Source organism: Jaculus jaculus, chromosome 6, assembly GCF_020740685.1.
Source record: "Jaculus jaculus isolate mJacJac1 chromosome 6, mJacJac1.mat.Y.cur, whole genome shotgun sequence".
NCBI classification, from domain to species: Eukaryota; Metazoa; Chordata; class Mammalia; order Rodentia; family Dipodidae; genus Jaculus; species Jaculus jaculus.
The window spans coordinates 102,714,051-102,858,229 of record NC_059107.1 but is presented as its reverse complement, the minus strand read 5'-3'; the positions used below and the strand labels follow the sequence as shown (position 1 = coordinate 102,858,229).

General features: G+C 40.6%; 1 protein-coding gene across 3 annotated transcripts; it reads left to right on the top strand.

Moving 5' to 3' along the window:
- Positions 1 to 37,581: 37,581 nt before the first annotated feature.
- Lrig3 (leucine rich repeats and immunoglobulin like domains 3) lies at positions 37,582 to 86,826 on the top strand. 3 transcript variants are annotated; one of them, XM_004650507.2, is made up of 19 exons: positions 37,582 to 38,018; positions 43,874 to 43,945; positions 44,128 to 44,202; positions 66,376 to 66,507; positions 67,413 to 67,556; positions 68,572 to 68,715; positions 68,999 to 69,142; positions 69,505 to 69,648; positions 70,503 to 70,583; positions 71,528 to 71,599; positions 74,496 to 74,567; positions 75,068 to 75,231; positions 78,300 to 78,620; positions 79,772 to 80,053; positions 81,258 to 81,710; positions 82,405 to 82,563; positions 84,404 to 84,547; positions 84,644 to 84,919; positions 86,290 to 86,826. In XM_004650507.2, the coding sequence occupies exons 1-19, from the start codon at positions 37,768 to 37,770 to the stop codon at positions 86,532 to 86,534; spliced, it is 3,375 nt and encodes a 1,124-aa protein (XP_004650564.2). In that variant the 5' UTR covers positions 37,582 to 37,767; the 3' UTR covers positions 86,535 to 86,826. The 3 variants fall into 3 exon arrangements, with proteins under 3 accessions (XP_004650564.2, XP_045008445.1, XP_045008446.1); XM_045152510.1 differs by having other exon boundaries at positions 37,923 to 38,018; positions 68,990 to 69,142; positions 86,290 to 86,741; XM_045152511.1 differs by lacking the exon at positions 37,582 to 38,018 and adding an exon at positions 41,633 to 41,650 and having other exon boundaries at positions 68,990 to 69,142; positions 86,290 to 86,741.
- The last annotated feature ends 57,353 nt before the right edge of the window (positions 86,827 to 144,179 follow it).

The following is a 144,179-nucleotide window of genomic DNA, read 5'->3' as shown; positions in this document are numbered from 1 at the left end:
ATTAAGGGTGCACAACTATGACATGGGCAGAGGGCCTGGGCAGCATATAGCGTAGACACTTGTGGCTATATGTAGCCACCTTGTCACGGTGTGCTTGATTCAGCCACTGAAACATTCATGTGGATTCTTAATTGGGGATTCTCTAGGTGGCTGCTTGCCAAGTCACCAACAATTACCCCAACTGAAAAATTATCCATGCATACTCCTAGTAATTGCAACCAACTGATTAGCTTAATAACAGAAGAAAAGGCCAGCATGTTTAGGAAGTCTGAGAATGGTCTTCTAAACCTGAGATCATTGTTTAGGTTACATAAAATTAGAAAGTCTGTCTTTGATCTCCCCAGAGAAACTTTCAAGGTAAAATCATACAAAGATATAAAAATAAAGATGGATGATAGATAGATGATGGATGGATAGATAGATAGATAGATAGATAGATAGATAGATAGATAGATAGAGTATGCTTCAATGGATAAGAACTCGAGGACCCACACTATAAACTCTCAAAGTACCCATGTGACTATTATGAATTACAAGGTCAAGGAAAATTATATATATACATGAATGCACTTTTCCTTCCTTCCTTTATTCCTTCCTTCCTTCCTTCCTTCCTCCCTCCATCTACCCATCCACCCATTCCTTCCTTTCTTGCTTATGCCCTTTTTTAGCATAAATTGTTCATTGATTTTCATATAAAATCCTTCACTGCTTCACTGCACTAAAGATAATATTCTATTTTAATATATATGTCATTGCACCAAAGAAAATATTCTATTTTAATATATGACTTTAATTCTTATAGTGATAGGAAGTAAAAATATATCATTTTTTCAAAATAGAGCTTTCCTACAACTTTTCACATTAATTTGAAATGATACATTTGTCATATATCAAATTTTGATACATATAGAGGCTATTTTCAGAACTATGTTACACCTCATTTGTATACCTCCATACTGTTTTTGCTTTTTTATTTTAGATATTTTACCTGGCTTATATGAGAACTGGTGAATTGAACCTGCGTCCTTAAGCTTCAAAGGTAAGCACTTTAATCACTAATCCATCTCTCCAGCCCCGCTCCATGTTGTTTTAATGATTGCTTTGCCATTACATGTTTTGGCATTCTGTAGGGCATGTGTCTCTTTTATTTCTTCTCTTTCACATCAGGTTCACCTTGCCTGAGAAGTAAGTTAAGGGGGAGTTATGGGAGAATTCACATGCTTTCATGAGTCTTCATATCCATGATCATTATATTTCTCTATGTTTATTTTAACTTTCTCTTCTAAGACTTTAAAAACTTTTAATTGGTTTAAGTATATTTATTTGTTTCCCATGTAAACATCAATATCACAAATAAGGCCTGTTAGATTATCTCGCTACTGCCTATTACTACATTTTTCAAAAATCTCCTAACAAATTGTGACCGGTTATTTACTAAATAATATTTTACATAATTTTGTCTAGTTCTACAATAAAGGCCACAGAGCATATGCTGAGCATGACTGAGGACTTGGGTTTAATCCTTACCACTGAAAACATCAATGCATAAGATAAAAACCATATTTCATCTTAACATAGATGGTTTACATATTTCCAGCCAAGGGGAGGTAGAGGAGAGTGTATTCTAGCTAAAGGAAAACTATGTGCAGGACCCAGGGGAGAGAAAGCTACACAACATGTCTGACAACCCAGCCAGTCCACATGAGGTACAGGTCTGGGGTGGCAGATAATGAATGCCAGGTGGTCAGACGGCAGATGAAAAGGCAAGTCAGCTCATGGAGGGCGGGGGTACACCGTGGGATTTGACCACACTGTATTTACTTTACTATGTGATGGCACCAATTTAGATCTAGAATTTCATCATTATCATAAAACCACCATTCATTGCAGATATGATTTCAAATATAAAGACTCATAGAGGTAGAAGGTATCTTCACTGACAGTTTGGAATGTTCTGGGTTAAGAAAGCAATGCTGTTAAAAGTCAGTAAATAGGCATTGTTAGACAATGAAGAATAGATTGTGTCAGATCCAGATGAGGTTTTTTTAAGGGCTAAGATCAAATAAAGGAAGAGCTCAAGGAGTAGATGGGTCAGAGGACAGCGGGCCTTGGGGTAGTGGCAATATCAAGAATGACAAGTAACTGGGGTGTTCTCTGCTCATCTTTCTGGAAATTAGAAATAATTTCTTCCCCCTTATCTAAAATTCCTTTCTTCCTTCCAATTGCTGCTTGTCCTGGACTGAGAATTGGATAGCAGCTGGAGCATTAAAACAGGTTTTACATAGGACTATTCACTATTGTCAAAGGGGGAAAAGAACAGGTGATCAGATGCCACCATGGGATGGTGGAGGAACAGGAGCCTGATTTGATATTAAGAGTGATGAGGCGTGGAACATAGGGAATTCTGGGTAAACCAACTCAGTGGGATTATAGCTAAAGGTGGATTGTACAAGGAGTACCCAGTGAGCCTAGTAGAAAGTTTAGGGGTCAAGCTAAAGTCTGGTCAAGCAGAGTGGTCATCACAGTGCTCCCACAAAACCCCTGTCTTAACATGCCCTCTTCCCCCTAGGGCAGAAGCCATGGCTCAGACTGCACTCCTGAACAGATCCTAGCAGGGAGGGATTTCTTGTCCTCCTGGGACTGCCTCTTCAGTACTACTCTAACTCAGCTTACATGGCAGCCTCCCAGAACCAGAAGAGGGCCATGGTCAGGGAGGAGTTCAGCCTTTCCATAATCAGAATATACTATTAGGCAGGGTGGTCCTAATAGGAACTTTTGAGAAGAAATATTATCAAGAGGAGGAAAAAAAAGTTCTGAAACCTAAGAAACCCTCTGCTTAATGCAAGACATGTGGTTACCTTATCCTAATGTAGTCAGTACATCAGAGAAATCCAAAGCAACATAGTGCTGGCCAAGTTAACTCTGCCATACAGAGCTTACCCTGGAATTTCCCGTATTTGTATTTCAATTAGAATTCATTTTCTGTTTTGTTTTTTTTTCTCATCCTTCATGAAAGTAGCTGAAGATAAGGATGTAGGGAATAGAGAACAATGAGGGAAAGAAAAGAATAAGGTAAAAAGGAGAAGCAGAAAATATACTTCAAAGATTGTAACAGCTTTTGAGCAAGAGATAAATTGGGTAAGTATAAGAGATGAAGAGCAAATTTTATAAAGACTATTTTATTGTATATACATATGTGTGCACAAAATATATTTTATAATATGTTCTATACCCTAAATATATATATAGTCAAATTCATTTTTCATAAAAAGATTTTCAAAGCTAGCATTTAAATGATCTTCTTCATTCATAAATGAGGGAAAGAAATCCCTTCTGAGAATGAGACTTGAAACATTTAAGGAATATAAGCATTCAAAATACATGTATGCCCTCAATGTAGTTTGCTTATACCATATACTATAAAAAATAAATACTTTGATAATTGAGACTACATCATTGTTCCTCTTGTTATCTTTTCTTCCTTGTCAAACACCAAAACTAGTGGTGTAGCTACTCTTTAGTGAGGCACACTAAAGATCAACAGAACACAAAAGTTGGAAGGAATTTGACTACACAATAGTACTTCAAAGAAAGACTATAGGAAGGGAAAGGAAGAAGTACAAAGAAAGATAAAAAAGAAGCGGGAAGAAAGTGGGGGGGGGGGGGAGGACCCAGATCATGTCACACAGTCTCTAGGAGCCAAATCCTAAGCAACTCTCACACTCCTTTTCTACAGTTACAGCATGGCTGGCAGGCGGTCTCCACAGCCTTCATTCAGGAGGGGAACAACAGTACAGTCACTGTTCACTTGTGGTCTTTTCTGAACAATCCATAAGCACTCTCTCATTTTGTGAAGGGGAATCCCTTACATATGTAATTGAGGATGAGAGTTGCACAATTCTTGAGGATAAAACATAAGGAAAGCCTTATCAAAAAGAAATCACTTTCATGTGCACATTATTCTTGGCATCCTTTTTTATGTCTGAAATTGTTGAGCTTGCCTTGCTGAACCTGGGAAACAGGCATTTTCCTGTCCGTTTATGGTCTGTGGTCTTGAATTTACCACCTGGTGTTCATTGTTCCTCCTTCATGGAATGGGGGTAATCAGTGATGTATCAGAGCTGGCTGGCACTGGCTCCTGAGAGCTGGTGGTACACATTTTATCACAGTTTCTTATACAGTGTTACCCCAGTCACTGGAAATTAGCCTTGATGGGAATGCTTACATTGTAGACAAGGACAGGAACTATAAATATCAGAGCTTATCCTTCCAGAGATATAGATGCTAAACAGTTGCCATATAACTAGATATACAGTGTATTGAGATTCATTCAAGTAGGGTGCTTCAGAAGTGTTGAAAATTGTGTGTTTCACTCTTTTCTATGCAAATTATCACTATCTTGATTTGAAAGCAATCACCAAATAGATCCACATATTTATTTGAACAGGGCCTATTGTGAACCATTAGAACTATTAACACCGTTACAGGAACTTGCTCATGAACAGCTATATTCTCCGTTATTTTTTTTTTTACAGAACAATTATCTAGTAAATGTGATTGATCCAAGATAAGAAATGAATGTGAAATGACATATTTATATTCATGATACTCCTGCCTCATCACAAAGCTCCATTTAACTCACAGCAAAATGCAAGATTTAATGATAGTCTCATTAATGACCTTGAAAAAGCTTCATACCCTGTTCTTTCAATGGCTAGGTAGAGCTGCAAAAAGTTTCACAAAGAAAGAAGTAGGAAGTCAGTGGAATGAGGTTTGGGGTCTGAGTAATACACGCCTCCTGCTTTGGTCAGCAATGGTAACAGAATGAAAACAGTGTCACTGAGGAGGTAGGCATTGCTTTTGCTCAGAGCTCAGTGATAAATACTTCTTTAATGATCAGGATAGATCTGTCAACAGGGCCTCCCAGAAGAAACTGAGCACTTGGAAAACCACAAATCATGCACATGAGCTTGTTTCTATTAAGAAATTCTTCCCCAGACATGATGTCACTTTATTTTCCTTTTAATGAAGTTTATGAACAGGTCTGCAAGTACAGGAAATGTATTCATTATACTTATCACAATGCAACTGCTTTCTAACACTTGACAGCATTCATGCTAATAAAATAACTAGGGACATCTTGGGCAGCTACATTGTTTAGTCACTTAATTGCTTACATATGCATCTATGACTTCATTTTTATTGCAAATATTATCAGCTCCCATATCTAAAGTATTCTCTCTTGGGATTGAAGCAGTGTCATAAGAAATAAAACAAAATAATACCATTGTTCAGATAAATGCTTAAACTTTGTAAGATTTTTACAACTTACTTTTGTGAAGTGGAAAATAATAGCCAAGCATTTCCTAAAGTGGCCAAGTAATTAGCAGCATAAATCCATGAACCATAGGTTAGCAATAGTCAATGATTTTGTGAACAGGAAAGATGAAACAAAATAAAAGGCCCACATATTTTAGGATATGGAATCTCAGAAATCACATCTGATTGTCTAATGTAACAAGTAAGGGGTGCATGGTGGCACACCCTGTAATCTGGGCACTTGGGACATGAAAGAAAGAAGATCTAGAGTTCAAGGTCATTCTCTACTATGCAGTGAGTGTCAGACCAGCTTGGGGCTACTTTAGACCTTTTCTCATAAACATCAGCAAGAAAAGGATAAAATAAAAGCAAATAAAGAAGGGATGGAGAGATTGCTCAGTGATTAAAGTACTTGCCTGAAAAGCCTAAGGACCCAGTGTTGCAGTCAGGTTTGCATTGCTGGCAGAAAACATCCAACCGAGAGCAGCTTCTGGGAAAATAAAAACGGTTTAGTTTGGTTTATAGACTCGAGGGGAAGCTCTATGATGGCAGAGGAAAACGATGGCATGAGCAGAGAGTGGACATCAGTTCCTGGACAACATCATAGAGAAAACAGCAACAGGAGAGTGTGCCAAACGCTGGCAAAAGGTAGGTGGCTATAACACCCATAAACTCGCACCAACCATACACTTCCTCCAAGAGGCATTAATTCTCAAATTGCCATCAGCTGGGGATATGGCATTCAGTACATCTAAGTTTATGGAGGACACCTGAATCAAACCACCACACCCAGGTTCTATTCCCCAGTACCCAGATAAAGATGCATGCTCCTGGCATGTCCATTCTTTCTCTCTTTCCCAACCCCTCTCTCCCACACACATAAATAAAATATTCTTTAAATTGAATTTTATTTATTTATGAGAGATAGAGAAAGTGGGAGAATGGCTGTGCCAGGGCCTGTAGCCACTAGTGGCAAATGAACTCCAGATATATCTGCCACCATGTGCATCTGGCTTATGTGGGTTCTGGAAAATTGAATCTGGGTCCTTAGGTTTCATGGGCAAATGCCTTAACTGCTAAGCCATCTCTCCAGCCCTAATTTTAAAAAAAGGTCAAATGAAAAAGCCAAAGAGATTAGCTAATTTGGAGGTGATGGTTGCAAACACGAGGGAGCTACTTGACCTGAAGCTCTAGGATTTCAGCAGGCATCCTGATTTCTAAAACGTTTTCCATTTTACCATGGTCTTTCTATGATACACATTTACAGTGTTACAGTTGGCCCTTCATTTCTCCAGAGGTACTTTACCACATTTCAAATAGACTAGTTTTACTGTCATCATTAAAAAAGAAAAATACACAACCGAGCACTTTTACACTGAATATGTTAAAATAAAGATTTAGCTCTAATCTAAGTTAACCAGGTTTACACAAGATTTTGCGAGGCACTCCCAACATTATATTTTGGTAAAAATTATGATTCGTAATTAGAAAAATTAGGGCCAAAAAGAAGATGTTTAACATAGCCAAGCAGTTGTAGAGTCAGGCTGTTGTTTTCTTTCCACTTAATGACAGACACATCGATTTAATTTTTAGTGTATGCAAAGGGAAAACACGTGAATGAGCCAACGGTTTCAATTGCCCACAGCCTACACTGACAGATGCCTCTTTGAGATTATCATAGCATGCCACACTGGGTATGGCTATGGAGATTCCACCTTCTGAAATCAGGTCTTGTGCAGGACAGCCTAAGTTTTCTCTCACATGGGGTTTCACTTTCGAAAGTTGATTATCACTAGACTTTAACCTGTACCTAACTCTTGTATTAATTTTTTTTGGGGGGGGGGTTCAAGGTAGGGTCTCACTCTGGCTCAGGCTGACCTGGAATTCACTATGTAGTCTCAGGGTGGCCTCGAACTCTCAGTGATCCTCCTACCGCTGCCTCCTGAGTGCTGGGATTAAAGGTGTGCGCCACCACGCCCGGCCCTTGTATTAATTTTTGATCCTCTTTAATTTTAGACTTTCAGAGTTGGAAGGTTGTTTGAAGTCACAGCATTGTAGACTCGTCATCTGTTCTCTTTAATGAAAGGACGCACGGATCCAGTTGTCAAAACTCTCACAGAGACCCTGATTTCATGCAGGAAGAAGGGCATGGCATGACTTTTTGGTACTTCCCCAAGTCCCATAGCACTACTCTAAGGATCAGACTACATCACATAAGTACAAAATAGAGGAAACACTACAAAACACCACCCTCTGTTTTAGAAAGTGTCAGGGTGGGGGCGGGGCGGGTATCTCGGGGTGGAGTGTCAGGACCAGGGGACATCTCCATGGCAAAACACTTGAGACCTGGTACACAGAGGGTCTTGAGTCTCACCACCAGCACCACAAGAAAAGACAAAGAAGGAGAAGGCATAAAAATGCAAATGAGCAACAGGTATATGGGAAAACAGGGTCCGAGTCATGAAAGACAAGAATAGATGAAGCAAAACCTGGAACAAAAATCTTCATCCATAGATGCCAAGGAAAGCACTAAGAGATGGGGCATTAGGAGATGACTAGCTCATGCAGTCACCTTCACCAGTGAGATGAGGGCCTTCACAAAGCAAGTTTGACAGGTCCTTTTGTCCTCCACCTTGTGAGGACACATACAAGGCTCTGAGTATGGGGAACAGGCTCTCACCTGGTGCCTAGATCTTGAATTCCCCAGTTTTCTCAACTGTGACCAATACATTTCTGTTATTTATTGAGCCTAGTATTTTGCAATGACAACCAGAATAGACTGAGTTAGTAGAAAATCTGAGAAATCCCAATTTCTTCATTATGATAAATATATTATAGTTCTGTAAAGTGTCTGTGTTATAGGGTATGACACGTAAGCTGTTTAGCTTAGAGAAAGTTTGGTATAAAGTATGTAAGACCTCTCCTGGCTTTGCATTGCTCCACTATACATTACATTATTTCAAATTAAAGTTTAAAAAGATAAAGATATGAGTTCCACTTGATAGAAGGGGAAGGATTAAGATGTGGTCAAGCGTAAAGAAGTTTATGGAAGGGTTTTGTTGTTTTTACTGCTGCAAACTGACCCCAGGGCTTTATGGACACTAGAAAAGCAAGTGCTCTAGCACTCAGCTCCATTTCTTGCCCAGCCCAAAACTGAGGGGTGTATTTTGGGGGAGTGGAAGCATGTATTATATTGTTGTGTGTGCATGTGCATGCATGTGTGGGCACATGCATACCAACACATGTGTAGGTCAGAGGTTTGGGTGCTGGTCCTCGCTCATCTTCCACCTTCTTTTTGAGGCAGGGTCTCTTGATCTCATTATTATTCACTGCTATCACTGTGTTTGCAAGGCTAGCTGGACCGTGAGCTTTCAGGAGATTCTACTGTCTCCACTGCCCTTCTCACTGCAGCTGCACTGGGATCACAGACTCGGAGCGTGCAGCTGTCATGTGGGTTCTGGGGATCTGAACTCTGCACTCATGCTTGCAAAGCAAGTGCTTTATCCACTGAAGTTTCAAACTTCAGTCTATCCCGTACCCATTTTGGTGTCTAAATCATCTATATTTTGAGAGACCATGTAAGAGGGCTCTGATTCTTGTTTGGATTTAGTCTGTGCCACTGACAAACATAGACAAATTTCTTTGGCTTTAAAATGTCATGATGATTGATACAACATCTGTGCACAATAGCTATTGGCCACCTAGTGAATACCCACAGACATTTAACCTAACTAATGTCCATGCAGGTATTTAACAGCAGTCCACAGACCTGGCTGAGCACCAAACCAATTGCAGAGCTTTTGAGAAATATGAATTACCCAGACCCCACTGCATTTTGTACATCTTCCTAGGGAATTTACATGTGCAGCCAAATTTGGGAGCCCGCAGTTTTTTAGTATTTTAGAAACTCACCAAGGGAGGGTTCTTCCCACAATGTTCCTTGAAAGTCAAGAATTTAAACCTAAGCCTCTGAATAAAGAAACAGTAGATTCTTTATAATAGGTAACGTTATACATGCTTTCATGTTCCCTGAGGGAGTGTTGAAAAAGGCAGAATTTGATTATTATTTAAGGAAAGGTAGAGCTGCAGAAACTTAATCTCTTAGACAATCCTAAATGCTATTATATATGTATGCATTCTCATTGTAATCACTTTGTATTTAATGCAAATGCTTTCATTTTTCAGATTATAAGAGCCAGGAACATGCCCTTTCATTTAACTTGAGTTTGCTCATTCGATTACGTAGCTGTCATTTTTAAGAAAATAGCAATGACAAATTTGGACCTGAGTTGGAAAACATGTATAGGATGAAGGATATCAAGAAAACACCAAGTGAAGACAAGGAATGATGTGAGAGCATGAGGGCATTCAACAATGGCTCGCATTTTCACCTAGAGCTAGGCCTATTGGCTAATGAATTTTGAAGTCCATGGAAGGACAGTGCATAAAAAGAAAACTACGGTAACAGAATCCATCAGAGAATGAAAAGAAAACACATGCAGAGCCTCTGAGATAGAATTCCTGAGATTAGAATGGAAACTGTGGGGAAATGTCCCATGACAATCCAGTGAGTGCAGGTGACTTACTGAAAGAAGCAAGGACAATTTAGCCCCTGAGCCCCTCCACTCCCGCCCCTGCATGGTTAGATCCACTCCTACCCTGGCTTCTGATTGTAGGGTAGCTATGGAGCTGCATCCTGCCTGCACCACGTACCTGGGAATTCCCATGTTCATAACCACTCCCTTGGAACCTAATTTTATTTTATGTTCTTTTATTTTTGTGTTATGAAGAAGAATTGTGATTCAAAACAATATTTTCTGTTATGCCTTTTAATAATGTGCATGCGCTTTGAAATCCTTGGCCTAATTTCTCTTCTTGCTGTGTTCCTCTGAAAGCCTCACTGAGAAGAGCTTAGTCACAATCAATGGGCACTGTGCATGTGGATTAACTCCAGGAGCTTCATACCAAGATAAAGCCATGGCCTATTAATGAGCAAAGGTCAGGCCTGAGTCAGAGAATGGCTTCCCCATGGCTTAGCCTGCTGCCTTCTCTCATCACATCATAAAAGCTTCCAAAATATAGGTACTCCTATTAGCTGACTTTTAAAGAAGATTTGAAGTTTATGTGGAGATGTGGCTTTTTTTTCAAAGTGACTTAAGCTCATTGTAATGTAGAAAAGTGTGACATTCAAATGTCCTCAGAGCAAACAGTTGTTCTAATTTCTCAAAGCCACTTTAAGAAAATGATCAGATAAGCTAACATTTCTGTAAACATAAATTTACTATAGTATCAGTATATCAGAAAATCTGAGAAGAATCTAAATGGCTGAGCTAAAGGGAATGATAATCTGTCATAGAATATAGCTAAATTATGAAAACTTAGGGAGCCATTTAAATTAGGTTCATGAAGGAGTATTTGCTTAGGAAATTGTCCTAAATTTGTGAAGAAGGCAGAACTCTGCACTGTTTCTAAAGTATGACTTTAATATAAATGAGCATGCATGTAAGGCAGTAGAAGGCATCCTGAATTTACATTCAAACATTCCCCACTTTACCAAGTTATTTAAACTTTCTGTGACTTAATCATCTATAATTTAACTATAGCAGTACCACCTACCCATAACACTCTTGTTGAAAATCAAATGAGGATGTTTGTAGAAAGCACATAAAGTGGTAACAGAAATAGTTTGTAGTGTCAGTGGCTGTCACAATTACTACATTGTTGTTTAATTGTCGGCATATTATCATATTATTTTTACTATTTCACTAGTGTTACCTTCTTTACAATATAGGTAAAAAGAAGAATCAAATGTTTATAGTTCTTACTTATACAGTGGGCCAAAGAGGAGAGTTAAGTTTCTGGTTTTAGTAAATTTAGGAAAAGATTCATGCAGAGTTTTTTAAATCAGCAGAAACATTAAGTCCCTCAATGCAAACATAAAACCTGTATCTCTGTGCACATTTTCAGTCTTGTATTCCCAAAGCTTGGGCAAGACAACATGGCCCACAGCACGTAAGGAACACGTGCTTCAGGCCTAACTTCTAACATACTAGCATTACATCGGAGGCACTGACTCGGACCTCTCCAAATTAGAAGGGTTTTCTCAATTGCTAAACTATCATTTAAGCTTATTCCTGCCCACAATGTTGTCAAAGTCAGACCAGCCTACTCCTGATTGATATACTTTCCTCATGAGTGGTCTCTGAAGAAACATCCCTAGCAGCATCAGGCCTGGGTATTGGCCTTTTGTTTGTTTGTTTGGTGGTTTGTTTGTTTTTTTTTATGTGCTTTGTCAGCATTCAAATGAAAGAAAAAACATCATCATATTAAAAATAACTTCCTATTCTTGAAAAAGTGCCAACATGAAGTAAATGTATACGGATTATGACTACAGAAGAGTCAGAGAGCGATAGTGACATGTCTTAATTTGTTTTACAAGCTGCCACCCTTCAGAGTGTAAATAAGGTTTGATAAGAACTAAAAGCTTTCCAAATCTCTGATTTATTTGTCCCTTCAGTCCAACCTCTCTGCAGAGCTCAAATTTCTACCCTGGGACTCCCATGTCATGTTTAATTCAATTGACACATACAGACCCTCCTCTTCTAAAGAAAGCTTAGAGGCTCAGTTTCAAAAGAATCTTTCCTTTCATATGTTTCATATTTAAATCTATAAAAACTAAAATGAACCAACTTCTGGGACAAATAATATACCAGTTCTAAAATCAGTTTGTTTGATTTTGCTTTTGTTTTTTATTACGTATGCATGACTCAGGACGTGGTATGTTATACCACACAAATGTTAAAACTGAAGAAGCCGTTTCAAACTAATTCTCTTGACAAAGGGGATAATTATGAAATAAACTAATTATAGCTGGTTTATAAGATCACAGTTGAGGCAAGCAGAAACACCGTTTCATTGATTGGGCAGTTAGGTCCTGTTATGTGACAGGTAGGTAGCAAGCTTGCAAACAGATCCACATTAGATCATCAGACTCTTCAAAGGCCCACTGCTCCAGGCCAGGGTTTCAAAGTACATGGTGACTGTCAGAGAAAAAGGAGCAAAAGGAACAAAAGAAATTGCCCTTTTACTTGTGCATTTATTTGGTATAAATTGGCAACAACAAGCCTCACAGTGATGGCGACACCAGGGTCCGCGGTGTTTTAGCTCTTGTACTGTGGGCTGGTCCCATGACCCTGAACATGGTGTTTCACCCCACTGTACCTCAGTTTTTCTTCATCTCAAAAGTGAAATTTATGCAAAATAAGCAATAAATGCTTTAAAATACAGTAATGAAAGTATCTTTGTCTCTACTCTTGTTTTACAAACTAAAATAAATTAAGGTAATATAGATCATTGCTCATATCCTCCATCAAAAACAGAAGCAAAACAAACCAACAACAAAAAGACAGTTAAATGGATATTTTTTAAAAGTGGAAGAGATCTGACTTAAAGTCTAACACTTATCAAACATTCATTTCTGTGAAAAAAGTGTAGCATACTATGAAATTGAAAAACGGTTGAGAGAAAGTATAATTTCAAAGTCAAAAGGAACTGACCAGTAATGGAGCTCTGTCTTCCTAAGGAATGCCCACAGCTAGCTCAAGGGTGAGGAGCAATTGTTCCTTGTTAATAGGAGGAATGCTAATTTTTTTTTTTTTTTTTTTTAACCAATGCTAGATGAGTTAAAACACAGATTTAAGTCTGTAAAGAAGGAGCGAAAAGACAACTACTGCTGTCATATGGGCTTCAGTGTGGTCTTCTCAGGGCAGGAAGTGTCCCTGTTCTCCCCTCTTCTGTCTTTATCCAAGGTTTCGACTTTTGAAGTGTTTTCAAACTGTCCTTCTTTTATGGCTTGTGGTCTTCATTCTATGGACATGCCATGCACCTCACTGCTCATTTCTAGATACCAGTGTGCTCGAGGATAGAGACTGTGTTTGCTTTTGCCAGTCTCTCACTTCTCATTCATTTCCAACCCACTGCTGTTGTACATCTTGGTCCTACCTCTTTTCTAAAGTACCAAAGATTCACCTCACAAGCCAAATCAGTGGTCACCTTTCAGTCTTTGTTCTGGCCTTCACTGTGACATGTGATACTGTTTGACTTACTTTTCTGGGAGATTTTACACACACACGCACGCACGCACGCACCCTGTGGTCTCTTTATCAAGGGCCCTCATCTCACTCATGAGCTCTAATCAAATCCCCCTGCTGCCTGGTTACTTCTCATTGGATGTACCTTAGGCACTCAACACTGAAATTTTAAATATGTTTGTCCTCTTCATTTCATGAATCAGTTGTTTCTCTCACTACTCATGTTCCTACAAGAAGTAGTCACCTGAGAGCCACCCGGATATTGTTTTTTCCTCACCCCTTATTTATAGTTTCAATAGTGCAATCCATTCCCAATAACCGGTGACTCACAGAAGAAAATGTAGCACTTGGGCTTGACTCCGCCCACCTATCCACAGGCCCCTTGCTCAAGTCCACACCTCCCACCTGAGCATCTCACTGTTTTTACCTGAGCTCTGCTTTGCTCTAGTTTTTCTCAATGTCTTGACTCACTCTCAGTTCCTGTCCTCATGTATCCACACATACATCCTTTATTGGTAATCATGACCTCTTACTTCACATCCATCCACAGCATAAAATTACCACCTATCTGGTGGGTACTCAGCATGGCACAAACCTAACTTCAAACACAACAGATTTTGTTTTACAAATATCTCTCCCACTTCTCTTCCTTTTTTGCTTTGCCCAGTCCTGCATTCAATATTCAGGTTCACTCCAACCCTCAACAATGTCTAACCTGAACTTGGCTACCTTTTCCCTAAACTCATGTGACTCCCGAAAGCCTCTGAATCATTGTCAGCTCCTCAATACTAACCATCAATCAAACAGAGATCAAGAATCCCTGGTGGTTACAGGCCTGAAAATTCTCTCAGACATACTCTGGCTTTTCTGTGTTACATTTTTCATATATTCATTCTTTACTATTATGAAAGCAAGTTAACTGTAGTATTTAAAACTCATCATCAAAGAAAGAAAGCATGCACCAAGTTAACACAACCATTTGTTAAGGTGTTTTACGTTATTTTAAAATGACTTTTGTGGTTAAAATTACAATGCAAAAGCATCTTATCTGTGTAAAGCAGTGGATAGCTCCATTCTTTTCTTCATGATGCTACATAGACTTCATACCATCCCCTACATGGCATAAATAATGAACACATTTGCTCTAAAATGAATCATCTAGAGCCATCTTTGTTCTTATACCTTTGCCAAACCTGTGGAAGGAACTGGAAATTTAAGGGCTCTTCCTAAGTGACTATTTATCTTACAAGTAGAATATTTAGTGATGTTGCCATCAGCCTTTATTTAAAAAGTTTTTTATTAGAGAGATAGAATGTGTGCATGTCTGGGTGTTCAAGAGTTTCTTGCCTCTGCAAATCAAGTCCAGATGTATGGGCCCCTTTGAGCATCTAGCTGTAAGTGAGTCCTGGGGAATCAAACACGGACCAGCAGGCTTTACAAACAAGCACCTTTAACAGCTAAGCCATGTCCCCAGCCCTCCATTAACATTTTTAAGTACTAACAACAACGTTTAGATCAGGTTTTCTAATATCATTAGTCACTTGGAGGAGATAAGTAGCTCTGCAAGATCTTCTAGTCAACCTAAGAATATGAATATCTTTGCACAAGTGACCACTTTACCCAGTAGAATTCTGCACTGGAAGTCATTTAAAGTCTTCCTTCACCCCAGAACTACAGAAAATGGGTTTATAAGATCAAGATATAGGGCTAGGATGTAACTCAGTTTAGTAGGGGTATTGCCTTGCATTTGGGACTCCCTGAGGTTAGTCGATAGCACCACATAAGCCAAGCATGGTTTCTGGACGGTGGCTCAATGCCTGAAGGCATTCAAGAACTCAGGAGGTGGAGGCAGAAGGATAAGAAGTCCAAGTTCAACACCCTCTACAAAAGAAATTTGATAAGAGAAGAAAGGAAAATAAAAGGAGTTACCTAGTTCATTTATTTAGATTATGACTTGGGCCGATTTCTTGAGCTCACCTGAAGCTCAAGTTCCTTCATGAATAAAATGGTGATAAATAATGGTAATTACCACCCAGCATGATCAGGAAGAGAGAAAAATTAGAACACGGCCCCAGATACGTGAAATTCTTAGCCATGTGTCTAGTGCATGTGAACATTAGAGAAACTTTGACCATTGTGAGCATCTGAAGTTCCTACTCTGTACGAACATTCTTACTACTATGAAGCTTGTAAGTCGGAGTCTACCTCCCAATTTTTGTTTTATTCACTAACACAAATTTGGGTCCCCCTGCCCGTCATATGCCTAAGTAGTCTAAGTAGACAGAGACTGCAGCTTAGCCCACAGCCTTGCGCTTCTGTCACCCACCCGAAAGGGTTGGGGTAGTGAATCTACCTGACTCAGGATCCTACACATCCCAACAAACAAACACTGAGGCTGGATCTTGTCTACACCACTCTCAAAAAACAAAACAACATAAAGTAAAATGTTTGTTTAAAAGGTACAAATTACTTCACATTTATCAGACTGATCTTTGATTCCCAGCTGGATTTGTCTGTGTTTGTAATGTTATGGCTTGGGCCACCATTTGTTTTCTCCTACGTTTAAAAAAGGTAGCAAAATGGTTAAGTATTTCTACTGTGTGACTTCTTCAGCAAGAATGACTCTGATTTTCCATGTATATGTACTTGGTCTTCTCTTTCTCTCATTATTTATTTAGATTAGTATCTGAAAAACCTACGTAAGAAGGGCAAGGGAGTGAGTCCATATTATAACTAGAAGGAATAAAGCTACTTTCCTCCAAAAAGATTGAAAAGACTAGTTATATCCTTACAGAAACCCTCCTGATCCTATTTTGTAGGATGTAGCCAAACCAACCCCAGAACAACATGCTTATGTTGTGACTCATAATTTATGTTCAAGGTATTACAAATATATCAATTAGCATGAAATCTTCTTGATAAGCTTGAGAGCATGATCAAAGAACATTTTTAAGCCTTCACCAAGAAACCCTGCCATCTCCCTTCTTTTCAAATCTTCCTTTAAAATATTTCTAAAGCTAATTTTTATAGTGGCCATGTATAGCCTGAAGGGCTAAACAATCTAATTCAAAAGTCAAGTAAAATTGCACTAGTATCTCCATAAAATGTAATTAATAATTTAAAGGTAATATTTCAAGTTTCACCTTGAAGATTGTATGTGTTTCTCTCCTAAGGCTATATGCATATTAAAAAAAAATCCTAAAATAATCCCCATTCCTATAGTTAAAATGTGACTTTATCATCTTACTATTAAATGGGAGTGGAAATTTTTGAGCCATAGAAGACTGAATGTATGCTATAAAAAGTAATGCAAGAAATCCAACCATCATCATCTCAATTTGAGCACAAAGCTGATAAGGCAGCTGATTTAAATTATTCCCTCCATGCATGGACACTCTTCCTGCTTTTTCAAAGGTTCCCTATTTCCTTCCTCCCATTAATTCTTTTATTTTCTTAAGTCTGAGTTTCCCACAGAAAACAGAAGTTCAAGCATCAGAATTTGAACGTACATTACCCCCTTCTACCCATTCTTCTATGACAGACAGCAATGTGCCTATAAGATGTTCAGATTTTATTCTTTCTGAGAATACATCCCCAAACACAGAAGTGGGAGACATTTTCTGTGAAATCATAATTAGTCTTGCTAAGTGAATCTTTCTTTTCAAAAGTAATTCAGAGAAAAGAATATATTTCAAATCATGAGCTGAAACAATTTCAACATGTTATCCAGCACTTCTTTAAGGTGGCATGGGAAGACAGCAATACCAGCAAAACAGAGTAGATGAGTCAGTGGCTGACAGCTCCCTGTATTAAAAACTTTATAAACTGACTGAGGAAATAGTCAAGAAAAATAAAACCCCTAGGCATTTGCTTAAAGAGACAGCTGTTCATAAGTCTTAAATCATTGTATTTGTGGTGCCTATCATTCCCACGTGAGCTAGGTAACATCATAAGCACACCAAGCCACTGAGTCCCACCTTACACACATTGGACAGATTGGAAACATAGCCTTGGAAACATTCATACAATTGTCAAAGATCAGTCAGGATTTTAGCTGGAGCTCAGACCTGCCACGGTACAGATAACACTCTCTACACCTTTTCATGTTCTAAACAGCTACTGTTTGCATAGTAATAAGCATTTGATCATTATTCTTTAAATAATATAAGTATGATCTATTCTTTTATTATTCTGTTTTTAAGATGCTATCTACCTTTCCTGGGGAATTTCCACCACAATTATTTTTTTTTCTTTTAAATTTTAATGTACATTTGTTTCAGTAAATGCAAGCATAATGCTAAGCATAGGATCTAAAATGTGGGAGGAAATACACAGATCACTGAGTCTAGCACATGAGGTTCTAGAACACAGGGCATGCCACCCTTGGTTTCTTCTTCTGTTTTTTTTGTAATCAAAGAAATGGGAGCCAAGGAACCTTTAAATAAATATTTTCAACATAAATAATGTACATTTTAGAAAATAAAGCACATACAAGGAACACCAATAATTAAAATTATTCAGCTGTACCACTCCTGGCTGTATACCCAAAAGATCTGAAGTCACTGTGACAAAGACACTTGCACATCCTTGTTGCTGCACCATTCACAACAGCCGAGGGACAGAGCCAGCGTAGAACTCCTTCAATGATGAATGCATACAGAATACTCACTCACACCAGTAAACAATAGCATTTTGTTCAACAGAAAAGAACAAAATTACTACATTTTCAGGAAAATAGATGAAACCAGACATCGTATGTTAAGCAAAGTAAGCCAGATTCAGACTCAGAAAGAAGAATGTCACATGCCACGTTTTCTCTTATATGCAAAATTTAGATGTAAGTGTGTGTGTGTATGTGCACATGCAAGAATTGAAAGTAGAAAAGGAACTAGGAAATAGGAAAAGGCCTGAAGGGAGGGGAACAAGAGAGAGCAACAGAATATATGAGACAAAAAAAAAGGAAGGAAGAATTATTTGAAGGACAGGAAGGGAGCCATAAGGAGTTTGGGAGGGCAGTCTGCTAGGGACAGTAGTGACAGGCAAATACGAACAAAGTATAATCACACATATGTATGAAATATCAAAATGAAACCCAATATTTTGTATGCTAATGTAAAAATAAGGGCTGGAGGGTATCTTAGTGGTTAAGGTATTTGCCTGCAAAGCCAAGGGACCCAGGTTCGATTACCCAGGACCCATATTAGCCAGATGCACAAAGGGGCACACGTGCCAGGAGTTCATTCACAGTAGTGGAGACCCTGGCATGCCCATTCTCTCTCTCTGTCAAATAAAAATAAATAAATAAATAAAACTATTAAAAATAAATATTTTTAAAAATTACAAAATTAAAATGCAATAAAATAAACTTATACTCATGATGTTTGCCATATATCATATATTTTTTATTATTTTTACTATGATAATTGAGATTGTGTATAAAATGAAATTAATATGCATATATAGTATTGATGCTTTTTGAGTGGAAAAAGTATACTATACAGTAGTAGTTAAAGAAGTTTCTTTGAGTTGAAGAGATAGTTCACTGGTTAAAGGTACTTGCCTGCAATACATGCTGGACCTGGTTCAGTTCCCCAGTACTCAAGTAAAGCCAGATGCACAAAGTGCTGCACGTATCTGGACGTCACCTGGTATGCTATTCCCTCTCTCTCTCTCTCTCCTCTCATAAATAAATAAATAAATAAATAAATAAATAAATAAATAAATAAAATAAATGTGTTTTAAAAAGAAGCTTCTTGCATGTTATAGAATAGACTGGATGGAGATTAATGGCACAAAAACCACAGATGAAGGAGATGGATGGGAAAAGGACAAGGCAGAAGACAAGGAAGAGGAGTTCCTATAGCTTTCTGATCATAACACACAAGCCTGGCTAAAGGAACATTTGAACACATAGCATTTATTTGCCTTTGATAGCTAAGTCATAAAGAAAGAGTCAAAAAAAGGCACACTATTTGAAAGCCTATCTTCATATTCCCACTATTATTTAGGTAAGGTATTATTTCAAGTTATTATTCAAGCACAGTTTAAAAGTCTCTGAACCTTAGATCTTTAATATCATAAATCTCAACAGTGTGAAACAAATCTGCCCACCTTTGTAATATCATGATAAGTGGTTGGAAGGCAAACTAGTTATCAAAGGTCTGTTCACACACATGTCGAGTTAAATTGTACTGAGACTTTTACTGAACTAGCGAGTTACTTAAATGTTACGCAAATAAGCCTTAGTCTTAAAATTTAGAACTGGCAGCATTTTTGCTGAAAATGCCAAGTTTTGTGTTATTAAATGTCCCATCCTAAGAACTTCTTACTTGCAGCTGTCAAAGACTACCCTCCCCTTAATTAAGTCCAAATAGCTTGATATCTGAACTGCTTCCTGATTGCAAATGAAATTTCTCTGGTAGTCATTCTGTCTCCCAGACCTAGAATCTAATCCTGGAGAACTCTTAAGACTTGGGCACACTTGAGTTGAAGAACAGAAAAGGATTCTGCAAGGAAGGCATGCCCTAGTTGGTGAGTGAGGGGTTCCTGAGTGGGCCTTAGCCTGGCAGCAAAATTAGCCATGGGGGGTTTGTGGGTGCAGCTTGATAAACTACCAGGCCAGCCCTTATCCACCCCTGTGCAGCCATCTGATATCCTAGAAGCTTTCATCATCTTAGTCCTAAATACCAAGTCTTCTCTATTCTGTTTCCATCAGCTTAGTTATTTGGGTTCAAAGTTATTTGGGTACATTTTAAAAAATATCCTCACATTGCTTTTTAGGCCAGATACTCTGTGCCATGGTTATTGTATACACTTCCTCCCTTTTAATATATTTTATTTATTTATTTGAGAGAGAAAGGGAGGCAGACAGACCCAGATAAAGGGAGAAAATGACTCCTCTAGCCACTGCAAACAAACTGCAGATGCATGTGCCACTTTGCACATCTGGCTTTACATGGGTACTGGGGAACGGGAACCATACCTGGGTCCTTTGGCTTTGCTGGCAAGTGCATTAATGTCTAAACCATCTCTCCAGCCACTCCCCCTTTCTTATTCATTTCAAAACATGCACTTGCACCCAGTAAACCCACGGCTCTTGAGCACAGGATCTTCTAGGGACGAGGTATTTAGGTTCAGAAGCTATAGTGCTAAGTTACATAGAAATAATTTCTGCATTCTGAGTCCACAAAATAACAAGGAACAGATAACAAAGATATCATTCACATTCATTCATGAGCTTTTAGCCACTGTGAAAAAGCATTCTTTCCCATACTGTACTTCATCATGAGTCTAATATACCCTCTGTGAAACATGGCCAAGCAGACCCCAGACAGATGTCTTGGACAAAGACTACAATGTGCTACAAGGCACATTGCCACGATCTGGGGCACACAGATAAAGGATTCAGAATATAAGTCATAATTTCACATTACACCAAACACAGCTGCTAGCTTTTGCTGCCAATTGTTGTCCTTTTCTCTGGGAAAATTTCTCTCTTAGGTGAAAATTCAATGGTGACTCATGGAGACCCCACAAGAAGAGACTTGAACACTGTAGTTGAGAACACCTGTAAAGAAGGCCACCGGGCCAGATCCTCCACAGAGTGGGCCTGCTGGGCACACAGCCACACTCTCCACCAGGCCAGCTCTGACCCGGGCTGCTATAAAGCTAATGAGTTGCTTTAATCCAACCCAAACAAGAGCAGGCAATCTTGAAGCTTTTCATGAATAGTCTAGTCTTACCTTTGACCCAGGCTATTTTTCTGCAAATATTTAAAGTTTAAACAAACAATGATCTTATGCTTTGAAACCAGAAAACTACCTAGACTGTATTTGATCATGCTCTTAGCTTAATTTGCAGACATGCTTATTATCATATGCTGGATTTTTTGCCTGATATTTACTCTGCATATCACATGAGAACTTGGTTTGTACTTGTTAACTAAGAAACAAAGAACTGACCTTGTGGGTCAATGTTCTTTACATCCATTTTTCAGCGTTTGTGCTTTTCTTTTAGTGAGTTGCAAGAATGAGGTTTCAGCATGGCGCTTGGGAGAGTGATGCTGGTCTTAATGAAGCCCATTGCTGCAGCTGCAGTGAAGTACCCATCACTGAAAATCACAGCACTTCATACTCCACATCAGTGACATCATTGCTGTAATTTAACTGCAATTCGCAGGTGGGAAGCAGTTGCCTGCAAATTGAAATTATCCTCCCATGGACTTTAAAAGGAGGAGGGAAATTATAACACAAAGCAATTGTATAACCTCACTTGAATTCATTCTTGACGGCACTTTACAACATATTTTGGATATTATCAGAATCCAGACTTGTCCTGTGACTAACTGTACATGATAATATAGGATACTTTTAAAGTATCAACAGGAAAACATTTTTCTATGAGTCAAAAGCACTTCTTGAGATTCCTTGGAATTTCAGTGACATAAGTTCTTGTTCCGTAAATACTTTCTGCTAATTGGATATGGTAGTATATGTCTGTAATTTGGGAAGCTAAGGAAAGTAGATTATGAGCTGGAAGTCACCTGGTCTTTGAGACCCTATCTCAAACAAAGAATGGATAGAAAAGTCTTTCTACTTAGAAATGGGAGAGCAAGAGACACGTAGTGCCTAAAACCTAAGTCACTGTGTGTGGGTCTGCTGAAATTATAAAGGATATAATAGCAGGGGTGTGGGGGGGGGGATTCAGAGTACAAAGTTCTCAGCTGGTGGCAAGGATGAAAGAGTCAAAAACAAGTGGGAAATTCTTGCTATTCCCTCTGTGATTTTATCTCTGCTACTTGATGTCACCATACATTCTTCTGTATAGTAACATTAATTCTCTGTTTGTTTTTCAGGATAAAATTGCTTTTTAGTTAATTAGGGCTACATTGCTCTTGGCTTCCTTCATTCAAACATTGAAACACAGGTCTGTTCATATCAGAGAGTATGGTAAAGGAAACAGAGGTAAGGCCTAGACAGATGCACCCATCCTGATGAAGCTTACTTTATACAAACAGATCTTTCCATATTTGTCTTGCAACCAGAGAGACAGACACACAAATGTAGACACTCAGTATTGATATGCACAGCTCTGATTGTATGTTATCACTGGGGAGTCAGAACTTGTGTGAAGTTCTGCAGATTACCAGTACCAGAATTTGTTCTAGGCATGGAGTTCCAGGAGAAAGTCCAGTAGCCACTTTTTATTAAATTCTAGTTGAGGACAATGGAAATACTGGGTGGTGCGTGCGTGCGTGTGTGTGTGTGTGTGTGTGTGTGTGTGTGTGTGTGTGTGTATGTGTTTTCAGTTTGTTATACTATACCAAAGAAAAATAAGGGTAAGAGCTAGAAGTTGCCATGCAAGGAATAGAGAGAATCTATTTGGAGGATATAGGGGAGAAAGCATGTTGAGAGGTGAAATCTGAGCTAAGACATTAATAAAGTCAGAATGAGTCAGGAGGTCATCAGGGCACCACCACCAAGCAGAATGAAAAGTAATTGAAACTGTCCTCAGGTGCAAGTGACCTTGGCATGTTTTAGAAATAAAGGGAAAGAAAAGAAGCAAGGGAGGTGTTGCCCAAGGAGAACTCCACTGATCACAACAGTGGTGTAGGAAAGGTTGGTGAAGTAGGCAGGTACAAAGAGACCTGAAAAACCACCACATAATTTATAAAATGTATCCCAAATGTGAAAGATCCATGGGAAGATTTTGAGCACACAACTACAGAATCTGTGTTTGAAAACAAGACATGGTTTGCTTTATAGAGAATAGTTATAAGGGCCCCGTAGCAACTTCAGCAGTGGGTTAAGAGGTTTTTTCAACCCAGTTGAAAGAGGTGATGTCTTGAGTAAGAGGGTGTAATTGGAGGTGTTAAGATTGGTCAAGATCAACATCTGTTTGGAAAGCAGAGTGGACAAGACTTGCCCTATAGAAGATGAACTGTAAACTGTCAGAGAATGAGTGGGTCAAGGAAAGTAAGGGTTGGGGTAGATGAGAGAAAGAGGTGATAAAACCTCCTTAGGGTGCTTATCCAAATGTTGGCCATGCTTGACCTCCAGGATAGAAGGAGCTCACATCAGTGATTGCTGATAAGAAGCCAACAAAGGCACACATACAAACACATATACACACACACATACATACACATACACACATACACACACACACACACACACACACACACACACACAGTACCAACACACAAATAATCAGTATATTTCTATACACAAAAGACAATTATACAAAGAAAGAAATCAGCAAGGTTGTTCCAATTTCAATAGCCACAGAAAATTAAATGTAATGGAATAACACTAATAAAGGAAGTGAAAGACCTACATAATGAAAACATAAAAGCACTCAAGAAAGACATATATGAGGAAATGAGAAGATAGAAAGACCTCCCAGGCTCCTGGATGGGTAGAATTAATATTGTGAAACTGGTTATTCTACCAAAAACAATACATAGGTTCAACTCATTACCAATAAAAATACCAGCATCATTCTTCCAAGAGGTTAAAAAAAAAATCTCAAAATTCATATGGGAGCTGGAGTAATGGCACCTTCCTATGAAGCCATACCTGATCTAAAGCTATACTACAAAGCCATATTAACAAAAGCAGCACGGTACTGGCATAAAAACATATAGATGAGGGCTGGAGAGATGGCTTAGCAGTTAAGTGCTTGCCTGTGAAACCTAAGGACCCCGGTTTGAGGCTCGGTTCCCCAGGTCCCACTTTAGCCAGATGCACAAGGGGGCGCACGCATCTGGAGTTCGTTTGCAGAGGCTGGAAGCCCTGGCGCGCCCATTATCTCTTTCTCCCTCTATCTGTCTTACTCTCTGTGTCTGTTACTCTCAAATAAATAAATAAATAATTTTAAAAAAGACATATAGATGAGTGGAATAGAGCTGAAGACCCAGTTCTTAGTGCAAGTTACTACAACTACTTGATCTTTGACAAAGGAACCAACAATGTGCACTGGCAAAAAGACAGCATCTTCGACAAATGGTGCTGGACAAATCTGAGAATCACACTTAGAAAACGCAGCTAGACCCACTCCTCTCACCATGCACAAAAATCAACTTCAAATGGATTAAAGACCTAAGTATGAGACCTGAAACTTTTATAAAAGACTTGGAAGAAAAAAACAGAAGAATTATCCACAATGTAGGAGTGAGGAGAGACTTCCTTTACAATATCCCAGTAGCCCAGAAAATTAATCACTCAACCAGTGGATTCTCGTGAATACAAAAAGCTTTTGTACAGACAAACATACCATAAACAGAGCTAAAGGAGTACCTACAAATGGGGGAAAAAATCTTTGTCAGCTATACCATTGACCAAGGCCTAATATCTAGAATCTACAAAGAATTCAAAAAACAAAGCAGTAAAAAATAATCAAATAATCAGAGCTGGAAAGATGGGTCAGCAGGTAAGATGCTCACCTGAAAGCCTAAGGTCCAGAGGTCGATTTCCCAGTACCCACATAAAGCTGGGTAAACAAAGTCACTCGTGTAACATGCTCTCTCAAAAAAACAAAATATATTTTTTTAAAAAATTAAACAATCCGATCAAAAAAATGAGGCAGAGATCTGAATGGGGAATTCTCAAAGAAGAAATACAAATGGCTAATACTCACTTAAGAAAATGTTTAACAAAATTAACCATCAGCGAAATGCAAATTAAAACAAATATGAGATTCGACTTTAATCCAGTCAGGATTGCAATCATAAAATTCTACTTCCTAAAAGGCAGACCAAATGGCTGAACCTTCACCAGGCCCTTACAGGAAACACCTGAACCAGAAGACACTGGAGAGGGTAGGATCAAGTCTAACCTAAATCTTCTACATCTTCCTTCCCTCCCTCTCCATCTCTCCCCCCCCCCCACCCTCTCTCTCTCTCATCTCTCTAACTCCTGTATATTAGTTATCTTTTTCCTCATTTTCTTAGTGGGCACAGACCTGTAACTCCCATTACCAGCATGGGGCTACCATCCACAATGAGCTTTTGATCAGAGAAACCTACAAGGTTTCCTAAAAGAATTACAGATTTCTGCCAGAGTACTTGATGACCCACCAAAGGTTAGTGGTAAGACCCTACTGCTGAAGACACCATAGACAGTTGACAAGTAAAATGGAACAGCATAGCTGGAAGCCAGGAGAGAGTCAGTCCCCAAACAGTCAGCATGTCTAGTGCCATAAGGTGCTACATGGGCGACTGGGGGAAAATGACCAATATCTGTCCAAGCAACTCATGGTCTAACCTACTTTGCAGCAAATAACCTGTTGTGATGCCCACACAAGTGTAATAGTGGCACACAGCCATGGTGGGGAACCAACTGCTCTTGATTTGGCTAACTGATCCCCTCAGCGGTACCGGACCCATAGCTGGAACTGGGAAACAAGTCAGAATCATATCCAAACATAAGCCCACTCTCCAATATCAAGCTACCATCAATCATGGGCTACAAGAGGGCCTACACCTATTAAACTCTATAAAAAAAGTAAGGGATATCTCATTTGTCCTGGTGCTAACTTACTCTCCGTTGGAGAATCTGCTTCTCTTTTTCAGATAGATGCAGATCCTAAGGAGAGAGCCACCCCATCATACCTGAAAAGGGCCCTGGCTGAAACTAAGAAAAATTGGCAAAACAAGCAAGGGTGCTGTTTTCCCGATGAACCAGTACAGGCACAAGGGGGAAGGAGACCAACACAGATAAATATCAACTCCTACCAAATCAGAGAGCCAGAGCCTCAGAGGCCCCCAACACCTCATCACTGAAGCAGACCAAAAATGAACCCAACATGGCTCAGGGAAATTTTGCGGAAGAAGGGGTGGAAAGAATGTCAGAGCCACATGTTGGGTCATGATATGCAGAGACATTTATCTTACCCATAACTGTGGGCTAACTCCACAATGCATGACCCATATACCTCAACAAGGAGGGGCCAATGGGGAGGGGGTAGGTCATGGATGAGCCTAATAATGGTACCAAACTTCCTGTATTTGCTGAATACAAAACTAATTTAAAAAATTTTAAAAAATATAAAAACAATAAGTGTTGGCAAGGATACGGGGAAAGAGGAACCTTCATTCACTGCTGGTGGGAGTTCAACCAGTATGGAAGTCAATATGACGACTACTGAGAATGATGAAAATACAGCTACCTATGGACCCAACTATTTCTCTACTGGAAATTTCCCCTACAGCATCATCTCTTCCCTGCAGAGATATTTGCTGAACCATGTTTATAGCTGTTCAATTCACAATAGCTAATAACTAGGATCGAGCCAGGTGCTCATCATTTGATGAATACATAATGATGATGTGGTACATTTACACAATGAAATTCTACTCAAAAATAAGGAAAAATGATGTAATGAAATTTTTAGGAAAATGGACAGACTTAGAAAAGATCATACTAAGCGAACTCACACAAGTACCAAAAGCAAAACACTACATGTTCTCCCTCGTCTGTGGTTCCTCACCTGGAACAGCTTCAGTTGCAGGCACACCTGACAGCAACTCAAGGGACAGATAATGGGGATGGAAGGGTTTGGGGGAAGGGAGTATGGAGTATCTGCTGGTAAGAAAGACCCTAGAGTAGGTGGAATAAAACCTAACCCTCAAACATTTGGCTCTGCCTTGCGCCTCAGGGGCCAGAAATCAGTCACAACCCATATTGAGCTGCAGATTGGAGAGACCTACGAGGTCACCAAAACAAGGCAGGTTTTTGTCAGTGCACTTGATTGTCCACCTGAGGTGAAAGGACAGACCCCGTTGCTAAAGACACCACATGCTTCTGATACAGAACATCAAGAGATCCAGCTGGAATCTGGAAGGAAACACATTCCCAGATGGTTAACCCATATAGTGCTGGAAAGTGCTTCATGAGCTGCTGGGGGGAAATGGCCAATAATGTGTGAGCAAGCAAGGGACCCTGCTATAAGAAAGCAATCAGCCAGACAGGAAGTACACACATGTGCAAAGGTGGCATCCAACCTAGGTGAGTAATCAATGGCTTTCTGATCTGCGCAATAAAAGGGACTCATAAGTGGAAATTGTAACCATGTTAGAATCCTATGGAGACCAGTATTATGGACTAATGAGAAGCTTCCACTAGTTTTTGGCCAAAAGGGAGGCTATATCCATCAGAACCTCTATAAATCAATAAAGCTTATCCCCTTAAACCTAGTGTGATATCATTCTCCATTGGAGTATGTGCTTTCCTTTTGCAAAAGGCAGTGAGAACCAAGGACAATCAAAATCTATAAACAAAACAAGAAAATATAGCTGACTCCCTGGCAGGAGATAAACCCCAGGTATAACAGCCAAGGGCCCAGGCGAAGCCACAGAGGAATGGGTAAATGAGCAAGAGTGCTGCTTCCATGGCGAGCCTGACAACCTGAGCCAAGGTGATGGAGACAGACATTGAGGGTACTCAAAATATACCAAAGCAGAAATCCAGAAGCTTCTGAGAGCACAACACTAAAATAGACTAAAAACACACTCACAAAAGCTCAGGGAAATTGCAGAAGTGGGGACAAAAAAAATTGTAAGAGCCACAGGCTGGGAGAAAATATCCAGAGGCATTGCTTTGTCCCCCCAATGACAGACTGCTGCTCTCACAACTGATAACCCACAACCTCATGGTGAACACCAGCAATCCCACTACAGAGGGCCCTCAGTGGAATAGGGGCAGGGAGGATGGAGATGATGGTACCCACACATGATGTGTCCATACACAGTTTCTGCTTAATAAAAACATATTATATAATCCAAATTTCCACACTTGGCCCCCGGCTACCATTAGCTACTCAATATTACTACTGTGTGTGTGTGTATCTGTGTGTTTACTCCTTAACAGTTATATCCATTCCTTGATAGGATTCTGAGGAGAGAGAGGAGTTTTATGTACTCAGTAATCATTCCCTCACCCACAGAAACCGTAAGGGTTACGTGGTAACAAAAGATTTCAACCCTAAAAATTTGAGAATATCAACTTGCAGATTCTCAAAATATGGAGTGTCTGTTAAAATTTGACACCCACAATCCATCTGTAGAATGTCTGAGTCAGTATATTTGAGGATACAAATAGTCTTTCATTCGTTATAAGCTCTCCGGTTTAATCCTGTGTCCTGTGCCTTCTGAACCATACATGGAGGAATACCGCTTGATGTAAAGTTGTATGACCAACTATGATGAAAATTATTTCAAATGTTTACTGATGGGCTGTGGATGGCTCTGTACTTAAAGAAATTTGTTTGCCAAGCCTTCCAGCCCTAGGTTCAATTCCCCAGTACCCATGTAAAGCCAGATGAACAAAGTGGCACATGCATCTGGAATTGGTTTGGAGCAGCAAGAGGCTCTGGAAAACCCATTCCCTCTCTGTCTCCCTCTGTCATTCTCTCTCAAATAAATAAATACAAATATTTGCTAAAAGATTTACTGACATAAGTCTCCTTTTATTCTTTTAAAAATCAGAATTTCAAGAAACTAATGACTCGTAAAAGTCAGATGTTGAGCTAGGGAAATGGCTTAGTAGTTAAGGCACTTGCCTGCAAAGCCTAAGGACCCTGGTTCAATTCCCCAGGACCCACGTAAGCCAGATGCACAAGGGGGAGCATGCATCTGGAGTTCATTTGCAGTGGCTGGAGGCCCTGGAGTACCCATTCTCTCTTTCTCTCTGCCTCTTCCTCTCTCTCTCTCTCTCTCTCTCTCAAATCAATCATAAATAAAGCGTTAAAAAAGTCAGATGTTGTCACAAACAAAATAAGTATTAAACATACAACTAACTACCTAATATGGGTTGTCTGAGGATAGTTAAGCTATATTTAATGGAAACAAGCATACTACATTTGAATGATTTTATAAAAGCTGATTTTTAAAATGCCTAGGGCAAACTCTTTATAAAATATTTTGTGACTGCAATCAAGATCATGCATAATTTTGTTTCCACCAGTCTCATCTTGGATCCCAAGAACTCAGGAATAATGACAAACATGATAGAGAATACCACCCTCACCTTGAGACATTTGTCATGTACTTTCATTAGCACTCTAAGGGAAAAAAAAAGTAAAATTGCAAAGAAAACATATTACCCTTTAGTGGTTCCTTCACAAGCATATCAATTTCAGTGAATCACAAGCTTCAGGAAAATGCTCATCAACTGCTAATACTGTTGAATCCTTTTTGGGCCAGGCATTTGATGTAATTAATTATTCATGTTTCCATTAATTTTCCCCAACATACTTTCATCAGGAAAAATAAAGATTTTGTCCAAATTCATGTTTAGAAGACTTTTAAGACTTTTCAAACTATACTCCCACTAGGGCTTGGGGAGCAGTTTGGTGGTAGAATGTTAGTATGATATCCTTGGTTTAACACTAGTACAAAAGAAAAACAAACAAAAAGTACCACTATATTAATAATTTAACATTTCAGGACAAACTGTTCAAATAAGCTTTACTTTTTAGCATGTTATTTTAATATCTGGAAAAACTCAGGAAACCTTTTTTTTTTTTCCTTTTTGATTTTGAAGGAAGGGTCTCACTCTAGCCCAATCTGGCCTGAAATTTACTATGTAGTCTCAGGTTGGCCTTGAATTCATAGGAATGTTCCTACCACTGCCTCCAAAGTGCTGAGGGTTGGGATTAAAGGCATGTGCCACCATGCCTTACTCAGCAAACTTTTATATGAAGTACTTTTGTACATAGATTCAAATCACAGATCAGAGCACTTAAAACTATGTTATAAAAATTCAAAAGTGAATTTTCAACTTTTAACCCAGAAGATCATGTCTGTAGTACTTTCTCTTATAATATTAGAACATGTACATTTGTTTTTTCAACACATTTCCATGATATAATATAATATAATTATAATATTTGTGGTGGACATCCTTTTGTCATGGTGTTAAATGACTTAATGATAAAGTAAGACAAAGAAAGTTATCTCATAACTTGAATTGAGTCATTGACTTTTCTCTTTAATAGATTGGATACAAAGACTACTACATATTAGACAAAACCTCTACCATTGCACTACATTCCCTGGTCTTTGAATTTGAACAATGATTAACTGATACATCATTCAGTAACATGAGTAGAGGCTCCTAATTAAAGGAAGCTTCTTCAATATTCTATTGCAATGAACTTGAAGAACTGCCTCAAACAAAAGTATATTGAGAAACTAGAATGTAAACTTAACCCATTTAAGACAGTTTATTTTTAGAGATAATTTAAAATTTCTCTTTAAACTATACAGGAATCAGAAAGATATAAAAATGAACATTAGCCCCTAAGATAAAAGGAATAGAAAATTCTCGTACCACATGTAAAGTATCTCAATTGGAATATTTGCCATAGCATTGATGTGTCATTTCTCTGGGCATCTTGGATCACATGTGTACAATTTCTGTTCTACTGATTAGGTGCAACCCTAAATAAAACTGTACATGCAGAAAGTGAAGCCTATTTCCCTTTCTGGATCCTTTTCCAACTGTGATTACTAGCCTCACTCCCCAGCAAGCCCAGCTTTGGCATGAGATGCAGATGCTAAAATGCTAATGGCAGCTTATGTAGCTCTTGGGAGGTATAGTGGGCTTCTATGGCTGAAGGGAGCTTTAAAAAAAAAGGGAAATGCCTTTCAATTAGATTTCGATGCCAGGGCAAGGACACCAACTTTATAAACCAGATGATAAATCAACCAACTCATCAATGTATATAAGACAGAACTTTCTAAACTTGAATCACTGCTAAAAATAAAAATAAAATAAAATAAAAAGGAAGGGGAAGGAGAGGTTGATCACTTTTGGGGAAGACCAGGTGAGGCCATGCTTTCCCTAATTATTACAGCCTGTTGATCCTAAACCCCTTCTCCGGAATGCTTATGAAGATGCTGGAAACTGGCTTCTTCTAATTCTAGAGTACAATGGGATAGCATGGTGGGTCAAGTGGTAGTCTGTGGAGCCAGAGTGATTAGGTTTGAGTCCTAGCAACACCTGGCAAATTTCTTAGCACCTCTCTACTTCAGTTTCCCTATCTGATCATATGGGGACATGTTGTCAGGAGGATAAAGGAAATTAATACTTTAATACACAGCAAATCTTAATTGCGTGGGAGGCTGAAACCAGAGAATCAAAAGTTTGAGGCCAGCCTGAGTAAGTTAGTGAGACTGTCTCAAACTTACAGAAAGGTCTAGGACTAGCTCTGTGGCAGATCATTTGCCTAGCATAAGCAAGGCCTTATATTCAATCCTCAGTACTCAAAATAATAATAATAATCTTAATAAATAGAAGCTTGATAAATATTGACTACCATCAATTAAGGATGTGCAAGGGTTTCTTGCCCTCACTTATCCACAGCTTATCTCTGTAAGACACAAGCAGAAAAGACATTCCTGATCCTAATGAGCATGACAGTGACTAAGTGGTGTTTGTGAGAAAGTAGTATGCATAATTGACATTTTTAAATATTTGTATGTATTTGTGTGTGTGTGTGTTTGTGTGTGTGTGTGCATGTATGGGTGCACCAGGGTTTCTTGCTGCTACAAATGATGCTTGCACCTCTTTTTGACTCTGGTTTATATGGGTGGTTTTGGAATTGAATTGGGCCAGCAAGCTTTGCAAGTAAGCACCTTTAGCTACTCAGCCATCTTTCCAGCCACCACTGCATTTTTTTTAATTTGTAAAGTAAAAGATCAAGAATATTGCTGGTAAAACATTATTTCTCCCCCCCTCTCTCTCTCTCTCTCTCTCTCTCTCTCTCTCTCTCTCTCTTTCTCTCTTTCACATCCTCCAAACAAATAAACAAACAAACTAAAAAAATAAACCACACATGTTCAAATGTAGCAGAAGGGATTCACTTATGGGAGCTGTAGAGATGACCACGGTCACTCAAGTCTGAAAGAATTGTCATGAGAGTGAATGTGCCTGCCTGCTGCAGATACAGGTGTGCTGGGGCAAGGAGACAAGATGAACAAAGTGTCTTGGAAAGCCTCTTTATGTTCCACGTTAGTGTTTTTGTGGAAAGCTCTTTGTATGAATGTATCAGTGCCATCAAAGTGTGTAAGATGCTGGTCCAAAATTTTAAGTATTTATACTGCCTTTCCTATGAAAAAAGCAAAAGCTCAAAGCCAACTCCATTTCATCAATTTTTTTTATTCCCTCTTTTAAAATACTCATGTAGAATGATATTGTGTGTGCTATTATACAGAAGCAGTTTTTCATGAAGGGAACTTGATGCTGAGAATATGCACCACAAAGTCACCTTAATAATTTGATAGGCCTGGGTAAACATAAAATGTGTAAAAGATGAAACTGTAAACAAAAGCACTAAATAACTAATTGATGAGAGCTCTCGTAGTTTGGGAATGCAAATTAATTTTCAGAATAGTGTAACGACCAACTGTTTCTCCAAGAACTAGGAGAAAAACATTTTCCAAAAAGCATTCCCAGGAAGCACATATGAGTCTTGTTAGTAAATATGCTTAGTAATTCTTTTTCACCTCATGGTGTAAATCATAGTAAACTCAGTTATATTCTTGAGATGACATAATAACATCGCTACTAAAATGTCTTAGAATATGCACAGTATGTTGCCATAACACATAGAAGTAAGGCCTGAAATGAAGATTATCAAACATTTTGTGTTCTACTCCAAAATTAAATATTATTTAATCATTGAGAGCTTATTGGATTCCAGCAACTTCACTGGCAAATGCTCCTTACAGTAACATATTTCTGTCTTCCACTTATCTGTTCAGTCTGAAATAGTAAAAATAAATGGCAGTTTCAGAGTTGAGGAGTAAAGAAGGACTCACTCTATATGGGTATTTTTTAGTGACAAATTATTGCTGTATAGCAGTATACCATTCTTGATCCCATTTTCCAGAAGAGGAAAGTGGAGTGTAAATTTGTCAAGCATGTGAAAGTTACAGGCCTTTACCTTCTGAGCCCTGAGAATTGCCTGCTGCAACTCCTCAAGCATTTGGATTTGATACTCCCAGCAGGGTAGACTAATTTACATGTGTGGAAGTTCCCTAGGGGAGCGTTTGGATTGATGTGGACTCTTAAGGGAGGGAGGACCAAAACATGGAAGAAGAAGAAATAAAACTACTCCCAGATCCTCACAGGAAAGGAGAAACTGGAGCCCACTACAAGGGTCTCTTCCTGGGAAAGGATGCTGCCCTGAGGAGAAGCAGGTGGAGAGCCAACTGGTCCTTAGCTTTCACCCATCCCCCAGCCCTGCCTGTCTTCAGATTACCAGGACCTCAGGGTGACAGAATCCCAGGTTATTTCCTGGGTATCCAGTACAATCCACAATGTGAGATGTCCTCAGATCACACATTACTCATAGAGAGTAATTTGAGAAATGAGTAAAATACAAACTAGTGCACAATTAATTATGGCTAAGTGAATGTTCAGATAACAATGTTTGTTTTTAATTCAAATAATATTGTACAGTTGGCCAACCTGAGAGAAACAGATGGGTGCTCTCTTCATTTTCTAACATCTTTTCTAAGGAGTTGAGACATGTTTGTAAGGGCTTTTGTCGTGAAAGATTCTGCTCTCTGAAACTTTGCATGTTGTGTGTGTGAGAAAAGAGGTTATCTATAGCTTCTAAAATGCCTTAATGAATGGGAAAAGATATGGTTGGGTTACAGGAACACAGGGACATTTACTTTTTACATCATTATCTGGAGAGTTTTGGTGCTTTCTTTTCTTCCTTCTCCACCTTATCTCTTTCCCCTTTTCACAGTTCACATGTACACAAGCTGTGTCATTCATGGTAATGAGAAAGCAAGAACTGAGTAGTTTAGCTTTCATTCTTGTCCTTAGATGTTAGAACTAACAGTTTAGCACCTCTATTACTTTTTATCTGTGAGTCATTGGTCTTGCCAGCACTTAAGATAAGAAAGTCTCACACTTGCCAGGGGCAAGGCAAAGAAAAGAAACCGGAAGTAGCTTGGGACTGGGCTGTACTCACCACAAAACAGGCCAAAGCTACAGCAGTGCCATGGCCCAGGCTAGTTGAAAAATGGGTGGAACTCACCATTCACCGGGGACCAAGTTATAAATGGGAAACTTTCTGATGAGACTTAGGCAGTTTCGAAGGGTTGGTCAATTTTCACCTACTGCTGACAGGGGTTAAACCTCAGAGTTAATGGGAAGACCAACAACTTAAGCCATTTTAATTGCAATGCTAAGTGACCTCAGTACCTCAGTCAAATGAATTTGACTACTTCCTCACTAAGTCCTTACTCATAAGACATTAACTCTTATTGTGTACATGTAAGTACAAGGAAAAAACCAGTAGTGTAAGTGGATCAGAACTACACAATGCCTATTCCTGGCCCCCTTCTATTTGGAAAATTAAACAGCATTCTATGTCTATTTTCATAGTTCTCATGGTGTTCTGACAGAATAACTGAGCCTGGGTAATTTATAAAGAACAGAAATGTGTTGCTTAAAATTCTGAAGTCTGGGAAGGCCAAGGTCAATGGACTCATATGAGAGCTTTTTTGTTGTATTACTCCAACTTGATAACATTATTTTAGTGATTACCTTTTTAAAGGCTAATTTTTTAAGCTTCAAATTCAGTGTCATAGATAACAGATAAAGACTGTACTGCTATAGTCATATTTACTTGATTTATATAGTTATACTATATAAATAGTATTAATAGTATAACATTTAATTTAATAGTATGACTATAAATACAAAACAGTCTGGCACATATTTATGCCCATATAGCAATGCTACTCTCCCTTTTATTTAGAGAAACTTTTCAGATGGGTAGACTCCAAGGCTAGGTGTTGAACAGTTCTGAGAGAAGAAGACAGGGAGATACACAGTGAGTTACAGAGGAAGCGGAGGACAAATACAACTACAAAACTGGAGCAATCTCCCAAAAACTGTGCACTTTACTTCCAGGACAATGGGAATGTGGGAAAGAAAGGAAGCAGTGGAGTCACAGCTCAGATTTGAGCTTTGGGGAGTTGATCATATGACTGCACTTTGAGGAATGGACTGGAATACCACCTAGGAAGGAGACTGGGGCCCTGATCCAAGCCGATCCCTCAGGACTTCTGTATAGGCAAAAGTAAGACACGTTTAGGTGTTGGCTTCAACAGAGCATGGTGAGGGCTGGGTATGTAGGTGCTGGTGAGACTGAGGCAATGTGAAGGGTCATCTGGATGGAGTGAAGCATCACTCATGGTGACAACTTGGAAGAAGATGAGTAAGTTTCAGGAATGATGAAAGTGTCATATTTGAGCACACAGTGAATGAAATTCGTGTGTGTGTCTATACATACATATATATATATATATATATATATATATATATATATATATATAATTTATTTCTGAGAATAAAGCTGGAATAATGTGAATATCAACAAAGAAGTGTAAATTTAATTTATGGCAGATGATGAAGTAACATAAGGTGAGTATAGATCAGAAAAAGTGAGTCCAGCCTTCCCCAAATAAGAACAGATTACTGAGTTTCTCTGTCACATGGGTAATATCTCAGATGCAAGTCATAATATTTATATCACCATGCTTATACCACGTTTACCTTCCTTAAGTAAAAAATTAAAAAGACCAAATGGATGCAGTAAACCTGATTTCCCTTATGTGAATTATAAGCAAATACTGAGATGGAAAATCCATAGCCTGACTATATTTTGTCTGCCCCCCAAACAAGCAAGTTTGTGATTCAAAACTGAGATGCCATAAATGTTTTGTTGTTGCTTTGTTTGTTTGCACATCATTTAAAGAGGCGGTGGGGTTGATGCTATAGGCAGCTGTTAAGAAAGAGGTTGGGATATCTTATCTGAATAGGGTGTGTGGACTTCAGAGAGGCTTTTCCTAGTCCCATGAGTAACAATGCTATATACAGGTGATTGCTGCTGTGGACATCAGTGGACATTCAAATCTGGGTTAAGATTTCAACTCCTCCAGTTATCTCATTCCTCAACAATGAGCCGCCCCAAGCATACACAGGCGTTCAGCAATGTAAAAAAAAAATCTCCCAGAGAAACAGAGCCTTCAAATAAGTTTCCAGGTCTCCCTCCTCCCAGTTCCCCTCAGTAAACAAGGTACCGCTTCACGATCTATGATTGTCTTTTTCCCTGAGAAGGAGGGGTTAACAGAAGATACCAGAGGTCTCTATTGCTTTCAACATCCTGAGGCTCTAATCTCTTACTAGGAGTAGGTCAGGACAGACTTCTCCAAGAAGTCCTGTGGGGAATTACCCCCCCCACACACACACACACTCCCTTCAACACGCCTCAAAGACAGGCAATTACTTTTTCCCTGATAGCCATGTCAATCAAGATTTGTTATCACTTAAAGTCTAAGTAGACCTAGGTGCATTAACTCTTTCCCTCCATAGTCGTGGTAAGTATCACAGTGGTTACTTTAAATGTTCCTAGCTCTTGCCTGGAAATCTTACTGCCTTGGCGGGAGTATTAAAAGACACCCCCATTTGAAGCCCATCAACCATGGTAACTTTGCATCTGCCATATCCCAAACTATGTCCATTGAGAGCTGTTTATTCGTTCCCATTTGTGGAGAAAAACCTATTGATAATAATGTAAAAAAATAAATAAATAAAATAAAACCTGTTCCCATCAAAACCTTTGCTTATCCGGGTGGGGTGTAAATTAATATGGTTCTTCAATTTGGAATGGAAAGGGTTTCCTGATAGCCCAAGTCCTTTAACTTACTCCCCTACATTCTCCTTCAGCACCCCCAACTCAGTCCTAGGCTAATCCTTTCCGTCTCGCGGGCTCCCTCCCCTCTGCCTCCTTTCCCCCTGCGTGTGACAGATATATGGTTGCCAGGATGTAGTGGAGACTTCTGGCTGGAGAGGTCGGAAAATGTAACTCGCAATCTTCTACAACCTCAGCCTCACTTTCTCCCCGTGCGCCAGGCCCGGGCTGGGAGCCTTGTTGTTGTCGTCACGTGCGTGCCGCGCTGCGGGCCAATGGGCGCGCGCCCTCCCCAAGCCCCGCCCCCAGACCACGCCCCCAGGCCCCGCCCCGCCCCCGCGCCCCGCCTCGCAGCCCCGCCGCGCGGGGACTTCGCGCCCCGCCGCCGGGAGGAGGCGGAAAAGTTTCTTCGCGGGCCGGCTTGCGCGCCGACGCTGCCCGGGCCGCGCTGTCCGCCTGCGCTCCAGCTGCTGCTGCTCCGGGGCATGAAAGGGCTTCGTTGCCCGGCGTGAAAGGATTTCCCCCCGGCGGAGCCGCACCGTGCGCGGAGGGAGAGAAAGCGAGCCGCTCGGAGCGCACACGCTCGGCTGGAAGTCGGTGCCCAGCCCGGACGCGCGGGCTGCGTGCGGGGCGGCGGGCGATGGCCGCGCCGAGGTTCGGGGCGCCCGCGGTGGCCGCGGCTCTGGGACTCCTGCTGGGCGCGGTTCTGGGGCGCGCGGGCCCGGCCGAGGGCGCTGACCCCGGAGGCCGAGGGGCGCTCGGGCAGCCCCCCGGAGGTGCCGCGGAGCGACCGTGCCCCGCTCCCTGCCGCTGTCTCGGGGACCTGCTGGACTGCAGTCGCCGGGGACTGGCGCGCCTTCCCGAGCCGCTCCCGGCCTGGGTCGCTCGGCTGTAAGTATCCGTCCGGCGCGCTCGCAGGGTCCGCGGGGGAGCCTGGGGGATTCGGGGCGACCCGAGCTGGCGACGGCCTGCTCGCCTGCTTAGTGAGCCCGTGCGCGGGGTCTGCTTCCAGGGCTGCGCTTCCTGGCCCGGGCCACCGGCGGTGCCCGGTGGTGGCGGCGGGGAAAGGGCTGTCGCGGGGCGGGGACGGCGGGGGGGGGGGGGTCCTCGGTCTCTCTCCTGGGTGCTGCTGTGCTGGCCTGTACGCTTCCCCTACCTGGCCGCGAGTGCGCCCGGAGAGGGAGGGGACCCTGGCTTCTGCTGGGGCCAGGCTCCTCGGAGCGCCCCTTCCAGGCCTGGGCCGGAGTGGTGGCCGGGCACTGACGCCCCGTGTTTGCAGTTTTCTTTGGCGTTTACGTGGGAGAGTGGCCCGACTTTGGGTTCTCCTGGACCCCAGGCAACCGCTGCGTGCGCGGCTTTCCTTCGGAAGAGCTCTCCACTCCGTTGGGCCATCCGCTCAAGCTGTGGCACACGACTTTTGTTCTCCCCAAACTCACTCGTGCTTCATTTCACATTAGCAGACCATCAGTTCGCCTCCTGGACCGTGAGAACTCAGTGAGAAGTTGGGGAGGGGGGCGACGGATAGATAAGGGCAGGGAGGAGCTGACGTTTTTTGAATCAAGGACCAGTTCCATAGGTTTACCAGTACACGCGGTGTAGGGCGTGCTGTTATGCAAGTTTTTGGATTTTAGCTGAGAAGTTCAAAACCTGAATTCACTGCCAAGTGCGTGGAAGAGCAAGGAAGAAAATGTAATTTACTCGGAAATGCTGGTCCTTTCCAAATGTCAACTCGCTTTATTCTTTCCCAACACCTAATTTTGTCGAAATTGGAGGGGTGTTGTAAACCATAAATAAAAAAGCAGAATTTTTTTTTTTCTTTTTCTTTTTGGAGTGTAATGGTCTCTTGTTTAAAAGAAATCAAAGTACTTCATACTTCAGTTTCTTAAGATTTGGGCCTAGTAGAGTTGCAATGGAAATCCTTAGTTCTTTAACAATTGTGGGCCGACCCTCCTCAAATCCTCACAAAAAGAGTGGCTGAGGGTTTGGTCAGGTAATTTGAGAAGTGTGTTGTTAAATCATTGTGCTAATCTAAATTCTTTTATTTGTCAGTTATAGAGTTGTTGCCCATCAAAGGGCATGCTCTTTTTAAAAATAGTTTAATAAGAAAATAGAATTAAAGAGAATTGGATTGATATTTAATAGCAGATCATGGGATGTCTCATTTAGTAGTTTTTATTACACGTGAAGGAGGAGATAAGGGCTTTAACCTAAAGCAGGAAGACTTTCAATTAGTTGTGGCTAATTCCATTCAATTGCCTCTTGTGGAGGTCCTGCTGCTGCATTCATGAAACGTGAATGGCTCTATTGACGACATATGGAACTGAACGTTTGAATGCCTGGAGGTGAACACCTATGAATAATAGACGCATGAGAGTGAAAAGGAAGACTGCTTCCTGGAGCCTGCTTAGAAAAGCCTATTCACAAAACCTAACTTTATGCAGTAGTTTCTGCTTGACAAGGGGCCCCTTGGATCATGCCAGCGTGCAGTATATATTGCTTTTGTGAACTTAGATGTCTTTAAAGAAATAACTCCCTGAACCTTGATTAGAAGTTGAGTCGAACCAAAAGGGATTCAATACTTACTTAAACACTGTCTTAAAAGTAGCTGACCTAATTAGGATTTTGTTTTACAGATAATTTGGTGGCACACTAAAAACAAATTACAGTTTATTTGGTTAGCGCAGTCTTTAATTACATTTCCGCCAGCAGTGAATTGTCTCAATACAAGTCCGCATTCCTTAAATGTATGCGAAAATAAGTTCCACTTGTATAAATAAGCAGTCAGCCTGTTGTCAGAAGCCCCGCTGTGAACACTCCTTGAACAGCCCCGTCATTCTAGTACATCTGTGACTTCTAACCATCTTTGTAGGTGTCACCAAACCATGTGGTCTATGTTCTTCGTTGTAAATGTTTCTTTTACTTGTGCCTGAAGTCTGAGGTCTCCTCTGTACCTTGGAGAGGAGTAAAAGCAACGTGAAATTGAGGTTTACCTTCTCTGCCACTTGGTGTGTTGGAATAGAAGGTATTGAGAAGCTGCTAGCTCAACTTTACATAATTGCAAAAATTCTTATGGAGACTGTTTCAGAATTCAGGAAGTGGGTAGAAAAATGCGTCTTATCTGCATCTCTCCTTTGCTTAGGGAGTTAAAGTAGTAAAATGTTGTCTTTGGATGGTGTATGAAAGCACGATTCAGGGAAAGTTTGCTGTCCACCTTCTGTTTCTTTTGGGTATGCACATGTTTACACAGTCTATCGTAGGTGTGTATATGTGGTTTCCCTGTTCTTCAGTTGTAATTGACTGCCTTAGGAGCCCTGTGTGTAAGAGGTTAACTAGTGAGCTACACAATAATAATACTATGCCCAGCTTTCCTTTCACAAAGTAACCTGTGATACTTTAATGAAAGTGGCTGTTAAAAAAGCAACTGCTTTTAACAGTTCGTGCCTCTGGAGTTCTGAACCCTAAGTAAAGTGCTTGTAAAATATATTATTTAGTCAAAAGAGGGAAAAGTCGCTCAGAACTGCCAGTGAGCACTCAAGTATTATTCAAGTCCCGCTGGAATTTCAGATTATTTATCTTATCACACAGCAGTGTTTGAGTTCTCCACGGGGCTGAGGTGAGAGTCCGAAAGGTACATGAGCTCCTGTGACTTCTTTAATGTTGGTCTATTACAAATCTTTGGGTTCCGACCAGAATTGGGGGGCAGGGAAGGAGGAACAGTCCTTATGGTTTTCACAGCTGTTTTTCTATATTTTCCAGACTAAAAGTTAAACGTAGCAGGCTGATTTATGAGTCACTTTGGATCAGTGTCTTAAAACAGCTCCAGCCTGGCTTTTTGTTTTTCAGCGTTCCAGATTTCTGCTGAATTAGCAGCTGTGCAGGCCCCAGTGGGATTGATTAAGAGGCTGTGCTAGATTTGCATTTTACAATTTGACTTAGAAGTCAGATTTTCAAATGTTAAAAGGAAGAAAATGATAGCTGGAACCAAATATTGTCAATTAATAATTTTCATATATGTTCCTTTGCTTGGTAATAAGTCGAGAACCTCTATTACCACATGTAAAGGAGTTTGATGTCCAAGCATTTGGCCAGCTGCTTTCTGGATAAATAGTTAACACTTCTCTCCCTCAGCGCCTTTCCCATGTTTATTAGCCTCACTACAGTGAGGTTAAAACAAAAGTTTCCAAAGCACTCATCCCCCAAAGAGAGCCTAGTGAGAAAGAAAAAGGGGTTCAGTGAATGGGGTGGGAGGTAAGGGACAAAGAGGGTGCTGGAAGAGGATTTTGATCAGGGTGCATTGTGTGTATGAATGGAGATTGTCACTAAAAAGTTTTCCACGGATGGTGCTTGTTCATGAAACTCGAGCTAATGAAGACTTCCCTCCTTACTATTCCTTACTGCATGTTTTATGTCCTTAGTTTAAGAAAGCACTGATGGTCATTGCATGTCTGAAATCTCTCTTTAGTGACTAACCAAAGAGCAGTATAAGGAAGATTTGGGAAAATGTGACATCTTTTACCTGGAAGGTAATTATTTCTGAAATGTGTGTTATATTAAAATATAAATTGAGGTGCATTAAAGTTTTGTGGTTTTCAGTATTTAGCAGAAGTCACTTAAGGAGTGATATTTTTCTTCGACACGTAGTGTGGCTTTTATAGAACACAGAGCTCTGATGAAGCCTGTCGCAGCATGGCTTAAGGCTGCCAGTCTCTGCTGCTGGACCCAAAACCAGTGGTCCCCAGCATGTGCACCAGGCGCCCATTTTAAATGTCCTTTGTTGGGAGAATCTCATCCCATCAGGCTGGAACAAGGTTAAGCACTCAACTTTCCTTTCCCCAAGGATTGCCTATGAAATCACCCTTACAAGAGCTGAGAATGTGGCTTTAGCTTTAAAAAAAAGAAATACAAGAAAATCACCTGTATTAAATGTAAATGCCAGATTGGTTCCCCCTGTGCTTTTAAAACTGGAAACAATGGGGGAGGCAGGTTCCTGAGTTAAGTAGGTCCAAATGACTGTCTGTGGAGTGAGGCTAAGTCTCCAGTGAAGGAATCTTTTCTTGGTTGTTTTGTAAACCATGTGGGAAATCTGTGACTGTCTGGGGTGCTGAAGGCACACAGGTCTTGTTTGAATGCTAACGTGAGTCGTTGGGCTCAGGGCTTCCTTGATGAGCTCCAGATGCACTTGGGCCGGACTGTGAGGGAAAGTGTCTGGCTCCAGCCAGCGTGGTGAGCGTGCACAGCAGTGGTTGTAATTGCAGGATTTTTATAGTTTAAGGACTGTGCCAGGTTTTTTTTTCTTTTCTCTCTCTCTTTTTTTCTTTAATGTTATAACTCTACCAGAACAAACCTACTCATGTCTGTTACTGTCTGGTAGGTCTTTAGGCAAACATATTTTTGAATAAGATCTTTGCAGAATTTGACTTTAAGGTGAATTGCAGAAATCCAGGTTTATTCTCAAAACAAAAGCTTGATGACTGAAAGGCTGTCTGATGTCTAATTCTTAGTGAATGACTAAATAACACTGCATCCCTGGATGTGTGAGTTCTGTACTATTTATTATGGGAGGACATACTTAAGCATGTAGCACAGTGTGTAGTTTCCACCAGTTAACTTTAGTTATCCAGAACTTTAATTGTTTAAAAATCTTCATTTAAAATTATCTCTGAAAGACCTATTTCAGTAGTGGTTAGCTTACCTCCACAAGGGAGCTCAACCATCTCATGTTCATGACACCATTTTGGAGGCACAGAGAGCAGAGAAGCATACAAGAAATGCAACCAGAGAGGTTTGTCAGGTTTTGAGCCATGTTTTGAATGGAAGTGCTTGGTTGAGTTCCTAAGCCAGAGTAGGAATTGGTTGTTTTGCGTAGTAATGATGCCCTATGGAATTTGTTACTTAAGTTAGCACATTTATTTGAGTGACTAAAATATGTTTTCAGGTGCCTGTACAATCTGTCTCACCTTATTAGCCGGTTGATGTGGTTTAAGTTGTATGTTAATGTGTCCATATTTACAGTGTGATGTCTTGAATTATGTATACATTAGATAATAATGAGTTCAGAGGAATTAGATCATCTTTCTTTTTAACCTTGCTTCATAATAAACTACCCAATGTTTAAAAATTAAAATAGATAAAATTGAATGCTGAATTTCCAGATATTGATAAGATTTAGGGAATTTGCAAAGATGATTTACTCTATCCTTTTGAATGCATGCGCGCACACACACACACACACACACACACACACACACACACACACACACTCTTTAATCCATTGCTTAAACCAAGAGTAATAAATATGTGTGGAAAGCAATTTCTATACTGTTTGACTACAGTAAGGATATCAGTGCTTCATTTTTTGATAATAAAAAGGTTTCTGTAGAGGACCTGGATTCAGCAACCTGCCTAATTAGCCTCTTTTCATAGGCCATGATGTCATCCTATCAAGTTGGGAGTGGGGAGATGGGAGGGTGAAGCAAACTACCCGTTCACAAAAGATCTGTTCACCATGTGCCAAGAAACATCTCTTAAAATGCTTGTGGGCTTCAAGTATTTGCATCTGCCAGCCTCTTAAACTAATTTTGTCCTCAAAGTTTGTAGTTTTGAGTTTGGCGTTTGGGTTTTTTTTGTGTGTATGTGAACAAAATGGACCAGTTATTTCTGTTACAACTGGTGTTGATAGAGATATTTCATAAGTTCTAGTAGTGTTTTTAGAAACTACTTATAATTTTATTTTTGTTTTCTTACAGTGACCTAAGCCACAACAGATTATCTTTCATCAAAGCTAGTTCCATGAGCCACCTTCAAGGCCTTCGAGAAGTGTGAGTCCTGCTTGCTTTCTGTCTGAGGTTCACATGAAGCATATTATTCCTCATACTTTTTATTAAAGGAGGAGAAGTTACTTAAAACTCTTAACTTGGGAATTGTATTTAAATACTTCCATCTATGCATTACAGCTGACCTACTTAGCCTTTTTCTTTTCTTTGTCTTTTGGCATTTGCAGGAAGCTGAACAACAACGAATTAGAGACCATTCCAAACTTGGGCCCAGTTTCAGCAAATATTTCACTGCTCTCTTTGTAAGTGAATATTAGGATTTACATCAATGTTTGTAGAAAGTAGAAAGAGATACCTACGTGTATGGACTAACATAAAGATCTTGTCAGCGAACTTTGAATTCTTTCAGAGTATATAATAAAGAAGGACACTTTAAGTTGACTAATTTTTTTCCTCTCCCAAGTTTCAAACATTTGTTTATTTAAGTTCTGGGGATACAATCCCCAGAGCCTGCTGTCTGTTAGGCAAGAACTACATCCTCAACCCTTAGACATCTTGGTAACAACCCACCTTACCTTTTGCTGCCATTGCTCAACCACTCTCCAAGATTCAAAGAAACTGTGTCCAGCCCATATAGATGTGTTTCTGATTGCATCCTGTAGATAAGTACTTTAATTGTTGTATTGCTCAGTGGTTGGCATGAGAGTCCAAATTGTACAATACATACATGGTCTTAGAGGAGAGAGATCAGACTTGACTTTGTGAGGGTGAATGGGTGCTGGTAACTTGCCATAGGGGGATCCTCTTGTAAATGTGTTGCCTGCCATGGAAATCAGGGTTTAGAAACCTTAACGCTCACTTTCAACATTCGTAGTTAAAACTTAATTGGTAATTGAAGGCAGAGATACTATTGAAGGTTATTGTGCAAATATGAGTTCTCAAGTACAATTAAAGTTGTGTTAAATATTCTGTATTTTTGTTTATTATTCATGTAGTGTGATTTTAAATAATCTATAGACTTTCTGTTATTTAAATATAGCAGTGAGAATGCTTACTGCTTAATGTCTAAAATGAAGAGTTTACTGTCTCGATCACAGATAAATACAAAATATAGTTAAGTCACTGAAGTCGATAGCATGTTCTTTAACGACTTGAAGGACGAAGAAAACTTACTTGATCCTTTCTTCTGGTAAAGGTGTTGGGAGGGTTGATATTATATAGTAAATTTCAGGAAAGCTGTTCAATTAATTAAAGTGATCACTATTCAATTGCTTACATCTGGTGATTTATAGAGGTTTGTTTTTACTGAGGGCCCAGGTCAGCCAAGTCACAGTGCAGCCGCCGTGTCTGCTTTCTTCTGTTTGAATAAGAACTAAGTGACATTTGATACTGATGTGGTTTTTCCACAGGTCAGAAAGAGACAGGAATGAAAGAAAAAGCAGTTGGTATCTGACAAATAATCAATTAAAAATATTTTATACTGTCAATAGTACTCATTTTCTTTGTCCTTCACAATTGACATTAATATGTTACATAGGTAGCTATTCTTATATGACCAAGGAGACCCTTTTACGTTCCACTTTGCTGTGTTGTCCCCCAATGTTTGGGAGATGTCTGTCAGCAGGCTTAGGAGAGCCTGGAGGGTTCGGGCACAGCCGTGCTGGGGAGTGGGCAGAGCGGGGAGTGTCTGCAGTGCCATTTCCTAATGGAGGAAGAGTGTGTTGGGAGACATTCTGCACTTTGGCATGAAAAAGACTCAAAGCCTATGAATGCCTGTGAATGTTTGAGGAAATTAGAAAACATAACTTCAAGTCAATAGCTATGATCACACTTTTTAAACTTACAGCTAGAAAGTAGAATGGCGTCTGAAAAAGTTGCAAACCTTCAGAATGAGTGCTATATCAAATTAGCCTCAGGAACCTCTTTTCCTTTCCTCTGTTGAAGTCCATATGATCGGCCACTGCTTTGTTCATCTCATAGAATGAAAGACCCAGTTATTGCCTGGATTACATAGGCTTTGTGGGGAGTGATTTATGCCATGAGCCTGCTCATGCAATATGGAGAGTGAAAAATCATTTTTATACCTATGAAATACTTGGAAATTTACCTCCTTGGTTATTTGCATCTACAAAGACTTTATTATCTCCTGAAGTTACTGTTTCTAAGACATTAAGAATTTCTACATTGTAGGTGTAAGATAGAACATATTATTTTTATGTGAAGCCCTTAAAATAAACAGGGCTAAGCATTAGGACTTAAATACACTTCTGAAACTGAGGGGAAAAAAAAGACATGACTCAGATTGGAAACATGCCATCACACTACATTTAAAATCACATTTAAAAGTAGTTTTCAGAAATATTAAACCTCGGTGTTATCAAGGATTGTTTTTTAACATTTTTGTGGAAGAAAACATTATTCTGGGTTATTTACACAGGTTAAATAACTTGAGAAGTTATTTAATACAAGATCAAAGTATATGTGTATGTAGCTTACAATTTTTAAGATCATATAGATGATAAAACTTATTTTCTATATATTATATATGCATATATATGTGAAATATACATATATATTTCAATGATACAAGATTTGATATCCCAATCATGTTTTTACTGTTCTATACCAGGATGAGTCTCCCAGCATTGTGACTAACTATAGAGATGACTACCTGGTCACCTGTAGTTGCAAGCATTTTCTCTTCTACAGGAGCTATTGTTTGGTCAAATGGCATCCCATGTCCAGTGAAAAATTCATACAGAATGTTTTGAAGCCTGATAAAATGCTAGGGCCCTGAGGTGCTGGTAGTTGACTCACTGGACACCCTGTTAACAGAGCTCATCCGATAATTGAGAATACAGAAGACCTACATAGTCCTGCCTTCACCTGACTCTGGGACAGAGCTAGCTCAGAAGTCACTGGTGTGCTAGGGCAAGGCCTGGTTTGGTGTGTATCTTCTCCCTCCATCTCATGTTTCGTAGCTGTGGCAGAATGGTATTGTTTAAGGAAAGAGATAGAATACTGTTTGGAATGGGCCTATCTCAAGAAAAACCATTGATCTGGCAAAGTGAGTTGGTTTTTTTTCTTCCATGTACTAGTGTCGTCTTGGTGTGGTGTGGTATGACTGGCTCAGGTATTGAGCACCTTTGAAACCTGTTACATGGGTTAGGGAAGTTTGACATTACGCAACAATATGGTTGAACAAAAGAGGCTTTGTTGATTATTAAATAGAGCTGGTTGTGTCTGAGTCTTGATGGTGATGGTTTATATTGTGTTCTCCAACCTGCAGATACTCGCCTGGTATCTGAGCAGTGAAAAGTGAGAAGTTAGTGGCTGTCAGAGTTCTTATTAATAATGTAAATTTCCTGACCCCATCCCAAGACAGCCTCAAGTAATGGATTTGGGTGAAGTCTACAACCATCAGATTTACTACCTCTATCCTTTAGGTTCTGTTTGGGGGTTAAATAAATATCTCTGAAATTATTGATAGGCTCAAGATCATAATCAAATGAGATTTTTAAAATTTCTTAAAAGTAAAGCATTTCTCCCAAGTACATCATGATTCATATCACCTTCTATGTTTCCAGAAATGACATTGGCATCCTTCCAGAGAGGTTATACATACTGACTACCTTTGCTAGAATAGGTCTACCAGTGGAAAGTCATTGAAGAGATTTCAGACAGTGAGAGGATCAGATCTAGGATTTGAAAGGGTCAGTCTGGCTTTAGTGTGGACAACAGCTTGGAGGCAGCATGAGGCTAATGATAACGGGGTGTGAGGGGGAGGCAGTTACGTCATTCAGCACAGCAGAAATGTGCTGATGGCACTCTTGTACAGTGTCGTCACATCAGTGGAACACTGGTGGAAAGAAAGCAAAGCTTGAGGCTGGAGGTGGAACCCAGTGGTAGAGCACTTGCCTACCCTGTGCAAGGCCCTACATCCCCAGTAAAGCTCAATTCAGGTGGCCCAGGATTAATTACTGGCTGCACTGATTGTGAGGTATGTGACTGTGAGTCTTCCCATTGTACTCCTATCTTAAATGACTTAACAGGGAAGCCTGCCTCAGAGTCATTGTGCGATTTGAGGAAAGAACACAGGTAAAGTCACCTGGTGTACAGCAGACACTCAGAGCATGTGAGCTATGATGGTGACAGGGCTGATTTAGTCACCTGAAGTTGACTGAATACATGTTATGTGCCAGCCTCTGTTTGAAGTGGGAAAGCAGATTCGACTTCCATTCTAGCAAGGGGAGAGGGATAAGCCAACTTTAAAAGGAAGATGGCTTCCGCTCATGACCAAGGCTGTGATTAGAGCCCAGGCTGTTATCCCTTGATGTGGTCAGGAAAGGGAATACTGACAAAGTCCTGCTATGTGCTGGGTATAGTTCGCAGATCAGGAATCAGCAGTGACCAAAACAGATGAAACCCTTTGCCTTTCTAGTAGGGATTTCTGACCTTCTCATGAGAGAACGGAGTCAAAACACAAACGAGACATGTCATCAGAGGGGATAAAACCTTGAGAGGGAGATGAAATTGGGAAGTATGAGGAGTGAGAGGGGTTAGAGGGGTTTGGACATTTTAAACAGGAATACAGGGAGGGGCTTACAAGGAAAGTGACACTTAAGTCAGGGCCTTGTGTTGTATTGCTGAGGCTAGTGGTCATCTCTAAGCCCTGTGTATGCCCACCTTGCCTTTTATACTCAACTGTTTGTCACCCAGTCATCTTTTTGCATATTTTGAGGCTGCTGTGGCTGTTTGTCCTCTGTACTAGCACTTAATGCAGGTATATAATGTGTAATTAGTGTTTCATTAATGTATGCATTGAGAAGTATTTGTGGAAAGTTATATGTGCTTAACATAATTCAGACAGATCTCCTTGTATACACAGACTATACCTGTGACTAAATATTTACAATGTGTATGCTCAGTAAAGAATAATAATAGTGGGCTGGAGAGATGGCTTAGCGGTTAAGCGCTTGCCTGTGAAGCCTAAGGACCCCGGTTCGAGGCTCAGTTCCCCAGGTCCCACGTTAGCCAGATGCACAAGGGGGCGCACGCGTCTGGAGTTCGTTTGCAGAGGCTGGAATCCCTGGCGCGCCCATTCTCTCTCTCTCCCTCTATCTTTCTCTCTGTGTCTGTCGCTCTCAAATAAATAAATAAATAAAAATTAAAAAAAATATATTTAAAAAAAAAGAATAATAATAGTAATTACAACAACAGCAATAATGACTAATTAAAAAGAATGAAAAATTTTAAAGTTTAAGAGAAGTAAAGGGGGGTGGAGTGATGGATCAGTAGTTAAGGTGCTTGCCTGTGAAGTCTAAGGACCAGGGTTCAGTTCCCCAGAACCCACGTAAGCCAGATACACAAAAGTTGGCATGCATCTGGAGTTCATTTACAGTGGATGGATGTCTTGTGTGCCCAGTGTCTGTCTGTCTGTCTGTCTCTCTCTCTCTCTCTCTCTCTCTCTCCCTCTCACTTTCTCTCTAAAAATGGATAAATAGAATAAAAATAAAACAAAACTTAAAAAGGAGAAGTAATGGAAATATTTTAGGATTAAGAATAGGACTCTTGCCAGTGAGAACTTGGCCTTGGAGTACAGAGGAAAAGGAGCCAGAGTTTTCTTGTCTTTTGCTTTGTAAGTCACTGAGAGTGATTTGGATGTTCTCAACTGTGGACTATTCATGGTGCCTGGGCCTTTATTCTTGGGAGCTGAAAATGGAAAGTGAAAGTCCACAGCAAAGGAAAAGCACGATTGAGCTGCCCTCACTCTGAAGGGAACTGGCCATGTTGCATTCATGGAGCCAAGGAGGGACACTGACTTCACAGAGTCCTGGGCTGTGACATAAGGACCTTCGAGATGGCTTCTCCCACTGCTGACCTCCTGACCTTGGAACCTAGTTTAGGTGGCATGTGGTTCCATTATGCCTGGGTCTTCTCATATGGAAGATACTTTGGAGATGCGGGAAGGTATGGGCCTTGTGCCCTTTCTTTAGTAGGGTTCGTCCACTACAGAAAACAGCACTAGGTATCCTTTCCTGTGGCAGGAACTATCGTTTTTATAGAATTCTTTGGAGGGTGGTGATTGTGTTAGCTACATTTTCTTGTCCCTGTGACAAAATAGCTGAGCAAATAAAAGAGGAAGAATTATTTTTGGCTTATAGTTTTGATGACTCCAGTGCATCCTGGCAAGGAGGGCATGGTGGAGCAGAGCAGCTTGTATTGTGGTAGCCCAGAAGCAGAGAGAGAGATCTCAAAGCACCCCTCCAGACATAACGAGGCGTGTGTTTTACTAACCTCCAAGGTACTTCTCAGTCTGATCAAGTTGAATAACAAGGTTATAGTGATTTTTCTTTCTTTCTTAGTTTTGAAACTGGCACAGAAGTAAGGCATGTAGCCTCTACTGTCATCCGTCACAACTCCTTTCAGGGTGAGACTCAGAACATACTGAGCTCTCAATGCCCTCAGCAGCCCAGGACAGTCCCAGGCACATAGAAGGCATTCATGAAGAGTGTGAGTGGGGCCCTCGTGCAATAGGAGAGAGATCTAACCTGGAAATTGGGCACACAAGTTTCTGTCTGTCTCACAGGCATGGCCTGTCTGACCTTAGGCAGACTTAATTAAGTCGCCTTTGTTTATCTGTACAAACAGTCAGAGGTGCCTACCCATCTATCTCCTCTGGTTCCGGCAGAGGATCAAATGGCATTCTGTACTTAAAAGGGCTTTGAGAAGTGCGAGCAGCCACAGCTGCTGCAGTTGCTGCGCAGTGGGCTTGGCCAAGGGCAGTGGGCCAAAGGGGACTCTCGAGCAGGGAGGCCACAGGAGAAAGGCAGGATTTAGAAGCTATCTTGGCAGCAGGAGATGGAGGGGGAGCACTATTTGGAGTGAATTAATAGTATAAAAACGACTTCTTTCTTTCTGTGGTTTTAGAACAAAGGTGAGCATGCCATGGTAACTCAGTACACCTCTACAGCCTGCAGGCTTGTGTGTTTATGTGATGAATTTTGAGCCCAACAACAATATCTGTGATGTGCTAAGTGGTAGAGAACAAAGGAAGAGAGGGCTTGGCCTGTAGCTCTAAAGGAAGAGTAGGGCAGGACTGATTTAAAGATAGTCCAAGGGAGGTAGGTGATGGCCAGGATGGCATAGGTGTCCCAGGGCTGTTAGGGGCGGAGATTGCTGCCTGCACAGAGAGAGTGTAGAGGACGGCTGGAGAAGGAAGGAGATCTGGGCGAGTTGTACGTAGTACCAGCTTTGGAGGTTCTCCCACAGTTGGGTGGTTTAGAATTTAGAGTCATTTAAGATGACAGAATCTGCTTGACTCCCTTCTTCCAGGTAGTTATTAAACAGCATTCATTTCCAAACTGTAGTGCCGTAACCCAGCTCTGAGAATTAAGGTAGCTGTGAGCTACCATGTAGGTGTCATCTGTGAAGCCCTAGAGTTGTTCGGGACTCTGAGCCCTGAAGTATGGTAGGACCATGAGTGTAATTGGCCATCACTGGGAGTCATCCAGTCTTGCTGCTGGATGTGCACGGAGGGGTTTAAGCTGAGCAAGTGAGGAGAGGTCAGAATGTAAGAAAGCCCATGTCTGACTCACAGAGATGCCACTCAAGACTTCTTAGGATTTTGGCTAGATACGACTGAATAGTATTGTCTGGAAACTTACTTGGCATAGACACCAGCTAACTGTAAAATACACTTTGTGTTAGAAACTTTGCGCATCTGTGGGCTAAGATAAGTGTTCTGACCACATTTAAGGTAGGTTAGCCTAAACTGTGATATTCAGTAGATTTTTATTCACTATTATTACATGCATTTTAAACTTATATTAACTAAACTTAGGTATTTTTTAGGATATCATCCTATCTTGAGGGGAATCAATTTTCTTTTATTTGCATTCTAAATCCAACCTATATTGAGTGGGAATTACATCCACAAGCATGCATTTCTCATGACATTTCAGATATCAAACTTCTAAATTATTTTGAAAGATACTTATTTAAGAAACTACTACTTGGTTGTATGACACTGAGTTTACTTAAATAATTCATCAAACTTACAACTTTAAAGATAATATTAGTTACTCCAATAGGATTGTAGCTCAGATATAAAGTTGTAAATAGAAAATCACCATTGTAAAAATTTCAAGTAGTAATAAAATCTGAATAAGTTTATAACTAGATGTTGTATCCAGAACTTTTATCGGTCAGTATTTGATAAGAGGTCACCAGCTTGTCACATTTATTAAAGGAGTTAGAGGTCAGCTTTAGCCAAAATGAAAACTTTGGCTTCTAAGAAGGCTCGAGAGCTTTGTTTTGATTGAGTGGGCTAAAACCATAGCCAGTGCTTATCCACGTCTGGATGTACATGAGCCCATAGAATTTGACCACTTCAGCTGCAGAATTCATCCCAAAGTGCATGCTGTCCTTTAATGGATGAATGATCCAGTGTCTTCACACATGTAAAGAAACTTGCACCCAAGTCCCTTTCCTTCTTGAGGGCTCAAGACTTCAGTGCATATCAATCAGATAGTCGTGTGCTTAATGGAAGTCAGCTCATGGAGCACAGGTCTTACAAAGTGCACACATAAGCCTCTTCATACAGTGAGCAGCATTCTTCTATTGGATTTAAAGATTTACATATGACTTGCACATGAAAGAATATACTCTACACAGAGCTGTTTTGTGACACATTACATTTACCCTCACATTTAATCATAAATTAGTCTGTGCTCAGAATACAGACTTCTTAGAGTTTTGAATTCTCCAATTAGAATGACTGAATTTAAACATACATTTGTTGTCATTCTGGCTCTTTAGACCTCTCATTGGTTACCCTGGCTCTTAGGTCAGGAGCAATCTTTGGATAGGCTACAGTGCTCTGCTGATCTACATCTTGTATTTCCACTGATCTCTGGGGTCATTCCTCAGTTCCCACACCAGGCTTCTCTGTGTATGCCTTTGCTTATGTGGAATGTTCACTGTACCCTTCTTTCTAAATCCTATCATTTACATTTTTATGTTTCCCTTTTTTTATTATTTTTTTATTTTTATTTATTTATTTATTTGAGAGCTACAGACAGAGAGAGAAAGACAGGTAGAGGAAGAGAGAGAGAATGAGCGCGCCAGGGCTTCTAGCCACTGCAACCGAACTCCAGACGCGTGCGCCCCCTTGTGCATCTGGCTAATGTGGGACCTGGGGAACCGAGCCTCGAACCGGGGTCCTTAGGCTTCACAGGCAAGCGCTTAACCGCTAAGCCATCTCTCCAGCCCTATGTTTCCCTTTTTTTACAAGATAATACATTGCTATCTTCAGTTTTGTATTTATGATTTTTTAATGTCTGTTTCCACCACCAAAAGGAAATGTCATAAAACCTGAGATTGAAAAAAATGTGTTGGTGTTTATTTTAGTCCTGTGATAACCTTGGTACATGCATCATAGTACTTGGTACATTATAGGTACTCAGTGCATATGATGGATGATGAATGAATGAATGAATGCTTTAGTCCAAACTAATATATAGCATTATAACTTTTCTGTTTCTCCATATGCTACAGTTTGTTTTCACTTACAAAATTTATTTTTTTTCTGAGATAAAAACAGTTTTAGATTTGATAGTGATCTGTCAAACAATTTTTTGCCCAGCAGTCTTTCTTAAAACCCATGAAATTGACTTCTGCTCACTTGAGTTTGACCTTTAGTACAGCCATACAGGCTCCAGAGCTGTCAGGATACATCCTGAGCTTTCCTCATTTTCTCATTCCCTCCCACTCTGTGCTAGCCATTTTGAGTCCTACCAAGAGGTGTCTCTATGCCAAGTAAGGCTTGTTCTGCCAAGACAGACAAAACAGAGTTACAGCCAGCTAGCTCTTCATGACGGGTGGCAAGATTCAACTTGTGTCTCTATTCTGGTCTGGTTACTTTTGCTTCTTCTCTTCCTTATTGTAGCTTCTCTTATGGCGTCCAGAAACCTGGCCTCTAGTTTGATGGAGACCAAAACAAGGAAACTGTTTTAGCCAATAGTGTCTCTTGTTTCTTTGGATGAAAGCCACCTAAGTACTAAATTCAAAACATGAAAGGGAAGGCAATTATAAATATAAACACCTCCTTTCTAACACTTAATACCACCTGCATGGCTGTCTCACTCCCTTGTTTTTTGCTCATCTAGCAGAGAGAGCCATGTGTAGAAAAAGCTTGAAAGCAAAAATGAAATTTTAAGGTAATATTCATGTTGCAGGTTCCTTACACTATAAGGTAAACATGGTATATATTTGTGGACTGTCAGCCTGTCAATTTTACTATGCATGAGTAATTTAAAGTATTTACAGCAAAAACAAGCACAGTATGAAATAGTCTAACTAACTGTGTCTACGTATATATATGTATATGTGTTTATATATCTATCTATATAATTTTAAAATTTATTTTTTATTGACAACTTCCATGATTATAAAAAATATCCCTTGGTAATTCCTTCCCTTCCCCCACTTTCCACTTTGAAACTCCATTCTCCATCATGTCCCCTCCCCCGTCAGTCAGTCTCTCTTTTATTTTGATGTCATAATTTTTCCTCCTATTATGATGGTCTTGTGTAGGTAGTATCAGTCATTGCAAGGTCATGGGTATCCAGGCCATTTTGCATCTGGAGGAGCATGTTGTAAGGAGTCCTACCCTTCCTTTGGCTTTGACATTCTTTCCAGCACCTGTTCTACAATGGACCCTGAACCTTGGAAGGTGTGATAGAGATAGTTCAGTGCTGAGCACTCCTTTGTTATATCTTCTCAGCACCATGGTGCCTTCTGAGTCATCCCAAGGTCACTGCCATCTGGAAAGGAAGCTTCTCTAGCCAAAAGTGAGAGTAGCATTACTATATGAGTATGGGCATTAAGAAAAGTGCTTACTGGGCAATTTGATGAGCATACTATATACATTTAGCCAGACATCAACAGATGTTACACCCCTAGAGCTCATGACTACCCCTGTTGTAGGTTTTCAGTATCAGAGATGTATTTCCTCCCATGGAGCAGGCCTTCAGTCAAACTAGAGGGTGGTTGGATTCCCCCATAACAGACGTGCCACTATTGCATCCATTGGCTCATTTGGCCTGGCTGGCCAAATTTAAGGCTTCCAGTACCCACTGTTGAGTATCTTCACTGGTGATTTCTCTCTCTCCCTTTGAACTGCATGCAGCATGGCTTTTTCCAGCTTTCTCTTAGCTGGTCTACATGGAGGAGGTTTTTAGTTCATCTCCAGGAGAATTCCTCAGTGACCTTGTAGCCCAAGTATGTGGGGTCTTCAGCAATAGGGTCTTACCATCTATCTGTTCCTGGTGGGAAACCAAGGGCCTAAACAATGACCTGTAAATGTTTTGGGGGCATCAGGGATCTCCCTGGCCAACAACTCACTGGAAGGTATCCCATCCCTGGAACTGAAAATTTTCTAGTAACAATCTATGGTTGCTATGTGTTCCATTGTCCAAAAAAGTAGGTTTCCATATGACTTATTTATATCCTCTTAGATTTTGATTAGCCTACCCTCTACCTTTCTTTTACTCAATCTCTTCCCCTGACCTCACTTATCTCATTTGGCATGAGATAGAGGGTAATGTTCTTTAAAGAAGATGGAATGTTTGCAAACTCAGAGAGGCAGTCACCTAACCACCATTGTCCTGTAATTATCAAAGAGAATGTGAAAAGAATTAGAAGTGGTTGGATAAGAGACATATTTGTTAGAATCTTTTCCATTTATTTATTGGTACTTTGTTTATGCACAATCCTAATAACTTAGAATTGAAAGGGTCATTTTTTCAGTGACAAAATCCTTGGTAATAGTTTTCCAGACCTTTGTCCCCTAAAGTTTATCTTGGGAAAAAGCTTATTGATGAGTATAGTGTCTAATTCCTTAGGTATAACCATTAGAATTTACCTTTCTGTGGTAGGGAGAACATCCATTTTGAGCATTATGTTGTCTATATATTTTAAAACTAAAGTAAAGGGTTTCTTGTTGTTGCTGTTTTTAACCCACCCTGGCTGGCCTGTAGCTCTCTCGTGGTGTATTTGTCAGCCTCTCTAGTGCTGGGATAACAGGAATGCACCACCATTGCTGGATCCTTCTGTCCTCTTAAGTCTTAAATTCTCATGCCTACTTCTCACATGACTGTAGTGCTGACCAGCTCTGCCCAGTATCTCTCTGTGGTGATAGGAACCCCTGAAGCTCCATGCCAGTCTGTGAATAAAAATCAACGCTGTGAGCTTGCCTTCTTCTGTGAGCACTACCCCCACATTTTCTGTCTTATTCACAAAGCCAAATGGAATCCAAGACATTCTGTCTGTATGTGTTCCCCATCTATTGTTGAGGGAACCAGATAAGAAAATAATATGAAATTAATTTAGCCTGAATGACTCCTCTGTATGGTATCTGCTTATTAACTTGGGGTTCAGAATAATTATTCTCCAGTTTTTAATAACATCATTTATTCTATCTCAGGTGACAGTTTCTCATATAGAATAATAAAATAGCTTGTTTAAATCTAAGAAACAAGTAACATTAGAATTTTATAGGGAAGATTTGCTTATTTGGGTTTTGAAAGAAGCATGTTTATTGATAGGTAAACTGCTACTGAAGAGTTCCTATGGAGCATGCACATTGAGTGCACTCCTCCCACTCCGTCCTTCCTGGTCCCCTTAAAGTGACAAAGAATAACAAGAGCCAAAGGTCTATAGCAACAGGACAAACAAAAAATATACAGAACAAAGAAAGGATAGCATTCCACATGAAAGATGCCTTAAAATTTTTGCAAGAAAATGGATAAATCAAAACAAACTTTGTAAAAAAAGGGGAAAGTAGAGTTCTTCCCTAAAATTGAAAGCATGTGTGTGTATGCATGTGTGTGTGCACATTTGAAATATCAAGTACAAGTGAAAGGAAATATATGAAAATTCCCAAACTCAGCTATCATTTTAAACTACTTTGTGAAAGAGTTCTTCAAACATAATTTCTCCCAAAGATAAATGCTAAACTATGAGCTGGTTTGATGACTTTGATCTTCAGAATAATTTAAGAATTCAAGACCTGTACAGGTAGAAGCACTTCCTAGGACTGGAAAAAGGGAAGTACTTAAAACTTGTTTATAAGAGGGAATTTGACTTCCGTGTTCTGACTACTCCCTCAAAGCCCAGTGACTGCCTTGACCCTGACACAAAACACTGGAAGTTTACATTCAGGACAACTCGACAGAACATCGTTGGAATTGAGAAACTGAGTCAAATCTGAATACGGAAGGTGACATCCTCTTATGGGCCTTTTCCCAGTTAGCCTTCAGGTGGTAACTGTGGTGTTTATCCACCCAAACTAGAGACTGAGGATTTGGGAGGGAGGACTCACTTATCATGAAATAGGTTCTTTGTGGGAACACGCACCAATCACTTATGGGGATACTCACCACTCAACAAAGCTCATATCACATGCAGCCCCCAGTAATCTTGGCTGGCTGGCTTTATTTCTCTCTCTCTCTCTCTCTCTTTCTTCTCCCTCCCTCTCTCCCTCCCTCCCTTTCTCCCTTCTTTGTCCTGTTTCCTTTTTAAGTTAGCACCTCATATAGCCCTGGCTGGTCTTATACTCATATGTAGCTGAGGATGACTTTGAACTTTCCTCTTGCCTCTACCTTACAAAGACCCGGACTACAATCATGCACCACCATGCCTGGTTTTGTGTTAAGGACTGGACCTTGCGCTTCATGCTGGCTGGGTAAGCACTTCATCAGCTGAGCTACATTCTCAATTTGTTGGTTTATTTTTGTGTGCTTGCCTGGCGGGGGTGGGGGTGGAGATAGTGCCATGTAGCTTGGTATTCTGATGCCTCTGTCGCCCAAGTACCAGGGTAATAGACCTTTGCCACCACACCCACCTCTTCAATAAGATTTTTAAAATTTTGTAAACTTATTTTTAAAATGTGAACAATATCTATCAGTTTCTAATAATATACTTGGTCGTCCAAGACAAATAGGAAAAGAGCCTTGGAGACAGCAGAAGAATGGAAAAACAAAACAAATCTGATCCCTTTGGAGCAAAAAGAGAAGATGCTAAATTCCACAAGTTGAAAATTGAAGTTAAAACTGCAGAAGTAGGGGTTGAGGATTTACCTCTGTGGAACAGTACTTGTCTAGTAAATGTAAGGCCTTAGGTTCCATCCTTAGCGGCCCCTCCAAAAAAAAAAAAAAAAAAAAAAAACCCACCTACAATAGCAGTCATGTTAAAAAAAGGACAAGTGAAGAAAAGAGCTAGCAGAACATTGAAGAACACTCTCCAGAGGGGCAAGGTGAGAGAGTGGAAAGACAGCCATGGAAGCCATCACTTCTCTAAGCTGAGCTGAATTCCGCCAGAAGACGTTGAAGACGGTGGTGGAAACAGAAGGGTAGAGATTATTGAAGATAGGGGAAAAAAAAATCACAGAACTGAGTGGTAACACGTTTTGTAGATGAAAAATGCCTATAGAGTACATAGTATGGTGTGATTTCAGATTGTTGGGAGCAAAAACAAGCTCAGAGGAGGAGGGGAGAAAACCCCTTTCTCGGGTCTTCTAGGAGGGTTTAGTGGTTCTCTAGCAATATTCCTTAGCAGCAGGCACCCTTGGGAGCTTAGAAGTAGCACAAGGCGCTCTCCCATGCCCAAAGAACAGAAATCCCTGAGGTATGGGGCTCAACAGACTGCAGAGAAGGCAGTCCTACCTCTGGGGTGGCTGAGTTTGGAGCAAGGCACTGGGGTGAGTAACCAGGATTGCGCGCAGCTCCTCTTAACTCCTGCCAGTGACACTGGAGCGCCACGCCTTCCCGATCCTAAGAGAGCATCACTTGTCCAAACACAATACATACCTAAGCCACCAGTTCTTACAAAGGCATTTCCAAACAAGGGAAAGCTAATGGCAGATGAGCCCCAGGAAAATGGAAAGAGTAAAAAAAAAAAAAAAAAAAAAAAAAAAGGGCAGGTAAAAACTAGGCCTGCAGTCTCCAAGAGCCTCACAGGCAGGACAGGGTATAAAAGAAGTCTTTGCAGAGTGAGGCTGAACACCCGTGGAGGCTGAAGTTCTGAGAAGCCCTGTAGCCAGTCTGGTCATAAGTAGAGGTTGTCGTCCACGCTTTGATCCCAGTGCATTAGAGCAGGAAGACATTCTCTTCCATCTCCCTCAAGATGTAGGGGAGAAAAATCCAGGCTCACCAAGTGTAGTAGAGTAAAATATGGAACCAAGAATAAATTAAAGTCCTCTCTGGAGAACTAGAGTTTGAATTGTTTCATCACACAGGTCTTGTTCAGAGCAGGTGGGTTTATGTCAGGAGCTGCAGGTTTAGGTGTCCTTTCTCAACCCGGCTGGCAGCAAGTAGGGACGTATTGAGTTCTGACCAATGACATGATTCTCCCATGGTAGTCTTGCGGACCAGTCTCACGCGGATCCTGAAGTAGTCAAGATGGTTCACTTGCAGGTCTCATGCCCAGTCATTTAATCCTGAGTCCCGGGGAACCAATGATGAATTAATTAGAGGTTACAAGTAAATCACCAAGTACCAGGGAGATTCTACCTCCTCACAGCTTAACCACAGCAATGCTCTGGTATGTGAAAACACGCCTGCTCTGAAGAGGCAGGGAGAATTTCTTAATTCTGTCATCACAGCACAGTGAATTTTGTTGTACATGATATTTCTATCTCAGATAATTTTCAGTGACTTTCTGCTTTACCATCCTCTTGTCTGGCAGAATTTGTTTTCAATTTCTGTTTACATGGAGGTCTAAATGAACTTACACTTGGGAATCAAAGAAGGGTTGTTTTGTATGTGGTATGAATAGGCTTTTGACCCATGCTTTTTCTTTCTTTTTTTTTCCTTTCATTTTTAACATGTGTTATAACTGGCACACATATAGAGCCCTGATTATTGTAGAACCTCTGTGTCAAAATACTGCATTGTAGCCTTCTTTATCCAACAGATAATTGTACTTTATGTTGACCTGGCCTTCAGTGAAAGGAACTGATGTTCTGCTCCTCACAGCAGGGCTCCTTTGCTGGGTAGTATCATTAGTTCTTAATCAAGAAAGAGCCTGTCTCCTGGCGGAAGTTTCCACAGTTGGCTTTCTTTGATGCCAGTGCACTAGTGGGCCAGTCTAAACTTGTGTGTTCTTTTAATGAAACTTCCTAATTATCTTTGCAGAAAAGAGATGAGCAGAGGCGGTTTATTTTTATCTCTATGGGAGAGGTTCTTCATTTGCCAGATCTTTCTGTCAAAAGAAGCCTGGTATTATGCAGTGTTAGTTATTCCATCCAAAATAGTTTTCAAGGAGGTTCAAGGAAACTGTTGTTAAGAGGAGAGGGCAGTTGTTGGAAATAACTGGGCTTTATCATGTTTGTACAGTGTAGGTGTAGAGTTTTGCTTTTGTTAACTGACTTGTGATTTCTTTAGAAAGGACGCTAAGCTGGTTGCCTGTAAGTTATATATAGAAATCAGTCTTTTCTTGAGGCCAGACAAGACTGCACCAGTCAATGCATTTAATGTGCTTGCACAGTGGTGTTTGTATGTAATGACCACAGATTGAGCAATTACGTGTTGCAATAACAGAATTGGACTCAAGGGATCTGGGTAGAGAGATACTTTCTAAGGAGAGAGAGCATTGCAAATATCTAAAGCACGGTTTCAAATTGATTTCAAATACGCACACCTCCTATAAAAGACAAATGCCTCTTGCACTAGCATCTCTAACCAGCCAAGATTGCATGTCATTACACATCACAAAGGCAAGACCTTTTATCTTCTGCAACCTGTAGAAGACAGTTGAAACTATTCACACATGTGTCTTTATTCATCAAGAAGAAAGAGTGCAATTGGTTCAGGAATTCCAGTGTGACAAACCCTGAGATTTTCATTCCTCACAACAAAGTATCTTCCCCTCTAAGGTTCTGACTCTGAAATATACTAGCACTGTGTATATCCACTTAAGAGTACATTGGTGCTTTTGAGACACTTGGACTTTCAGGAGATTCCGGTCAAAAACTAAAACCACTCATCAATCATATCAAGTGGTCATTTCACTATCCTCGTCAATTGTATATTTTAGGCTATAGTAATTTTCTTCCAGGATGGCCTTGAACAGAGGTTTGGAGTATGGAACCAATGAACACATTCCTAGTATGTGAGAAGAGTCTACATAACCTTTTACACAGAACCTACAGATACATTACAGTGACAGCATTGCTTTGTTCTGACCCTTAGTACCTCCTACCTGAGCAAGAAGGGACCTGTTTGTGCCTTACGAGGGTCTCCCATGTCCAAACACAAAACATTAATGTATCCAATAGAGTGAATGGCATGTTTTTTTTTCGAGGTAACATGGCAGTCGTCCTACCTCTGCCTCCCTAGAGCTGAATTCAGCCCCAAGGCCAGTGCTTGCAAAGCTGGAGACCTGGCTTTTGTGCAGAGAACAAGAAGCCAGAGGAAGGTGGTGTACCACCACCACCATCTTCTGTCCTCTGCATTAAATTAGAGCCTTCCACATGACACCCTGCACTGTTCTTGCCTATCCAGTCCTGCCAGAGCAACTGTTGTATAATGCATGTGGCATTAAACAGTACCCCACTGGTTGTAAGCCTCTAGCACTGGCCTGCAGGGTATCTTGAGGAGAAGGCAGTGCCTAATGTGGTACTCAGCACATTCCACTCTCCTCTCCTCAGCCAGTGTTCATGAACTGTGCTCCAGCCAGCAAGGAACTCTTCCACTCATTCCCGCTAGGGGAAGAAGCTTCACTTTGCTCTCATTTGTTTGAATCACGACACGTGTCTGCTTGTGCTTGGAGTAACTCTGGCCTCCTCTCTTGCCGGCCAGGCTAACTCTTCATCTGTCAGGTCCTAGCAGAGCCGCTACTTCCCCTGGGAAGTTGAGCCAACCTCTACCCGCTGCCCACCGCTGGAGAGGTGTCTGCCTCCACTGTCCCTTCCCTCCTCCTCTCAGCCCGCACTGCACTGCTGCCCTCTCCTGTTTGCTTGCTGTTCTCCCACAAGACTGGAGGCTCGGAGAGACCACGGGCATTTCCATCCGTTTCATGGGTAGGCCTCTCTCTCCAGCATGGTTAGAGTCAATATCATTAGCAGAAAATGGTAAACCATGTTTGCCTCTGCATTTTGAGGTATTTGGCAAAGTTGACTGAAAGGTGAAATTGGCAGCAAAATAAAGTCATTATTTTTGGAACTAAGAAGCCGAGACTGAAATACCTGAGACTCTTCTTTTTTCCTGTGGCCTCTTTCGGGCTTGTAGAGAAACCAACTGACTGTGTTGCCCATCACCTGTGGCCCCAGGTCGGTCTGTCCTGCTGAGACCTCCCTCAGCAGTGATTTGACCATGGAACTCCCTGTACCATCAACAGACACTTCAAATACTCCATTTATGTTGCATCTGCCTGGGCTGAAACGCCTTCCAGGGATGGCCATGCTGGACTGTCATTTTTTGTACATGGAAAGATGACATTTCCATGTAACATAAATAACAAGAAAAGTTTTGTTTCTGTTAAAATCTTGGATTTTTGTGAAAAAATATTAATTAGCTGTCATCCTTTAATATGTTGATCAATTTTAGCATTTATCCATATTTGGGGAAAAAACAACCTAAGGCTGGAACTTAACTGAATCTTTGTTTTCCACAAATGGCTATTGACAACCCATTTGTTAAAGTACATTTATCTTGAGATTTTGAGGTGATACAAGATTTTCAAATCTAGGTTTTACATGTATTTAGTTGTGTGGTTTTTTTTTTTTTTTTGATACAAAACAAGTTTTGTTTTTTTGTTGTTGTTTTAACCTGGTACCATATCAAGTGATAATTTGGCCAGTTAGTCTAAGAGGTAATAAGAAACTGGCATTCAGATCTGATTCCATTCCATTAGGACAGATTTAAAGTTTTGCGATACAGGGGCTATTATTCCGGCCGCTGTGAGGGAGTTTTGTGCTGGAAGCAGAGCCGACAAAGGCCTCCCTGTGCGTGCTGCACCGGGACGCGGCGCTTCCATGCTGCCGTGCAGGAGGTGTGCAGTGCAGGAAATTGCTGGCTTTGGCTGGACCCTGCTTTTACTGCAAGGAAAATTTTACTCGTCACTCTAGTAATTGGCAGTTTTAATACCTTGTTCATAATTACCTTATAAACAAACGCATATATAAACCACAGTCTGTATGGCCTGTTATCTAACTAGTAGCCTTATTTGACCAACATGATGGACACCTGTGGGTTTCCCTTTTCCTACCCTGAAAACTAATTTACTCCATTTATTACAAAAAAAAAAAATCTGTAGCTGTGACTTTTTTTTGTTGTTGTGACTAGCTCCAAACAGCTTGGGCTAACATCAGATTCAGTACTGAATGAGGTGAGGCTCGCTCAGGCGGGATCTGAGCACTGTGGGCCTACAGCTGTGTGGCAGGACAACGTTTGTGATACACACATACACACACTGGGTTACGTGTTTAAGAGAAAATGTTTGTATCCCAAAGTATTGCTTGATTTAGCCCATACACCCTGACCCTAAGGCCTTGTGGCTTGTCTCTTGGACTGACTCCATCTCCGGGGCCTAGAAATTTACTAATTGTCTCCCTTGCATTTACCCCGTACCTCACAGCTAGATCAAGGAGTTAGTACACTGGCGAATCCAGATGTGGGAAATGGTCAGAATCAGAGGTCATGGCTGACTTGACTCTAAACAAAGTCTGTAAGACTTTATGGGACTTTGAAAGGCTGGGTAATTTGTGACTTGAGTATCGGCTTGTGAAATCCTTTTTAAAACAAACAAACAAAAAAACTTTACTGTTATTTCAGCTCTTAAGATATATATGGTATGCTTGTTACCTTGTATAGGATTACTTTTAAAATGGAGTTACATTCTCTGGGGAATTAGATTTTAAAGATCAAAAAGGACCATGCCCTATAGTCCTTAAAAAGAATATGCTGTAGGTCTTAATTCTATCTTGAGAAGTGTTGGGAGTTGGTTGTTGAAGTAGAGAATGCACCTATGGTATTCTCCCTCATTGTTCTTTCTTTTGAAGAAGGAAGCACTGATATCTGCAGAGTCGGGAAGCCAGTCTTCTATCTCCTATGCGTGCTGAACACGCTTAAAGCTCTGGGGATTGCTCTTGCCTAGGAGGACACACACATGGATTGGGAGGAGGCCTCCTGCATCCGTGTTGGCATGATGACGGCTCAGTGAGCTAGTGTGTGGACTTCCATATCAGTTTGAAGTCAGAAGTCTAGCGTTTTTGCAAGGTTCTGAGAAGTAGGAGATATGTGTACAGTAATATATATATATATTACTTCCCTAAAGATCCTCAGTGCTATGAATCCTGTGAAATAAACCTTCCAGGATTGTTTTGGGACTAATCTGAATTTCTATAAGGTGACTTATAAATGATTGGACTGGTTATATAAAAAATCCTTAGCTTCCTAATTTAAAAAAATGTTCTATTATATCTATACCAGCTAAATCACTTCATCATTGAATGACAAGTTATATGAAAAACATTTAGCATAGGGCTTGGCACTTAGTACAAGCTCATCATTACTAAGCTTCATACATACTTCAACATGGAGATAAACATACATCCTTGCTTCAAAGAACTTTACAATATTGTAAGGAGGATCAAGATCATGCATGATTTTGTATTGTCTAGCTCTTGCTAACAAGATGCACATATGAGATACATTTCTATCTAAGGAATACACATATGAAATGAAATATATTTTATAGCTTTCTTGTTAAGTGAAGATTGACTGCAAACTGTCAAAGCACTCACACAAGACCTTTATAAGAGGCAGAGTTCTACAGAGAGCATTCATATTGCCTCCTTCGTCCTTGGGTTGGAAAAAAAAGAAAACGTTTATGATATCTATATAGACTGGTATCTTCCTAGCTTTAACACATGGACATGTTATTTTCACATGCTAAATGATGCTCTCCGAAGTCCGAGCTGCCTGATCTAACAGACAATTGAGATGATCTGCATGTCTGATTCTTGCTTTCTAATACAGCTGTTACTAAGTACTGAATTTCCCCACGGGAAGTGTAGTTTTGATGTCCATTTAAGAGCCTTATCTTGCCTCTTTTTGTCTATTTGCTTTCTGCCTCCTCCCCCTTCCAGCTTCTGCCTCATTTGAAGTCTCACAGCACCAACAGGACAGTGGTGTGAATGTCCTGCATGTGTGCATTCTCCCAGGTCCATGTGGCTGCTGTAATAAAGGAACTAATAACACCCCCCAACCCCGACTCACTTTTTAAAATTTTGTTTATTTATTTATGTTTTTATTTGAGAGCGACAGACAGAGGGAGAAAAAGGCAGAGAGAGAGATTGAAAGAGAATGGGTACGCCAGGGCCTCTAGTCACTGCAAACAAACTCCAGAAGCGTGCCCCCCCTTGTGCATCTATCTGGCTAACATGGGTCCTGGGGAATCGAACCTTGAACCGGGGTCCTTAGGCTTCACAGGCAGGCATTTAACTACTAAGCCATTTCTCCAACCCTTACTTTTTGAGACATAGTCTCATTATGTAGCCCAGGCTGGCTTAGAACTTCTAGTCATTTGCTGGGATTACAAGTGTACATTTCGTGTCCACCTAGCATTTACTTTTAACTAATTTAAATCTAAAGAGCTGTACATGGGGGCAGGAGAAATTGCTTAGCAGTTAAGGCACTTGCTTGCAAAGCCAGAGGACCCAGGTTGATTTCCTAGAACCTACATAAGCCAGATGCACAAGGTGGTACATGGTGGGGTTCATTTGCAGCAGTTAAAGACCATGACACACCCATTCTCTCTCTCTCTCTCTCAAATAACTAAAAATAAATATTTAAAGATCCATACATGGCTAGTGGCTACCATATTGAATATTGGAGTCTACTATTTAAGTCAAGCATGTCTTACTCTGCCTGTGTTCATGCATTAGTTAGATGGTGTGTCCCTCTAACACTGTGGAACATTGACAACCCTGCAGTATCTTCCCTGGTAGTGAAGCCGCTTATAAATCATTGAACCATACTGAAAGAAAACTCCATCTCTTCAGCATGGCTCTGCTGAAAACCCAGGCTAGTCACTATTTGATACCATTAGCACCTGTGGAGGACATTTTTCAAGAGAATAATTAGGTTGTGGTCAAGAGGAAGTAGAGAATAGCACAGCCCACTTGTTATTAGGTATTTCAGTTACCACATAATAAAATTAGGAAGAGCTATACAGAAAAATTTAGACAGATAAACTAAATAGTATCTCACATTTATATGGAATGTTTTTCATATATTCAAATATGAATTCAGTGAATAAAATGGCCATGGAATTGCTCTTTAGCTTTTAAAGGTAGTTTAAATGAAGTACTTTTCCATAGTTGTGAAAAACAAGTTAGAAATATTAGTCATTTTCTCCTTACCATTTGTTGTATTATTAAGCCTGTTATTGAGACTGTCTTTAAATTCCAGGGCTGGAAACAGGATTGGTGAGATAGTACCTGAACATCTGAAACAGTTCCAATCACTTGAAACTTTGGACTTGAGCAGCAACAATATTTCAGAACTTAAAATGGTGTTCCCACCCTTACAACTCAAGTACCTGTAAGTGTAAATTCCCCAAAATGTTCACATGTAAGAAAAATACTATGTTATAATAAACAGTTTAAGATGTAGCAAATCATATTTGATTGTGGCTGGACTAAGATGTAACTTCCTTATTATTTACTTTGTATTTCCTGTAAGCTTGAACGGTTACCGTCTGTTTTGTTCTTATACTTTTGGATCCACAAAGAGTTATTCTTTACCCCTCCCTCAAAAAAAAAAAAAAAAAAAACACCATTTGGTGTGAAAGGTCTTCTTTTTAAAAAAAATGAGCAGAACTAGAGTATTACTGTGATTTATTAATAATGAATTTCACACAATGGATGCATAAAAGTAATAAATGTATGCAACCTTCAAATATGCCAGTCTTTGCCCAGCAATATGTGTAGTAGTTATGTCTCTCATTGCTGGCATCAAGTACTTGACAAGAAGCAACCTGAGGGAGGAATGGTTGATTTTGGCTTACTGATGGAGGGCACAGCCCGGCATTGCAGGGAAAGCACAGCGGCAATACAGTATAAACAGAAAGGTGGGACCCCATTGTAAAACCACCAGGCTTGCCTCCAGTGATCCACTTCTTTCAACTTCTCTCAGACGTTCCACAGCTCCCCTAACCAAGGGTCCAAGCACATGAACCTATGTGTTACATTTAACCCATCACAATGTGAGAATGTTTAAATTTATTTTCCTCATGATATGAGGATGGAACGCAAGCCTTCACATATTCCAAGTTTACACTCTACTGCTGAGCTCCACTCTAGCCTATATTAGTATTTGTCCACAGAAACCAAAATAATATATTTTTTTCTAAGAGTACACTGATGGCTAGTTTCTCTGGAGAATACACCATACTTTATCTTCTGAAAGAAACCAAAACAAGTCTCTCATCTTCAAACTTTCAACAGGTACATCAACAGCAACCGAGTCACATCCATGGAACCAGGGTGCTTTGACAATTTGGCCAACACTCTCATAGTGCTGAAGCTGAATAGGAACCGAATCTCAGCCATCCCCCCCAAGATGTTTAAACTGCCTCAGCTGCAGCATCTGTAAGTCGAAGTGTCCCCTTAGAGATTATGTCCTCACCTCCAGCCAAATCCCTGATGTCTATAGTCTAATGTCCACAGTGTGGCAGGAGTTTGGAAACAAACACTTGACTGCCTCCTTTCCTTGATAGCGGAGTTGTGGATTCTGAACTGAAAAAAGTCTTCATCGTCACCTCATGCCAGCTGTTACCTGACAAGACAAGTTAGATTGTTACTGAAAGAGTGAGCAATGGGATCACTGAACAGCCCCCTTACAAAGGGGCCATTGTGGCCTTGAAGAAATCACAGAGTCTCTCCACAGCTGTGGTTTATGAGAATAATACCAACAACTCCAGGAGGCTCTGATAGCTTAAGTGGCTATAAAGAACTGTCTTGTTAATAATGGTAGAATGATCTGTGAGCTGGCTCCTGCAATAGTGGTTTTCAACCTTGGCTGCACATTACAGAGATTTGGGGAGCCTTTAAAAATCCCAGCACCCAGGCCACACCCTAGACTAATTACATTAAAACCTCTGGAAGCTTCAGGAAGAATTTTTCAAACTCCCTAGGTGGTTCCGATATACAGCCAATTTAAGAACTGTTGCCTACAAAAGAGCACCTTAGCTCAAAGGAACCAAGAAAGATCGTAACTGATTTTGCATCTTCATGAGGGCAGGATGACCTCCACGGCTGTTCCTGGGAACATCCCCTGGTTTACTGTAATGTTTAACATCCTCATTCTACATCATGTAAAAATGAGGAGCTTGATTTGTTGCCATACTGAGTGGACGACAGGTTAGAAATCAAAGCATAATCTAGTTTCTTTATTATTCTAAAAATGCATCGTGCTTTTAAGCCAGAAATTGACTCCCTGCTAGTAAATTGAAATTCTTTTCAACAAAAATGTTGAGAAATATAAAATTCTATGTAACGTAACACTGACTGAGTTAAATATATTGTTGTAATGACACATTTTATTACTACCTCCAGAATTTAATTGTCATATAAACTGACTGTTTAATTGTAATATCCAATACAGTGAACTAAACCGAAACAAGATTAAAAATGTAGATGGACTCACTTTCCAAGGACTTGGTGCTCTGAAGTCTCTGAAAATGCAAAGAAATGGAGTAACAAAACTTATGGATGGAGCTTTTTGGGGACTGAGCAACATGGAGATCTTGTAAGTGTGGGTGGGTTTTCACAGTTCCCCGGCATGCTCACTGATCAATCAGTCACCCCTATTTGCAAGCCCATATTAAAGTCTCAGAATGCCCAGTCCTGTTTAGGATGTGCTATGCAGGTGCTCTGAGAGCTAGAAGGCACGCACGTGCATAAGCAGGGCTCTAGTATGTTTGACCGATGTCTTTACGTAACTAAAGGTATATGGTGTAGCTCTGTAGCCCCTTTGAGGAGACCAGATAATGACCTCTGGGCCCTCCCTTTTGTTCTGGCTGGGAGTGCAGGCAGTTGGACCATAACAACCTCGCCGAGATCACCAAGGGCTGGCTTTACGGCTTGCTCATGCTGCAGGAACTTCATCTCAGCCAGAACGCCATTGACAGGATTAGCCCCGATGCCTGGGAGTTCTGCCAGAAACTCAGTGAGCTGTGAGTTGCCTTTTATTCTCTGCAGGTTCGCGAGTAGGGGACATGCCAGAGCATGAGCTTCTTACCACTGCACTGTGCAGTTTTCATAACAAAGTTTCCAAGGCGACAGCTTTCTTCACCTGTGACCTCTTCACCCTATTTCCCTTGTCATACGTGCAAAGCCAGTTCTGTTCTTCTCAGCTCTGTGGCACATTAGCAAGAGTAGTCGTGGATTATTATTCTTACTGAGATTATTCTCAAATGAATATTTTTAAGATAGAATGTTAAAATAAAGATTGTTGTTTCATTTATTACCTATCTCTTGGAAAAGGGTCATTGTGTTGAGTGGGCAGAAAAAAGTAAGATAATTTTTTTCTTTGCAGAGACCTAACTTTCAATCGCCTGTCGAGGTTAGATGACTCCAGCTTTCTGGGCCTGAGCTTACTAAATACCTTGCACATTGGGAACAACAGAGTCAGCTACATTGCTGATTGTGCCTTCCGGGGACTTTCCAGTTTAAAGACTTTGTAAGTTCCACGGTTTGCTCTCAGTACACAAACCTGATTTGTTCTTAAATGCACCCACTTTCCTTTTGCAGATTTCCTTTTTTTGTCAAGGAAATGTGGATAGTCTCCAAACCAGCATCTTCCTCTTTTCCCAGACAGTGTGATTACAGTGGATCTGTTTCGCCCACATGGGATTCTTAAAGGAATTATACAGGACACCAGTCAGGCTGTTTGGGGGGTTGTATGTATAACTTCTTAAGATCTCCAGGAAGTTTGGAACCAGCAAAGAGGAAAAGAGTTTGAAATCCACCAATGTTTCTTTATAAAATGCAGATGAGCAAAATGATCTAGAAAGGGCTGTGAGGGAAGATGCCTATTTATCAGACTGGTTACACCTGATTTCTGCTCCAAGAGAAAGGCAAGAGTTGAATTAATTGACCTTTGAAAAACTGCTCAGATGTTAATTTAATGTTGTGCAATGGGCTTTTGATTTTTTGCACTGTCAGAAATGTGTGCTCTGCACCCTGTCTAAAGCATTGCAGAATTGACAGACGTGCCATACACTTGGGTACGTGTCTGCTTCTGTGGTGGGAGCCATGGTTTTAAAGTTTAATGTATTTTCAAATTGGTCAACTCTTCAGTGTGTAGTCATCTTGATAGAGGATGGATTTGTCGGGGCCAGAGTCAACCCACACTTTAAAATGTTGTTGAGGGCACAGCACAGGGTGTGAGAGACTCACTAGAGACCCAGTGTGTTGTTTTGAAATGGGTGGGATGATGAGGGATTAGGAGGGATTTGTTGCAAATGGCATGACACCCAGATGGTGATCCTAGCGTCTAAGGCATAGCTCTAAAGAGATGCTCATTTTGATCAGAGACCTGAAGAACAATGAAATCTCATGGACCATTGAAGATATGAATGGTGCTTTCTCTGGACTGGACAAGTTGAGACGCCTGTGAGTATATTTGCCTCATCCTTCAGCTCCTCCTTGACTTCAAGTTTTCATCTAAATTCAAGTCAGTAAGGTGACATCATAAAGACACTGGAAGTAGCTGTGTAATCTGATTTTTACCATGTATCAGTCTCTTGGTTGAATGTTCTCGTACGTGTAGAAGTATTAATTAGCTGTGTTTCCTTGGATTTTTAGAAAGGACAGGAATTCAGCATTACAGTTTGTATAACTCATTTTAATGTCTAGAAAAGAACTTAAAATGATTATTTTAATTTATTTATTTAAGAGAGAGAGAAAATGTGAATGAGTGTGCCTAAGCCTCTTGCCACTATAAATGAACACTAGACACATGTGCCCCTTTGTGCATATGACTTTATGTGGCTACTGGAGAATTGAACCCTGGCCACAAAGAGATACACCCTAAAATTTAACATTCCAAAATAATTTTCAAGGCAGGTGACAAGATGGGTCAGCAGCTAAAGGTGCTTGCTTGCAAAGCCTGCTGGCCCTGATGACACCTCTGGCTTGTACTGTATTCATGGAGCCCCTTAATGAAGAGGTCCAGTGTCTCTTGAAAGCACTATAGCAGGGTCGAAGAACATGGAACAAAACATCATATACTTAGTTACCTGGCAGTTTCACAGATGGCCGGGTTATGTTTTAGTCGACGAGAAAGGTATCCACAGAGAATGGAGGGAGCAGAAAACTCATGACTAGCAGAGGAGCTCACTACCTGGCTAACAGGGTTCTCTGTTAAATGTTTTGAAACCCTGTTGAGTATTATTGAAATAGATGACAAAGTTGCAATTTTACAAGATACATTGCTTAATTGAAGAATATAGCATTGTTCACAAAGAGAGGATAGTTCCTTTTGTAAGGGTTGCATTCCCAGATGACGTTCTAAAATTAACAATCCCAATGTGATTCTCCCCCCCGCCCCCCGCCAGAATACTCCAGGGAAACCGGATTCGTTCTATTACCAAGAAAGCTTTCACTGGTTTGGATGCATTAGAACACCTGTGAGTAGCTGGAAGTTTGTTACCTTAGAGGTGGTCTCAGATGGTTATCTGTTCATGTATCATGAAAAATTAAAAACAAGCTACATACTTTGTTGACTTTCTCCCAGTACCATAAAAATGCATGTATACATCTACCTATTATCTATTAATCTACCTACCTGTTTATATATGTATCTTTGTATGTGGAAGTTTGTCTGTATGTTTTCCTAGGCATTTAAAGCCATTGCTGTAATTCTTTCCTGAATTTCACTGATTTTTTTCAAGCAGTGATATATTTCATTTAAAACATCTAATGCTTACTGTACATTTAGTACATTTTCATCATTGTCTCACTTATATAGTCTCATTTAATTGTTGCAAGAATAACACTCAGAAGCTATTACTATCGTTTGTTAAAGTTAAGTGGAGATTCTGACGGTTCATTGATTCAATTAGACAGTTAAGATGACAGATTTTAAACATCATAAAGAATTCCCTTCCTGGCGTGGTGGTGCCCGCCTTTAATCCCAGCATTCGGGAAGAAGAGGTAGGAGGATCACTGTGAGTTCAAGGGACTATGTAGTGAATTCCAGGTCAGCCTGGGCTAGAGTGAGGAGTGACACCCTATCTCGAAAAACAAAAACTAAAACAAAATTCCCCACAGTCCTTAAGAGTTACACTCACCTTCCTTGTGTCTTTACTATGTAACAGTTATGAGAATTTTTTTTTTGATAACATTTTAATTGAACTTTTGTTTTCTATCATATTTTTAAAATTTTGAATTGATATAAAACTCTAATGATCTATTTGAACATATACACATACACACTTTAGGAATTACATAATAATTTAAAAAGAAGGAAATAAATATTGCAGTCATATTGTAGTCATTTTCATTAAGCTACTATATAGTAAAATACATATGACTTATTTTTTTGTGGTTGTTGAAGCCCTTATGCCCATTATGAACTTCACTGTGCTATAGCCAACTACTTTACATGAACACATACACACACACACGCACACACATACACAGCATGCAGCTGTGTTTTGTTTTCCAAGGTACAGTCTCAGGCTGACCTGGAATTCACTATGTAGTCTCAGAGTGTCTTCAAACTCACAGCTGTCCTCCTCCCTCTGCCTCCCCAGTGCTGAGATTAAAGACATGTGCCACCATGCCTGGCTGTCTTGTCATTTTTATTTTTTTCTTTATGTTTCTTATTATTGGCAAGATGTTTCGTATGGATACATCATGTGTTGGTACCCTCTCTTCCTCTGTCCGTGCTCCCATTCTGTGAGGGATGCTCTTTAGTGGGGTTTCAGGTATTCCCCACAGGGTTGTAGTTTATGCATTGTGGAAGCAGTAGTCAGTTATTTTGGGGGTGGGCAGTTTTGAGAATTTTTGTTGTTGCTGTGTCACAATATGAAATGCACAGCCCATGCCTCCCGGTTCTCCTTCATTCCGGGCCTGTCCGCTAGTGGCTGAAGGACTCGGGGTTGGCCTGTGTCTGCCTTGACAAGGTCTCTGCACCCCTGCAGCCTGTCCAGTCTGTGCCCCTTGCCGTGCATTTCTGAACTGAGATTTAGAGGTGGAGGGTTTTCAGCCACTAGGAGAGGGATGCTAGCTAACCTTGGGGGGGAGGGACCTCAAACCTATCATTTTGTGACAACTGACCCAGCTAGCTGCTTATGACCAGGGTTATGTGTTTCACCCTTGAACAGACAAATAACAACATAATGTAGGGATGTCTGCTCTATTCCGGAATGTTTATACTCAAAAGTTTTCCTATGTGTTAGTTGGACAAAAATTATCATTTGTACTGGATTATTTTGATTTTGCTCTCATTTGAACTGTGTGTTGAAAGTGAAGATTTGAGTGTGATTGCTAAATCACTCTCTGTTCAGACTTCTGACTATATCAGTTGTTTTGAGAGGGTAGGAACCACCAGCCTCACTGGCCATGTAGCAGTGGTAGCAGAATGATTCTGCAAAACTGAATGTTGTAAGATTGGACCAGGATTGCTGTATTCATTGAGACGGATTATTTTCAAAGGAAAACTAGCCAATAGGTTTGTCAGCTGGCCCATTCCATTTCTGGGAAAGTGGAATTAGTGGATTAGGGGAGTATTAACCTCTGCTTCAGTCTTCTTTAGCCTTCCCTGGCTCTCCTAGACTCCTTCCCTGCCCAAGTCTGGCACCTTCCTTCTGGGTCTTCTCTTACCACTTGTCTCACTCAGAACCCCTTTGGTACACTCTGAATTCTGAAAAAGAAGTGCTCATTGTGGCTGCTACTTGAGCTCAGACTGCTCGTAGGTACTAGTTAAAAATAAAAGCAGCTCAGCATATCGTCTCGTTTTATAAATTTCCTGCCTGGAACTTCTATGTGTTTTAACAAGTACATCTTATGTAAACATTGTACTGCCTTTATATTAGTGAGTTGTGTGCAGCAGAATTAGGCTAGAGTTGAAAATAATTGGCTCAACTCTCACTTTCCCCTTTAATGCCAAGCTATATGGTAGTGCCGTCTTTCTCCAAGAATAAATGCAATTGTGTAAATCACTAAACAAGAGTACATCTCACAGAAAGTGTTGTACAAATGATGTTTTCTAAAATGAATGCTTATGAAGAGATCAGTGTTGGTGCCTACAAGTTAACTAATAGTGAATCTGAATAATGAGAAATTCAGTGCAGTAATATAGCAGAATAGCTTGGGTCCTTAAGAGTCAAATAAACTGTAAGTGGTGACAGAAAATCATAAGCTGTCCCCATCACAGCACCTGTATCTAGTAGAAATGTCCTTATTCCTCAACTCAGACTTTATAATGGAATCTTCTGGAGTTTCCCCATTCGTGCATCTCACCCCAGAGGATTTGCCTGCTGACTGGGGTGGGTAATAGTACCATTGTCTGTTTTTCAGTGACCTGAGTGACAACGCAATCATGTCTCTGCAAGGCAATGCATTTTCCCAAATGAAGAAACTTCAACAATTGTAAGTTGTTTTTTATTTCCTTCTTGGAGTTTTAAATAAGCCCTAGAAAGGAAAAACTGTCTTATAGTGTGTCATCCTAAGTTATATGTCTATAAAAAGTGTAGGACATTCTTAACACTACTTAATATTTACACCAGGAAACAAAAGGAACTGGTTATTGTTCCCTTTGCTGCAATGAGAAGTTCCTTTTTCTCTCTGTTTTGAGTTTGCAAGTTAGATTTGTGGGGCCAAATATAGTATGCTGCATAAATATACTAGAAATTTTTAGCAGTAAGGAATTTTGATGGCTCAGCTCTTCCGTTTCAGTGGGACAATGAGAACAGCAAGGATAACAAGCCGCACTAGGTACATGTCTGCATTTTATGGTTTACTATTTACAACATAGGATACATTCATTTGGCTTTCAAATTCATTACTCTGTGGATATTTACTTAAGTTTTGTTTACTTGTGTGAATCTGTATTTCATACAAAACAAACTGAGTGTAATTCCTCTCCTCAGACATTTAAATACGTCAAGTCTTTTGTGTGATTGCCAACTAAAATGGCTCCCACAGTGGGTGGCAGAGAACAACTTTCAGAGCTTCGTGAATGCCAGCTGTGCCCACCCTCAGCTGCTGAGAGGAAGAAGTATCTTTGCTGTCAGCCCAGATGGCTTTGTGTGTGGTAAGTCCACGTTCGCCCTTGATTTTTTTCTCTCTCCTTTTCTCCCCCTCTCATTTTTGGTTTTGAATAGATTTATGTGCGCTTAATAAAGCTTTTATTTCTGCTGAAGTAGATGAAAACAGATCTATGGCTTGCTGATTATTCTAATTTTACAGATGGGAAAAGGAGTCTGCTAAAATTTTTTCAGCTTTGTTTTGGCATCAGCATAGTTTGGTGGAAAGAGAATGAAATAGGATCTTGAGAGAACTAACTATAGCCCCAGACTTTCTACTTCGCTTAAATTCCCTCAATCTTAGTCTTAAATGTGGAGGCTTTATGGTTGCATTTTAATATTGGTCCTGTAAGTAGAGTACTAATAGCTGTATCTGGTGATGTTTTTGTTGAATTTTTAAGTTTTTAATATTTTACTTTTGTTTATTTGAGAGAGACAGACAGGAACGGAGGGGCAGGCAGAGAGAAAGAAAAGATGGCCACACCAGGGCCTCTAGCCACTGCAAAGGAACTCTAGACATATGTGCCACCTTATGTATCTGGCTTACATGGTACTAAGGAATGGAACCTGGGTCCTTTAGGCTTCACAGGCAAGTGCCTTTACCACTAAGCCATCTCTCCAGCCCAGCATTTGTTTTCTTAATTTCCTTGTTCTTCTTTCCAGAAAACATTTTGTCAGAAAATAGAATTCTAGTTCAAAGATGGTCCATGAGCCTGGAAGTTTCTTTTCTTCCTTTTATAATTTTGATTTTATCTATTATCTAGCTGTCTATCACCCATCTATCTTCTACCTATGTATCCATCTATCTGTCTATCATCCCTCCCTCTGTCTACCTCTTACCTGTCTGTCATCTGTTGTGAAGTGAAGATCAAGCCTGTGACCTCACATGTGCAGCGAAGAACTCTAGCACTTCAGTCTTCCACTAGTCAACCTAGAATTTTTTCCCCTTTTATAAATTTTGAAACAGGGTCTCACTGTGTTGTCTAAGCTGACCTAGAACTCATTATGCAGCCCAGGCCATCCTTGAATCTGTGATTCTCTGTCTCAACCTCCTGAGTAGCTGGGGTCATAGGACTGAGCCCATAGTTCAGTGAGCTTAGAGGTTTCTTAATTGTGTTTTGCTCTTCTCAGCTTTGAGGCTTGTTGGCAAGAAAACTGAGTCGCTCAGGATTTATGGGCTGCTGAGAAATTGACTTGGTGGGTAAAGTACTGTAAGGAATAGCAAGTTTGAATTTGTAAATAATTTTAAGGTCCATTGTTTCTGCATCCTAGAATCTTGCACTAGAGTTCTGCTGACTCAGAGTTCCCGTAGCTAGTTGGGAGCAAACCTTGATTCAAACATGAAGTTTCCATCTGTGCAGTGTTCTGTCATGTTCTACATTGCTGTTTATTGCTAGTTACCAGGGAAACATTTGTAAGAATATGTGTGTATAAAACATGAAATCAAAATTCACTTACATTTAAGCATGTGTGAGAAGATAGCACACACCCCTATTTTACTTTGACATTTAAAAACCTACGCTGCTGTGCTTTGCCTGCAATGTATTTTTTTAAGGTTGCAGCATTCAACAGTGCCAGCAGTTTCTGGAAATAAAACCTCTGCTGTAGCTTTTGGATCCAAGTAAGCTTTTGGCATTTATCTGTAAGGGCCTGGGCTGTTCTTTTCCCATGGTCTTTATTTCACAGTTCTCTAATCCTGAGATGTGAACTCCCTGTTACTTCGAGACAAATCTGCATTTATTATTCACAGTGTCCGCCCCCTGACCCCTCCCCATTATGAACTTTAACGTTGACTTATACAATGGATAATTCAAATAATGACACAAAACAGAAGAAACTGTCTCGTTGGACAGCCTGCATCATGGCATAGAAAAAGTGGCGACATCGGAATACCTGTGTCACATAGACACACCTGAAATGGCACTTTTTCAGATTACCCTGATAGTCCATGTTGTAGATCTCATAGGTTTTTTTTTTCAAGGCTTCTTCAGACCATCTCTGAGAAACTGAAGTTCAAAAAAGGTAACTTTTTCCAAAAAGTAACAGAGAACTAAAAATAACTGCTTAGAATGAAAGAGCTGCTGGGCTCTAATTATAATGTAGCTTTGACAGGGCGGCAGGGCAGCGTGATTGATGGGCTGCTCCGCGCCAGGCCCAGCGCCACTCCAGAGCCTCGCTGACTTGCACTTGCTTTCTCATTTGCTACAAGGTTTCCCTCCCCATTTTTTTTAGTATGTTGTGGGTGGGGGAGCGGGGGGGAGCTCTTCTTAAATCTCTGCTTTTTCATGGGGGAGCTCTTCTTAAATCTCTGCTTTTTCATGTTGGTTCTGTTTTGAGTAGACTGGGTACCCATTGCGATTGATGAGGATACTGTTTGCAATCGATGTTGGCTTTCTTACTCTCACTAGTCCTTGTTGGTGGAAAGCTTGGGCAGAATTGCCATCCCTGAGAACAACATTCAGAGATGGTCCATGAGCCTACAAGCTTCTCAGCAGATTTCTTTCCTCTTTAAAAAAAAACAAGTTTTTCTTTTTAGCGGACACAGTAATGGCACGTGTGTACAGCCTACCCATGTGGTATTTCAGTCGTGAAGATGTGCCGTGATCAGAGCAGGCCGTCACTTCAGACGTGTATCCGTTTTTATGCTGGTAGCATTGCAAGCCCTCTCTGCTGGCTCATTTGAGATAATCACTTAATTGCTCTCAGCCATATTTACCCCAGTGCATCAGTCATTCTTAGATATTGTCTAATTTTCCTATGACTTCTTATGTTAATACAAAAGTACAAGGCATGTGGTGTAAACAATGGACATGCTGATCATTTCAAGGTAACAGTCTTTTCTCAGGTAATAATGATGGGTAAATAGACCTCTGCCTCCATCTGACAGGAGTGGATTACATTCTCCCAGGATCTCACTTCAGCTGCGGACAGCCAGTGGGTCTGTCAGCCTTAGGCACAGGGTCAGCCCTGAGCTGCTGTTTGCTTTGTGTTCCTGGGTGTTCACATTTGAGCAGCATGTGGACTTTAAGCCTTCACATTTTTTTTTTGTTTGTTTCTTCCTCTCTACTTTGAACAGATGATTTCCCCAAACCTCAGATCACGGTTCAACCAGAAACACAGTCGGCAATAAAAGGCTCCAATTTGAGTTTTATCTGCTCAGCTGCCAGCAGCAGTGATTCCCCAATGACTTTTGCTTGGAAAAAAGACAATGAGCTACTGCAGGATGCTGAAATGGAGAACTACGCACACCTCCGGGCCCAGGGGGGTGAAGTGATGGAATACACCACCATCCTTCGGCTGCGCAATGTCGAATTTGCCAGTGAAGGGAAATACCAGTGTGTCATCTCCAATCACTTTGGGTCATCCTACTCTGTCAAAGCCAAGCTCACAGTCAATAGTATGTGGTCTGCTTTCCTCTGTGGTTAAAGACAACTTTTAGAAACAGGGCTGAGGCGCATCCTCCCCCTCCATCCTTTTCCCCTCCTTTTCCTCTCTTCTCAAAGTTTCCCACCTTATACACTTCCCCATCTCTCCACAAAAATAAAAATTCTTTGTTATTCATATGCAAGGCAGCAATTAATCCTTTGGAATCATACCTTCTCCTTCCCTCTCCCATCCACCATGGTAATGTGGTAGGATGAACCAGGCAGCTTCTGCTGTGTGGGAGTTGACAGTCTACTACTGTGATATGGAGGACCAGAGAGGACATTGTTAAGGCACACCGCCTTTCACTGATGTGTGAATGTGAAGCTTGCATTCCTGCTGAGAGTTACTCTAAGCAAGTGACAACATATCTGTACCTCCATTTCTATATCTTACAATTAGGTGATTGCACCTGCCTTGTGAAACTGTGATGATCCTTAAATATCATACCTGGGAAGGAATTGGCAGAACACCTTGGGTTTAGGTAGAGCTTAGTAAGTACACTGACCGTTAGCTGTCCTTAATGGACAATGATGGTGTCTGCTCATGTGTGCAGGACACATACTGTTGTGCAATTCTAAACTTGTGAGGTGGGTCCTTAGCACTTTGTCATCGTAACTGTCAGTATCTGCCTGGTAGAATATGTTGGTCATGATTCAGTAATACATCCATTCAGCCCAGGATGGCTGAGGCCTGGCAATATGACAGTTTCAATTCCAAGACAGAGCGCCTATCTAAAGGCAAAAACTGTTTGGGCCTACAGGGCAAACTGAAAAAAGTATTGGTGAGATAAATGACCAGGCCAAAAGACATTAACTGATTTGTCTAAGACCTCACAGTTAATTACTGAGAAAACTAAAAAGTGCTCTGAAAATAGCAGGAAGGTCTTCACTCAGAGGATCATTTGACCTCTGGGTCATTCTGACTCCATTGTGCCTGTCACTGTGGAACGCTAAGCTAGCAATTTCGTCTTTCCATTAAAAGCTGAGCTTCCCTGGTTTGGCATTAGAAAGAACCCCACCCAGCCCCTGCCAGGGACATGCAAGTGCCTAAGAAGAGGTGAGACGCACGAGCTGTGGAGACAGTCCTGTAGCACTCATGCCTGCACTGCCTTTGTGCTTTCAGTGCTCCCCTCGTTCACCAAGACGCCCATGGACCTTACCATCCGGGCTGGGGCCATGGCCCGCTTGGAGTGTGCTGCCGTGGGACACCCGGCCCCGCAGATAGCCTGGCAAAAGGATGGGGGCACCGACTTCCCAGCTGCCAGGGAGAGACGCATGCACGTGATGCCCGAGGACGACGTCTTCTTCATTGTGGACGTGAAGATAGAGGACATCGGAGTGTACAGCTGCACCGCTCAGAACAGTGCAGGGAGCATTTCTGCCAATGCCACTCTGACGGTGCTAGGTAAGGGTGTCTCATGACCCCAATAATTTGTCTTAAACATCTTGGCTCACTCAAAGATCCTCATGCTTGAAGTTGTCAAGGAAGCAGGTGAAGGTCCACAGGGAACTTCCCTTTCCTAGAAAGAGCAAATGCCTTGTGGAAATGCTGAAGTTAGGGAGTAAATGGCTCCTTCAGAAGATGACACCGTCACTCAAGGAGAGGGGGAAATAGAAGCTTGGATGTGTGAGCATCATTCTGTGTCCCACGTGCTGCAGTCCGCACAGTCCTAACAGTAAAGAACACGTAAGATCTGCTCCCAGCCTCCCCTATCACCATGGAAATCATATTTCATAGCTATTACCTAAGCAAACACTTATTAAATACTAAATACTTGTCAAATACTTTCCCCATTCATATGTCCTTGACAAAGTTAAGTATACTTCAATGCTAAGTAATAAAAGTAGATCATTTTTAGGATTAAAAATTATTTATTTGTAAGGGGAGAGAAAGAACAAATGGGAATGGCCACACCAGGTCCTCTTACCACTGCAAATGAATGCCAGACACATGTGCTGCTTTGTGTATCTGCCTTTATGTGGGTACTGGGGAATAGAACCCAGGATGTCAGGTTTTGCAAGCAAGTACCTTTAACCCCTGAACCATTTCCCCAGCCCTAAAGGATTTTTTTTTTTTTTTTTAAGTTTTATGAGGCAGGTTCTTACTATAGCCCAGGCTCATTTGGAATTTACTCTGTAGTTTCAGGGTGGCCTCAAACTCACAGCAATACTCCCACCTCTCTGCCTTCCAAGTTCTGGGGTTAAAGGCGTGTGTCACCATGCCCAGCTTCCCCAAAGGATTTTTAATACAGACCTAGGCATTAGGCATGAGAAACTTGTACTGTAAATACCAATAGTCTGATTTTTCCCATTGATCAACATATTATGCTTGAAATTGTCTTTATACATTTTCTAGTTCTTTTTAATGCTTTATCCCCCCCACCACCAATTTCCTAACCCTCACCAGTGTGAGAAGGGGGCTAGTGGAGAAGTAAATGGCAGCAGGGTCTTGTGAACCCAAAAGTTGCCTTGTTTTTAGGTGCTTCAAGAAGCACATCCAGTAAGTTGCAGGAGTGTAAAATTTCAGGTTGCAATTTGAATAAATGTAAGTGCTGGGTCTTAAGTGGCAACCAGATGTCATTTGGAAAATTAAAAACTTGTCCTTTCAGAGACACCATCTTTTTTACGGCCTCTGTTAGACCGGACTGTAACCAAGGGAGAAACGGCTGTCCTGCAGTGTATTGCTGGTGGCAGCCCTCCACCCAGGCTGAACTGGACCAAAGATGACAGCCCTTTGGTGGTGACTGAGAGGCACTTCTTTGCAGCAGGAAATCAGCTGCTGATCATTGTGGACTCAGATGTCAGTGACGCTGGGAAGTACACATGTGAAATGTCCAATACCCTTGGCACTGAGAGGGGCAACGTGCGCCTCAGTGTGATCCCTACGCCCACCTGTGACTCCCCTCAGATGACTGCCCCATCCTTAGATGATGATGGATGGGCCACCGTGGGTGTCGTGATCATAGCCGTGGTTTGCTGCGTGGTGGGCACATCGCTTGTGTGGGTGGTCATCATATACCACACAAGGCGGAGGAATGAAGATTGCAGCATTACCAACACAGGTGCGTAAACAGTGGCTTGGCCCCGGGTGTGGTCAGCAGTCATGCGTATTTGTGGTTCTGTAGTCATTTTCTTCTAGAATGTGTGTCTCACAGTCTGAGCCCATCTCAGAACAGTGACTCACTTGTAAGATGCAGAGATAATGGCTAGCTGAAAATCACACCTCACTCTGAATTAAAGCTGATGTACAAAGATGAATCTTTTTATTAAAACCTCATCAGAATATCCTGATGACTGTGAGATAAAAGTCAAAATCACACTATCATAGTCTAACTCTTTCCGAGGATGGTGACAGCGCAGGAGGATAGAACACCCCTTGAATGTATTCACTGTCTACAGGAGTTGCGTATTATGTCCTTTGTGGGCACACAGCTAGAGAGAATGTCAGTTATGAGTGAGGACCAAGTGTGAACATTCTTATACTGGTAACTTTAGACTAATCCCGGCATTATCGTATGAACGTTTTGAGAGATTATTTTTCAAACATTTGTTTCCAAAATTTGAGTGGTGTATCCACTGTACGACAAACTAGAGAAAGAGCATGTACATCCTGGAGCGACAAAGCCCCACGAGCCTCTCCTGGGTTTTCCAGAAGAGATCTTCCTTATTAAATTGTACAGAAGCCATGCATTCCAGCACTTCATCCAGGGAGATGTGGAACCAGGCTGTTGATGGAATGCTGTTGTGTGCTTGCAGATGAGACCAACTTGCCAGCAGATATCCCTAGCTATTTGTCATCTCAGGGGACGCTAGCTGACAGACAGGATGGCTACATCTCCTCAGAAAGCGGAAGCCACCACCAGTTTGTCACGTCCTCTGGAGGTGGGTTCTTCCTGCCGCCACATGATGGTGCTGGTAAGTGTGTGTGATCACTTTGGGCTGCAGTTGTTTTCACCTCACAGTGTGTGCTCAGGTGTAATGCTGTTTGCTATTCAGAAGGCATTGATACGGTGATAATTTAGGACCTGCCTCAAGATCACTAGCAAAGTTTCAGTCATTGTTGTGTACTCTTCTCTTTAAGCACATAAAATACATCCTTGTTCTGATGGTGAAAGAAAGTAACTTGGTTAAGTCACCATTAACTTCTCCCAAGATGGTAATATTTCCTTTTCATTATACATATCTTTGCACCATGATTACTGGGTCTCTTAGAGGTCAGGCAGTGTAAAGACAACTAGAGAAGTGAAATGTTGTCCCTGCTGTAGATGCTGTGTGCCTTTGTGGCTAGTGATAGTGGGGCACTTTGGTCTGAGACCCACTTCCTGGTTATGCAGGGCAGAACAGTGATTTCTGGGGAGGAGGTTCTGAGAAGAAGATGAGCGTGAAAGCTACCTGCACAGTGCTTGGCGCATGCCGAGGACTCAGCAGGGGCAAAGCTGCCAAGGGTGTTTTCAGATGCTTCATCACCTTTTACCACAAGCATTTGTTGATCGTTCCATGTCTGGCTCTGTAGCTGGGAGGAAAGCAAGTGTGTTTCACAGTTTAGTCACTTGTAAGACAGATAAACAAAAAAAATTATGAAGTAGTTGGCAAGACAGTGAGGGTAGATATAGGAGATATAAGATATTAGAGTGAAAGAGAGTATGAATGGCAGCAAATAGCAGAAAACCCACCTCGGGCATCGAGAAAACCTCAAGGGACAGAGCTGGATGGATCCTGGTAGGGGCAAGCTGCCTGGCTGCTGGGCTCAAAAGTGGGCTGCTCTCAGAGTGGCTCCAGACACCCAGCTCTGCTGAGTTACACTGTACGTCTGTGTCTCTCAGAGCACGTGACACCCAGTCTCTACCTCCATCCTGACCAGTCTAGCCGTGGGTCATCCTTGGAGTGCTGTACCTGTCTGGTAACTTGTTTCATTTCCATGTTGCTCAGTTGAATTACCTAGAGATGACTTCTTTGAGCTCAGCTTTGAGGTGAGACACTTAGAGGCCATTGATCAAATGTCAAACACTGGTTCTAGTCATCTATAAGAATTTTTTTAAAAATTTGATTGTTTAGCTTGGGTGTCAGGCATGCGGTGCGGGTGTGCAGGTGCCGCAGCGTGCTTGGGGGCTCGGAGCCACCTCCCTATGCTCTTCGTCCACTTCTTATTTTCTCTTGTTTGAAGCTCAAGACTTGTTTATTTGCTTTCTTTCTTCTTTTATTTTTTTTTCTTCTTCCACCTTCTTTGAAATGGGGTCTCCTGCCATTGTAAATGAAAGCCAGTGCAGCTGACCCCCGATTGTCAGGTTTTCCTGGCTCCTTCTGGCTCTGCCTCCCATTGTCATAGGTGCCTGGAGATCACACATGCGAGTGTGTGGCTTTATGTGGGTGCTGGGGATGCTAAACTCAGGAGGCTTTGCAAGCAAGTGCCCAGCTCCACCTGTGACAATTTGTAGGAAGGGGACAGTGCTGCGTTCAAATCATGGCTTAAGTGGCTTGCAGAATCCACACACAGCTAGATGAGCTTCCCGTAATTTAGTCCAGTAACAAGACAAGCCTCCCTAGCGCAGTAGTTTAATCAAGTATCTCTTGTGAACTGCCCCAAATTTGCTCAATTACAAATCGTTGGGAAAGTATGGATAAATATGTCCACTTTTTCTTTTATGTCATGTTCCAGCCAAATCCATTGACAAATATGGAAAATGCTAAAATTGGAGAGCATGGTGAATAGCCCTGGAGCACAATTGGTTCACTGACCTCTGCTTGTGTATTAAAGGTCCCTGCCATATTGACAATAGCAGCGAAGCTGACATGGAGGCTACCACAGACCCGTTCCTCTGTCCCTTTTTGGGATCCGCGAGCCCTGTGTACTTGAAGGGAAATGTATATGGCCCCGACACTTTTGAAGCCTATCATGCAGGTAGGAGTGTTTCTTGCCCAAGTACTATTGTTTCCTAGAGAGAATTCAAGGTGTGCTAACTATATCTCCTTCTGATATGGATCCCAACATGAAAAGGCTGTAGTCCTGACCCAAGAACAGCTTTAATGGACCACTATGAACCCAGCCACGTAAAGAAAAAGGAGTGCTTCCCATGTTCTCATCCCTCAGACGAACCCTGCGAGCAGAGCTTCAGTAACGCGGCGTGGCCTTCACATGTGAGGAAGCTGATGAACTCCACATGCTCTCACAGTGAAGGACCTGCGATGAAATCTCTGTGTCTAAACAAGTCGTCTTTAGACTTCAGTTCAAGCCCAGAGCCAGCATCAGTTACTCCAAGTAATTCTTTCCTGGGTAAGCTTATCACGTTACACAGTCCCTTTCTTCTTAGATCTGTATTGCAACACAGGTTGCTTGTGAGGAGCAGCAAAAAGCATTGAATGTCAAACTAGTGAAAACTGGTTTCATTCTTACTGGTGTTACCAAGATCTCCTCCTAGTTATAAATATTTCTAAACTGCAGTGCTGGCTAGAGATTGTACTTGATTGTGTGTGTATTTAATCTGTAACTAAGCCTTGGAAGCTTTCTGGGCAGCACTGTGTGTGGCATCTAGGAGACAAGAGTTTGGGGAATGACTTAGGAGCTGAGCTTGTCAGCCATGTGGAAAAAGTGGTTTTGGGCTCCAGCAGCCTGAGGGGTGGGGTTGTGTGCTCTGCATGACTGTGGTTTCGTATGTCTGGTGGCTTCTAACTGAACCCTCAGTGGAAGGGTGGAACGCGGCATCCTACCTAGCGTCAGTGGCTTACTTAGACAAGCTGGAATTCCTTCAGCAGAGGAAGCCTTTGGAGCCTCACTGCCCAAGGTAGTGAGGTTAGACACCAACTAGCATCAAGATTAGATTGCAGATACTTTCTGGTCTAGTGCATGAGAATAAAGGGATGACAGACACGAGTTGTTAGGGTTTTTTTTTAGTAGAACTTTATAGTATTTTACCTAGCTTCTAAGAAAGTTTACATCTTATTACAATATGATTATGGTTTTTTTTTGTTTTGTTTTTTTTTTTTTTTTTTTTCAAGGTAGGGTCTCACTCTGGTCCAGGCTGACCTGGAATTCACTCTGCAGTCTCAGGGTGGCCTCGAATCTCGATGAACCTCCCACCTCTGCCTCCCAAGTGCTGGGATTAAAGGTGTGTGCCACCATGCCTGGCCTCTAATGTGATTATGTTTTATTCCTTTGGGGAAGAAAATTGAAGTATGTTTCATAGAACTAAGGCAAGAGTTTGAGTTAATTGGCTATTTTGCTTCAATTAGATAAGAAAGGGCAAGGCAGGATTCTTCTGTAGGAAACCTGATATAATCAGACACACTCACACACTTCTGTATGTATTATTACTTAGTTGTACTCATGAGAATCATGGGCCCTCCAAACCTTAAGCAAGGGCTGGGGATGGTGGGGGGCTGGAGACATATACTGGGAACCCTCAGGAGCTGCATGGTGACTGTTGTCACTGTAGGTCACGTGAAGTGTTAGAAACAGACGCATTGAGTCACTGGACAGCATGGAGAGGACGTCAGCTGTGCTCTGTAAACAGTGTCCTCACCTCACACACTTCAGCAGAGACTTAAAGGCAAGCTGTTCATGTCAGTGAAATGAGATGCTTGCTTGTTTGCGAAGTGTCATTGACACACTATCAAAGGACCCAAAGGAGTTTTTCTCTCTCTCAGGTACATTTGGGAAGCCACTGAGGAGACCTCACGTGGATGCCTTTGCAAACTTTGCTCAGCCTTCTGATGGCCAGCCAAGACTCTCTCACGGGAAAGCTCCGTTCTCCCCTGAGTTGGACTCCGAATCAGAGGATGAAGACAAAGAAAGGACAGGATTTCAGGAAGAAAATCGCACATGTAATTACAAACAGACCTCAGAAAGCTACAGGACTCCACATTTTCAGTCTTATGATTTGGACACATAGACTGAATGGAGTGAAAGAAAAACTTTAACATACTACCTCAAGTGGACTTCTATTTAAAAGAGACACAATCCTCCTACGTTTTTCAAATGGACTTATGGATTTTAAAAGGGTAAAGTGCTTTATTTATACAGATGAACCAAAATTACAAAAAGTGATAAAAATTTTATACTGGGGTTAACTTTCATATAAAATACCTTTTTAAAAAAAGTATTTTATAACTTTGTTTTATACAAAAAAGTATCTTATGTAAATTAATGGTACAAATCCATGACTATTATATGTATTTTTATAATGCCAGATTTCTTTTTATTGAAAATGAATACTAAAGCCTTTCAAATAATACCTGTCTTTTAACTTTTTGAATAGAGGTCACTTCATTTTATTTTACACATTACATTTAATAAAATGTGTCATTTTGATGCCAAGCCCCATCTATACAATAATAGTTTTTTTTATTGTCTGTAACATATTTTAGACTCAATTAGTTAATATTATCACAAATATTATCATACCTCAAATTAATTGAAGTTATATTTAATTCATTAACATATAGGCCAAAATGCTCATACAGCCTTCCATTCAGGATGATTGCAATACATTATAGCTCATATTCAGATCACTTTGGTACATGTGAAAACAAATTGTTTCAAAAGGACCTTTAGAGGTTTGAAGCATGTTATTTCTAACAACAAATAAAAAAAAGATTTGTTGCTATAGTTTGGTATAATATGGTAAAGCAGCCATTGCTGAAGTGAGTCTTCAGTTCATACTTCCTTAATTATACTAATGCCTCAGGTCTAATGCCTTATATTTATCCAAATAGTTTCACATGCACCATTCCTTGTGTTTTAATAAGAAGGTGGTACATTGCACATTTCTGAAGCAGAAAGGGCTATAGTGGAGGTGAATTTCTATCCACTGTACCAAGTCATCATGAGACTATAGTAGACCTCTTTTCTGTTTTTACTGATTTTTCAGATGGATGAGTGGTTGGAGTATAAATAGTATTTCTAAGGTGTTCTGCAATGTTTTTGATAAAAATATTTTTCTGGCTTTGTCATTCCTGCTATACTTAACAGAAATTAACTATTGAATGATCATTTAAGACACTTGTTTAAATAGTATGACATGAAACTGTAACATGTCAAGCCCATAAACACAGAAAAATGAGCTCAGATTTTCAAAACTGAATGACATTGTTTAAAAGTAACTGAGGGGCTGGAGAGAGGATGCAGCAGGTAAAGGTGCTTGTTGGAAAGGCATGATGGCCCAGGTTCGATTCCCCAGTACCCTCGTACAACTCGATGCACAGAGGGGGGCACACATCTGGAATTTGGTTGCAGTGGATGGAGGCCCTGGTGTGCCTACTTCTCTCTTTCTCACTCTTTTCTCTCCCTTTGTAAATAAATAATAGAAATACTATTAAAGTAATTAAGATGAATTTATTGAATTTGAAAATTTAGGTGAAAACAACTTATTTTCCTTGGGAAATACTTTTTATATGTGTAGTTTACTATATTTTGCTGATTTGTGTGTATGTGCCTGCATGTCGCACACACAAGTGGTCATCAGAGAACAATGTCAAGATATCTGCACTACCTTCGTGGAGAGTGGTTTTTATCTGCTGCAAATGGTCTGCTGAACTCCAAAGGAGCATCAGGCCAGCTGACCCAGGAACTTGGTCTCCTGACTCCACCTCCCATTGTCATAGACACATTGGAATGCCAGATGTGTGTGTCGCTTTGTATCCAGCTTTACATGGCTACTGGATAATTGGGTGGGGACCATCAGGTTTTGCAACTAAACCTGCAACCACTGAACCTTCTCCCCAGCCCCATATGTACAGTTTAAAGAAAACAGTTTGCCCAAGATAAATCAGCATGGCAGAAGTTAACATAGCCTATTAAGCTTTTAAAATTTGAAGTCTAAAAAAGTTGACTTTAAGCCCTTTTCAGTTCTTTGAACCAAAGTAAAAGCAGCTTTCCTTAAAGTAGCTCTTTCAGGAGACATGGTGGAGGTCAGACTTGCCTGTTCTGTGAGAATGCACCCTTGTTTGTGAGCTGGGATCCTGAACCCAGACTGAAGGAAGGTTTCCCCCTCTGTCCTTTAGACTGCAGAGTTCAGGGCAGGGGGTCCTTCCTTGGAGTGCCTGCGACTAAGAACAGAGAAGGACTTGTGTAGGTCTTCCTTTAGCCCTACTGCCAGGTGTTCAAAATCTGATTGTTAATTTGTCTACTTTACTGCCAGATGTGATGTATCAATTGGATTTTTTTCCCCAGTAATTATGAGCTTCTGTCAAAGGATTTTGTTTTAGGAAACTTAAGCATAAAAGTTTAAGTCAACATCTTATATTAAAAAAAAAAAAATAGGGCTGGAGAGATGGCTTAGTGGATAAGCGCTTGCCTGTGAAGCCTAAGGATCCCAGTTTGAGGCTCGGTTCCCCAGGACCCACATTAGCCAGATGCACAAGGGGACGCACGCGTCTGGAGTTCGTTTGTAGTGACTGGAAGCCCTGGCGCGCCCATTCTCTCTCTCTCTCTCTCTCTCTCTCTCTCTCTCTCTCTCTCTCTCTCTCTCTCTCTCTCTCTTTCCCTGCCTCTTTCTCTCTCTCTGTCTGTTGCTGTCAAATAAATAAACAAACAAACAAAAAAAGCTAGATCATCAAGATGATTGTACCCCTTCACCCTGCTTGTGTCTTGAAAGCAGTGTTTCAGGTTTAGGTCTGTTCTATAGAGAAAAGGAGAATGGGATGCCTCTGGCATTGGCAGAAAAAGAATATGCATAATGTTGAGACTTTAAAGATGGGGTGCAACACTGAGCATAGGCTTTGAGTAGTGACAGAAGAGCACATAGAACAAGAAGTGTTGAGAAGGAGGAAGGGATGGAAGAAAACATGTATGAAAGTGAATGGAGGCTAAGTTGGGGTGGGCGGGGGAACAAGCGAAAAAGGGGACAGGGAAAACAAACTTCCTTTGAAAATGCCATGATGCAACCTTATTCTTCTTATGATAATTTTTAAATGAATTAGTAGGCATTAAGATATCTGAAAATCACAGTAATTGTCTCTTTTTCATACATCTTCATTTGGTTTCATAATTGACCGGCTTTGTTTAACACTTAACGTTTTTCTTAAATCAGGTTGGAACACAACACCTAATACAATTATAGCTTATTACCATTGTTTTGATGGAGTTTACTCATTTATGTTTTGCTGTGGTTTCCTGAGCTTTTCTTGTGCATAATTGAACCCATAGCTTCATACTATCCTAGGCAAGCTATCTCTCTCCAACCCTATTAGTGGTTGTGTTTCTTTATTATGAACATATCACGTGTCGTCATATTTACATAGGGTTATCTTCTTATATTCTGTCTCCTTGCCCTCATTCCACTGAGGACCATCCTCAGCAGGGTTATTGGTATTCACTGTGGCCTCATAAAGGCATCTTATTTTTAAAGTTTATATATATGGCATTTTTTACCTCTCTACATTTCTGATTGAAATTTGCTAACATTCAGTTGTCAAACATTTTTTTTTTATTCTTAGTTGTGTATTTTGCCCAGGTTGTATGAAAAAGAGTAAACCGCCCCTTGGTCTAAGAACCCGTGGAGTAGAAGCGGGCTCACAGTGAGATAACTGACAAGGCTGTGTGTGCAGTGCCACAGCTTATCAAGCTCCTGCCATCAGCACCGATTTGCTATCTACAGCGTTTGCTTTCAGACTGGACTACCTGGGAGGTGCCATGAGCTTCACCCACCACGTCTGGAGTTAGCTGATTATCTGTTTTTTCCACCTGCATCCCAGAACGGCCCCAGTTCTGCTTGTCGCTTGTTTAATCATCTGTCCTCCCCAGTCCTGTTGGCACCTGAGATTCCTCAAGGCCATTCCTCTCTTCCCTCTTATCCCTTGGTGGGAGTTGGAGTTCAAACCCTTATCTGCCTCTTGCAGCAGTGTCATCCGCTCTCCTGATTCATCTTAATTCATTATCTCCACTGTTAGCAGAAGCATTGTTCAAAAACAGACCTGAATGAATCAAACTCCCCATGAAAAACCTTAAATGCCAACTTTAAATCCGGGTTGTAGCATCATGGAAGACTTTTCACACTGACACCAAGGCCACTGTTCCAGGCATGCCCTTCCCCCAGCCCACACCACCCTTCAGTTCTACAGGACTTCTTACCGACCCTGATAGACAATGTGTGCTCACAAGTAAATATTTGTGCAATGATTTTATCCCATCTTTAGCTCAGCAAACATGTATTATATTTTATTGCTGTCTATCTGAAATGCTATGGCTGTAATAATATTCTTATGTATTCTTCCCTCAAATTCCTAGTTAGACAAAAATAACCATTGTCCTGAATCCTTTTGCTCATCTCTTAACCTGGAAAAAACCAGCTTCTCCTTCAAGGCCAAGCCCGTGCTTTTATCCCAAGTATAACTGCTGTCTTATAGACCTCTAAGTTAGCATGGGAAAATGACAAGGGAGTGGCTGGTTACAAAGTCAGCTGACGTTCCATAACAACCTAAAAACAGATAACCCATATGCCAATAGGTCATGTTAGCGTGCAGGGTATTTGCCAAAGATCCATGTGTTGGAAGCTTGGTCCTGAGTAGGATACAAAGTGGCCATGTCACTTAGAACAACATCTTCAGAAAGATTTAAATTATTCTTGTGGGACCCCCCCCCCCAAATTAGTTCTCCAGAGTAGGTTTTGAAACGGCAAGCCCGGGCCTCCCCATGCTCTGCCACTTCATCGGTACCAGCGCCAGCACCATGCTTTTCTTGACAAGTGCCTAGCCTAAGAATTTCATTACATCATGAAAATTAAATACGGAAGTCCTTAGGTCTGGTTTTACATGCAATCTGCTGATGGTATGGTCCTGCACCGATCAGGAAAATCAATTCAAGTAGAGTGTACTAGAAGTAAATAGATAGCTTGGTGTGTCTAAGAACCTCTTTGTCTTTGTCCTTCTGTAGGAAAAGTGAGTGGCTCCACATGGAAGAATGTAATGTATTTAGGGACTCACGTCTTCAGAGACAAGAGTTGCTATTGCTGCAACTGTGATCTCTACTGGCCTCAGTCTATAAGTATGGTAATCAGAACCAAGCACAGCCCTATCTATCATGCCTTTTCCTCACCAGTACATTGTCCTGCCTTCTATTTTCCTCTTTCAAACTCCTTAAAAGCATAGTTCCTTTTCTACCTAGGGATGCATTTTTTTCCCCAAATTCAGTTGAAACTGATCTACTAAAACCTTCAAGTTTAGTAGCAAGCATGTCTCTGGTTCTTATTTTACTGGATTCACATTTTGTTGATCTCTATGTTCTACCTGCTTTGTTATTTTTTTCTCCAGTTTTTAAGGTAGGATCTCAGTGGAAACCCATGCTGGCTACAACCTGCAATCCTGCCTCAGCCTTCCTAGTGCAGCGATGGCAGGCTTACGTCACCACACCCGACATCTGGTCCCTTTCACTGATACTTCTTCCTTGACTGTATTAGTTACTTTTCTTGTTAATGTGACCAAAAAAAAAAAAGAAGAAGAAGAAGCAGCAGCAGCAAGGGTAAAGGGATCCACTTTGGCTAGTGGTTTCATAGTACAATCCGTCATGGCAGGAAGGCTTGTGGCTAGGGTGGCTCCATCTGTACAAGTTCAACTCCTCACCTCAGGAAAAGTAGAAAGTAGAGAAAGAACGGAATCTGAAGTGGAGCCAGGTCACCCCTCCCACCCTAACACCCCCCATGCCCCACCTTTGTCAGCCACAACCTCCTAAAGCAGCACCACCAGCTGCGCCTCAGGTTTAAAAACACATGAGCCTTTGGCGATCCTTTGAGATCCAAACCGTCACTATGACTGGGTCCATTAGACATCAAGTTGCTCTGGGTTTAACTTGCTTACAGTGCTTAATTTCATTCTATCCTACACCAAGCGAAATACGTATGTTTTTTTTACTTCGTGTAACTTTACATTATCCTTTTCAGACTGAGCCATTTTTGAAATATCATTCCATTTGTATGACTTGTCTAAAATAATAAAATTCATAGGAACAGAGAGTAGAACAGTGGTTACCAGGGACTGATGGTAGAATGGGAGTTGCTGTGTAATATGTGTATAGAGTTTCAGATTTGCAAGATGGGAACATTCCAGAGATCAGTTCCCAAACAATGTGAACATACTTAAGAGTCCTGAGCTATAAAAAAGTTGTTAAGATGGTAGTTTTATGTTGCTTTTTTTTTGTCATAATGAAAAACATGTCTGTTTTAAGCAGAATATACCAGACTAGTACAGTACTTCTCTTGACATTAGTTTTGTTTATGTGCTTTGGAATGTAGCTTTGCAGGTTCACCTTTCTGCTTTTCCTCCTTTTAAGTCACCTATTACATTTTGATGATTGGTTGGTGGTACCATTAGACCCCTTGAATAAATAGAACCAGGTTTGATATTAGCAGCTGGGGATAATTTGGGCACATGTCACATTAATCACAGAGCTGACAGCCAGCTTAGTTCAAGCCCAATCTGCCTCATCGAAGCACTGAAGGAAACAGGATCACATATGCCTGTAACCTGCCAGTGGCCACTCCTTTTCCCACTGCCTTCTTCAGGTGGGGAGCCCTACCCAGCCGTGCTGTTTCATACAGTAAGTCCACTTCTCCCTGAAACTTCAGAGAACGTTTTGCTATCTGTCTGCCATTCATTGTTCCTTATAGCTCTGTCGAATTCAAATTTTGGCTTCAGTTACTTCTTTTGCCTCTGTCCATGTGTGTGATTGTTTTTGATTGTTGAAGTCTAGTCCGTAAATATGTCCATATTATTTTTTAATATTTTATTTATTTGCGAGAGACAAAAAGAGGTAGGCAAAGAGAGAAAGTGAGTATGGGCATGCCAGGGCATCCTGCCACTACAAATGAACTCCAGATGCATGTGCCACTTTGTGCGTCTGCCTTTACTAGGGTACTAGAGAATTGAAACCAGGATACCAGGCTATGCAAGCAAATGCCTCTAACCACTGAGCAATCTCTCGAGCCTCCATCTTGTTTTATAATATGGCTATGTCTCATAACAGAACACAGTAAATCAGTGCAAGCTGACCAGGGAGGGATCTCCTACTTGAAAGTCTGAAGTGACTGCAGGGGAGAAACCGTAGAAGCAACCAGATTTGTAGCTTCTGTGATGTGATGTATGGTAGCAGCACTAACCAGGATGAAGAACATGAGAAATTTGAGGAATGAAGTTAATATAGTTTACTTTGAACAATTTCAGGGACTTATTAGAACACTGAATGGAAACTCATCAGACAGCTAGCAAAAGCATAAAGATTAGAAGAGCAAAAGTATTCTAGATGAAGAATAGGAAATCACTATGCAAAAGTTGCAATTGGAGTCTTGAGAGCTTATATGTTTGCAGAATGAGTACTAAGGAAACCAGATGGTCAGAGGACAGGCGGATGGAGTGGAATCAGCAATGAAACCTGAAAAGAGTTGTCAACAGGATAAAAGAAAAATAAGAGGCAGAAAAAGAGACTTAAAATGTGTTGCTACCTAATGTTCATTGTTTTAACAAAAATGTGTTGAGCACTTTTTATGAGTTTGTTTCATCTACAGAAATATAATGGCAAATAAAGTTGAGCTAATTTAACTTATAGTGAAAGCTAATAAACCCAAATAAATGCTGTGAGGAATGTTACACAGTGACAAATGTTAAGATGTAATGATAAAGCACTGAAATATATCAGAGAGATTGTACTTTAAATGTCAAATGTCCATTTATGTGTTGTAACAGACGTCCCCCCACCCCCACCCCCCGCCAGCTGGTGGCATTATCTGGAAAGGTTGTGGGGCCTTTAGGAGATAAAACCTTGCTGTAAGAAACAGGTCACTGGGCACAGGCCTTGAGACTTTATAGCCTGGCCCCACTTCCTGTTCCATTTCTGCTTCCTGACTACAGATGTGACGTGACCAGCGGGCCACTTGCTCCTACCATCACGCCTTCCGCACTAGGGCAGAAAGGGTCCACTCAAGCTGTAAACCAGAAGTAACCCGTTTTCTCCCTTAAGCCGCTTCTTTTGAGGGATTTATTGCAGCACTGAGTAAAGTAATTGATACAGAGGGACTTAACAGTTTAGATAGAGTGGCCAGAGAAAATTCACGCATTTTAGCTAAGTCCTGAAAATGGCGTGCATCCAAGAATGCCCATGCCAGGGAAAGCACTCCACACTGAGCACAAGCAGCACGTGCACCGATGGCGCGGGAGTGTGCCGCTGCCAGGGCCGGCCGTGGCAGGACAGAGGTGGAACGCAGGGGTCCAGTGATGGGGCTTTAAGTCAAAGGGACTGATCTTTCCTGTAAGCCAGGCATGACTTTGAAGGGTTTTGAACAAAGGGAAAACAAATGCTACTAAGGTATTTACTTAATAGTGTTGGAGAAATGAGTCCAAGGCCTCATGATTTTACTGTGGGATTATACCTTCGATCCCTTAACAGGCTAATTCTATACCTATGTTGATAAAGGACTGAAGTGGACCAGGTTAGAAGCAAGAAGTTTTCAGAGAAAGATGGAGTTAATGTCTAATTTCCAATGGCAAACACTGGGGGGTGGGAAGGGTCAGTTTTACAGTAGAAAATGGCAGCTCAGCTTTGGACCAATGTAAAAACTCTGATACTCATTTGGAAATGTCAAGTTGGCAGTCAAACTTGTGAATCTGGGATGAATTGAGGAGTTCAAGAGTCATTAGCATAGAGGTAATATTTAAAGTCTTTGGACCAAATTACTCACTTAGGGATAAAACAGAAACAAACAATGAAAGAAGTTTAAGACTGAGTTCTGTGGCTCTCCAACAAACAGTAGTCTAGAAGATAACAAGGCTGTCTCTAAACTGATTGTGAAGGAGGCAGTAGTTACATAAAAGGAAAACCATTGATTATAACCTTGGAAGCCAAGTATAAAAGGAAATGTGGTAAGGAGGAGGGAATAGCTGACCATGTCAAATCTGGTAAGAGGTCAAGACAACTGGGGTGGAGAATTTAGAAGTGAGTGATGCAGAGGGCGTAGGTGGACTGCATGGAGTGCTGAGAAGAGAGAGTGGATACCTGCAGCCATGGCAACTTGTGGCTGTTCTCTGCCATCTTACAATTTCTCAGTGCATTAAGAGCAAAGGGAAATTAAAGTTAAAGGAGGAGGAGTTAGATGCTTGATACTAGCCAAGAATAAGAGTTATGGAAATGAAGTATTTCATGTAGCCTCTGGACTGACCTAGGGCCCACTTGAACTTGGTACACAGCTGTGGTCTATTCTCATGCACTCATGTTCTGCTGTGCATGTGGAGACATAATGAAGGCAGAGACTTGGATTTATTCATGATTATGTCTATATCATGTAAGCAGAGTAAAGCAAGGTTGTGAAGGGTTTGTAAATCCATGCAAGGGATATTTACAGTGATTGTCCATAGAATTAACCTGGAGAAGAAATGAGGAAATAAGTTACTCTCTATTATAACCAGAGGGCTCCTGGAGTAGGAGCCTTGCAGGAAGGTTCCTGTGTGGTTTGGGTCATTAATGTGCCATGTTCCTCAAAGTTTGTAGTTTCTCATTGCTGATGATACATTTTACAGATGACCAACTTGAAGTTCACAGGAGTTCGTGTCCTCCCTAGGCTAGTGAGTGAGTCTGTTCTTTTACTCATTGCTGTGACCAAATACCTGACAAGAAGCAGCTTAAGGAAGGAAAAGTTTTACTTCAGCTCATAGTCCATTCACAAACCAAACACAGCCAAACACAAAGGCAACTGGCCACATTCAGTTCATCGTCAGAAGCAGAGGGTGAAAAGGTAGTGGGGCCAGGCTACAGAACCTTAAGGATCACCCCCAGTGACCTGCTTCCTCCATCAGGGTTCCACCTCTTCAAGGCTCCACAACATCCCAAACAGTGCTGCCAGCTGTGGACCTGGTGTTCAAACTCACAAACTTGCAGAGAATCTCACCATTAAACCACAATAGTGCTAGAGGACCTGAGACTTAAACTTACGTTCTTCTGACATCAATATCTATGATGCATTCCTTCCATATTATTACTATGCAAAGTCAGAAACAGCATTTGAGTATCCATATGGCTCTGTCAGTTCAACATCCAGAGAATAGCTCTGGTAGAGCCAAGCATAGGTTACAGTGGCTTGCTGAGAGCATAACACATACAGGCCTCTCAAAAGAAGTGTGACAATTAAAGGATATGGGAAGATGTTCTCGTACCTTAAAGGAAGGTGACGTAGGTGTTAGTATATTTATAAACGTACAAGAGTAAATTACTGAAATAATTGTTTCATGTACATAGTCACCTTAGCTAATTGAAAATCACAGTGTCTCAGAAGAATACCAATGAATTCAATCAATGCCAGTTTAAGAGATTAAATCATGGTAGGTGTATTGTGACAAGAAGATGTAATTCCTAATCCCCAATTGAGTAAGTTTCAGGGTTTAAGCTTATGAATTCTAATGTTAGTTTTTTCATATTCTGCATCTCCAACCTATGCAGATACACTCATATGATATGTACCAACTTAACAGTTTTGAGAACCCCAAGATGGTGCATCACAGAGCCAGGCCTGGTACTAATGCTTCTAATACCAGCTTTTAGAAGGCTGAAACAAGGTTATCTTCAGTTTAAGACCAAAGATCTTGAGGCTAGCCTAGGCTACATAGTGAAAGATCTTGTCTCAAATAATCAGAGTGAAGAACTTTCAATTTCTATTGACTACATTTAAAAGATTAATGTGTGAGAGGATAAAGTACTTGAGCTTTGTGATGAAACTATTACTGGTAAAAACAACCAAATTGTGTATATACCATTCCCAAACCAGGAAGTCCTATAACTTCCTAAAAAAATATATATATTGGAAAGAAATACATCAACTAAACTGACTTCATATTTTGCCATTTAGAATTGAGTTTACCAAAAGGTATATAACACTTTTGGAAATATCCTGGGATACTCACCATTGAGAGATATATGTTAAAGAGGTGAGAATAAGAAATTTCATAATATGAATAAATTGGATAAGACTTTATCAACGAATCTTATTTATGTGTACAAACATGCATAGTGAGAATAGTGTATGGATGAAATGAATGTTAATAACTTAATGAGGGGTAAGGTCCCAGATTTAAGTGTCAGGCATACCCAGACTCCAGTGCCTGCCCCATCCCAGTTACCTATAAATTACTGAATATATCTAAATCTCGGTTTTAAAATTTTAAGTTGGAGGTAACAGTTACATTTCGTTGAGGTTTCTGAGCAATCAAAAGGGCACAGGTAGCAGACCTGGATTAAATAGATAGCTACTACTCTGCTTTCCTTCACTCTTACTATGATTGAACAAGCAACTAGGAAAAAAGGGTGTTTTGTTGTTTTTTTTTTTTTTGTTTCTGAACCTTGGACAAATTCTTTTGCTGTGGAACAATAAGACCTCCCTTATCTCCCTCTGATAATTCAGAGTTAAATGAAAAGCTATATCTCAGACCGTATGGGAGAGAATGATTTATGTTCTCCCTCTGACTTTAAATTATACTTGGAATGTTTCTGGAATTTTTTCTTATTTCCTCCCCTTTAAAACATAACTAATAAAATAAGCATAGTATTTGTCCCGGGAATGCTATGTGGATGAAGGGAAATGACATTCACGTGAAAATGTTCCATGCTCTGAGAAGACTGAGTGGATCCCATAGATGAAACTGGATTCCCATGCTCTACTGGGGCCAAGCTGATGCTTTTTTTTTTTTTTTTTTTTGGCATGTGTATGTGTGTTTGGTGTACCAGCATGAATGTATGCATATTCACATGTGTGCAGGTGTATAAATATGCATGCATGTGTGGAGGCCAGAAGCTGATGTCTTCCTTAATTGCTTTCTTCCTTATTTACTGAAACAAGGCCTCTCACTTCAGCCAGAGGTTGTCAATTGAGCTGGTCTAATTAGCTGGCTTGCCCCAGGGGAATCACCTTGACTGCCTCACCGTGGTGCTTCTTTTCTGACTGAATTATCGCTTCAGGCCAGAGCTGATGCTTTTTAGATGATCTTGAGCAAGTCCTTTAACTGTGTCTACTGAAGAAAGAAGCCTGGAAAACGGCTCTAAAGAAAAGCTTTACTTGATTGCAAGTGATCACAGGGTGTTGTGGGATTCGCTTTCTCCAGCGGTTCTTCAGAATAGGCCATGTGGCCTGCTTTGTGGAAGGTTGCCGGTGCATTTCAAAGTGGATGCCAGAGGCTGGAGAGATTTCCTAGTGATTAAGGCATGTGCTGGCAAAGCCAAAGGACCCAGGTTCAATACGCCAGTACTCACATAAAGTCAGATGTACGAGGTGGCACTTTTGTCTGGACTTCGTTTGCAGTGGCTGGAGGCCCCAGGCACACCTATTCTTTCCCTCCCTCCCCCCCTTTGTATAAATTAAGTAAAATATTTTTTAAAAAAAATTAAAAATGGAGGCCAGTAAAACTGAGGAAATTACCCCTAGAAACTTTGTTTTCCAGTTGGGTGTTGTGGAATTTCTACAAAAGTGGTAAGAATAAAGTTAGCTAGAGATAATTTTAAAAAGAGACTCAGTGAGTATTTTATGCATAGAAATGTGTTGTCTTCTTTAGTTGGGGAAGGAAGGTACACTTTTAAAATAGTCCTTGTGGAGTAATAGAGAGTACTCAGAGGCAGAAGAAGAGGTGGGTGATCCTGATTAAAACCACCAAGCAGTGTTCTTTCTCATGGTTATGAGGAGGGGAGTTGAACAATATGGGCGTATGCTTTCCTCAAGAACAACTAACCAGGGCTGAGAAGATGGCTCAGTGGGTGAAAGCACTTGCTGTACAGTGTGCCTACTGAGTTTGTATCCCAGAGCCCACATAAGGGCAGATACGATAGCACATGTGTAGTCCCGATGCCCTTGTGACAAGAAGGGAGATGAAGACAGGAGAATTCCAAGAAGCTCATGGGCCAGCCAGCCTGTGACACACAGCAATGAACAATCAGAAACTGCCTCAAACACTGTGAAAGGCAAAGACCCATTTCTGAATTGTCCTCTGATCTCCACATGTGTCCAACACGCATACACGCAAACATGCATGCATGTGCTCACAGACACAAAGATTGAAAGAGAAGATAAATAACTCACAAAACGTATAAAACCATGTAAGTATTTAAACAATTGTAAAATCTTACAAGAAAATAAAGACAACAGTGAACTCTAAGAGAGTCTACTTGCTAGTAGTTATGTGAATAGCCTTTGGCTACCTTCTGTGTATGTATATATATATATATATATATATATATATATATATATATATATATATATATATACAGCTTTCTGAAATGCTCACTTTGCCATTCTGGAGAATAAATTGTGTGATAGCCAGACTTACATTGGTGGGACAAAGGATAAAAGATGTATTTTGTCTGATGATCACAGAGATTTTAGTACCTGCTCAGTCCCTGTGGTGGGAGCACATGGTGAAGAAGGTGGCTCAGGCCAGCCAGGAAGCAAACACAAAGAGGAGGAAGTTCGAGACCCAGCCAGCTCTCCTTCAAGGACACACACTCAGTGACCTAATTTCCACCTACTAATCTCCATCTCTTAGAGATTTTACCATCTCCCTATAGTGCCAAAAGATGGGAAAAATGACTTTAATACATAGACCTTTGAGAAACATTTAAGATCCAATATCTAACATAAACTCACCGTAATATAATTTTAAGTAAGTACTTGAAGTGCTAGCTGTATGCTTTTCTTATTTCACTCCAGAATCCTGCCTGATGACCCCTGTGAGCCAGCTACATGGAATCAGAGTCCACAGTGAGCAATCACGGTTATTGTTATTCACCCACATGGCCACAGACAAGAAAAAGCAGGTATGCTGTGGCAAGTGACTCAACGACCAAGGTACCTTACCATGACAAAGGCATAGTGGTGTCAAAGGGGCTCCATAACACGTTTGCTGAGCTCAAGGCATATAGGGTCCAAGCAGCACATGGCCCAAGCATGATGTGACCAAGGTATATGCCAAACCAGTGTTGCACGAAACTTTTTCCCTGGGGAGACATGAACACACATCTGTTCATCCCAGCTAGAACACTCACAAAAGACCGAAGTATAAGACACCAAAATCAGTTTTGGTGAACCAAATGAATTTAACGGGGCGACTTATAGAGCAGGGTGAAGGGTTACTTACAGGAATGTGGAGCCACCGGAGCAGCCATACCGTGGAGAAGTCTCATCCTTTTTACGCTCATCATACTTCGTCTCCTCCTGAGAACCTCATGCATCATTGCAAACAGCTGGCACAAGAGACATCTGAGATCTCAGGTAAGGATGTGAAGGCCTTCCTCACACCCTTCCTTCTGTGGGGAATGTCAACATGCCCAATCTCACGAGTCTTTTGTGAGCTACCACTGTTATTTCTGATAAAGCTGGCAATGGTTGTTTGCTGCTTTCAACTTGGAAGAATTTTCCATATAATACAAGATGGACCAAGTCTGCAATGGCTGCAATGGAGGCAAGTTTTAGCGCAACACATCTTTTCTAAGAAGTGCCATGACACAGTCATGCTATGAACAGAGTGCACTGCTCTCTATGAACAAAGATCAAGGAGTCCTGTGACACTCTTCCCCAGCCCTGCTAGACCCCCCCCCCCCCGCCTGATACACAGACCTCTGGTGACAGGTGCGTGTGTCTGGTGACAGACTCCTTCCTCAGAGGTACTCCTGGTTGTGGTTGCATTACACTTAAAGGCCCAGGTATGTCTACGTGCTTCTTTCGTCCTTCAGCTGTCTGCATATCTACCATCATCCAGACCCCACATCTCTTAAGAAGTTGCAAGATGGCCATGCAGAAATCACTGCACGTACACATGTCTGAGAGGCAACAACAGACACAACCATGTTGGCTGAGGCACTCTTGGTCCTCCACTATTAGTGAGAACGCTGGTAGAGCTCAAGATTGTCAGGAAGAAGGGTCTTGTGCATTTTCATCATGCCCTCCTTTTGCTGATTTCCCCAGACTCCCTTAACTTGAACCTTACCTCATGCCAGGTGTTCCTGAAGAACTAATATAGATTTATTTTTCTAATCTTGCAAACGTGGAGTCTAAGTATAAAAACAACTATTAAAACTGTCTTTTTATTTATTATTTTTAATGAAGGCTATCAGAAGAAAATCCTTGAAGGAGTTTCTCACTTTCATTACCCACCCTCCACACGCGTTCCCCCCACCGCCCCCGGGAAAGCAGAGGCCACCTTGGAGAGCCAGGTGTGCTCTGGAATTGAGAGAGAGTGGCAAGAAGAGCAGAGGCTCGCTTTCCAGAAAGTAATAAGGGTTTATATTGGCTTGGTTAACATCTATAATTTTAAGCATCCTGCATAAAAATAACACAGAAAGGAAGAAAGAAACCCTGATGTCCATGTTCCATTGTGTCTGCAAATCTGCCATGTCTACAGGAAACTTGGCTATTGGGCCGTCAGAAATGCCCAGACTCCCCTCCCCTCCTCCACCTCATTCCTACAGATGCTAATATAAATCAATTAGGGGCTGACACAGCAATTGGCTGCCTGACAACTGTTCCATAATAATGCAGCTCAGGAGAATGTGGAATTTCTGAGGTGCTGGTTATAACACTTTCAATATCGCTGTAAATTCCACGCCATGTCAGCACAGGTGGAAAGCTGAGTCGTAAATAAAATGTTTCCCCAATTCCTAAAGAGCTCCCTAGATGATTGGCCAAAGCGGGTTGTGATTTAAGTCAACCACTTAAACTTCGAAGGAGTCAAAACCAGACTTTCATCAAACTCAGACCCAAAAAAGAAAAAAAGAAAAAAGAAAAGAAAAGAAAAGAAAAGGAAAGGAAAGGAAAGGAAAGAAAAGAAAAGAAAAGGAAAACGTGAGGTGGGGTATGTGTGGAGAGAATAGAGGGAAGGAAGAAAGGCAAAGAACACCGGCAGCCAGGGGCTCCAAGGAACGTGAGCTGCTCCAGCTAAAGCAATTAGAGGACTCATTATTTGGAAAATAGTAAAAGAAAAGACCATGGCTAGACGTGTGCTCAGTTCCGTGGAAGTAATTAAAAGAGGCACACCACTTCCCCACTCCCTCTGTGGGCCATAGCATGTCATGCATGCAGTGACTTACATTTTCCACTGTTTAATGGTTAATGGTGGCAGCACTTGTGATTCATGTTGTTCTCCCAGACCCCTATTCTGTTTGGAAAAGGCTTGTAGACTGAAGCCAATTACTTCTCTGTGTAAAGAACGGAGGGAGGACTGTAATTTTCATACATTTTCTCTGGGATTCTCCCAAGTAGGCACCATGCTACTTTTGGCATTCTTCATAGCTTTCAGCATAACACTGGGAACTGCAGGCAGATGCTCATAAGGCTGCAGCATGAGCACAGTCAGACACGGCCACGAAGATGCAACTTAGAACACCCAAGATAAGGAGAGCAGTACTGGCTCCAGATGAAGAGCTAAAATTGGAAATGTCCCATGCCACATTTTGATAATATTGCTTCATCTCATTTGCTCCCAATTCTCTATAGTTTTAGATGTCTTTAATTCCAAGTATATATTGATCATTTGTGGGAAGAATAAAAGCCTCCTAGAGATATAAGTACTGAAACATGTTAGTGTCTGAGTTGACACTGTCTTTCTTTCAGAGATACCTATGCAGACTGAAAGAACTCATATTGCCAAGAGAGTAATTGGCTTTATTTTTATGTTCTTCCACTTTACATTTTATCTGGGTTCTTTGCAAAACTTATATCTATGTGCATAGATTGTGTGTGTGTGTGTGTGTGTGTGTGTGTGTGCGTGTGTGTGTGTGTACAATTCTGGGTATGCTCATAGCATCCTGATATGAAAAATACTCTCATTAAATTCTTCTCTGATGTAATATCTTTAAAGCTATTGCAGAGAAGCTGAAGATAATATGGTCTATTGTCTGTGAACCAATGAATACGTTTCATCTTTGTGAATCACAATTATGCTTACTTTTCTATTCACAAAGCTAATTATTACATACATTAGGGACATCAGTAATTTCCAGTCTATCCACATTTCATAAGTATTTAGAAATTTCATGACTATTGACTTGCATTTCAATTAGTGTACCTTACAAGACATTTTACTTATAAATATCAGAAAAAAACAACTGCCTACTTTATAAACAATAACTAAGAGTAATCAACTAGGGGTTAAATTAATGTGTTTTTATTACTCTATATACATGCCTGCACCTCCTGCCTCCATTCCTTCTCTTCCTGTGATGAGATAACACATAGAGATGAGTTGAGCAAATCCATCTTCTTTTCTCCCCTTAGAGAGCAGTCTATAATGTCTCTGAAGATTCTGCAAGCCTGAGCCATTTGTGAATAATTGATCTGCCCTCCTCCGTCTTCCACCCTACTCTCTGGGTTCTCATAGTTGCTTTCTGAGATTCCACCTTCCAGTTGCATGTTCACATGCAGAGCTTCACTGTTTGGAACCCGACCAAGACACTAACCATCTGCTGACCCAAGGTTACTGATCCAGTCATCTTTCTCCTCCCCTTTCTTACACCATCAGTTTTCTCTATGTTCCACATTTTTTTTTCCTGTAAGGGTAAAACCCACTGTTATTTTTCACAGTAAAAATAGATGTGTATGGCTGGAGAGATGGCCTAGCAGTTAATGTGCTTGCCTGCAAAGTCAAAGAACCTAGGTTTGATTCCCCAGGACGCACGTAAACCAGATGCACAAGGTGGTCCATGAGTGATACACAAGGTGGCGCATGGGTGTGGGGTTTGTTTGCAGCAGCTAAAAGGCCATGGCATGTCCATTCTCTCTCTATCTGCACCCCCCCATAAATATGTGACTTCATCTAGATGTCATTCTTTCTTCCATATGCTCCATGCTTCTCTTTTTCTTATTTCTCTATTTTTCAAACTACAGAATCTTGGGAGAGTTATACCTGACTCCTTACCTCCTATGCTTCCATGAACCCACTGAGTGGCTCTCTTCCCACTAAGCATCTACATTCACCTATAATCTAAACTTCTTTTTCATGGTTACCTATGATTTCTGTTTCCAAATCTTGTAGTCATTTAGACTTATATCCACCCAATGTATCAATGATATTTGACAGTTTTTCCATTTACCTCTTAAAGCATGTTCATCTCTTGACATCCATGATGTCATCCTGGCTTTGCTCCTATCTCCCCACTATGTCATTCCCCAGTTTTCTAAAATTGGAGTCCCTATGCTCCATCTGGAGATCATCTAACCATATTCAATCCTCATGAGTGTTACCTTGTCCCACTACTTTATTTTTTTTTTTCTTTCTTTCTTTCTTCCTTCCTTTCTTTCTTTCTTTCTTTCTTTCTTTCTTTTTTTTTAGGTAGGATCTCACTCTAGCCCAGGCTGACCTGGAATTCAGTATGTAGTCTCAAGGTGGCCTTCAACTCACAGTGATCCTCCTACCTCTGCCTCCGAAGGGCTGGGATTAAAGGCATGTGCCACCATGCTGGGCTGTTTGTTTCATGACTTAAAAAGCCATCTCCATGCTGAAGATGATCATGTCTGTATCCTTCCATTCCTCTGTCTCTGACATCTCTGCTTAGAGGTATGTCAATCATCTTGAACTGTACATCTCAAAGAGTAAAATCCCCATATTCTTCTCTCATAAGCTGCTCCTCCTATAATGTCCATTCAGTGTAACTTCATGTTTCCCATGATCAATTTAAAATTTCATTTACTTTTAATTTCTCTCTTGTTGTGAATCGCTATGTCCAATTCATTTGGAACAAATATTCAACTATCAAAGAGTACACAGACTATAGCTCACTCACATCTCATCACTTGGTGCCACACTCTACCAAGCTACCTCTATCATATGCTGAGTGATGGAATAAATTTGATATCCCTGATTATATGATTTCAATCCTTCAAGTTATTCTTAAGAAAAAAATTGGGATGATCCTATCCTGTAGGTGGCATCATTCTGATGCTCAAAACACCACAGTGACTTCAGAATAAAAGATGAACATCTTGCCTTATTATCTTTAAATTCAGACGGGCAATGGAACATGTTACTTCTCTGACAGTGTGGCCTATGGTCTGTCCTCACTGCCTTTGACAGTGATCACACTGTCTCTGGAAACATGTGTCAGGGTCTCACCTCAGAGCCTTTACTCCTGCTGGGCCCTCACTTTTTCTAACCTCTTCTTAAAATGAGCTTCCCCATTCCCTTATCATTACGACTTTCATTAGTGTCTTCTCTAGTGGGTTCCTTTTACTCTGCAATAATCCCCATCCACCTTCCTTCCTCTCTGTCATGAACTTGTCCTGTAATTTATTTATTTACTTATATTTTCTGTCTTCATTCACTAGAATGTCAGTTCCATGAGGACAAAGGACACCGACCAGTTGGGTCAATAGTTGTGCACTCAGTGTGTACCACGCCCCGCACACAAGAGGCACTTAGGTACCTGCTGGGCAGAAACACACTGCACTTCCCTAATCCCATCACAGGACTTGATCACGAGTACTTGTACATACCTTTCTTCCACTCAGTGACTAGTTTGCCAGAGCAAGATTAGAATCTTTATTTCTTTCCATATTATCCCTAAGGTGCAGCATAACACTAGAATGGAACTGGGTGTTCGGTAAACATTTGTCAGAAAACTGAGTGTGACTTTCCTATTGCTCACTTGCATTATTCATCTATAAGTGCTTGCACTGAGTGATTTTATAATTAGGTGAGTGGGAAAGTTACAAAACTGACTTTTGATTTAGTCCAATCCACTCACAGCCTTTGCCCGGATTGTAAGTAACATTCAATATCATTATAGTTACTCAATAGCAAGACTTGTGTGATGTGCTTTGCTAGGGACTGGATCCATGTGAGACTTGAGCCATGTCAATATCCAAAAGCAAAGTGCTGACTGCATGTCTCACTACTTCCCACTCCCTTTGTCCTTTGAAAGGAGACAATGGGGGGGGGGGGTATGTAACTCAGTGGTAAAGTGCTTGCCTAGCACACAGGAAGTCCTTCCTGGGTTTAATCCCAAACACTATAAGAAAACAACTACAAGCAACACCTTTTCTAATTTTTGTTCCTATTACAAAAATTGTCACTAAAATTCTTTGGAGGCTACATTTATGAGAAAAAATTATCGGCCATTCTTCTGTCCAGTGGTAACCTGGGGCTACATCATATGCACAGATTATCTACTTGAAATCTAATCACACTTTCACAGCTTTTATACATAAAACACCTTATACACAAATAGAGAGAGTAAAACGTGCTATATATGTACATACTTAATATACATAATTCAAGCACGCACTTAACACATTATATAACAGTTTATTTAAACATTTTTAAAATTTTAGACTTTTTATTATGTTTTACTGTGATGGTTGTGTAAGCAACAGTGAATATCCATGACCTTTGACAATCTTTACTCTTGAACTTTAATTTTTTATTCATAGCATACAATGTAATGTAAATTAGATATAAATATGGTGTTGAGAAAATAAGGACAAGACCACATACATGTTCAGTTCAGATGCAAACCCATCCACTTTATCCCTCTTCCTGCTCCCATTTCCCTGCTGAACAATTCCACTCCCCATAATTCCTAGACTTCTAAATGATATATATTTCCTCTAATGAAAGTAATACACTGATAACTCTTATTCATTCTTAGAACATATATCTAAAGGAGGACATATGATATGAACAGAGACCATGTTTAATTTTTTATTGTGTGAGATTAATTTTTTGAGACCAGGTTTTGTTAGATAGACTAAATTTGCCTGAAACACACGACTTTAATCATGTTAATGGGATATGCCTGCCTAGTACTGGGATTGTAAGTGTATACCACCATGCCAGATAAAATACATGCATTTTTTAAAGGAAGGAAGAGTTTATTTTGGCTCACAGTTTGAGGGTTCCTTTTGCCTCGTACCATGGAGATACCTGATCAGCCTATAAAATTCCTATGTCAGAGAAGCCATTGCAGCAGAAGCATAGGACAGATGTTCACTGTCAGGAAACAGAGAGAGGTGAATGCTCAGGGAATGGACCTTTTAAAGCTTCTATTGTGGCCTTTTGAAAGAGAACATCAATTTACATGCAACTAACACTGTATATGATGTAAATTCCTCAGGCATTATTGGAGGTAAGTATTGAGTTGTCTATAAATTTTTGACAGCCTGAAATACGAAAGACAAGTCCTCATCATTATCTTCATTTACCCCAAACTCTTCAAACGTATGCCTCTGGTGGTTGTTTCTCATTATTCTGCAACAGTGTTACCAACACACAAACACAAGTTGCAAGATCTGTCACTGACTATCCAACCCCCTGTCCCTTTCTCTCCATGCCTAAACATTGCCCATGTTAGAATGCTCTCCTCCTCATCTTCACTTCTGTCTTGGTCCTCCCCCTCCCCCATCTCAATTTGGGGGATGACCAGCTAAAGCTTGTACATGTACTCTTTCACATCCTCAGCACCCCAAATCTAATCCTCAGAGAAGTTGCCTACACTTTCTTCTGTAGATGTCTAATCCATAGCTAGTCTTCATCACTCATTTGAACCTAATTTACAGAGTTATACTGTCAAATAGCTTTTATTTCTATGCTCTGGCTGTATGGCTAGGATCATTAGCTCTTTGAGGGAGTATTTTACATTTGTGCCTTGTAAAACTATGGCAGACCTCAGTTGATCCTAGAAAATAGTTGCTTAATTGAACTTTCTTTTGAAAATGTATAGCACATCTAAGCATCTTGATGGACCACTTAAAAACGTTCCCTGGAATTGCCCTTCACTTTCTTACCCATCTCTCCTTCCTCTTCTTCCTGTTACTGCCCCCGATACCCAGCAACTGCTAAACAGATGTTAATGGCTATGATCATTTAATTCAGCAATTTTCAAAGTGGGTGATTATTGTCTATAAGTGACAAGGGAGACGCTATTTTCTATTTATGCTGATGTAAGACTTGACTTAGAAAGACAGTATCTACAAGAAGTGGATTGCAAAATTAAACTCTTTAGCTCCTCCCAAGCAAACAGCATCCAGGTGCAGAGGGAACAGTGACACCTATGGGTCCAGAGATGCTCACTGGGCCTTGTCTTACCTGCTCTTGCATTGATGTGAGCCTGCGTCCGCCAGGTCAGCTATGAATAAGAGGACGTCTAATGCAAAGTGGCACCTTCCTGTCCTTTGTAGTACAGGGCATGTTATATCAGCAGCATTTGGTGGTCAAGTTCATTGGCTGATCACACATATGGCAGTGGCTGCATTTTAATTAATGCTCCTGTTAGCAAGTCATTGAAGATGGGAGAGGTGGCAGCACCTCTTTTTGAATGATTAAAGAAACTGCAAATTATGAAGGAATAATTTCTTTAAGCACATTGGCAAATACCTGACTTCTATGTATAAAATTATAGCTCTGTAATTATGAGGCAAAAAATGAAAGCATTCTGTTTTATGTTACATGTGACCTTTATAAAAAGTAAGTTCCCCTAGAAGCCTGTGATAAATAACCAAGAGGAGGCCAATTTTTAGGTGGCCACTTTGTGTTTTGTTGAGCATGGAGAGGACCCCTCTGTCTGTCATTATGCCCCAACTTCAACACCTCCAGGAGCAAGAATTTTATTCTATCTTGCAGCAGAAACTACAGTATAAGATAGCAATCAATATTTGCTTTGCTTTGTTAAAGTATTTTTAGACAGATAGAATGGAAAAATGTGTAAGAAGGATTTTGAAATGTGTTTATTCTAATCAAGGCACAATATATACAGTGAAAGTCATGCACATATAGATTTCTAGAGGAATTAGCTCATCTGTATGACAGAAAGTTTAAAAGCTGACTATCCTTTCAGGTGTTGCAGAGCCTATGTTGAAAAATAATGGAGACTATATATCAAGCATATAACCATGTTTGCAGTTACTAAAAAAAGAACAGTTTGCTCCAAAGATCATTTACATTTCTATGAACAGCTCACAGAGTCTAAGTGTTATAAGTTACAAAGCTATATACTCATACAGCACAAAATATTTACTATGGTTGAGATGCAGTTTATCTAAGGGCATTGCAGTTGGCTCTTCATTGCTGGGATAAGCATCTAGCAGAAGGAGCTTATGGGACGAAAGGGTTTGCTTCGGGTTTATAGAATCCAGGGGAAATTCTATCAATGGTAACAACAGAAGAAAAAAAAAAAAAATCTGGCTCCCTTCCATGGAGCCAAGAAGGCAAATGTCACCAAACATCCAACAAACAGGAGCAGTCAGAGCTCCAACTTACGAGGCTGGACTTAAGATTTACATCCAGTGACACACCTTTCCCCAGCAGAGCTCAACCCACTGGAGACCGAAGTTGCAAGTTCAAGCTTAAATAAAAATAATGCCTGAGCCAGAAATGGTGGCGCATGCCTTTAATCTCAGCACTTGGGAGGCAGAGGTAGGAGGATAACCTAGAGTTTGAGGCCACCCTGAGACTGCATAGTTAATTCCAGGTCAATCAACCTGGACCAGAGTGAGACCCTACCTCTAAAGAAAAAAAGCCTGAATGGAGAAGGCTATACCACCACAGGCATCAAGCCCATAACCATCTCATCAGTCTCCAAGAGATTCATTTCATAACAAGATGAGATGAAAAAATTGGAGAAATGAAAACAAAGAATTTAGGTCTGATATTGTAAAAGATACAGAGCAACAATTCCCAGAGTACTTGAGATGTAGAGCATCTCTGACTTGATTAAATAAAAATGGAGAAGGCAATGTGAAGGAATGGGAAGTATCATTGGCCAAGAAACAGTCTGAGCCAAGCAGAAAAGGGTCTCATAAAAGGGAAACCATAGCAGTTACTTTCTCTTTACTGAACTAACACTCCACCACAGGCAGATTATGCAAAGAAAAGGCTTATTCTGGCTCATATTTTTGAGGGGAAGTTTCTAGCATAGCAGGGAAAGCATATGAGGACAAGACAGCAATGATATTCCATCTTGGCAGCAGCAGGGAGGAAGGAGAGCGAGTTCCTAAACACACGGTGAGAGGGGCCTAAGAGACCTCAAGGCTCCCTGCCAGTGACACCCCTCCTCCAGCAAGGCTGCCCTTCCCAAGGGCCCCGCTGGCTGGGGATCAAGTGTGAGGCTTCATCACAAACACGTGGGGCTATGGGTGACATTTTACACTCCAATCACCAAAGAAGCTGAGAAGAGGGAGAGGAACATCAGAAATGATTGTCAGTGGGTGTTTCTGTTTTGTTTGAGCAAGATGAAAGTCTGAAATAAAAGAGCCAGTACAATTCTAGCCATTCTTTAAGGTGAAGGAAATCTTACAATAGGAAGAGATGGAGAAGGGCAATGGAGTAGAAGAAATGACATCAAAATAGTTGAGTCTTGACTTCTCAGAAGGAATGTTTTACCTTTAAGACTAAGAAAAGAGGAAAAAATTAGGTGGCTAAATTCATAAATTCATCAAAACCCAAGGAAGTACATATCTGCTCAACTTTTAAAATATTTGTCAGTTTTACAGTACATTGCACAGATAAAAAAAAATTCACCAGTTTCAACATATATGCTTTGGTTCAGTTTTAGAATGTATGTAATTTTGACCATCACATTAACAGAACATATTTATTACCTTTCCACAATGTGGAGCTAATCCTTGCCATTTTCCTCCTGCACCAGGAGACTGCCTCCCTGCTTCTTATTGCTTTTATTTTACTTGTTCTAACATTTCTTGCTGGGCATGGTGGCACACAGCCTATAATCCCAGCATTTGGGAGGTAGAGACAGGATGATCAGAAGTTCAATGCCAGCCTTAGCTCCATGGCAAGTATGATGCCTTCTAGGGCACAGGATATCTTCTAACTCATAATAATTATTAATAAATAAAATATCTTATGAATAGAATCATACATTATAGAGTATTTTATATCGACCCCTTTCACTTCAGATTCTCCTGTGGTGCTACATGACTATCATTTGTCCACTTCTACGTCTGAGAACAATGTCTTAAGTGAGGATACTTGATCTTCAATTCCCCATTGATGGCTTTCTTGTTGAACACCATGAAATGGAATGGTTGGATAAAATGATACATACATATCTATGTTATTTTCTTTTTTTTTATTAAGGAGAAACTTTGTATGGACACATCATATGTTGGTACCATTATTTCCTTCCTCTGTTTCCCCACTCCACTGCTTCTGTATAGAATCTCTTGATGACATATCTACCAAAAAACTAAACTTTTAAATTTTGATAAAATATAATTTCAGATTTTTCTTGTATTTTTATGCTTTCAGTATTACACCAAAACATTACTTAATTTGGGGTCACAAATGCTTTTTCCTATGTTCTTTTCTAGAAATTTTAAGGTTTTGAGTTTTATACATAGGGTCTATGAAAAATTGTCAGTTAATTTTTTTGTTTGTTTTTTGAGGTAGGGTCTCACTCTAGCCCAGGTTGACCTAGAATTCACTATGGAGTCTCAGGGTGGCCTTGAACTCAAGGCAATCCTCCTATCTCTACCTCCTGAGTGCTGGGATTAAAGGCATGAGCCACCATGCTCGGCTTTATCAGTTAATTTTTATGTATAGTAAAAATTATATGAACATAAAACCAAGTTTCTTGGTTTCTTGATATTTAATAGGGATCTCCAATAGTTCCACTATTAGTTGTAAAGTTATCTTTCTGTGTCCTTTGCAATTGAATATCAATTAATTACACATGTGTGGATGTAATTATTGATTCCCTGTTAAATTTCATTTTTCTCCATTGATCTCTCCATTAATTTCTTTTTTTTTTTAAAGAACATACTTAGTATGGATACATCATATGTTGGTACCATCTTTCCCCTCTTCCCTACCCCTGTCCCTATGGGGGCTCTCCTCAGTAGGGTGGCTGGTATTCCCTATGGGATTGTGCATCATGCATTGTGAGAGCAGCAGCCAGTTATTGGGGGGTGGGCAAAGCCTCTGGGTACAACATACCCAACCTGTGGCTCTTACAATATTTTCATGCCCCCTTCTGCAAAATTCCCTGCGCTGCAGTGGGTGTGCATTAAGACTACTTCAGGAATGAGCTCTAGGGAGTCTGTGGATTTCTGCTTTGGTAGGTGTTGAGTATCTTCAGGGTCTGTCTCCTACACCCTGGTGCTGATTGTCAAGCTCACCATGGAAGCACCACTCTTATTACTCATCTCCCCACTTCCTGTACGATCTCATCTGGGCCTCGGCTGAAGTGCAAGGGGTGGTTTATCTCCTCATGTCTTGCCACCTTCTGAAGAAGAACAGATTCTTCAGAGGAGAGTGAAATATGCATAGGATAAATGGGATAAGAGTTACTGATTTGGGGAGAATCTGATGGATGTAGGCCCCTGCTTTTAGCCAAGGACTAGCTGGAGCTTGTAGTTGGAGAGCATAGTCTTTCTCTCCATAGGATTCTGACCTGGTTCACAGTTCCAGATACGGGTTCCTTTGCACCGAGCGGGTCTCCTAGTCAATCAGGAAGCTGTTGGTTACCCACCAAGGCCCTGGGCTACCATCACACTGCTGTGTGTTCCTCGTCAGGCTGGTTTCTTCTGGAGAGCTTAGGCCCTTGCTTACCCAGGCCCTTGTTGGCCACTTGGCTCCAGTAGCTCATGTAGCACTTTTCAATACTAGATGGGTTAATGATCTGAAGACTGGCTAACTTCCATATTCCAGCCAAGTGTCTCAATCTTCTGAGTCAGCAGCATATGGTATCTTCAGCAACAGGCTCTTACTTTCTACCTCAGACAGGTAATCGAGTGCTTTGACAAATACCTGTCTTATTTTGGAGGCCTCATAGGTCTCTGACTAACAGCTTATTGTGAGTAGCAACCAATTTCTGGTACTGGGAGTTAAAAGCCAGAGCCATCCTCTCCAGGGCCCATCTTGTCAGGTGCTCCCCCCATGCTCCTGTTCAGGGTTAAATATTTTAGTCTACCTTTAAGTATAAAGGTTTTTATGGTACCAGTTCATTTTTGGTTTAGTTTTGTGCTTGTTTAAACAAACTTCCCCTTTCCATCCTTCCCCAACCCCACCATCCCTATTGTTTGAGCCTCAAGTTGATTATAACTTATGTTAGAAACTCAAGCTGATCCAGGATAGGAACTGGTGTGTCCCATCTGAGACCCCCAAGACTCCAGGAGTTTCTTACTCTCTCCTCTGTCCATGGATACTTGGAGGCTTCAGGAGCACTCCATAATTATTCTGTTTCATCAGACACCTCAAGAATTGTGAGAGTGGGTACACTCCCTCCTAATTATCAGGTCACTCCTCAGCCCTCCCTAAGCCTTGGAGATGCCCCTGGTGGTGTGACTGGCCACTCCACTTAGTTCTTGTTTTATAAAAATGTGTTCTAAATTATCTGTTCCTAATGACATTCCACTGGCATGTCTCAGAGATAATTCAAAGGTACTCAGACTAACTGAGTTCCTACCCAATAAATTACCCTGCATTTCTGTTCAAATTTGGCCACAATATTCCCTGGACAATGACCACTACTGGCTAGAATTTGGTACTTTCAATTTCAACTTTCTCACTGACCTTGATAAGGTTCTTGATGAGGTTTCCTACCTCATCACCTATTTTGCCCTCCACTCCCATCCCTCCTTTTGCATCCCTTGTTCCTCTCACCAAATTCTCCTGTGCCATTAAAAAAAACAACAAACAAATAAATAAATAAAACAACTTCTTAAACCTCCTCTAAACAAAAATCTTCCCAGGACCTTCTTTCTTTTGACCCAGCTGATGAATCCCCTCTTTCGATTCTTCTGCACCTCCTATATACCTCCATCTAACCCCTCATCCATACCCACCTCCCCCAAATCCATGCCCGTCCTCTGACTTCCCTATCTCAGCCGTCTGAGACCCCCGGCAATTCCACACTATCTTCATCCTCACCTCTTCCTTTTTCTTCTCCCCTTCCCTCTCCTCCCCACACCAGATCATAGGGGGACCTATCGGGGACCAGAGGATGGCTCCTTTATGTGAAGTAGTGGGGAGAGATGGACCCACTCACATCCAGATCCCTCTCACCCATACTGAAATGAGTTCAATTGAACAAAAAACTTACTTTTTTCAGATAATTCCCTCCAGTATAGAATCCAATTTACAAGACTTGTCCAAATATACTCCCTCACCTTGAGGGATTTATATCACATTCTAAATTCAGCTCTTACCTCTGATTAAAGCGAATATATCTGGAAGGCAGCCTGTGTTCATGCCAATAGACTCAATCATGAAAATTCCCAATCTCCCTCTGGAGATGAGGCAGTTCTCTTAACAAACCATAATTGAAGCTACCAAATGGGAGGTTCCAGCTCAAACAGTCTCCAGCATATGGTAACCTGCCTAGCCAAGGGGATGCACCAAAATGCTCCTGGTAGCTGATTTTGACAAAGTAAAGGAGGTAACCCAAGGTCCCACCAAATACCCTGCTCTTTTTCTCAATCACCTATCTGAGACTATTAGTAAATTCACCAATGTGGATGCAAATTCCTGTGAAGGCACCCTGCTTCTTTACATTCATTTCCTAGGACAATCAATTCCCAGCACCAGGTGCCTCCAACACCTTGAAAAGGGCCCCATGATGCCCTGGAATGATGTATTTGACCTGGCTTTCAAAGTCTTTAATGATAGAAAAGAAGAGGTCAGAAAGGAAAGAAAAAGAGACTAAGAACAGATTAGAAAAGAATGCCAAGGTGATTTTCAGTTATTGGCTGCATCTCTACAGTCCCAGCCAATGTCTTTACACTCACTCTCCAGGAAATAGGTTCAATCCCCATCCCCATTTTGGATGCAACCAAATGGGCCATTGGGCAAAGGGTTGCCCTAGCCCTTGGACAGTGGGGACACTGGAAAATGGATTGTCCAACTAACCACTCTGGCAGTCCCTCTGGCACCAACACCAGTGCTCCATCACACAGCTTACTCCAATGACCGTCCCAGGTTCCTGGCCCCAAGCCAAATTAACACCTGGCTCATTGAAGCTCAGGATACAAGGCATAGTGGCTGATGACATGATCTCTTTCACCTTGGATACTGGGGCCTTTTATTCTCTACTTACTTCCTGGCAGAGACAGACACTTACTACTAAGATCCTTATTACTGGAGTCTCAGGCACCTCCCATAACATTCACTGTACCCCACCTCTACACTGCAAATTCAGAGACCTGACTTTGACACATCAATTCATTATGCCTCAATGCCCCCTCCCTCTTCTTGGCAGAGACCATTTATCAAAACTCAAAGTCTCCCTTTTTATAGCACATCAACAATCAACTGGTGTTTTTCTTCTACATATGGCCCCAAACCCATCACAGTTCTGCGTGAAAGTGCTGCCTCCCTGCTGCCCTCTGTCAGCCCTATGTTTTGGGACACATCCGACCCTGCCTTTGCCTCCCATCACGCTTCCATCCTCATAACTCTCAAGGACCCTTCTGCCTGCATTTTCCAAGACCAGTACCCTCTGCTTTCTCCCACATGCCAGGGACTAACACCCATTCACTATTCAGCATCTACTCTCAGCATCCTTGCTCACCCCTATTCATTCTCTCCATAATATCCCCATCCTTGGTGTTAAATAACCCAACGTGTCCTATCGCTTAGTCTAGGACCTTCAAAAAGAATCAAGCTATCAATCCCACTTTCCCCTCTTCGCCAACCCCTACATGCTCCTTTCTTCCATTCCCTCTTCCTCAAAATACTTTGCTGTCTTCAAACTGAAATATGTCTTCTTTACTATTCCCTTACATCCCAAGCCAGGGTGACTCTTTGCTTTTGCCTGGGAAGACACTGACACCCTACAGGCCCAACAACTAACCTGGAAGTCTTATCTCAAGGCTTCAGAGACAGCCCTCACTATTTTGGCTGGACCTTACAACAAGACTTAGCCACTCTAGATCTCAAACCTAGCTTTTGCATCACTATGTAGATGATCTCTTACTATGCAGTCCTTACAAAGACACAAACTTAACACATGTTACGCTACTTCTAAATTCACTGGCATCCTGGGGATACAGAACTTCCCAAGATAAAGCCCAAATCTGTAAAACCTCTGTTCTTTACCTCCGCCTCTCAATCTCACAAGAAAGCAAAATCATTCCCACCTGCAGAATTAAAGAGCTCATTGATTGCCCCCTCCCCCACACCAAATGTGAACTGCATGCACTACTTGGTCTCCTCAACTTCTTCCATATCTGGATTCCAAATTTCTCTCTCGTAGCCCACCCCCTGTATGAGGCCACCAAGGGAACCCTTGACAAGCCACTTCTGTCCACTAAATCCCTCCAAGACCCCAAAGACCTTCTCAAATCATCCCTAGCCACAGTCACCGCCCCCTCCTTCCCCAACACCAACAAGCCCTTTATTCTTTGTCATAGGCCAACAGAGGCCAAGCCTTGTCCATCCTCTGCCAAAGAGGAGGTCTCTTTCTTCCCCCTTCCGCAATCAGACATTCCATGCCTACCTTCTCAATCCCAATCTTACTTTTTCTTTTCGATACAAGCCCAAAAGACTGGTCTTTTTTTATGAGACAATGAGAGAAAGAGGGAGAGAGAACTGGCACACCAGGGCCTCCAGTAACTGAAATCAAATTCCAGACATGTGTGTCAACTTGTGCATATGTGAGACACTTGTGTCTATTTTGTGCATATGGCATATGTGGGAACTGGAGAGTTGAACATGGTTCCTTAGGCCTCACGGGCAAGTGCCTTAACCACTAAGCCTTCACTCCAGCCCCCAGCCTAACTTTTGATCTATCCCCACTCCTAAACCCTGCTACTTTCCTACCCACTACACATTCTCCAGCATCATCTGACCCCTCATCTCTACCTGCACAGACGTCCTGGACCTCCCTTTAAACCTGTTCTCACACATCCACGACCCTCCCCTAACTGATGTTCCTGACTGCTTCATTGATGGTTAAACAAAAGACCTTTACAGGAGGCTACACCTTCCTTCAGGGCAACCCTCAAGACCTACATCACCCACAAATAATGGAGACAAAATCCTACCTTCTCACACAACTTCACAACAGGCTGAACTCATTGCTTTAGCCTGAGTACTAAGCCAGGTGACTGTTCACTGTGTTAACATCTATACTGATTTAAAATATGTATATAACATTATACACTCAATCATTGTCATCTGGAGAGAAAGAGGCTTCCTCACACAAAAGGGATCCCCAATCAACTCATTCCTTACCCAGAAACTCTTAGACTTGGCCTTATTGCCAACCCAAACAGGTATTATCCACTGTAAAAGTCATCAACCAAACAAATGATACACTTCTCTACAACCAAGCTGATACTCTCACTGGTTAAATAGCTCTCATCTACCCACACCAGTCACTGAGACAAGCACCCTTCCCCCATGCTTGGAAAATAACTCTGACTGAACCACAATCCTTTGCTCTGAGCTCAGAACAGAACCCACAGTATCTATAACCAGCCAGCCAGTCTGGCAATGCTTTCCTGTGTTCACTCTGTTTCATCCTGCCAACAGCACTTTACTCTCCTTCCTTCAGAGCTCATATGACCTCCCTCTTGAAGATAAGCTTTATCTCTAGAACCCAACTGCTGCCTGCCCCATCTGCCAAAAGTATTAACCCCAATTCTAACATCTGTCCTCTCCAATTCCCAACCTACCAAGTGAGAGAGGCCTCCCCTGCTGTGGACTGGCAAGTAGACATTACCATATGCCACCAGCCAGTCAGATGTTTTAGATATCTCTTAGGTTTTATTGGCACCTTTTCAAGATGGGTGGATGCCTATCCCACTATGAACAAGAGAGCCTGCACCAAGATCCTCATTTCTGAATTAATCCCCCAATTCGGCTTGCCTTCCTCTTTACAATCTGATAGTGGTTCAGAATTTATTTTTGCTGTCACTCAATGCACTCTGTCAACTCTTCATAGAGCATGGAAGTTCCCTACCCCTACCATCCCCAATCCTTCAGAAAGGCAGAAAGGATCACTTGTTCTCTCAAAGAAATCCTCACTAAACTAACCTTGCAATTGAAGTTACACTGGGTTAAACGCTTACTCCTGGCTCTCCTCTGCCTTCAGTCCCTCCCCGTAAAACCTACCAACATCAGTCCATTGAAACTGATGTGTGGCAGGCCTATCTCCCACCCCCACCACCAAGACTCCTTTCTACAGATTCCTGTTTGCCCTTGCTCAAGATTTTCTCTCCCTTGTCAGGATGGACCTATGGAAGGCTTCAGGTGTCAGCTTTCCCACACCCATCCCTAATGCCCCCTCCCCTCTCTCCAAACTGGTGACTCAGTCCATATCTCTTCCAACACCCACTCCCCCTTTACAGCCTAACCAGCAAGGACCTCATCCTTTGCACCTCTACTGCTGCTAAACTCCAAGATCTTGCCCCTTGGTTTCATCTCTCATGCCTAAAGAAGGTGCCTTCCTCCTACTCCTCCTCCACCCCATTGGGTCCCACCAGGCTCAAAATCTCTTGCCTTCCATCAATTCCTGAAGAAGAAGAAGCAGAAACAGCCATTAATCTTGTACTTCATTTTCCATGTACACTGGATGACACTGGTCCTTCATCAATTTCACCTTTTCCTAACTGCCCTACTGGAGGACATATAGCTGATGCATGGCCAATCCACACTTACACCTTACACAGAGCTACTGAAATCCTTTGGTTACAGGGGACTTTTATGTCTTTTCAGCCCCAACCGATGGAGTTCTTCATGCTCACCTTCCACCTTGCTCTTCATGGTGAATGCCCATGGTTTGGCCCCTCTTTCCTAACACCTTCTGCCTCATCACAGCAGCAATCCTTACCATTGGACTAATCACAGTCACAGCTCTTGACTAAAAAATTCATCCTCACTCTCCTACTCTTGGTTATTTCACCATCTTAACCATAAAATGTCACCCTTTCTTGTACCCATCTTATTCCTCCTACCTGCCCCTATCTACTCTCAACTCAACAACAAACTGGTTTTGAAAGCAATGCTCTCCCTTGGCTTTGAAATAATCAACCAAACTTCCTGCCAAATTCATGGCCCCTGTCTTCTTTCATTTCATTTTGGAAACTTATGTCTCCTTCCCAGGGGACAATCTTGCTCTACCACTAAGCCCCCCCCCCCACACACACACCTCTTCATGCTATGGACATACTGCAGACTTCAATGTCTATGGTCATGTCCCCAACTCAGAATCAGAATGTGGAAGTAAACCTTGGGCCTTCCTCAAGTACTGGTCCTGTGTAGACTTCGCTTCCCTGGGGGCCTGACAAGGGGCCCCTGCTCAAGGAAGAAGGATGTCAGTCATGGGGTGGGGCACAGGCCATACAGAATATTGTTCACAAGGAGTTATCTGGGAAATTTCCATACAAGACCCTCTCAACTGGGAAGTCAACAACTTTGGCCTAGGATAGACTTAAAAAAAAAAAAAATCTGGCACTTTCAAGCAGTTGACCCTCTCAAAACTTTCAAATTAGAAATTAAGGCAGCCCACATCTCTCTTCCTATTAGCAGAACTAATAACCTGGTCCCCTGGGCTCCCCAGCCCAATTCTTACAACAAATAATAACCTCCCTCCCCATTTTGAGACCCCTCACACCTTATATAGATTATAGCCCTCACCAACACCAGCCAGGATCTACTCCAATAGACTGATCCAAAGCTAGGCAAGGACTGTTGGATTTGTTTCAGAGCTAGTTCAATCTCATGATACGATCATCCAACCTGACCTTCCCTATAACACCAGTGACAGCACCTGCCTCGTCACTGGTGAGCCCAAATGTGTTGGCTCCCCTTTCCAACCACACACACATAATCATCAGTTTTCTAGCCCCTACTGGTACTGATTTTTCCCTGCCCCACGGGATCCATATTTGTCACCTCTGGGGGCCATCTTGGCCCCAGACCTATATGTCCTCCCTGGGGAGGAAGTAAAACAGTATTGCCAGCTTTCAACACAAAATAAGCAATCCCCAGCACTGCTCCCATACTTGGGGAACATACTTTGGGGGGTCAAGGGGCGGCAGTAGGGGAAAGTGGTTGAGAGGACCCGAGGGTTCAGTGGGCTAACTGAGAGCAGATTCTCTGTTGTGTCCTCTAAGCTGTCCACTGGAGGTCTGGAGTCCCGCAGATTTTGCCTGGTATTACCCCCAGGGCTGAAGTGTGGTTAGGAGGCAGCCATCTTGACCAGAAGTCCTCTCCATTAATTTCTAACACCACTAGTTACAGTAGTGTTATAATAAATCTTGAAACTATGTGCTGTAAGTTCTTTGTGGTAGGTTGAATAGTGATCTTCAAAAATATATGTGTGTCCTAAATTCTGGAACCCATGAATGTTACCTCTGGTGGTGTGTGTGTGGGGGGGGGGAAGCTACATTTCTGAAAATGAAATTGAATTAAAGATTTTGGACAGAATTTTTTTTTTTTTGTATCATGTTGGTGGGCCTTAAATCCATTTAAGTACTCTTAAAAAAGACATACGGGGGGGGGGGACAAAAAAAAAACAGAGGTAGAGTTAGAGGTGAGAATTACAGAGGCCTAGATTAGAATGATAAGGTACAGTGATACCAACAACTTCCAGAAGGTAAAAGAGTCAAGGAATGTATTTTCCCCTAAAATCCAAGGCCCTGTTGAGTCCTGGTTTCAGACTTCTGGTCTCTACAACTGTGAGAGAATACATGGAAGCTATTATTAATTTTCTGGGATTTTGTAATCATTTTTTTTTTGGTTGTTATAAATTCTTATGGTATTCACAGGTAAAACTAATACTTCCTGCAATGGTTTTCTGTTTTAAAGTTGCTTTGACCATTTTGGGATCTTTGTATTTCCGGATGAATTTTAGAAATACCATATTAATAAACCCACACTCAAACATAAGATGCTTTGATTGGGATTGCTTTGGATCTACAGATCAGTTTGAAGATCATTAGTATATTGAGTCTTCACAGTATTGATTCTTGCAACCCATAGGAAGGGACATTGTTTAGGGCTGCATTATTTTCTGCCAGCAATGTTTTTTTTTTAAAAAATAGATTTTAGTCTATAGCTATTGAATATCTATTATTGGCATCTAGAAATGCTGATGATACTGTAAAGGACATTGTGTTTTAGATACTCAGTTTCTTAAACTGCATGGGTTGGTATTCATGTTTCTAATCCCAGCATTTAGGTGGTTAGTAAAAGAGAATTGCTATGAATTCAAGGTCAGTGCAGGCAATATAATAAGTTACAGGCCAGCCTGAGCCACAGGTGAATCCCTGACACTAAATAAATAAATAAATGTAAAATATTAAATTTCTGACATTCTATTGTTAAGTATATACACATACCACATATTTTTCACACTGGTCTTTATTCTCACAAACTTGAACCTAACTTACCATTGACAGGGAGATTTTTTTTTAGATCACAAAGAGTTTCCTCCATAGCTAATAACATAATCTACAAGTAGCTTTAAGTTTTTTTCCCATGAAAGATGCTTTTGATTTCCTTTCCTTGCCTTGCTACTCTAATTAGAACCTTTACACTCAGTAGAACTAAGTGGAGGGAGCAGACTTTTGTGCATTGATTTAGTCTTTGAGAAAAATAATTCAGTATCTTACCATTAATTTTGATGTTAGCTGTGGGCTTTTCACAGGTGTCTGTGTTAGATTGAAGAGTCTTTCAACTACTCATTTTCACATATTAAAAAAATCAGTTATGAATGTTCAATTAGTAAAGCAATATTTCTGTATTTATTGAGGTGGTTATGCATTTGTTGTTTTACTTTTTATTTTGGATCTGTTAATATGGTAAATTATAGATTTTTAAATTTTTTAATGGAAAACCAACATTTACATTCTTGAAATAAACCCACTTAGTCATTATCTGTACCATATTGTTGTAGCCACACATCTAAAAATGTCTTTTGGAATCTCTTTATTTATGTGCATAAGGAATATTGGTCTGTAGTCTTTTTCTTGCAATGATGTCATCTGATTTTGATAATAGACTGATGCTGATGTCATATAATGAGTTAGGAGGTCTTTCTTCTAATTTATGGGTATGTTTCTTTTAACATTTAAATATATTTCACTAGCAAAGTCACCAAAGTCTGGAATTATTTCTGCATTTTGTGTGAAGCCTTAAATATGTAGACTTAATTGTCCAAATAGCTATAGAGAGCTAATTGAATTTCTCATTTCTTATTAAATAAACTGGTAATTTGTGTCTTTCAATGAATTTAGTAGTTATTTAATTTATTGAATTTATTAATAAAATTTTATTTTTATTTTGTCAATAAAATTTGTATTTCCTTATTATCTTAAAGGTATCTTTAGACTGTTGGGTAAAAGTAACTTTCTTATACCTTATATTGGAAATTTTTTCATTTCTGGGTTAGGTTTGATTATATTGGCTAACGATTTTTTAATTTTATTGAGTTTGTAGAAAACAGGTCTTAATTTCATTAATTTACTTCATGATTTCATATCTGTTTTACTGATTTTTACTATTCCTCTATTGTTTCTTTTCTTTGGATCACTTGTTTTTTTTTTCTTTTGTTTTTCTTTCTTTTTTGCGGGGGCGGGGTTTTGAGGTAGGGTCTCATGCTAGCCCAGTCTGACCTGGAATTCCCTATGTAGTTTCAGGGTGGTCTTGAAGTCATGGTGATCTTCCTACCTCTGCCTCCCGAGTGCTTGGATTAAAGGCGTGCGCCACCACCCCTGTTTTTATTTTCTTCTGATAAAGGCTGACACTTTTTTCTTTCCTAATGTCTGTATTTGGTTCTGCTCATGGTCCCTCTATGTAGCCTGTCAGCTGTACTCCACAAAAATTGATATACCTGTTTTCATTTTCACTCACAACCTAGTACTTTGTAATTTCATTTGTGATTTCTTTTTTCTCTCAAAGATATTTAGAAGTATGAAACAAGGTCTTAAATAGCTAGAAATTTTCAGATATCATTTTGTTACTGACTTTTCTAATTTAAATCCTGGAAAGAGACTAGATTTGTATGGTTTGTCAGTTGAATAACTTGACACTGATTTTCCAAGTCTGTTTATGGTCTCATTTGGAAATGTATTTTGAGAATTTCCTAGAATGTGCATTCTCAGGCTGGGGAGATGGCTCAGATGTTAAAGGCACTTACTTGTTTGCAAAACCTGCCTGTGTTTGATTCCCCAGTACTTATGTAAAGTGAGACGCATGAAGTGTCTCATGCGTCTGGAGTTGATTTGCAGTGGCAAGAGGCCTTGGCATATGCATTCTCTCTGTCTCACAAATAAATGAATAAGAAAGAATTAGTGTTCTCATGCTGGAGCGCTTTATATAACTGTAAAGATGGTTGTCTACTCTGTTCAAGTCTTCATGTCATTTCTTTCTGTATACTCCACTTGTTCTACTAATAATTGAGAAGGTGTTTTGAAAATCCTCAAATATACTTCTGATTTGGTTATTTCTATTTGAACTTCATTGGATTTGCTTCATTTGAGTTAATTTATTATGTCATAAACATTTAGGGTTTTTTTTTTTTAATTCTCTCTTGATGAATTAACCACTTTCTTACTAGGAAATCATTTTTTTGTTCTCTGACAAAATTGTCTTGAAATGTGGCTAGCCTCATAATAAAAAAGTTCCCAACTGTATTTTACGTAATATCATTTAAGTTTTAATGAGTTTGTATCTTTATAATTTAAAGGACATTAATATTGGTGGTATAAGTTTCTTATTCAATAATTTAAATTCTACTTTTCAGGTATGTAAGCCATTATAATCAGATGTTTAAATGTTTGGATTTAAATCTTCTCTATGCTTTCTACTTCTGCTTGTCACACTATTTTTTTTTTTTGGTTCATTTTTATGATTCCACTGTATCTTTGCAGTTGGAAGGTTATCTATAGCACTTTGATAGTCAGCTCTAATGTGTGCTTAGGAGTTTGTAATATGCATCTTTGACTCACCAACTTCCCCCTTCATGAAATAGTAAATAATTTCATATGTGCCAAGCAACAGAAAACATGTTCTCGGGCTGGAGAGATGGCTTAGCAGTTAAGTGCTCGCCTATGAAGCCTATGGACCCCGGTTCGAGGCTCGGTTCCCCAGGTCCCACGTTAGCCAGATGCACAAGGGGGCGCACGCGTCTGGAGTTCATTTGCAGAGGCTGGAAGCCCTGGCGCGCCTATTCTCTCTCTCTCCCTCTATCTGTCTTTCTCTCTGTGTCTGTTGCTCTCAAATAAATAAATTAAAAATGAACAAAAAAATATTAAAAAAAAAGAAAACATGTTCTCCTCTCCCAACTGTTTTGCTATCAATTTATTTTTGTTAGCACATGTATGTATGATATTATGAGACATAGTTGATATGTTTTGTTTTAAATACTTAACCTTCATGTAGACTCAAATTCTAAGGGAAAATGACTTTATATTAACTTACAGACTTACAAAACTTATGGCATTGTTCTACCCTCTGTATATGTCTCAGTTGCCATCTGACATTCTGTCTCTTCTGCATTCACATTCTGGTCTGTGGTCTGTGGTCTGTGGGTGATAGCTATTTCAGGCTAGGGTTAACTTTTTCCCACTACTGAGCCAATGCTCTTCCTAACACTCTGGCTTGTGCTCCAAACGATGAAGTTTCTATGCTGGCAGTGGACAAACACTATTCCTGGAACAGTGCTGAACACTTGGTACAATTTCAAGATGTCTTTCAAAGTTCATGTGCAGGAAACTCAATTTCCAATGTGCCTTTAAGTAAGTGCTGTTTGAGTCATGAGAGCAGAGTCCAGGATTAATAGATTAATGTTGTTATAATGGGATTGAGATCTTTATCCTGAAAGCATGTTATAAAAGTGAGTTTGGATTCTTCTTACTGTCTAGCCTTCTGTTGCCTTTCTGCTGAACACCATGAAAATCCTTACTAGAGACCCCTTGATCTTGGACCTCCCAGCTTTCCCATAACTGTAATAAATTAGCCTCTGTTCTCTATATATTGCCTGGCTATGCACTTTGCTATAGAAGCACAAAACTCCTCAGAATTTTTTAGGTGGATCTTTCTGTAGCCTTAGGTAATTTTCCAACATAAGTGCATGATTTTAAAAACTCAACTAAATACTGTGAGAGGAAACTGCTCCATGTGTCTTTCTCTTCCCAGAACTGATACTTAGTCTTGGAGTGTAGAAGTTTCCATCCATCCATAACTCAGGGGTCTGTTAGGATCTGCCTGGGCTTCCCCTGTGTATGCTGCTTCTCAGAGACTCTCAGGCTGTGAAGTGGGGCAGTGGTCTGGCTTGACTTATTGGTTTCACATGCCATGGCTCACTTCTCTTTCTTGTCTGAGGTTTTAATATCACAAAAATCATTCAAGTATTTTTTCTAGTTTATTTTAATTATTTCAGCTGAAAGTGTAAACCTGGTCCCTATAACTCCAAATTGTCTGAAAATTAAAATGAACTATTTCACTGTACTTAATTTTAACTAATTAAATTTTTAATTAGTATCATGTGACACTATTGAATGGAACCAAAGTTACTGATAATAGAAATATTTGCATCATGAAATTTCATTGGACTCTGAACTCACAATTTACATACATTTGTGCATATGTAACACTCTGAGAAAAAGTACTTGTAAAGCTAAAATATTATCCTAAAACATGACATCAGAAGCATGTTTGGTTTTGATGATTGCTTAAGAAAACTAACAAAGTTGTATGTGTTTAGTAATATTCCAGTATTTTTTTCATTAGTTATGAACACAGTGTGTTAACAGCACATGTTGATACCCTCTTTACTCTCACCCCTGTCTGCCCCCCTCCACAGGGAATCCCCTCATTCAGGATGCCAGTTATCCCCATAGGGATTATGAGTCGTGCATTGTGGGGTGTGGTGGTTTGATTCAGGTGTCCCCCATAAACTTAGGTGCTCTGAATATAGGTTCCCAGCTGATGGATATTCAGGAATTAATGCCTCCTTGGGGAAGTGTATTGTTGGGGATGGACTGATGGGTGTTATAGCCAGTTTCCCCATGCCTCCTGTTGCTATGGTCCACCTTATGTTGACCAGGGGGTGATGTCCACCCTCTGCTCATGCCATCGTTTTCCCCTGCTATCATGGAGCTTCCCCTTGAGCCTGTAATACAAAATAAATCTCTTTTTCCCAGCAGCTGCTCTTGGTTGGGTAATTTCTACCAGCAATGTGAACTGGACTGCAACATGGGGCTAGCCATCCGTTATGGGGAAGAGGCAATGTCGCTGTGCATAATGTCCCAACTTGTGGCTCTAACCATCTTCCCCCTGCCCTCCTCCACAAATTTCCCTGAGCCATGTTGGGCTTTTATTAGGTCTACTTCAGTGATGAGGTCCTGGGAGCCTCTGTGTCTCTGGATCTCTGGTTTGGTGGGAGTTGAATGTTCTCTGTGTCTATCTCCTTCATCCTTGTGCTGATACCAGGACCACCAAGAAAGCAGCACTCTTGCTCATTTCCTTAATTCCTCTATGGTTTCAGCTGGGGCCCTGGTGAGGCCCAATGGGCTGATTCTCTCTTCAGGCTCTGTGCCCATCTGAAAAACAGAAGCAGATTCTCCAATGGAGAGTGAAGTCAGCACTGGATAAATGGGATACCATTATTAGTTTAGCAAGAATTTAATAGGTGTAGGCTCTCTTGTAGCCCACGATTTTTGGGAGATTGATTGGAGAGCAAACTCATTTTTTGTGTATGATTCTGAAGAAATATCCAAACAAAGCCATTATTTCTTTCCAGGAAAGATAAAGGGGATGAGTAGTCGGTGTAGGATTTCTATTTAAACTAGATATACTACATTTACATTATATGATTAAATGCCTGTGAAATTAAATTGAGTGATGAACAGTCTACCTTAAAGGAGAGTGGAAATTAGTCTGACCATTGATCTGTGGTAGAGAATGTATAACGAAATTACAGGCATGAGTGAGTCATCTATAAATGCATGGAAATATCCATGTCTGAAAGCAGAAAGAACTTCAGTAGCTTTGTGGATATTAAGAACTTAAAGAGTGCCATTGTTACTGGAGGATCTAGAGGGATCAAAAGTGGCTTGAGACCAGGTTGAACAAAGGTACAAATTCAATGATGCATACTGTGAAGGATTTTGGTCAGGACAATGAAGGCAGTGGAAAAGTCAGTTTTACATTGGAATTTGACACAATTTGACTTACAGGTTAAAGTGCTCACTTTAGATGTACTGTGAAGGATAAAAGAGGGAGGGTAAGTACATGAAAAGTACACATAAGCTGAAGAGTAGAAATCAGAAGGGTCATTTAGAGTCAGTATAGATAAGAACTACACCGTTAAAATTATTAGAGATTTAGTGAGCCAATTAAAATGGTTCTTAGGATGTAAGAGTCGGGGATGCTGAAGGGGATAGGAGAGAGTGTAGTTTTCTTTTTTCTATCATGAAAATTACTCTTTTTCATTTGCCTGATTATCTTAGTAGTGCATGTCCTTTAGAGGAAATCATTCAAAGAAAATGATAGGGCACTCAGAGACAGCTTGTATGGCCATTTGAGTGATAGCACATTTCTTTATGCACATGGATACTAAAAGACACATGTGACTTCATGTGTGCAGGGTGAGGTGATGCCTTTTGGGACTGTCTGACCTCAAGCTGCTGGATTTGCTGCTGAGGAAGCTCAGGCTGCCCTCGGAGCCTCTGTGCTCTGCCCAGTCATGCATTCTTCCCTGGCAACCTCTGGTCTCTGTACTCTCTCCGTTAGTGTTGTCTCTCGTAGAACGTCAGGTAGTTGGACTCTGACAGCAGGCAGCCTTTTCGGAGTTCCCTTCTTCATTAACAATATGCACGTAATCTTCTTACAAATCTCCTCATAGCTTCATTGTTCTTTTCAGCATTCAGTGGTATTCCGTTATTTGGTTTATGTTCCATTCATATAACTGAAGAATATTTTGGTTGCCGCAAGTTCTGGTAATTATAAATAAAGCTGTTGCAAACATATGGGTGCAGGTTTCATATTGAGATATGTTTGTTATTCATTTGTGCAAAGACCAAGGAGTGTGGTTTCTAGAGCATATGGTACGAGTGAGATTAGTTTTATAATAACTCAGTAGGCTATCTTCCAAAGTGGTGGAACTGCTTCTCACTCGCCCCAGTGGTGAAGGAGAGTTTTTCTGCTCTACATTGTCATCATCCTTGCATGTTGTTGGTGTGCTGGATGCCAACCTTTCCAATCAGTGTGTGATAACATCACTTTGCCCTCCTTCCCACCTCCTGATGGCTTACTATGGAGAGTAGTTCCTCACATGCTCATTTACTATTTGCAGATCTTCTTGGTGAGATCTGTCATTATACTTGGACCATCTTTTGAAACTGAGTTATTTGTGTTTTTCTTAGTGTTACTGCTGAGTTTTAGCAGTTTTCTGCTTATTTTGGATAACAGCCTTTACATTATACCTTCAGTGACTGGAACACTACTTTTTAAAAATTATTGATTTGAGAGAGGGAGATTATGAGTGCACTAGTACACCAGGGCCTCTTGCCAATGTCAATGAACGCAGACACATATGCCACTTTGTGGGTCTGGCTTTACTTGGGTACTGGGGAACCAAACCCGGGCAGGCACCTTTAGCCACCGAACCATCTCCTCGGTTCCAAAGAAATTGCTTTTGTTAACCTTGGTGGTTATTTTTCTGAAAGTAGAGATGGCAGGGAAGTATGAGAAAGGCCTGGTTTGTATATGCTATATTTGAGCCTTAAATTCTTCCACTTAGGGGGAGCTCTTTCTCAAGATAGTTTGTTCTGCAAGGCAAATAACATTTCTTGCTGAAATCATGTGTTTCTCTTGCATGTAGCTGGCAGTCTCCTCACTGTAATCCATCCTATATCCAACACCAACCCCTGCAGAAGCCAGAAAAGTAAGAAAGTCTTTGTTTCCATTCTTCTATGCCCCCGGAATGTGTTGCCCTATTTACACTTAATATCTTAAGAAAGGAAGGCCATGTCTGGGACTCGAATGCTCCCAAGTACTGCTTGCCTGTCCACTGAAGTTTCTCTTTTGTTTCTATCTCATGGATGCTTTTAGAATATTTGTACAACCAAAGGGGGGAAAAAAAAACACCTCATTTTAGAAGTAATTTTGTTTGTCTGAATCTTTTTTATCTTTTCTTTCCTTTTTTAAAATTTTTAAATTTTTCATTAACAACTTCCATGATTATAAAAATACCCCATGGTAATACCCTCCCTTCCCCCACTTACCCCTTTGAAACTCCACTCTCCATCATACCCCCTTCCCATCTCAATCAGTCTCTCTTTTACTTTTGATGTCTTGATCTTTTCCTCCTCTTCTGCAGGTAGTGTCAGGCACTGTGAGGCCATGGATATCCAGGCCATTTTGTGTCCAGAGGGAGCATGTTATATCGAGTCCTGCCCTTCCTTTTGCTCTTACATTCTTTCTACCACCTCTTCCACATGAGACCCTGTGCCTTGGAAGGTGTGATACAGATATTGCAGTACTGAGCACTATGGTCATTTCTTTCCATCAACATGATACCTTCGGAGTCATCCCAAGGTCACTGCCATCTGAAAAGAGAAGATTCTCAACCAAAAGTGAGACTAGCATTAATATAAGGGTGTGAACATTAACAGAAGTGCTTACTGGGAAGTTTGATAAGCATAGTATATACATTTGGCCAGACAACAGCAGATGTTAGACCCCTAGGGCTCATGACTATCCCTGTTTCAAGTTTTCAGTATTAGGGATGTATTCCCTTCCCATGGAGCAGGTCTCCAGTCCAATTAGAGGGCAGTTGGTTTCCCCCATAACAGACATGCCACTATTGCACCCATGGGCTCATTTGGCCTTGCTGGCCAATTATAAGGCTTGCAGTGTCCACAGATAAGTATCTTCACTGGTGATTTCTCTTTCTCCCATTGAACTGCATGCAGAATGGCTTCTTCCAGCTTTCTGTCAGCTGGTCTACATGGAGTAGGTTATCAGCGCATAGCCAGCAAGATTTCTCAGTGCCCTTGCAGCCCAAGTATATGGAGTCTTCAGCAACAGGGTCTTACCATCTATTCCTGGTTGGAAACCAAGGGCCTCGGCAATGGCCTATTATGTTTTGGGGGCATCAGGGATCTCCCTGGCCAACAACTCACTGGAAGATATCCCATCCCTAGCACTGAAAAGTTTCTAGCAACAATTTATGGCTCCTAAGTGTTCCATTGTCCAAAAAAATAGAATTACATATGTTTTATTTATATCCTCTTAGATATTGATTAGCTTTACCTCCACCTTTCCTTTATTCAATCTCTTCTCCAGACATCATTTTGGGCCCTTTTGCCCCAATTAATCTATTCTTTTACTTACATATATACAATACCACCCTATTAAGTACCCCCCTCCCTTTCTTTCTCTTCCCTTTCTATGTCTTTTCTAGCTTACTAGCCTCTGCTACTGAATTCTTTAAGGTGTCTTTAAGTTGTTTGTTTGGGGATTAAAAGAACAAGTATTTAAATGTAAACAGCAAATATAACAAAATTTATAGTTTCTATAAACTTTTAATAAAGTTATGGATTTCAATTCATATTGTGAATATATATGTTCTAAATATTTTATTTTATTCTTTTTCTCCAGGTGATAGAATAAAATCATGATTGTTTCTAGATGTATAAAGTGATTATTTCATTTTGTCTTACTAATAAATACTTACTGAGTGAAGGATTTTATATGTTATCCCAAAGTAGTGCCTTAAATTGAATTTAGAAAACCCAGTAACTTAAACTCCTTTGATTCACCACCTAATCTACATAAATCAAGGTTCCTCTGAGAACTAATTGAAGCTATTTTCCTATTTGAAGTTGAAACAAGTATTTTTGCAATGCAACCCAATTTTATAATAAAAATCCTTGCTGGCAAATTTTGTTATAGTATGTAATTGTGATAGTCCTGAAGGATCTTTTAATTTCATTAGTGGCAAACTGTCCATGCTACTGGAAGCAAAAATCATAAAATAAAATGGAATTCCCAATACATGCAAAAAATTTTTGATCTTATTATTTATACTGCTCTATTTTGTCTGTTTAATCTTTTATAGTTTCTTTTTGCTTTGAGGAAAAAATAGCAACACACTTAGTAGAAGAAGTTGAAGCATGCGACAAATGCCATTAATAGGATTTTTAAGAAATATGTTATATTGTTATATGGAAATACTCTTATTTTAAAAATCATTCCACTTATATACTGACTTTATCTATTCCTCCAACTAATTTTTGCTGTAAAAAAGGAGCAGTTACAATACTGTGCACTTATTCTCTCCCTGAGATTAAACACATGAATTTTACTTGCTAATAACACCATTGTATTCTTTTATGAGCGTTATTTTTCAGGACAAAAAGAAAATATAATAGAAGTTTTAGAGAAAGTTGACCAAAACAACATAGTTCATCAGAGATAGAACTATCTACAAAACCTGGTCGATTTAGCAAAGAGCTCTGTACTGTGTTCATAAGAGACTCAATCTAAAAAAGAAAAAAAAATTACAAGTAAAAATTAAATTGAGGCTCCGAGGGCAATGCAATGAACATACAATACTTAATGGTGGACTCCTGTAACTATGTATGTCTATACACCCACAGAATGTTCCAGAGGAACCCTTACTATAAGCTGAATTATGGCCAATGTGATTTGTTAAGTTTTGTTTTAAATACAAGTTCTTTTTTTTAAAAAAAAAAGTATTTATTTGCAAGCAGTGAGAGATATAAAGAAGAGAGACAGATATAGAGACAGAATGGGCACACCAGGGCCTCTAACCACGGCAAACAAACTCCAGACACATGTGCTTTTTGTGCATCTGGCTTATGTGGGTCCTGGGGAATTGAACCTGGGTCCTTTGGCTTCACAGGCAAATGCCTTAACTGCTAAGCCATCTGTCCAGCCTATTTGTAAGTTTTAAAAGAAGTGTTTGTAGTGGGTGATGTTGACAATGAAAGAGGTTGTGTGTGCATGCGTGTGTGGCCACAGTGGAGTTGTAGAAATCTTTGTCCTTCTGATCAATTGTGCTGTGAACCTAAGACTGCTCCTAAATTATTAGCCTGTAGAAGAGCTTCTCACGGACACAATGCTAGTGTCTCAGTTCACAACCTCACCTCAGCACACATTTATTGGAAGTTTATGTGCAGTAGAATACATATCTGTTCATACATAACAGAGTCTAGCTAAACATGTGAGAAAAACCATGACATGGAAAAGAGAGACCCATAACTTTAATCAAATACAAGAAAATGGCCCCTGGCTGAACTATCTGGTATAGTTCAGGTGCTGGCCAGGTTTAGAGCCTGTCTGAGATCTTTGTGAAGGAATCTGCCACCAAGCTCATTCCTGTGGTACAGAGAATACACTTCCTTCTGGTAAACAGTACTCGAACGCCTGTTATTTATTTATTTTATTTTTGCTGGCTGCCAGGTGTGGCTTGCTTTCAGGATCTAGAAGTCACTCTTGCCACTCCAGCTTCCTTCAGTGAAAGAGGAAGACTTGCACTGCCTTGTTTGTATCTGGCCCCCAGAGCCATTTGTACTGGCAGCTCCTGGCTCTGGCTCCCATAGGACCTGCTGTTCCAAATGTACTGGTTTGCAATTTGTTAGGATACTCTTGTTTTGCATTCTGAGGCCTGCCTGGGGTTTCTGAGCAGCAGCACTTGTGGTGGACCCACAGTGGATATCCTGCCACCACCAGCAAGAGTCCGGTGTTGTCACTGCCACCTGAGCACCTGCTCGCTACCAGCATCCTATTGCTGCCACAAGCTCAGAGTTCTTACTCTTCTCTTCCTACTGTGCTCCTAAAGCCCCCCCCCCCGTTAGTACTCCACCTTAAGGCTAGAATTTCAACAGGTGAATGGGGGTAAAGGGTGCAAAGATAAAGACTGCAGCTTCCAGTACACTTCACTTAGATGTAAGGTAAAACCCAGAGATGGGATGGCACCAGATGATGCAGAGAGCATATCCAACACAGTGGAGAGACATCCCGGGAAGGGAATTGCTTGATGGGTCTAGTGGCTTAAAGCTCAGGAGGAAAATAGGGTTCTATAGCAAGGAAAATATTGTCTGGGGCTGAGAGCATAATTAGTGGTAGAGACCCTGATTAACCCTGACCTCATTGCTCACACAACTTGGAAGAAAGGATAGAATGGGAGGAGGGAAGAGGGAGAGCAAAGTCTCTTGCCTCAATTTATTCAACCCTAAAAATGGGTCTAATACTTATACTTTCTTCATAAACTCATTATGAAGACAAAATAAATCTACATTTGCCAAAAATTCAGAATATTGGCTTATATTTATGAGCACAAGTAAATTTTGTGAAATAGATTTGATGATTATAAGAAAAATTAAAAAGTGAAATGGTTTGTGGGAGTCAAAGATTTTTGTTTTTGAGTTTTATTCTGTATTTAAAAAAAATTGCTGACCAAAAACATTAGACACAAGATATACTAAATAAGAAAATGTCCACCTATTGTATTTAGTGTAAAGAAGTAGTTGATATTTTTACCCATAGGGATTAAAAGAAAATGACAGGGATTTATTTAAAAGGTGAGAGAGAATTTAATAAGTTTAGTGATAAGGGAAGTATCATGGCAGTGTAAGTATTTGTTAAGAAGAGTCTGCATTTAAATGGGGAGAGAAAGACAATAGTAGAACAAGAAGGGTGCACAGTAGAAGGAACTTGATGTAGCTGCTGAAGACACAAGAGATACTTTATGTCCACCAAGCATCCGTCTAAATAGAAATGTTTGTGCTGCCCTCACTTTTGATTACAGAAGCTACTCTTTTCAGATATCAGTGACTGCTAGGTACACTCAAAATTCATCAAAGTGCTGAGAAGAACTGATAGTTGCCTGTTTAATACTGAATGAGACACCTCTATCACACCTTCCAATAGCTCAGGGACTACAGTGGAAGAGGTGGCAGGAAGAATGCAATAGCCACAAAATGGAGAGGACTGTGTTGCTGTCTCTGAAAAACAAAGCAGTCATGTTTATGAATTCACAGTGGCTGTCACCGGTTATCTGCACAAGATCAGTAGGGCCCACCAGCAGGCTGCTAGGATGATGGAGGACACACACACAAATATATATATAGATATAGAAGAAGGAATACTAGGAAAGAAGTGGAGGTTCAGTAAAGGGGAGGTTGGATGGGGATAATGTAAATTTGTAAACAAAGGTTTTTTAAACTTAATTTTGAATAAAGAAAAAATGTAGTTAGTATAGTCTAACTTCCAGATTCTATGGTACCAGTTCAATTTGTGTTCAGCTTTGTGCCTCCCCAACCTTCTCCCTTCCCACAAGCCCTACCCTCCCTATTGTCCAAGCCTCAGGATGCTATTCAGCTATGTCAGAAACTTGGGCTGATCCAGGTTGGGAACTTCAGATGAGTGAAATCATGTGATGATTGTCTTTCTGTGATTGTGTGAGTTCATTTAGAATGATCTGTTCCAAGTTCGATCATCCTTTCTTCTTACAAATTTCAATGTGTCATTTTTCCTTACTGCTGAGTAGAATTCCATCATGTAGATGTACTACATCTTGGTTACACATTCATTCAATGATGAGCACCTGGGCTGATTCCAGTTCTTGGCTATTATGAATTGAGCAGCTATAAATTGGTTCAGCAAATATCTGTGAACTGTGGTATGGAGTTTTTAGGGTAAATGCCCAGTAAGTAACAGGGTCTATTGGCAACTCTATATTCATTCTTTTCAGGAGTCTCCATATTAATTTCCACAGTGGTTATATCAGCTTATATTCCCACCAACAGTGAATGAGTGTTCCTATTTCTCCATAGCCTCACCAACATTTGTTTTCATTTGATTTTTTATTGTTTGCTATCCTTACTGGGGTAAGGCAGAATCTCATAGTTGTTTTAATTTGCATTTCCCTAATGGTAAGGGATGTTGAACATTTTCTTAAGTGGGTGTTAGCTATTTGTAATTCTTCCTCTGAGAACTCCGTATTTAGTTTTCTACCCCACTTTTGGAGTGGATTGTTTGATTTTTTTATTGTTTAATTTTTGAGTTCTTTGTGGATTCTAAATACTAGGTTTCTGTCAGTGGTATAGCTGGCAGATTTTCTCCCATTCAGTGGATAATCAGTTGGCTCTGCTTATGGTATGTTTGTCTGTGCAAAGGCTTTTTAACTTCATGAGATGCTATTGGTTGAGTGCTTTTTGTAATTTCCTTGGCTACTGGGGTTTTGTTCAGAAAGTCTTTTCCTAGTCCTATAGCATGGAGAGTGTCTCCTATTTTTTCTTCCAGTAGTTGAAGAGTTTCAGGCCTTATATTGAGGTCTTTAATCCACGTGGACTTGATTCTTATGAAGGATGAAATGAGTGGGTCTAATTTCATTTTTCTACATATGGTCATCCAATTTGTCTGACACCATTTGTTGAAGATGCTGTCTTTTCTCCAGTCTACATGGTTGGCACCTTGTCAAAGATCAAGCAGCTATACTACTTGCCCTTAGGTCTGGGTCTTCAATTCTGTTCCATTGGTCTATGTTTCTGCTTTTATTCCAGTATCAGGTATGGTGATACCACCAGAGGTTTTTTTTTTTTTTTTTTCTCTGAGGATATTTTTGGATATCCGAGGCCTTCTTTCATCCCATATGAATTTTTAGATCACCTTTTCAATCTCTGTGAAGAATGATGCTAATATTTTTATTGGTATTATATTAAATTTGTATATTGCTTTTGGTGGAATTGCCATTATTACTGTATTAATTCTATCGATGCAGGAGCATGGGAGATCTTTCTATTTTCTCAAGTGCTCCTCTATTATTTTCTTAAGTATTTTAATGTTTTATATTATATAGGTCTTTCACAACCTTGGCTAGTGTTATTCTGGGGTATTTCATTTTTTTGTTGCTACTGAAAATGGAACTGTCTCACTTATTTCTTTCTCTGTATATTTGTCCTTTGCATATAGAAAAGCTACTGATTTTTGTGCATTGATTTTGTATCCTGTCACTTTGTTGAAGGAATTTATCACCTTTAGAAATTTTGAGATGGAGACTTTCAGGTCACTTATATGGAGGATCATGTCATCTGCAAATAGAGCTAACTTGACTTCTTCCTTTCCAATTTGAATCCCATTTATTTATTTCTCCTGTCTTATTGCTTGGGAGAGAACTTCTAGTACTATGTTGAAGACCAGTGGTGAGAGTGGGCATTCCTGTCTTGTACCCAATTTCAGCAGGAAGTCCTTGAGTTTTTCTCTATTAAGACTGATTTGGGCTTTAGGAGCTTTGTATATAGCTTTTATTGTGTTGAGATATTCACCCACCGTGGCTATTCTTTCCAGTGCTTTTATCATGAAGTGGTGTTGTATTTTGTTGAAGGCCTTCTCTGCATCAATTGAGATGATCATGTAGTACTTATGGTTCAGTTTATTTATGTGGTGTATTACATTGACAGATTTCTGTATGTTAAACCATCCCTGCAACCCTGGGATGAAGCCTACTTGATCCAGATGGGTAATGCTTTTGATGTGTTGTTGAATTCAGTTTGCGAGGATTTTGTTCAGGATCTTTGCATCTAAGTTCATTCAGGATACAGGCCTATAGTTTTATTTCCTTGTTGCATCACTCCTGGTTTTTGTATTAGGGTCATTCTGTCTTCATAAAAGAAGCCAGAGAGTATTCCCTGTTCTCCAATATGTAGAACAGTTTGAGAAAAATCGGTTTCAGTTCTATGAAAGTTTGATAGAATTCAGCTGAGAAGACATCTGGTCCTGGATTTTTCTTTTTTGGGGGGGGCGTTTTGATTACCTTTTCAAAGGGTCCTGTTTTTTGATCCATTTTGTTAACCTGTGACTTTTGATGGGTGAGTTAAGACCATTAATATTTAAAGTTATTACTGTGAGGTTTGAATTAATCCCTGCCATGATGAAGTGTTTTATGGGGTTTGGTGCTTTCTTGTGTTATGTACTGTTATTTTGATTATTGTAATCTTGTTGATTCTTGAGATTGGTTGTTTGTTCTGTGTGGAGTATTCCCTCAAGTATTCTCTGTAGGCTTGGCTTTGTGGTTACATACTCATAGAGTTGACTTTATTCTTGGAAAGTTTGTCTTTCTCCATCCATTATGAGAAATACTTTTGCTGGGTGAAGTAGCTTGGGTTGGAAGCCAGTTTTTCAGACTTTGAAGTGTTCCATTCCAGGCCCCTCTGACTTTCAAGGTTTCCATTGTTATTCTAATGGGATTGCCTTTGTATATTGTGAATTGCTTCCCACTTGGTGTTTTAAACCCTCTGTCTTTGTTTTCATTGTTAAGAGTTTAACTATGAAGTGTCTTGAAGTGTTTCTTCTTTGGTCCTGTTTGGTGTTCTGTGGGCTTCTAGCTAGATGGCCTCTCTTTTGCAAGATTAGGAAAATTTTCTTCAGTAATTTTGTTGAATGTGTTCTCTATGCTCTGGTCTGGACTTCCTCTCCTTCTGGTATACCCATGATCCAGATGTTTGGTCATTTGAGGGTTCCACAAATTCCCACATATTCTGTTCACTTAATTTTTTGAACTTAGCAAAGTTTTTGGCCTCCTAATCAATTTCTTTTGTCTTATCTTCCAGGTCAGAGGATCTGTCTTCCACATGAGTAACTCTGTTGATGAGTGGTTCTAGAGAGGTTTTTGTAGTTTCTATTTGATTTTTGTTTTCTGTTGTGTATTTTACATCATGTCCATCTCTTCTTTGAGGTATGATTTCAACTCAAGTTCTGATTTTCTTAATGCTTCCTATAGTTCATTCTTGGATTTGATCAAGTTTTCATTAAGCTTAATTAACAGGTTGTCTTCCATTCATTGACTTACCTTCAATTTATTCATATTTCTTTGGAGGGTTCTAATGCTTTCTTCAATCAAGTTAAGCCTACTGTCAAAAGCTGAATGCTTTAGATGATTCTGTTCAATTTCATTGATATGATTTTTGGTTCTTTGATAGCTTGCTTTAAGTTCAGTGATTTTTTTTTTAATATCAGGGTCCCATTGGTTAATTTGTTTTCATTTTGGGAATGAATTTCCACTGATTTCTCTATGATTTCATTGGAGGCTTACATTGTAGGACTAGGCATCCTTGGTAGAAATCTCTCAATTTTCCAACTTTCATTAGCTTTTTTGCATTATTGTCTACCCATTTTAGGAAGACTATTTTATTGAGGAGGAAGCAAGTTTTTATCCTTTGGCCCATGCACCCTCTGACTCAGGTGAACAGGTATGTTGATATCTAGTGACCAGTCAAGATACCAGAGGATAAAGCCTGATTCCACAGCTCACCCAGGGATCAGGCCTCCCCAACAGTGGGACCTACCAGGGCCAGGGGACTGGAAGTAGCAAGTAAACAGGGATCTGGCCTGCCCTCCAGCACACAGACCAGTGCAGGCAAATTAGACTGGGGAGGTGGGAGGAGCCCAGATACAGAGGTCTGGCCTACTCACTCCAGAGGGCAGAGCCTGCGCACCCACTGTCAGTGCAAAGAACTCAGACCAGGGAGGTGGGAGGAGCCAGAATTGCCAGTTTTTGAACCAATGGTTCAGCATAATAATGTTCCAAGTGTGGATTATGAACCTACCAGTTTTGGTTCAGGAACTATTTGTTACTAGTCTGTGGTATTAATTGAATACATTTAAATCAGAAGTGTAAGAGATAATTTTTAATCTTTCAAGCCTTATCTTTAAATGTTTTGAGACACTATGGTATATCTTTTTTGTTATTGTTTCATTATCCTAGCAATTCATTGATTTTTTTTTAAAGCTTCATTATAAAAGTTATTGATTGAAATAAGAAAACCTTCTTAGATTGAGGAGATATCTCAGCTGTTTAAGTGCTTTTCTCAAAAGTATGAGCAACTGTGTGTGTCCAAAATCCCAGCACTGGGTAGGTAGACACAGAAGGGTCCCTCGAGATCACTGTCCAGCCAGTGTCTTATTGGTGAGCTCCAGGCCAATGACAGATCTCATGTCAAAGAGAGGTGTACAGTGATCCTGAGGATAACACTCACCTACACACACACACACACACACAGACACACACACACACATGCATGTGTGTACCTGTACACATACATGCATACACAATGCTCTACCATATATGATTTGAGTGGCACTGCTTTGGAATACCTTTGACAGAGACTTTAGCATTGAGAGGACTTTGTTCTAGCTTCCCTTCCTGATTCTGGCCTGCAACCAAGGCAACCAATTAACTTCTAGAAGACTTCCTGCATGCCTCTTGCCCGTAATGGCATAATTCATGCCTCAGAGCATCACTATGGGTGACATTGAGACACAGGTTGGCAATCAATGTAGAGGGAACACTTCCAGATGACCAGGCTTCTGGACCTGTTCTGGATGTGATGAAAGAATTTTCGCACTTTCCGCGCAAAACAGTAATTCATAGGAACATTTTGTGTCTCAACTCACTTTAGGGTTCTTGGTGCAAAATATCTCACTGGTGTGGCTTATATTGGCCCATGCATGACAGGTTACTTTGGGGATGATTGGTGAGCAGGGAGCTTGCTCAGGCTTGCATCCCCCTCTTCCCTGTCTTGCTGCTTGTTGGCATTGCCTTCTGTTGCTAATGTGCCAGGCATTGAATGAAATATGATTCACAAAATCAGAAATTCTGAAGAAGAATGCCATTCATCTTTCATATCCCTTTCCTAGATCCTGTTGTTCTGCAAGCACAAAGACTGGGCTTCTGTTCAGAGACTCACCACACTACCTAAGATCAATGCCTTTAAAAACCTCCTTTCTGCTTTATTTTTAGATCATCATGTAAATTAATAGCTGACTGAAATGAGATCTGTGTATGAGCACAGAATTTTTATCTGGTTAGGGTGGACTACTTTAAAATCTATAGATGTAGATGCATTTAAATTTTTTTTAATTTTTAATATTTTTTATTTGAGAGAGGGAAAGATAGAGAAAGAATGAGAGATAGTGAAAGAATAGGCACACCAGAGCCTCTAGCCACTGCAAACAAATTGCAGACACATGTACCACCTTGTACATCTGGGTTATGTGGGTACTTAGGTCCTTAGGTTTTATGGGCAAATGCCTTAAGCTCTAAGCAATATCTCCAGCCCTGTAGATGCATTTTTAAAACTCAAATTGTAGCTTTGTAAAATTTCCTCCATTCTAATTGTTTTTAGACTCCATGTTCAGGGGGAAGATTACCCTGTCCAGGAAGTTTTACCAAGCTGTGTATAAATCTACCATACCTCAGCAGTAAACAACCCCACAGGGATAATTCTGTGGGACCATTTCAATCTTGATACCAATTAAATTGGCCTGATCTATCTCACCACAGCCACACAAAAGCAAGTTCTCTCCATCTCCTTGCCCCTTGCTTATGAGAAAACCATCAGATTTATTTGGTCCCACTCAGGCTCAGGGTTATATATCTTTTTTTTTTTTTCTTTCAGTTTTATGGCTCTAATACAACCAGAACATACTGAAACAAGTTTACTTTTGTGGTTGCCTTTCAATGTCTATGTAACATATTTTCTATTTTGTCTTCACCTGAAATAAATTACACTTTAAATCCCTGCCCTCCTTAAATATGTCAAATATATGGGATCTGATATCATCTCTAAAGTGGAAACTTCTTTAGATGGGGTTGTTAGCAAAGCTTAGAGAAAGTATTTTGCAAGCTGGTAACATAATTCTAGAACAGGTTTCAAAGATACTGACATGCTCCTGCGATTAAGAAATTGTTAAAGTTGCCGTGTGAAAGAGCAGGCAGAGAGATACTTTGTGCTGATAAAATTTAAAGTGCTTCACGAAACATGACAAGATAGCTGTGCATCTATAACCCCTTACTTCATTCATAATTGCTCCAATACTATGCCTCCATACCTTTGCACATCATTCCCTGTACTTGTTGCTTAGCTCTTTCTGGCACAACCATCCATGTAATCAAGTCTGGACAGACAGTGCTACACCCACAAGGAAGCACACATCATAAACAGAACTGATAATACTGCTTTGGAAGCCACAGTGTATTGTATGCTAACTTCTGACAACAAAAGAACAATTCACTGTGGCTCTAACTTTTGCCACATCATATATTCCCTATTCTACATGTAATGTTTAATTTAATTTCTTTTATTTGTTGGACTCACAGGCAGTATTTCACATTTTAAAATAGCTTCTCATTTTCCTTACCATCCCCATAGTTTTCTTTAGCACTTTCTAAAGAACACTACTCTTGTGCAACAGATGGGTTATTTTGCCAAAAAAAAAAAAAAAGGATTTAGTCATTAATGCACATGTGTAGACACTATTCTTGCTAAATAAATACCTCAGGTAATAAGGACACAAAGGCGCCCTGGCTTTTGATGGTAAGTCTATCTTGAAAGTTGAAATAAATACTTTCAGAGCTCGAGGATAGCTTAATGAGTAACATGCTTACCTTGCAAGTACGGGACTTGCATGAGTCCTCTCCCCAGCACTCTCATCAAATGCTGAGTGTGGCAGCATGCACCTGTATCCAGCACTGGAGAGGGAGACAGGAGGATCCCTAAAGGTCACTGTCCAGCCAGTATAGACTAATGCTCTAGATCAATGAGAAACCTTTTCTCAAAAACAGGCAGACAGGGGCTGGAGAGATGGCGTAGTGGTTAAGCACTTGCCTGTGAAGCCTAAGGACCCTGCTTCAAGGCTTGATTCCCCAGAACCCATGTAAGCCAGATGTACAAAGTGGCACATGCATCTGTAGTTCATTTGCAGTGGCTGGTGGCCCTGGTGTACCCATTCTCTCTCTATCTTTCTGTGTCTTTCTCTCTGTCACTCTTGAATTAAAAAAAAAAAAAAAAAAAACCGACAGTATTCCTGAGGGTAACATCTGAGGTTGTCCTCTGGCTTCCACATGCCTATGTATATATGTCCATGTGAGCCCACACACAAGCAGACATGCACACATATATCCTCACCACATACATACAATAAAAGATACAAGTTTCAGCAAGTTGCTTTTTTATTGGAATTATTTGTGAGGAACAAGGCTTTAGATACAAAGGAAGGCAGGCTATTTTTTTTTAAAAAAGGCTTCATGCTATGACTTTCCAGGGCCTGGACATGGTGGCTGGTGGTGGCAGAAGGCCACAGAGTAGAAAAGATGTACAGTGGAAGGGAAGAAGGATGCAGAAGATTTGAAGTTTTTGGGACCACCCAGGAACACTGAGCTTCCAGTTGTCTCTCAATTAGATGTGCTTGGTAGCTTTGGTGTTAGAGTGGACCACTGTCTATTTGCCATGATGAACAAACATTTCCTATGTCTTTGAATCCCTTCTATTCCAACCTACATTGTACCTCCTATTTTACTGGAAAGCAGAAATTATGTGCTGAACACCATAAAAAACATAAACTTTTGCAAAAACAAAAATCCTCTTCTTCATGAATATCTAATCTATAATTCCATGCATCTATTCTAAATTGTTGAGCATGCATTCACTCCTTCATTGAAGCAAGGTTTCCCTGAGTGAATACATGTTATATCTTAGATACTAAGCGATGCTGTGCACAGCATCTCGGAAGCCTTGCTGTCTACTGTGAGAAGGAAACACTAAATGAGAAACTGAAATGAGCACATGAGTTACAGTGACAACAACGAATTAATTCCCTGCATAGTCACCCTCACGGGTTGAATTATGTGTGTTCTTTTGACGTTCTTCATACAATTGTTTTCACCTGTGCAATGCAAAAATCATTTTTGCTTGTACAAGTAAAGTTACTGAAGCACAGAGGAGTAGGTGACTTTCTGAAGTCTTACTTGTATGTGTACATTGGTTTCTGTCCTCAGACATATATTTTTTGATTACCTTTCCAATATATCACTGTGTAGATATGATGGTTCTTACTTATTTAGTTTACAAAGTAACAAATTTCCTTATGACATTTTCCCACCTACTTCTTTTAGGCTGATTCTTCACCTCTACTGCCCGTCACCCGCTGGGCCCAGCTTTCCCTCCAGTCTGTTAGCCTGTTCATTGAACTGGTGCATTGAGGCCACTTGCATTCCAGGTTTGCGAATGGTTTTCTCTTTTGCTTCATAAACCAGTAGTGCTCTTCCTCCTCCCTGGCAGTGGCAGGCGCTGGTTTGATACGCTGGGTGGGTTGGCTGCGTCCTTCCCAGTGCTCCTCTGCTCACCTCTTGCTGCCGTGGAAGGCATTCTCCAGTGTCTTTCTTCTTCCTCTGTACATAGGACTCCCTGAAGAATTTTCTGCAGTGTTGGCTTAGTTATCGTGAGTTGTTTTAATTTGGGATGGTCTGAAATAGTCTTATTTCTCAACGCTTTTTAAATAGATACTTTTGATAGATATAGCAATCTTAGTTGACAATAATTGACTTTTAAGCCTTGAATTACATCATATTCTATGCTTTACTGGCTTTGGGAGTTGCTAGGGCCAGATCTGATATGATTCTGATGTTCTGTGTGTTAGTTGGTGTTTTTCCCTTACAGCTTTTAGTATTTTATTTGCTTTGTATTTTTGACATGTCGTGGACACTTTCTTCTCTGATCATGCCTATTTGGCATTCTAAATACCTTCTTTAGATGTCTATTTTTTTTCTCTAGATTTTTTTTTCTCTAGAAATTCTCAGGGATAAACTTACTAAGTACTTT

What these genes read in the sequence shown, in the direction of transcription:
- Lrig3 (XM_004650507.2), top strand. Translation starts at nt 37,768, where the DNA reads ATGGCCGCGCCGAGGTTCGGGGCGCCCGCGGTGGCCGCGGCTCTGGGA. An exon ending in CTTTCCAGTTTAAAGACTTT is followed by an intron (nt 69,649 to 70,502) that starts GTAAGTTCCACG and finishes CATTTTGATCAG; the next exon opens with AGACCTGAAGAACAATGAAA. An exon ending in AGCCAAGCTCACAGTCAATA is followed by an intron (nt 78,621 to 79,771) that starts GTATGTGGTCTG and finishes TTGTGCTTTCAG; the next exon opens with TGCTCCCCTCGTTCACCAAG.